Source organism: Carcharodon carcharias, chromosome 9, assembly GCF_017639515.1.
Source record: "Carcharodon carcharias isolate sCarCar2 chromosome 9, sCarCar2.pri, whole genome shotgun sequence".
NCBI lineage: Eukaryota > Metazoa > Chordata > Chondrichthyes > Lamniformes > Lamnidae > Carcharodon > Carcharodon carcharias.
In genome coordinates this window covers 11,526,476-11,670,654 of record NC_054475.1, presented here as the reverse complement: position 1 = coordinate 11,670,654, position 144,179 = coordinate 11,526,476, and the positions used below count along the sequence as shown (strand labels likewise).

Here is a 144,179-nt window from a genome sequence, read left to right as displayed (position 1 = left end):
GGCCTATAGGAGCATTTCAGCATGGCACAAAGATCAGAATTTTCCAACCTTTGGACCAAGTTTAGCTCATGCATGTAGGACTAACATGGATCTCAATTTGTTGGTAGTCAAGTTATATTTTTGATAATATTTCTTCCCTGTCCTTGCTCATTAATGGGTGGATCATCTGCCCACGTCAGTGTGATTGTACACCGATGCAAAACATGTCTTGACAAGTGTGACATGCAGAAGTTGTGACTTACTGCCAGGGCCTTTCTCACATTGTGGACAGCTGAGGAGCAGAAAATGCTGGAGCCCGATAGCAATGGCACACTGAAGGAACGTCCATGGCATGCTGGGTGGATTCTCATGGACATGCCTCTGCTGCAAAGCAGCTCATGGAAATTGGAAAGTCACTGTTGAGGGTCTGCTCACAATGGATGATGGTCGAGGGAGTGGAGAGAAAGGGCCACCTGTGTTTGGGAGACGAAGATGTACCAGGGGTGGAGAGGAAGGTCTAGGATCTACTGGGAGAGGAAGAGGTGTTGGGGTGATGCTGGGGGGGTTGGGAACAAATAGGGTATTGTTGGAAGGGGGGGAAGGAAGAAGTCTGGGGGGTGTTGGAAGGAGGGGAGGAAGTATGGGGGAGGAGGGGGTAACGGGAGAAGACAGCAACTGAGAGGTAAGTGTACGAGGGTGGAAGGTGTATGGGAAGGAATTCAGAGGAGGAAAGAAGTGTGGAGCGGGGAGGGGGTCCAGGGGAGGAAGGAAAACAGAAAGGGGAGGGAGTTCGGGGAGGAAGGGTGGAGGAAGAAGGAAGGGTGTAGGAAGAAGTAAGGGTGGAGGATGGAGTCAGGAAGGGGGAAAGACTTAAGGGTGGTGGAAGAAGTAAAGGTGTCTGAAGGAGTCAGGAAGGTGGAAGGACTAAGGGTGGTGGAAGAAGGAAGGGTGTCTGAAGGAGTCAGGAAGGCGGAAAGACTAAGCGAGGGGAGGTGTGGAGTCAGGGGGTGGGGAGGACCAGGAGGACAGGGGGATGGGGAGGACTAAGGTGGGGGGAGTCCGGCGGGGGGAGGGGATTCCAAGGGGGAAAGGTGTTCCAAAGGAAGAAGAGGTCTGGAGGGGCGGGATATCCAGGCGAACGTGCAAGGAGGGCTCTGATAAGTCCATGACTACCTCCTGGGAAGTGAACTGAGGGTGGGCTTGGTACGAGGGAATGGTGAGAATGACCGAGGGCAGAGTGAGGCAGTAGGGTGGGAAGGTGAGGTTCGACGGTAGCAGTAGAAAGGATGGCAAGGATGGTAGGTGGGGACTCAGAAGCAGACACGGAAGGAGGATGTTGGGTAGGTTAATATAGATAGGGGTAGAATTTTCAGGAAGGAATGGAATGTGCACGTTCACCTGGACATCCCCGAAGGAAAAGGGTTGTGGCTGGTAGGTCATGGAGGGGAGGTGGAAGGTGATGCGGGGGGGTCAACAATGATGGGGAAAAGGAAAAGGGTGACTAGGGAAGGAGAAAGGATGAGGGAGTGAATGAAAAGCTGAATCACCGCCATCCTGTCCAACTCGAAAGTGAAAAGAGAGTTGTGGTGGGCGAGATCAGGTGCTGCAAAGGACTGTGATCAGTCGGTGGGCGAAGATGCAGGTCAATTCTGATGGAGAACTGAAAATGAACCCCAGCAGGCAGCATTGAAAATGCTCTGGACATTGAGGCGAGTGTGATATAGGAATGATGTGCATGCATGTGAGAATGCGTGCACGAGGCTCCAAAAGGCCCTGCCACATGCACTTCTCCCTCCAGAATCACTCATTGGCCAGCTGCTCCCTCTGGGTTGACAGAGGACAAGGTTGAGGGGTTCATAGGCAAAGGGGACTCGGGGAGAGGGCAGCCTCATAGATTACTAAGTGGATGACACAGGGGTGTTTAGTTGCGGCACCTCCTCCATTCAGGTGCCCAGGGGCCCCAGCCTGAATTCTTGAGGAGAAGGAGCACCTGGAGGGACATCGAGGTGCCCCATTTCTGTCTTGCATTGCCATTGCAGGAAATCACCCTTGGCTCCCACAATAGAGTGCAGGTCTGCACACATCTCCACATTCTGGTGGACCAGGGTCTCTATGCCATCCGCCATCCTCCCCATGAGACCTCCATACACACACATGTGGGCACCACTTCATTAGAGAGCAGGCGGACACAATCCTCCAACTCACGAGCCACCACTGTTGAGGGCTTCCAATAGCTCTGCGTTGTGTTTCCACGCTTCTGCTGAGTCTCGAAGGTGAGTTGGAAGGGCAAATCCAGAGGTTCATCACCTGACACATACCTCACAGATGCCTGTTCCATAGCAGTCCTCCAAGTGCTGCGGAGCTCAACTGAACCTGCCTCCTCCTGCTGCGTTCATGTGTCCATGCGGTGACCACCAGTTTGTGAACCCAAGCCTGTTCTGGATCTAAGTCCCGCCAAGGTGCGTGTCTCTGCACTGGTAGAGGGTGTGGGTAAGCGCTGTGATGGGTCTTCCAGGCTGTTTATTTCCAGTTCCTTGGCTGGAGATGAGGACCTGGATGGAGCTGAGGGACTGGCTGGCTGAGGGTGTCAGTTGCTTGCTCCCTGAGAACCAAAGTAGAGATAAAAAGTGCATGGCAACAGAGTCAAAAGCAGGAGAGAAAGCACTCACATTTGCGTTGAGAGAGGGATGATGTGGTGCAGGATCCTCATGAGGGTGCTCACTGCTGACCTCACTGTCACCACAGGCATGGTCCACATCCTCACCGGTCAGCACGATGGCACGTTCCACAAAGTGAGTGAGAGGCCTACTGTGGACCACTCCACCCCCGGTCTGGGAACTCTCCCTGCTAATGTAAGCAAGCTTCTCCTGCATGGAAATAGATGGAGAGAGTGAGCAAGATACATGGCAGTGCATGGAATGTTTGTGTGGTGAGCAGAGCCATGGACAGAATGAAGACGTGAGCTCCAGAGGAGATGAGCCTGATGGAGATGTAAGGGTGCGTGTGAGAGTTAGTGGTGTTGCGTCTTGAGATGTTAAATCCTTGTGGATGTGTGATAGGTTTGTGAATGTATGAGTTGAGAGTGATGAGAAGAGTGAGTTACCCTGGTGGAACAGATAAGACCATTCATCCTGTAGCGGCACTGGGGTGGCTGTCCTCTTTTGCAGGGCATTGGCACTGACCACTGCTGCCACTGCCTCCCATGCTGGATTGGTGATGCCGCTGCCCCTCCTCGACCAGATTGAGGGTAGAGGACATGACAGCAGGCCTCCACGGAGTCTAAAACGTGCTCGAGGGATGCATCACTAAACCGGGGAGCTGCAGTCTTTTTGGTTTCAGGACCATCCATCCTGTCTTCTGTGCCACAGTCCTGGGCTGGGAGCACTGAGAAGCTTGCACAAGGCTACACTTTAAATGTGGCGCCCAGCATGATGAAGTGGCAAGGTGATGTCGTGGTGGGCAAATGAGAGCCTGCACGCCATTGAAACGGCATGTTTCCAGGAATATATAATTAATGCAGCGGGTTTGGGACAATACGGGCTGAGAAGCCACCATTGTGGCTGGCGGGTAAAACATTGTTTTCTGTACCTGCTACCACACTTAGTGCAAATCTGGGATGATTCCACCCAATGTGTTTTCATTTTTTGGGTGACATACAGGTAACAGTGTGTCAAACCATTTCTGAGGCAACTCTGTACCTTCTGGCTTCAAAAGCAGCATTGAATGCAATCACTCTCTCATCAAAATGCAGTTTCTCTGTCCAATGCTTCAAGAAAAAAAAATTGCATTCATATAGTACCTTTCACATGCTCAAAACATCCAAAAATGTTTCATATTCTGTGAATTATTTGTAAAGTGCAGTCATTTGAGTGTAATGTCCCACAGGTAAGTACTGGTATCAGGGTGGGCTATGGCAGAAGATCCAGAGAAGTTGGGAGAACTCCTCCCTGCTTTCCCTTGGCTCCATAGAATGATCTGTTTGAAATATTTTTTTAAATACCTGTCATTGGCAGCCATGGATGCCATTCAAGAATACTAAGCTAGGCAAGTCCAAGACATAACTAACTAGCTTCAACGAGAGGTCCCCTAACTGTCATTAGGACCCTAGTTAACGTATTCAAGGAGCCAGATGCCTGTTTTTGACGTATGTCCGGGCTATCTAAAAAGAAGGCCACGCTAATTTAGCAGTGGAGCCATCGCAGATTGGCCGCTGACCATCCCTCTGCCAACCTGATATGCTTTGGCCGGGATTTTCCAGCCCCGTCGCGGGTGGGATTCTCCGCGGGCGAGGAGGCTCCCCAGTCAGAAGTCCGTTGACTTGCAGCGGGACCGGAAGATTGCAGCAGCTGCAGAAAATCCCGCCGCTTGTGTCTGTTTTCTGCCTGTACAATGAGCTCAATGCACACTTGTTTCTACCACATTGTCTTTCAAATGGTGTATATATATATATATATATATATTTATATATACACAAAGTACAGCTTTACAAGTACATAGGTCACTAAGCACTGTCTTTCACATGTTATACACCTGTTTAGAGTGATTTCTTTCACATATGATATTCAAATATGGTACATAGTGCAGCTAATGATGAAACTTTCAGAATATTATTCAGTACATTTTTGGAAAAACATTTCTTTAAAACTTATGTTACAAGTTTATTCCAGTAGCATTTGCAAAGTAGGATATTACAAACAAGATTTGTAATCTACTACGTAGAATTCTGGAGCCATGCTGCACAATTTGCCACGAATCATAATTTCCTGAGTGGAATGAACAGGGTGGGGAGTGGGCCTTTGCTCCTGGAATGAACTTACAACAAAGATAGGTGTGTAATTTATAGTAATGTGAAAGTGGAAAGTAATAGAAATAATTTAATGGTTAATAGTTTTACACTGGGGGCAAAATGTGTATAAGAGTCAGTAATCAACTTTCAGCCTTACATTCAGGATGGTGTGAATTAGAGCTTTATAACAAAATAGCCTTATAATGAATGTGGGTACGGTAGTTTTATAAGAAAGCCATATTTGAATATGAGCTGTGTGTACAGGGATATTTCAAATACTCTAAGCCTTATACTTAGGAGATTTAATATAGATTGCTATAATTAAAAGCCTTATACTGAGGTAGAGAGTGTAATAGAGGAATAAAAAATAACCTTACACTGAGGGTATTAGAAAGAAAATACTTGCATTTATACAGTTTCTTTCACAATATTCCAAAGCACTTTATGGCAAATTAATTATTTTTAATGTGTAATGTAATGAAATATAGCCAAATTGTGCACAGTAAGCTCCCACAGACAACAATGAGACAAATGACAAAGTAACCTGCTTTAATGCTGTTTGTTCGGGGATAATGTTAGCCAAGACATTGGGAGAATACCCCTGTTCTTCTTTGAATAGTGCCAAAAGATCTTTTATGTCCACTTGAAGGGCTCATGGTGCCATGGTTTAACATCTTATTTGAAAGACAGTACCTCCAAAAGTGTAATACTCCCTCAGTGCTGCACTGAAGTGTCATAATGCAGCACATTGAATGGTGTCTGCCCTACTCCTTCCTTATAGCCCTTCAGATGCTTCCCCCTTCAAATGTTTAAGTTCTCTTTCGAAAGTTATGTTGAATCCACTTTCATCATCCTTTCAGCAGTGCATTCAAGATTACATGCCCAAGTCTCTGAAGCAGGACTTGAAACCATAACTTTCTTCCGCAGGGGCAAACATGTTACTACTTAGTCCCAGTTTGTAGGTATACATACTGTGGCAACCAGGGGGCCTTGTACTGAAGTAAGAGGTGTAAATAGAGTTTGTTATTAGCTAAAGCCTTTACTAAGGAAGGGGTGTAATAGAAATACTGAGGTAGAGTGCATACGAGTTGTTTTTATAACTAAACATCTTACACTGAAGTGAGGTGTGTAATAAGAATCATTGTATAACCAAAAACCTTAAATGGAGGTAGGGTGTACAATACAGATTATTTTATAGCCAAAACCGTTATACAGGTAGGGTGTTTAATAGATATTATTCCATCACTGAACATCTTGTAATGAAGTAGAGTGGGTACGAGGGATTGTTTTAAATCCAAAAGCTTTGTACTGAGGTGGAATTTGTGTTAGAGAATGTTCTTCTATAGGTAAAAGGCATATACTGCAGTGGGGTATGTAACAGAGATAGTTCTTTTAAATAAAGTGTTGCATTCAGACAGAGGATGCAATAGAGTAATTTCAGAAAATCTTATACAGGATTACAGAGCTGCTTTGAGAACTGAGAGACTTATACTACAAGTAAAGTGTGCAACAATTCAGAGCCTTAAACAGAGGATAGAATATGCAGTGGAGAGTTTTTGAATTAAAAGCCTTATATGGAGGTACGATATGTAATAGGGTTCTAATAACCAATTACGCTGATATAAGATGAGTGATAGAAATTGTTCTATAACTAAAGATTATATATGGAGATACATCTGTAGTTGAGAATGTTCTATAATTAAAAGCCTTGTTCTAAGGTAGGGTTTAAAATAAAGTTATAATGAGAAGCAGGTTATAGGATCATAGAGTAGTATAGCACAGAAAGAGGCCATTCGGCCCATCAAGTCTGCACTGGCTCTTTTGAAGAGTAATCCAGTTAATCCCAATCCCCTGATCCCTCCCCATACCTCTGTAATTTTGTTCCCCTTAAAGTATTTATCCAATTCTTTAGGGAATAGAAACCATGTATAACTGAGAGTCTTTTAATGAGGCAGGGTGGGGGGGTGAAATTTTTAATTAATAACCTTGTATTGACAATGGGTTTATTATACAAACGGGGTTATAATAACAGTGGAATACAAGTGCTATATAATGTGGATAACAGCTAATACAAGTGCTTTATAATGAGGATTGGGTGTGTAAGAGTGTACTAACAGTTTGTCAAAAGATTGTGCGACCTTATAATGATTGTGTTTTTTAAAATAATTTTTTTCTTGGTTTATCCAAATGTTCCTGTTTTGTGTCCTTTCACTTTATGCATGTTTGGCGAACACCAGAAAGCAGTGAGTTGTGATCCCTCTTGGTAATGAGGGCAATGGAATGAGCTGTAAGTCAGCAGCTTACTTCGTGCATTCCCTCTTTTGGGTAGATCGCAAGTGAGCTGCTTTCCTGGGCTTGCGTGAGGTAAGGCCTTGCTTGCCTGAGGTGATATTGATATTTGCAAGAAGGTCCAGTACCAGGAGAAATTCTTGCCTGTGCAAGAAATGCAAGCCTATCTGAGAGAACTAATACTACAGTGTGTATCTTTTTGTATTACCAGATACTACAGCGCTGTGCCTGAAGGCCTTTGTGTGAAAGAAGGTTTTGCTTTCATTCCCTGAAGGAAAAAAACAGTTTGGACCAATACTCTTATTTCCCAGTTTTTACTGGTGTTCTGTTATAAGGTATACAAACCAGTTCAGACCAGTTATTTCCCAGTTTTTACATTTTTTTACCTCCTGGGGTATTACAGGCTTTTGTGAAAGAGAACCTAAATTTCAAGAACGTTTCAATCAAAACAATTTTTTGAAATAGAAACACCATCTCTGAACAACCTTCCATTTCAACCTTACTTAGAAGGTAATACCCTAATTTCAGAACTATATGTGCAACAGAAAATGCTGGAAATACTCAGCAGATCTGGTAGCATCTGTGGAAAGAGAAACAGAGTTAACATTTCAAGTCTGCGAGCTTTCATCAGAACGGGGAAAAGTTAGAAATGTAATCGGGAGGAGGCTCAAGTGGAGCATAAACATTGACATATACTGATTGGGCCAAATGGGTTGTTTCTATGCTATATATCCCAAATTATCCTGTGGAATAGGTTTTAAGCAAATTAAAGGCATGATGGTTGGATTAAGAACAAAGTGGGAGATCTCTGATAGACGGAGGGCAGGAGATATCAAATGGCAAAATATTTCATGAGAATATATGAAATAGGAGCAGAAGTAGGCCATTCGGCCCCTTGAAACTGTTCCAACATTCAATAAGATCATGGCTGATCTGTTTGTGTTTCAAATTCCACATTCCCATCTACCCCTAATAACCTTTGTTCCCTTGCCTAAAAAGAATCTATCTACCTCTGCCTTAAAAATATTTAATGACCCTGCCTCCACCACCTTCGGAGGCAGAGAGTTCCAAAGTTGCACAACCCTCTGAGAGAAAAAAAATTCTCCTCATCTCTGTCCTAAAAGGGTAACTCCTAATTCTGGACTCACCCACAAGAGCAATCATCCTTTCCACGTCCACCTTGTCAAAACCGTTTAGGAACTTATATACTTCAATCAAGTCACCCCTCACTCTTCTAAATTCCAGTGAAAACAAGCCAGTCTGTCTAACCTTTCCGCATAAAACAACCTGCTCATTCCAGATATCAATCTAGTAAACCTCCTCTGAACCGCCTCCACGTTTATAACTCCGTATTTACATCCTTCCTTAAATGAGACCAAAACTGAACACAGTGTTCAAGATGTAGAGGAGGTGGTGGCGTACTGGCATTGTCAGTGGATTGGTAACCCAGAGACCCAGGGTAATGCTCTGGGGACTCGGAATTCAATAAAAATTTGGAATTAAAAATCTAATGATGACCATGAAACCATTAGCGATTGTCGTAAAAACCCATTTGATTCGTTAATGTCCCTTAGGGAAGGAAATCTGCCATCCTTGCCTAGTCTGGCCTACATGTAGCTCCAGACCCACAGCAATGTGGTTGACTCTTAAATGCCCTCTGAGCAAGGACAATTAGGGAAGGGCAATAAATGCTGGCCAAGCCAGCGATGTCCACATCCCATGAATGAATAACAAAAAAAAATGCAGTCTCAACAATGCCCTGTATAACTGAAGCAAAACATCCTTACTTTTATGTTCAATTCCTCTAGTAATAAAGCATAGCATTCCAGTAGCCTTCTTAATTATCTGTTGTACCTCCATACTAACTTTTTAAGACTCCTGCACTAGGACACCTAGATCCCCCTGCACTTTGGAATTCTGCAGCTGTTCTCCATTTAAGTAATACTTTGCTTTTTTCATTCTTCCTGCCAAAGTGAACAACTTCACATTTTCCTACATTATACTCCATGTCAGATTTTTGCTCACTCACTCAATCTATCTATATCCATCTGCAACCTCCTAATGCCCTCTTCACAACATACTTTCCTACCTTTCTTTGTGTAATCTGCAAATTTGGCTACCATGCCTTCAGTCCCCTCACCTAAGTCATTGACATTATGACCATAGCAGATGTTAATTAGACTCATAGACGTCTACAGCACAGAAGGAGGCCATGCCAGTCAACAAAAAGCTGACTACACTAATCCCATTTTTCAGCACTTGGCCTATAGCCCTGGATGTTATGGCAACACAAGTGAACATCTGAATACTTCTTAAATGTTCTGAGAGTTTCTGACTCAATCACTCTTTCAGGCAGTGGGTTCCAGACTCCCACCACCCTCTGGGTGAAAAAATCTCTCTTCAATTCCCCTCTTGGCCTTCTACCTCTTACCTTAAATCTATGCCCCCTGGTTATTAACCCCTCTACTAATGAAAAAGGTGCCTTCCTATCCAATCTATCTATGCCCCTCATAATCTTATACACCTATATCCCCTCTCAACCTTTGTTGCTCCAAGGAAAACAACCCCAGCTATCCAATCTTTCCTCATAGTTCAGACCTTCCAGCCAAGGCAGCATCCTGGTAAATCTCCTCTGCACTCTCTCCAGTGCAATCACATACTTCTTATTATGTGGTGACCAGAATTGCACACAGTACTCCAGTTGTGGCCTAACCAGCGTTTTATACAGTTCCCGCATAACCTCTCAGCTCTTGTATTCTATGTCCCGGCTAATAAAGGCAAGTATCCCATATGCCTTCTTTAACCACTTTATCTACCTGCCCTGCTACCTCCAGGAATATGTGGATATGCACACCAATATTCTTCTGATCTTCAGTACTTTCCAGGGTCCTACCATTCATAGTGTAATGCCCTGATTTGTTAGTCCTCCCCAAGCGCATTACCTCACACTTTACTGGGTTCAATTCCATTTGCCACTGCTCTACTCACCTGACCAGTCCATTGATATCCTCCTGCAGTTTACAGCTATCCTCCTCACTATTTACCACCCTACCAATTTTCGTGTCATCCACGAACTTCTTGATCATGCCCCCCACATTTAAGTCCAAATCATTTATGTACACCACAAACAGCAATGGCCCCAGCACCGAGCCCTGCGAAACCCCACTGGAAACAGACTTCCAGTCACAGAAACATCCCTCTACCATCACCCTCTGCTTCCTGCCTCCCAGCAAATTTTGGATCCAACGTGCCACTTTGCCTTGGATCCCATGGGCTCTTACTTTCTTGACTAGTCTGCCATGAGGGGCCTTATCAAAAAGCTTGCTAAAGTCCATGTAGACCACATCTAATGCATTACCCTCATCAACACTCCTGGTTACCTCCTCAAAAAATTCAATCAAATTTGTTAACGCAACCTTTCCTTAACAAATCCATGCTGACTATCCCTGATTAATCCGCTTCTCTCCAAGTGCAGATATATTCTGTCCCTCATAAATATTTCTCGTAACTTCCCCACCATTGAGGTCAGACTGACTGGCCTGTTATTTCTTGGTCCATCCCTTTTTCAATAATGTCAGGGCCCCGATATCACTTCCCTTGCCTCCCTCAACAGCCTGGGATACATCTCATCTGGGCCTGCGGATTTATCCACTTTTAAGGCCGCTAAACCCGTGAGTGCCTCCTCTCTCTCTATGTTAATTTTCTCTAATATTTCACAGTCCTCCACCCTGATGTCTGTATCAGTGTCATCCTTTTCTATTGTGAAGGCTGACGCAGATGTTCATTAAGGACTGCACCCATATCTGCCGGGTCCACACAGATTACCTCTATGGTCTCTAATTGGTCCTACTCTTTCCCTAGTTATTTTCTTGCTCTATATATATTTTAAAAACCCCTTTGCGTTTTCCTTTATTCTACCACAATGCTCTCTCATGCACTTAAGTTCCTCTCTGGTCTTTTTACACTTCTCTAAGGACTCTGCCGTATTGAGCCCTCGGTATCTGCCAATAACTTCTCTTTTTTTCTTAATCCTAACTTTTATGTCCCTTGCCATCCAGGGTTCTCCAGTCTTGGTCCTCCACTTTGTCTTTACGGGAACATATTTTCCCTGTACTCTCTCTATTTCCTCCTTGAATGCCCCCCCACTGCTCTGACACAGTTTTATCTGCAAATAGCTGCTCCCAATCCACTTGTGCCAAATTGCATCTCATTTTAATAAAATCAGCTTTTCCCCCATTTAGAACTTTTATTCCCGGCCCAACCCTATCCTTTTCCATAACTATCCTAAATCTAACTGCGTTATGATGACTATCTCCAAAATGCTCCCCGACTGATAGGTCTTCCATCTGCCCAGGCTCATTTCCGAATATCAGGTCCAGAATTGCCCCCATCCCTTGTTGGGCTTTCTACGTACTGACTAAAAAAGTTCTCCTGGATGCAAATTAAGAATTTTGCTCCCTTCCCACCCTGCACACTGAAACTAACTCCGTTAATATTTGGAATAGTTGAAAGCCCCTACTATTTTGCCCTCATATTCTTTCACTTCTCTGAAATTTGATTACATATTTGATCCTCTATCTCTCCCTGACTGTTTGGGGGTTTATAGTACACACCCAACAGCATGTTTGCCCCTTTTGTGTATTTTATTTCTACCCATAGGGCTTCATTTGATGATCCTTCCAAGATATCATCCCTCCTCACTGCTATAATTGATTCCTTGATCAATACTGCAACCTCCCTCCTCTTCCATCCCCCTCTCTATTTTGTCTGAATACTCTATAACCAGGAATGTTGAGCTGCTAATCCTATCCTTCTTCTAACCATGTCTAGGTCATAGCTATGATATCGTACTCCCACGTGCCTACATGTGCCATCAACTCGTCTGTCTTATTCCCCAGGCTCCTTGCATTAAAATATATTCCATTTAGCCTTGCTAAACTCACTTCTTTCTTATCTAGCCTATGTTTCCTCTGCCTTCCATACTCACTTACTAGCATTTTAACTTCTAATTCCATCTTATCTTCTCTCCCCTCTGAACTACTTTTCAGGATCTCATCCTCCTGCCACTTTAGTTTCAATCCACCCCAACAGCATTGGCAAACCTCCCTGCGAGGATGTTGGTCCCGTTCCTGTTCAGATGTAACCCGTCCAACTTCTACAGGTCCCATCTCCCCCAGAAACAGCCCCAATGTCCCAGGAATCTAAAGCCCTCCCTCCTGCACCATCTCTCTAGCCATGCACTCATCTGCGCTATTCTTCTGTTCCTATACTCTCTATTGCATGGCACCAGGAGTAATCCAGAGATTACTACCTTTGAAGTCCTGTTTTTCAATTTCCTACCTAACTGCCTAAAGTCTGCTTGCAGGATCTCATTTTTCTTTCTTCCTTTGTCATTGGTCCCAACCTGGACCACGACCTCTGGCTGTTCACCCTCCCCCTTCAGAATGTCCTGCAGCTGTTCCGTAACATCCCTGACCCTGGCACCTGGGTGGCAAAATACCATCCTGGAGTCACTTCTGCGGCCGCAGAAGCACCTGTCTACTCCCCCCACTAACGAAACCCCTACCACTATTGCCCTTCCACACTTCTTCCTCCTGCCCTGAGCACCTGGACCACCCGCGGTGCCGTGGCCTTTGCTCTGGTTGGCCTCCACGGAGGAGCTGTCACTCTCACCCTTTTCAAAGGCCAAAAAATGATTTGCGAGCCAGATGCACACAGGGGATTCCATCACCACCTGCCTGGTCCCCTCCTTCTGTCTGGCAGTCACCCATTACCTCTCCGCTTGCACTTCCTTAAGCTGTAGGTTGACCATGTCCCAAAACATGCTATCCATGAACCTCTCAGCCTCGTCAATGCACCATAGTGCCCCCAACTGCCACTCAAGCTCCAAAGCCTGAAGCTCGAGTTGCTCCAGTTGGAGGCACCTCCTGCACGCATGGTCATCCAGACCACCAGGAGCATCTAGGATTTCCCACATAGCCCAGGATTTGCAAATCATGGGACTGAGCTCCCCAGACATATCTTAACTAAATAGAATAGAATATGGACCCTTGCTTTTATTTTACCCTTACTCCTACTTGAGTACAGACTAGATGCTAGATCCTCTAGATAGACTAGATCCTCTAGATGCTGCTGACTGCCTGTTCCAGAGTTCTCCTCTCAGTTTCCTCTAGCTACTGCTAAATGCCTGTCCCAGGGTCCTCCTCTCGCACTCTTCTCTAGGTGCTGCTGACTGCCCGTCCCAGGTCCTCCTCTCGCACTATCCTATAGTTACTGCTGACTGCCTGTCCCAGTTAATTGCTTAATTGCTGAGCAAACCAAATCCCAGAGGGAAACTTAGCTTAAAGGCCATACCATTTTTTTTTTGTATTTTGAAAACAGCAAGAAGTCCAGTAACAATTTTGGGATTTTAAAAATTAAAAGTAAAAGTTTTATTAGCAAGAAGAAAAGAAAACTTAAAGACACAAGATTAGAGTTACACAGTTAAAATTAGTCTTACAAAACATTCCCCCAAAATACTCCCTACAAAACACCTTCCAGGCTGCACTTCCTTACAGATGTTTAACTATAAAAATCCAGTATTTTTACCCAAGGCAAACTGCTGTAACTTTAATAAAGGCATAACACATGACCTCATAACTCTATTCCACTCTGCTGAGGAAATCCAAGACTTCAAAACAAGACTGCTTTTTGCAGCCCAACACTTTTCTAGCTTGACTGGATGGCTGATTCAAACTGCATCTTCTCCTAGCCTAGAGCTGTTTCCAGGAGATTTTCCTAACACAGCCAACCGCTAAGCTCTCCACAGTAACTCTAAAATACCTTTTTCCCCCTTTCACCTAAGTTTCCATGGTTCTCACACATCTTTGAAACTCAAATCCTTCCAAATATAAAATATTTCATGTTTCTATTTTGTCTCTGCTTTTGGGTCAATAAAATGTAATATACCCTCTTCTTTTTACCCATGGAACTCCTGTAAGATGCAGAAATGTTTCTTGTTACCTCTGACTTTCCTCTGATAATCAAACAAACTCTCAACTTATATAAAAATGCAAATGTTAGATCCAACCTATATGTACCTCAACCCACCATAATATCTCATGACAAATGCACAAACCTAATGCCTCTATCCTTTCATGTCTTAAACCTCCTAGACAACCTGTCTCCAGTAACCTTTTCCCAGCTTAATTAAATCATTTACACACAGACACACAGACACACAGCCTTCTTCACAGACGGGATGAGGTTTCATGTTTTATCAGAAGCCCGCTGGGGCTCCTGGCCTGCCCACCAACCTTAAGTTTGGGCGGGCAGGTCCTTTAATTGTTTTAATTATCGTGTCAAAGGCCTCAATTGGCCATTGACAGGTCAGCGGGCGCACAGCTGATTTGGCTGTGTCCCCACCTTCCTGAAAATTTAAATGGCGCGGGATGACATCAGGAGTTACACTTTCTGTAAGGACTCTATTCCATTCCTCCAGTTTCTCTGTCTTCGTCACATCAGCTCGGAGGTGCAACCTTCCATACTGACACACCAATACGTCTTTCTTTTTCCTCAACTGAAGATTCCCCCCTCTTCAACTCTGGTTGACAGACCTCTCAGCCATGTTCATTCTATTTCACGCACTTCTGCTCTGACCCCACCGCTCCTCCCCAGAATCAAGATAGCGTTCTCCTTCTCCTCAATTTCCACTCCACCAGCCTCATATTCAACGGATCATCCTCATTTCAAAGTGCTGCCACCGCCAAAGACATATTCCCCTCCCTTCCCTATCAGCATTCTGAAGGGGCCCTCCCTCCTCAACACCCTGATCCACTCCTTAGTACCCTCAACATTGCCTCCCTTTCCTACAACACCTTTCCATACGACTGCAGGAAATGCAACATGTGCTCTTTTAATTCCTCCCTTCACAACATTAAACTCTCCCTCCAAGTGAAACAGTGATTTACTTGTACTTCTTTTAATTTAATACACTGTGTTTGCTGCTCACAATGTGGTCTCCTCTAGACCAAACACAGACTGGATGGTCACTTTGTGGCCGCAAGCATGACCCTGAGCTTCCAGTTGCTTACATTTTAATTCTCCACCTTGCTCCCACTCTGACCTTTCTGTCCTTGGCCTGCTATAGTGGTCTCATAAAGCTCAACACAAGCTCGAGGAACTGTACCTCATCTTCCGACTGGGCACTTAACAACCTTCTGGACTCAACACCGAGTTCAACAATTTTATATCATAGTCCCTGCCCCCTTTTGTTTTATGTTTCTTTACATTATTATTTTCTTTACTTTGCATTCAGACAGCAGCTATCCTGCCATTCACGCCTCCCCAAGACACATCTTTTCTTTCTTTACTTGTCCCATTAGCACTCCCTTTGGTATTGCATCATGAAATATTTTGCCATTCAACTTCTCCTGCCTTCCATCAACCACAGAACTTCCCCTTTATTGTTCTTCCCTCCCTCCCCTTTTCAGTTGTTCAAATCTATTATGTTTCTAACTTGTCTCAGTTTTGATGAAAGGTCACAGGCTTGAAACTTCCTCTCTCTTCACAGATACTGCCAGACCTGCTAAGCATTTACAACATTTTCTGTTTTTATGTCAGATTTCCATCATCTGAAGTATTTAGAGTTTACGTTTACAATAGCTTTTAAATCTACATATTACTTAATTTGTTGGTATATCATATCGACAGAATAAAGCTAGTTCTGGTGACTGGTCATTGCCCTGAAACATTGGGCAGGATTTTCTTGCCCCACTCACCCACAGGGATTGTCCGGTCCTGCTGAAATTCAATGGACTTTTGGCTAGGATGCTGACTCTCCTGTAGCGGGTCCCGCCAAGAGGGGACTGGAAAATGCCGGCCATTAACTCTGTTTCGCCCTCCATAGATGCTGCCAGATTGGCTGAGCACTTCCAGCATTTCTGTTGTTATTTCAAAATGAAGCTGGGGTTTGTAAAGGTTCTAAGAGGCTAAAGCAGCCAGTTAATCTCACAACAAATTTGATTACACTTCTTGCATTTGTCATTTGTCTTCACCAGAGGACCCAAAGTTAAGTTGATAGACAACAGAATTGGGCAATATGAGGAAATTTTGGGCAGAATTTTAGGCCTTGCAGACGGGCATAAAATAGCACGAGAAGGCATTGGGCAAGTGTCCTGATATCATCCTGCACGCGCGCAATCTTCAGGTTGGCGGGTGCCAGAACTGTGCCTGCCAGCAATTAAAAAGCAACTCAAGGCCACTAAAAACCCAATTGATCCCAATTTTACTCGTGTGATTTTGCGCTGGTCGCACAGGCAAAACGGGCAGGCGGGCAGCCCACATTTTCAAAACCTCATCCAAGGGCAAGATAAAAAGAGTCAACAGCATTGCCATTGTGAGTAGTAAGGAGTTTTGGAGATAGTTTGCTGCTGGTTGCTTATTTGAACTTGACAGTTCATCTCAGTTTTGAGTTTCATTCTTAGCATTTCCAGGCTTCATTTCAGGACTCATTGGTGCCTCCAAGGCCCCTGTAGAATTTTGACCGTGTGCACTCTTCCAAGTATCAGACAGCCTTCTGGCATCCTGATAATGGGGATTGTGGTCTCTGCTGGAGGAACCTCCTCTGAGGAGGGGCAGAAGGAAGAGGAGGCCAGGTGTCCCAGTGCAGCTTTCAAGGGAGCAACCTGTGGGAAGATGGGAGCAGGCAGAAGGGGTGCAGGGTGAAAATGGCTGCAGAAGACACCACTACATATGTCATAGATGCAATACCAAAGGAGGCTCCGCCCCTCCAGGCAGACTGTGACCTTGATTTGTCATATGATTGGGCCTGAGATTACCTCCCACTGTCTGAATGGACACCCCATGCCCGTGGCTCTGAAGGTCACAGTGGCCTTCAACTTCTATGCCTCTGGTTCTTTCCAGGGGTCAGTTGGGAATCTTTGTGTAGTGTCCCAATCAGCTGTCCACAGTTGCGTCAAGCTGGTTACAGAAGCTCTGTTTGACAGGTAATGACATTTATTCACTCCTGTACTGATGGGGCCAGCCAGGCTGAGCAAGCCAGAGGGTTGCAGCGATTGCTAGGTTCCCCCGCATCCAGGGTGCAATTGACTATACATATGTGGCCATCAATGCACCAGCGGGTCAGCCGGGTCATCATCAGGAAGTCATTCCACTCGATGAACGTCCAGATAGTGTGTGACCACAGGACACAGATTCTGCAAGTCTGTGCAAGGTACCCTGGAAGCTCCTATGACGCTTATCTCCTGAGACACTCCCAAGTGCCAAGGTTATTCAGTGCTCCAGCCCGACTGGATGAATAGCCGCTGGGTGACAAGGGCTAACTGTTGAAAAGGTGACTTATGATGCCCCTCCGCCACCCAAGAACAGAGGCACAGCAGCATTACAACAGGAGTTATGCCTCCGTAAGGGTGGTAAAAGGACCATAGGTCTTCTGAAGAAGCATTTCTAATGCCTGGACCATTCAGGGGGAGCACCACAATGCCGCCCAGAGTGGGTGTCACTGACTGTGGTTGCATGCGGCGCTCTCCACAATCTGGCACATGGAAGGGGAACCCATTGGAGGAAGAGGATCTTATCGCAGCTCCACAGGCCACAGAGGATGAATCCAGTAGTGAGTCAGAAGAGGAGAATGCTGAGGGCATGAAGGCAGACCCCTGCATCCTTCAGGGAGACCTGAGACACCAGGGACGCCTTGGTCCAACGGTCTTCAGCTCAGCTGCCAAAGATCTGCTTCCACCTGCTGCCTCCATCCAGGATGTTTGAAATGACCCTTTCATTTGAACCCAAAATCCACTCAGTGCCTGTGCAATAAAGTTTAGAACCACTCACATCCAGCATTACATACTGGGGTACCCTTCACCAAAAAAAGTGTGAAGCATACTCAGGCCATTATGACAAACACAAAATTTATGTAATTTTCACAATCAAAACAAATTAATATACCCCTCTCTGGTATTCATTTCCACACCAGTAAACATAAACAAAACATTACAGAACAAAAGATCACCCGTGACCAGTCCCTCTTGTGCTCATGAAGCCTTAAACTTACATTTACAAGTGCTATGTCTTGGTGCCCCCTACCTCCACGACCCCCACCCCTCCCCCACCATACTGCCCTCGCTAGCAGCAGCACTGGAGGCAGCCTGTTGACTCTGGTGTCTTGGCCTTGATGATCTTGGCGGTGGTCCTCTGGACAGTGGAGCCTGTGCTGGCCCCACCTGGGAGGAGTGGCCAGTGCTACAGCTGGCATCTCCCCTGTCATCACAGCTTCATCAGATGCCACAGTCACTGGCAGAGGAGTGGAGGAGCTGCTGCCGTCATCCAGAGTACCCTGAGAGAAGCCCACAAAGATGACAAGTAGCTTGTGCGCCAATGTAAGGTCACTCTGGGCCTCCCTGCTTGCCATTGATGGACAGGTGCCTCATCCACCTCCCACCCAGACACTGACCACCTGAAGTCATTGCCTGTCTGAGGGCTTGCATGTCTGAGCACAACCTCAAGAACCCCTGATTCTGTCCCTGGAGCTGCCTCTCCATGAGAGTCGCTACTCTCTCAATTGAGGAGGCAGTGCGCTTGGCCATGGGGGTCAATGCAGTACTTATGCTTCACATGGACTCCTCCAGAATAGAGACCATGGCACGAATACCCTCATGGATCTCCATCAGATCCTCCCACACATCCCGCTGAACATCCAGCATCTGCACCTAATGGACGGCTCCAGATGCTCATCATCTGCCTTTGACTCAACATCATCCTGGTCTCCAGCAGTCCTCTGACTGCTGGTGGCCTGGGCACTCTCTGCCTCCGTCTGCTCCTCAAGCAAGTGTGGTGCCCTCACCTGCTGTGCTCCGACATTCTAGCTGAAGATCTAATGCACACCGAGGTGCTAGTATCTGCACTAGTGCCTGGTTCAGAGAGCGGGTGTGATGCAGGTGCAGCTGAAGCCTGGTGGTCCTCTGGCGTCAGGGGTGGCTCTTCACGATCCTGTGAACGAGTACATACTGGCAAATTTAAGGGAGAACAATAACATTTCATTAGTTTAAGTCATCACACTGTCACTGTGCATGCCAGGCACCCTAGTGAGACAATGAAGATCTACATCATGGTGCCATCATCTTTCAATGATCAATGGATACTCCAGTTTTGAGGCTCCCATCAATGAAGAGACTACACAAAAATGTTTGCACCATCTGAAACTCTCACCTCTGCGCACTGTACTCTTACCTTCGTCTGACACCCCTGCCTCTCCACAACCGGCTGACCGAGGTGCATGGCGTCTCTTCCAAGGCGCTTTGCTCAAATCTTGTCAGGATTCAGAGGTTTGGAGGGCCTCTGCCTATACGTGACCTCTCAATGTTGTTGTGGCTCGTCTTCTCCAAAAGGGCAGAGGAGCATTGATTAGTCTACTCTCTACCTGCATCACCATTTCAGCCTGGCCAACCCCACCTGAGCAACACCTTGCAAGGCACATCCAAGTCATGGCCCTCGAGCCACAAGGCACTCAGTCCAAACATCCAGCACTCACCTCCTTGGCCAGCTCCGTTGTCATTGACAGCTGGTACTCAGACTCTAACACCCCTGAGCTCCACAGGGGGATGGCCAGCCCTTAACAATTCACCAAACTGATTCATGCCAAAATGGTGCTCAACCTTCCCGAGCTCAGCAGATTGTTGAACCTTTTGCAACACTGCAATCATGTGTGCCACACAATGTCACGGCTGCTGACCTCAGCTGCCACCTCCTCCCAAGCTTTTTTTGTCAGATGCAGTGGCCTCCTCCTTCCATCTCTGGGGACGAGGGTATTCCTCCTGGCAGCCACCTCCTTCAATAGCACTGTGAGGCACTCATCCGAAAACTGTGGGGGGCCAAATGCCCACCTGACCTGCCCTCCCGCCTAGCATCTTCAGCCATAGTTGAGGCCATAGCTTCAGTCTCCAGAATGCAGAAGATATGTTCTTCCCTGGCAGACTTCAAGGAGCTGCCTGTGTCATTTTTAAACTGCCCACCGGGTCCGCCTGGCCCTTCCTGCCCATTGGGAAGACGCATTTCAAACTGGGCAGGCGTAATTAGCCAGCCAGCATGAAATCGCAATCGTGGGCTGGTTGCGGGCAGGGGCCTGTTTCCTGACTGGTCCCAAGCTCGCCAATTGCGCGCATCCACCAAGAGTAAAATTCAGACCTTTGTTTAAACAAATCAAGTTGTTGGGATCTGGAATGCACTTCTGAAAGGTGGTGGAAGCAGCTTCAGCAGTAATATGCAAAAAAGAATTAGATAAATACTTGAAGGGAAAAAATTTACAGAGCTATTGAGAAAGTGACCTGATGTATAGCTCTACTATAGAGCCAACACAGTCAAGAAGGCTGAAAGGCCTCCTTCTGTGTTGTATGATTCTAATGATGACAGTTTTGTTAGAGGTTACTTTCAGCATTAGAGTCTCATTAAACTGATTATTTCCATGGAATCAGTTCAGCCCATGACCTCTGCTGAATGTCATCCAGGATAGTGCTGGCTCTGAAGTTTGATCTGCGTAAAGTATCTCAAGTTATGTAGGAGGATTAACAAAATGGGAGGATAAAACTAGGCATTAGCTCAAAGAACTAACCATTTTCCTCCCCGTTTTCATTTATTTTTGGCTGGGGGTAGGGGGAGATTACTCTTTGCCATTACACATAAGTTAGACTATAGTTGAGTACAGCATTTAGTCTGCAAAGAGAATGATGCTACCTAATGTGTTTTGTACCAGCAACTATAGCAATAAGCAGACAAAAGCAACATTCTTTTACCATAATCAGACCTGTGATAATTACAGCAACTTTTCTGCACCCTCTGAAAAATAAGATTGCAGGATTCAGTAAGAGATCTGAATAGCACTGCAAGCTGCAGAATAAATTCAGGAGAGAGAGAGAGATATGCTAGAATTTAGTCAGTTCAGATGGTATACACCTATCTCCCATATGCTCAGCAGATACCATGAGAGCGCATCCCAGGCTCAAGCTTGCCATAGAAGATTTGCTTTGCTAAGTAAGTGTCAGGCATTCTGGCTATGTGACCAGCCCAACTCAGTTCTGACTGTCTCAATATGGTGTGGATGCTTGGCATGCCAGCTCAGGTGAACGCCTTATAGTCTGGTATTTTGTCCTGCCATCTGATCTTCAGAAGCTTCTAAAGGCAGTTTAATGAAAGTGGTTGAGCTTCTTGGCGTAATGCTGTTGCACAGTTCAAGACTCGCATGTGTGGAGAAGAGTGGACAAGACTATTGTTGTCCAGACTTTCAGCTTGGTAGGCAGACTTACTCCCCTCCATCCTCAGACTGATGTTCAAAGTCTGCTGAAGGCTACACTGGCTTTGGAAATTCTTGCATGTGTGTCGTTGTCAATATAGACAGTTCAAGAGAGTGTACAGCAGTGAACTTATCTACTGCTGACAGGTTCTAGTCATGGACTGTAACCTTGGACTCGAGAAAGGGCTGGGACATTACTTCAATTTTCCGATAAGTAAATATATTGAAAAGAACCCAAAGGCAGAATAGGAGAAATTTCTTCATGTAGTAAGCTGTTGTGAATGCACTGCCTGAAAGGATGACTGAAGCAGATTTGATTGTAATTTTCAAAAGGGAATTTTCAGGACAATGGGGAGACAGCAGGAGTGGGGTCTAATTGGATAGCTCTTTCAATTGGCCAGATGGCCTCCTTCTGCTCTGTGTGATCCATGCCATAGAAGGCAAGTACTAATGATTACCTAGAATGGAATTACATATTGTAATCTATGGATTCAGTTACATAAAATGATGGACTTTCAAGAACAAATTACAGATTGCGGTCTATTCCAAGAGTTTGAATGGTTTTATATAACGAACAAAGGATACATGGGAATGAGTTACAGGCTGTAAGCCAGCCTAAAGATTTGGGTGGCTTATTTATATAAAATAATGGATAACTGCCAGGCAGTCACAAGATGGAAATTAATCTTTATGATGGTTTACATAGTCAGTTTCTAATTATTTAAACAGAAGAGCATTTACAGGATAACTTGCATTTATACGCAAAGGACCTTACAGTCAATGAAGTGTTTTTAAAGTATAGTCACTGTTGTAACACAGGAAACATGGCAGCCAATTTTTGCACAGCAAGGTTCTACAAACTGTAATATGATCATCACCAGATCATCTGTTCTAATGGTGGTGGCCAGGACATCAGGAAGGACTCCCTGCTCCTAATTGAATAGTGCCATGGGATCTTTTAAGTCAATGAGAGGGCAGATGGGGCCTTAGTTTAACATTTCATCTGAAAGTTGCCAGTTCTGACAATGCAGCGCTCCCTCAGTGTTGCACTGGAAGTATCAGTCTAGGTTATGTGTTTAAAAGTCCCAATGAACCCCATAACCTCCTAACTCAGCAAGGCAAGAGCGCTACCAACTGAACCATTGTAGAACTCATTGGCGTGGCTTAAGAAGATAGATTTTAAGTATTGTTCAACTGTCTAATCCTCCCACCAGGAAGAGGCCCACCCATTTTAAGGACCAGACCTCAGTAACATGCTGCCGGTGACCTGAATGTTCCTTATAGGCAACCTGCTGCAGCTCACTGGCTCCAGGCTGGGACAATATCAGGCAGCCTGGAGGCTGACACAGCCAGCAGAAAGATGGGAACAAGAAGTGAGAGAAGCAATCGCCAATGTTGGGGGTGGGCAGGGAGAAGGAGCTTACAGTGCTACCAGCCTGAATTATAATTGGAGAACCCAGAGTAGTACTTTATTCCTTCTGACCCACATAAATAATTTGAGACTCCTTTTTGGGGCCCCTTCCACCACCAGGTTTTATTGAGGAGAGCAACCACAGTGTATTCTCTACAAAACAAAAACAGAATTACCTGGAAAAACTCAGCAGGTCTGGCAGCATCGGCGGAGAAGAAAAGAGTTGACGTTTCGAGTCCTCATGACCCTTCGACAGAACATGAGGACTCGAAACGTCAACTCTTTTCTTCTCCGCCGATGCTGCCAGACCTGCTGAGTTTTTCCAGGTAATTCTGTTTTTGTTTTGGATTTCCAGCATCCGCAGTTTTTTTGTTTTTATCACAGTGTATTCTCTGCTTGGTAGGTTATTCAAATAGCACCATAGACAATACCACCCTGATTTGCACAAGTTAACGAGGTTCCTGCCCAATTCTGGAGGCCGCCTAAGCAGAAGTCCACAGGGAAAAATGCCAACAGAGCAGGAACATGTCAGTAAGTTGACCACCTGGATTTTAACTCCACCACTGCCCCATTTCTGCCAGGTAGAGGAAGATAAGATCTATCCTCGGATGTCAACTTACTTGAGATAAGAAGGAAAAATATGAAGAAGGAAAATCTAAACTACTAAGTGAAATTGATGGAACTATACTGCAAAACTGTCCACATCTTAAAGAAAAAAGACAGATCAATGGTTCCAGTGGGACTTTACATCAGAATTTAGTTTTGGATGCGGTTGGGCCTAAAGTGGCTGTCTAGCCTTTCTGCTTATATTTAGATTTCACTTAATTTTCAGTACCAGAGGCTGATTGGCAGTAATTAGCAATTATCACATCATTAAAAAGATACTTGTGATTGTAATGACAAGATTCAACTTTCTGTGGTGAGTTTAATTTGTATCTACTGTGCAAATACAGCAACTCCACAATATTCAATGGCAAGGTAGACAGCAAAAAGGCACTTCCTCGAAGCTAATGTTGGAGCAGTGCGGCTTGGTCAGCAATTTTTGGATACTGATATTTAGCCACGCATCTGAAGTTGCTGTACCATTTACACATAAATAATAGCAGGTGTCATTAGCTCAGTTAGTTTGAGAGCAAAATCTGGCCCAATGGTTAATATGCACTGTCAGGCCTTGCAACAATGGAGTTAGCTTTCAAACACCATAATAATTTATAGTTACCAGAATTGTTACTGGTAGTAAGAATTGTGGAAGTAGTACCAGAAAAGTAATCACCTTTGTAATTATCTGGAGCTTATTGAGTCATTTGTTTTACACTGTTTTTGGCATACAAATATTTTCATATTCTGTCCTGGTAAATGAAGGACTCAACATATAAATTGCTGCTGTCTATTGAATGTAATTATTATTTATTATGTAATGTACTTCAATGACAAATCTATGCAGTGTGAGTAAGCACTTTTGGTAGAATTTTCAGCATGTCCAATAAATCTATGTACTGATGGCTTATGTGTTGTCTGTTAATTGCTTGATTCTATTATGCTATAAAGTCAGTTAAAGTGTTTTAGTGAATTTCAAGTTATAGCCCATCTTGCTGTCAGTTAAAGGCCATAATATTTTGCTGATTTCTGGTAGCTATCAGTATTTAAAAAAAACATATATGAAAAGGGTAGTTGCCCATTCACTGGCAGCTCTTGGCATATCAAGCCAAGAGTTTGCATTTACTGACATGAACGGTGCCAGCCCAAATGGTGGCTTCAAACTTCATTGCAGACAGGGAGGGACAACCAAATCAGTCACATCAGCTCTCTTGTTCCCTGCCCATCATATCGGCATGGGGAGAAGAGGGAGAAATGCAGAAAATAACTTCTTAACTTTGAAGTTCAACCGTATTATCAAGTAGTATGAGCAAATCTGTGTTTATGTACTCTTTAAAAATAAGTTTCATTTGCTTGCCATTTGGTAGGTATACTTTATTTTAGCTTTCCCCCAATCAATTCTAAAGTCTCCAAAATTATTAATTTGAGGAAATTAATTCTGAAGAGAAATCTATTCTACCCATCATACATACAATGGTAGAAGGGAAAACTACAATGGCCTCTAAGGGATAATGAGCAGCAAAAAAGCAGGCAGAAAAAGATTGCGCCCCCCCCCCCCCCCCCCCCCCGCAAAAGTTTAGCATCATTGCAATTTCTGGTGATATTGAATTGGTGACCTGTTCTACACCCCTCTCAGTTTTTGTTTCCACAAATGTGAAGAAGGTATCAGAGGAGCAATGTGTTACCCAGCAATAATAAGGGCCATACTGGGCAGGATACAAGTGAAGAAAATTAGTAACAAAAACAGAATTACCTGGAAAAACTCAGCAGGTCTGGCAGCATCGGCGGAGAAGAAAAGAGTTGACGTTTCGAGTCCTCATGACCCTTCGACAGAACTTGAGTTCGAGTCCAGGAAAGAGCTGAAATATAAGCTGGTTTAAGGTGTGTGTGTGGGGGGCGGAGAGATAGAGAGACAGAGAGGTGGAGGGGGTTGGTGTGGTTGTAGCGACAAACAAGCAGTGATAGAAGCAGATCATCAAAAGATGTCAACAACAATAGTACAATAGAACACATAGGTGTTAAAGTTAAAGTTGGTGATATTATCTAAACGAATGTGCTAATTAAGAATGGATGGTAGGGCATTCAAGGTATAGCTCTAGTGGGTTTTTTTTTATTTTATATAATGGAAATAGGTGGGAAAAGGAAAATCTTTATAATTTATTGGGAAAAAAAAAGAAGGGGGAAACAGAAAGGGGGTGGGGATGGGGGAGGGGACTCACGACCTAAAGTTGTTGAATTCAATATTCAGTCCGGAAGGCTGTAAAGTCCCTAGTCGGAAGATGAGGTGTTGTTCCTCCAGTTTGCGTTGGGCTTCACTGGAACAATGCAGCAAGCCAAGGACAGACATGTGGGCAAGAGAGCAGGGTGGAGTGTTAAAATGGCAAGCGACAGGGAGGTTTGGGTCATTCTTGCGGACAGACCGCAGGTGTTCTGCAAAGCGGTCGCCCAGTTTACGTTTGGTCTCTCCAATGTAGAGGAGACCACATTGGGAGCAACGAATGCAGTAGACTAAGTTGGGGGAAATGCAAGTGAAATGCTGCTTCACTTGAAAGGAGTGTTTGGGTCCTTGGACGGTGAGGAGAGAGGAAGTGAAGGGGCAGGTGTTGCATCTTTTGCGTGGGCAAGGGGTTGTGCCATAGGAGGGGGTTGAGGAGTAGGGGGTGATGGAGGAGTGGACCAGGGTGTCCCGGAGGGAGCGATCCCTACGGAATGCCGATAAGGGGGGTGAAGGGAAGATGTGTTTGGTAGTGGCATCATGCTGGAGTTGGCGGAAATGGCGGAGGATGATCCTTTGAATGCGGAGGCTGGTGGGGTGATAAGTGAGGACAAGGGGGACCCTATCATGTTTCTGGGAGGGAGGAGAAGGAGTGAGGGCGGATGCGCGGGAGATGGGCCGGACACGGTTGAGGGCCCTGTCAACGACTGTGGGTGGAAAACCTCGGTTAAGGAAGAAGGAGGACATGTCAGAGGAACTGTTTTTGAATGTAGCATCATCGGAACAGATGCGACGGAGGCGAAGGAACTGAGAGAATGGGATGGAGTCCTTACAGGAAGTGGGGTGTGAGGAGCTGTAGTCGAGATAGCTGTGGGTGTCGGTGGGTTTGTAATGGATATTGGTGGACAGTCTATCACCAGAGATTGAGACAGAGAGGTCAAGGAAGGGAAGGGAAGTGTCAGAGATGGACCACGTGAAAATGATGGAGGGGTGGAGATTGGAAGCAAAATTAATAAATTTTTCCAAGTCCTGACGAGAGCATGAAGCAGCACCGAAATAATCATCGATGTACCGGAGAAAGAGTTGTGGAAGGGGGCCGGAGTAGGACTGCAACAAGGAATGTTCCACATACCCCATAAAGAGACAGGCATAGCTGGGGCCCATGCGGGTACCCATAGCCACACCTTTTATTTGGAGGAAGTGAGAGGAGTTGAAGGAGAAATTGTTCAGCGTGAGAACAAGTTCAGCCAGACGGAGGAGAGTAGTGGTGGATGGGGATTGTTCGGGCCTCTGTTCGAGGAAGAAGCTAAGGGCCCTCAGACCATCCTGGTGGGGGATGGAGGTGTAGAGGGATTGGACGTCCATGGTGAAGAGGAAGCGGTAGGGGCCAGGGAACTGGAAATTGTTGATGTGACGTAAGGTGTCAGAGGAATCACGGATGTAGGTGGGAAGGGACTGGACAAGGGGAGAGAGAAGGGAGTCAAGATAACGAGAAATGAGTTCTGTGGGGCAGGAGCAAGCTGAGACGATCGGTCTACCGGGGCAGTTCTGTTTGTGGATTTTGGGTAGGAGATAGAAGCGGGCCGTCCGAGGTTGGGCAACTATCAGGTTGGAAGCTGTGGGAGGGAGATCCCCAGAGGAGATGAGGTCAGTGACAGTCCTGGAAACAATGGCTTGATGTTCAGTGGTGGGGTCATGGTCCAGGGAGAGGTAGGAGGAAGTGTCTGCGAGTTGACGCTCAGCCTCCGCGTGGTAGAGGTCAGTGCGCCAGACAACAACAGCACCACCCTTGTCAGCGGGTTTGATGACAATGTCAGGGTTGGACCTGAGAGAATGGAGTGCAGTAAGTTCAGAGAGAGACAGGTTAGAATGGGTGAGAGGAGCAGAGAAATTGAGACGACTAATGTCGCGCCGACAGTTCTCAATGAAAAGATCGAGAGAAGGTAAGAATCCAGAGGGAGGGGTCCAGGTGGAGGGAGAATATTGAAGATGGGTAAAAGGATCCGTTGAACTGGGAGAGGACTCCTGCCCAAAGAAGTGAGCCCGGAGACGAAGACGGCGGAAGAAGAGTTCAGTATCATGCCGAGCCCGAAATTCATTGAGGTGAGGGCGTAAGGGTATGAAACTAAGTCCTTTGCTGAGCACTGAACGTTCAGCATCGGAGAGGGGAAGGTCAGGGGGTATAGTGAATACACGGCTGGGGTTGGGATTGGAAGATGGGGTGGGGACGGAGGGACAGGCAGGGGTGGAGGGTCCTAGATGGGTGTTGGTGTCGATGAGTTGTTGGAGCTTGCGTTCCTTAGCACTTGAGAGAAAGAGAAAAAGTTTCTTGTTGAGGCGTCGGATGAGCCGAAGGATAAAATGAAACTGGGGGCACGCGCAGCTTTGAAAAAGGGTACGGCGGTGCTGCTGGAGGGAGAGGTCGAGTGTGTTCATATGGCGGCGCATGGCACTGAGAGTGGATTTCAGAATGTGACGGGAACAGCAGTCCGAGAAACGTTTTATGTCCCGGAGATACCTGTAATCCTGGGTGGGTTCGAAACATGAGGGGTGGAATTTCAGTTGAAATCCATGTGGGGTAAGTCGGAGACGGAGACAGTCACTGAGAAAGGAGATATGGCTGTGAAAGCGGGTTTTAGTAAACACCTTGTCAAACACTAGGAGAGAAATGGAAAGCAATGAAGGTGAACAAGGCAACAGAGAAATCCGGAAATCTTGTCGCAGAGAGGAACAGAACTTCTTCAAGGAGGTAGGCATTTCTTGAAGAGCAGTGGCAGTCAATTAAACACAGAGATAAAAACAAAAAAACTGCGGATGCTGGAAATCCAAAACAAAAACAGAATTACCTGGAAAAACTCAGCAGGTCTGGCAGCATCGGCGGAGAAGAAAAGAGTTGTTTCGAGTCCTCATGACCCTTCGACAGAACTTGAGTTCGAGTCCAGGAAAGAGCTGAAATATAAGCTGGTTTAAGGTGTGTGTGTGGGGGGCGGAGAGATAGAGAGACAGAGAGGTGGAGGGGGTTGGTGTGGTTGTAGCGACAAACAAGCAGTGATAGAAGCAGATCATCAAAAGATGTCAACAACAATAGTACAATAGAAAATTAGTAGGTAAGTTCAAACATGACATGAAAACAAGATCAAAAGGTCAATGGAAATAGTGTGACGAAAAGAGTTATATCAGTTACAGGAAGTGTATATTATGTATAAGGGTTTAAATATATTACGTATGTGCAGATATAGATGTGGTGGTTTAGCGATCTACCTGTCCTGTTGAATTTCATAAAAATGTTGACTATATATTTTTTGGGAGGTTTTCTTTATGCCAGCATTGTGACTACATTACCGGTAATGCTGTCCTTGTTTCCACATGGAGAAGGTGCAAAAATACAAGAAAGTTTTAGTAGGGCAAGATAATTGATTACTACCAGACATAATCTGACTAAACAAGTGCCATTTAAAATTGATCACTAGCCCATCAGTTGTTTATATTTATCCACTACCTTTCCAATTGTCCCATCAGGCAGGAACTGTAAGCAAGATTCTCACAGCCTGGCTATATGCTGGAAGGATAGTGTGCTTGACAGGCAGTCTCTAAAATCTATTGTCATTGACAACTTACTTAATTGTCAAAGATACCCATTCAATTTTCTTTTGTTCTGATTTGGACAAACAAGAGCCATAACAATATCAAGGTTTCTTCAGAGAATTTCTGCTTTGCCAGACAGCTGGCAAAATGGTGACAGTGGATCACTTCCTAATTTTTCTAATTTCATGTATAAACTTTGCATCATAGACATATACTTTTATTTCAAAATAATTTGGGACTTTTGCTTTATTTATGTTTTTTTGAGATGTTTATGATTGACAAGTTGGATATTCATAAAGGGAACTATTGGCAAGCCCTGCCCACCATTCCTCACTTTCCATGAGCTACACAAAACTGCTGAAAGAATACTACTGACTGAAAGGAACAATAAATGTGTTTATTAAAGCAGCATTGTTTTTATTTCTTGTCATGAATACAGAAGATATTTTTCAATGGTATGGTATGTATGCCCTGCCCAAAGGCAAGTCCTTGGCTCATTGCCTGCCAATACTTCATCCTGAACTAAGTTCTTGGCAGTGGTGGTTTGCCAGTGCCTTCCACTCTCAGGTAGAACAGGAATTGAACCTGCGCTGCTAGCATTATTCTGAAACACATAAGCAGCCATCTAGGCAACTGAGCTAACAAGCCCCCTAAATTATTCTATAATTTTAACAAATGTTAAATGTGAGTCAATGGCAGCCTGCACTGTATATGTTATGATCAGTATAATTGCCCTTTCATAGGTTTTATGATTAAGTAACTTCAAGTGCCTTCAGGGATACTGCTGTCCTCTCACATTCAACGTTAGTCATCCCAGGGGGCAGGGTATTTTGCAGAAAGGTAATAATAGCTGCCATATTTCAGCATTTTCATAAAATGGAAAATGGGACCTCTAAGCAACTGGTATCGTGTTTTGTTGCCTAGCAACCCCCATGAATTGCCAGTTGCTGATTGAAAATGTTATTTTCAGGTAAGCACTAAATATGAATAATTTGAGAAAAAATATTTTTAAAGCATTCATTTTTCTTTTTCTAATTTGAATTGGGTGCAGGTAATAAAGGTTTATAAATGCTTTATACAGTGTGTTGATTAAATTGACATTAATAGCTCTCAAATATTACCGAAATGTGCATCCACAGCTTAATTTTTAGGTTCATCAAGGTAAGAAATGTCATTGCCAGAAAATTAAACACATATCCGCATTTGGCAGAAGACAAGTAACGTTTTAAAAAAAGGATGTAACCTCATTCTGAATTCAAATGATTTGAATTCAGTTTTTAACATCATCTGAACCACTTGAATAGATTACCTCCTTGCAATATTTCACCAAGAATCCATTATTTTATATGTAAATTGCCTCAGCTCCTTGATAAGATTATAGCCTTATAGAAATTCTCAGATATCCTTTATTCTATATTTAATACAATTCCACATTTATGAAACCTTCAACTAAATTGTGATATTTTTTCTCCTTCTGACAGCTGAATGAAAAGTTATGATTTCATTGCAAGAGTTCCTTAGGGCAGGGTCTGAGGACAAACCATCTTCAGCTACTTCATCAATGGTCTTCCCTCCATCATAAAATCAGAAGTGGGAACTGATGATTGCATACTGTTCAGTTCCATTCGCAAATCCTTAGATAATGAAACAGTCTGTGCCATATGCAGCAAGATCTGGACAATATCCGGGCATGGGCTGACAAGTGGCATATAACGTTCGTGACACACAAGTGCCAGGCAATGACCGTCTCCAACAGGAGAGAATCTAACCATCGCCTCTTGACATTCAATAGTGTTACCACCTCTGAATCCCCCACTGTCAACATCCTGGGGGCTACCATTGACCAGAAACTGAACTGGACTAGCCGTATAAATACTGTGGCTAAAAAAGCAGGTCAGAGGCTAGGAATCCAGTGACCAGCAACCCACTTCCTGACTCCCCAAAGTCTGAGCACTATCTACAAGGCACAAGTCAGGAGTATGATGGAATACTCCCCATTTACCAGGATGAGTACAGCTCCCACAACACTCAAGAAACTTGACACCATCCAGGACAAAGCAACCCGCTTGATTGGCACCACATCCACAAACACTTACTCCCTCCAGCACCGATGCACAGTAGCAGCAGTGTGTACCATCTACAAGATGCACTGCAGAATTCACCAAGGCTCCTTAGACAGTGCCTTCCAAACCCACAACCACTACCATCTAGAAGGACAAGGCCAGCCGATGGATGGGAACACCATCACTTGGAAGTTCTCTTCAAAGTCACTCACCGTCCTGACTTGGGTCAGGATATTGACGTCAGCGAGCAGGGGGCGGGGGCAGGGGCCCGCTCGCCAACACGTAAAATGACGCGGGATGACGTCAGGCAGAACTCCCGACATCATCCCACGTCATTTCAATTTTCAGGTCAGCCAAATCAGCTGTGCGCCTGCTGACCTGTCAATGGCCAACTGAGGCCATTTAACTATTAATGAACCTGCCCGTCCAACCTTAAGATTGGCGGGCAGGCCAGGAGCCCTGGTGGGCTTCAGAAAAAGCATGAAACCTCATCCATGGGCCGGATGAGGTTTCATGTAGATTTTGAAAAATGTAATAAAAATTTGCTTAAAAGTGATGGACATGGCCCAGCTCATGTGATAGTTTTAAATTTGGCACCGATCTCCCTAAGGCAGCAATTAGCCTCAGGGAGACGAGTGTGCTCTTTCACGCGCATGCGCAAAAGAGTGTACTCTCGGCTGAGGTTTTAACCCTCCCCCACCAGCACAGGGAGCACATAGCCCGCCCACATAAAATGGCGATGCGCCCCCAATTTGGGGCACTGATCGGAGGTGCGCCCACACACGTCCGCTCCTGAACTTCCCCCCCAACGGGAGGGAAAATTCTTCCTTTGGAAATATATCGCCATTCCTTCACTGTCGCTGGGTCAAAATCCTGGAACTCCTTTCCCAACTGCATTGTGGGTATACCTAGCCCACATGAACTGCAGCAGTTCAAGAAGGCAGCTCACCACCACCTTCTCAAGGGCAGCTAGGGATGGGCAATAAATGCTGGCCCAGCCAGCGAAGCCCACATCCCATGAATTAATTTTTTAAAAAGCATCCAGGTTTGGGCTGATAAGTGACAAGTAACCTTTGCACCATACAAATGACCATTTTCTACAACTGATAGTCTAACCACCTCCCCTCGACTCTCAACAGTATTACTGTCATTGAATCACTCATCATCAAGATTCTAGGGGTTAACATTGACTAGAAACTCAACTGGACAAACCATATATAAACTGTGGCTACAAGAGCATGTCAGAGGCTGGATATTCTGTGGTGAGTAAACTCCCCAAATCTTTTCCATCATCTATAAGGCATAAATCAAGAGTGTGATTGAATACTCTCCACTTTCCTGGGTGACTACTGCTCCAGCAACACCCAAGAAGCTTAACAGCATCCAGGACAAAGCAGCACATTTGATTGGCACACCACCCCACTGCCTTAAACCTTCACTCCTTCTACCACCAGCACCACAGTGGCTGCAGTAAATGGGCAATAAATATTAACCTTGCCATGAATTAATAAAAAAACACCAACCAGCTAGGGCAGAAATTAAAATCACTGCCAAAATGACGCGAGTTATCATCCTATGGCCAGTTAGCCACATGCCCTCCCATAACCATATTTCTGATTAACCTAGTACATGTTTGTATTTTTCATGAAGAGCCATTGTGAGTTACACTACAGGTACGTATTTTTAAGCAAAATCTATTGTGGAAATTACATGGATATGGGGATAGTGTGTGAAAATGGCATTGAGATAGAAGATCAGCCGTGATCTAGTTAAACGGCAGAGCAGGCTCATGGGACCTTCTGCTTCTATCGCCTATGTTCCTATGTACATAGTTTGGTAGGTGTAATCCATTTGTTAATAGTTTCAGGTCCCCATTATTGCTGCCTTTCCCTGTTGAGATTGTCTTTCCTCAGTTCTTGGGAAATAATTTTTGCTTCCTCCATGAGGAACATCTCCCATTTGCTCTCTGCACCTTACACTCCACATCCAATTGGCTGCATGGTTTACTAGGGAGGTAACAGGAGAATATTAAGGATCCTATGCGACATTAAAATAATAATAGGGTGTTTTCCCAATGTCTTGAACAAGATCCCTTCCTCACCCACCAAAATCATCTTGCTGCTAGGATCTGTCTGTGCACAAAATGGCTACTATGTTTGCCTATACATAATAATACAATGCTGGTTGCTTGTTGCAAATCAAAGCGTCAGTGTGAGAAGCACTTTAAGACATTTCTGAGAGATGTGAAAGGGTGCTATATAAATGCAACAATTTTTATTTCAGCTCAAGTTCCCACTAAGCTTTATCATTCTATGAACTGTTCCTCCTCCCTGCAATAAAATTAAGACTTAAGAGACTATCTCCTACTCCTACTGGGATGCTGAATTAGGTTCTTCAGCATTGGTTTTGCCCTGGATTTATGTTCTTTTACCTCTTGGTTTCTCAATTAAAACTTAATGCATCCAATCCCACAACAAGATAATAAATTAACAATTGTGGGGAGGTGATTCTGTCTTCTGTAGTTCAGTATTTACAAACTTCTACCATTCATTTGATTCTACCACCCCCCAGTGGTTACACTGCAGTTTTTTGTTACACTGCAGTTTTTGTTATTTATTATCTCAGCTTGATTTTTCCAATTTTGACTTTTTATTAATGTGGAAAAACAAGACACACGCATAATTTTTTTAAGGAATAAGCCTTAATTGGCATTGTAGGCAGCATGAAAGCTAGTATAAAAACAGGATTACTTGGAAAAACTCAGCAGGTCTGGCAGCATCAGCAGAGAAGGAAAGAGTTCTTCTGTTTTGGATTTCCAGCATCTGCAGTTTTTTGTTTTTATGAAAGCTAGTATTCTGATTGTGTCACAACCAACATGCTTATGTGGAATTACTTAAATTCCAAGTTAAACTGTAATTCCTAAAACGAAGGGCAAGATTGAGCAGGATGTGCTGTGTCATCACTTGACACTAACACTTGCAATTCTTTTTGAAGGAAGTTTTTGATTTCAATTGTGTTATTAGAGGTGCAGGACTAACTGAAGATCAGGATCTTCTCAAGGAATGTCCAAATTTCAATAATGATGCATCTTTAAAGTCAACTTTCAACTTGTCTAAGAAATAAAGTTTGTTTCAATTAAGGCATCATAAAGTCAATTGAAATGGTTGATTATACTGATTAAGTTGCTTGAGTAGATTTAAGTACACTGTGATACACTTTGTTAACTACAAATGAAAGTGATCATGAGAAACTAGAGGCATGAGGGATTGCATGAGAGGGCACCAGAGTAAGATTAGGGACTTTGGTCTGACAAAAGGAGGGTTTATGAGAGCAGTGCATTTGATGTAATCTACATGGATTTTAGCAAGACTTTTGACAAAGTCCTAAGTGGCAGACTGATCAGAAATGTAAGAGCCTGTGGAATCCAAGGACATGTGGCAAGTTGGGTCCAAAATTGGCTCAGCAGGAGGAAGCAAAGGGTAATGTCCACGGGTCTTATTGTGACTGGAAGGCTGTTTCCAGTAGGTCTCCACACGTCTTACTACTAGGTCTCTTGCTTTTTGTGGTATATATCTCAGCTGTACAGAGGTGGAAGAAGAAGAGCAATAGTGATAGGGGATTCCATAGTCAGGGGATCAGACAGAAGTTGTGATCCACAATATAGGTAGGAAGAGGGATGAAGTCCTGAAAGCAGATTTCAGGGCATTAGGAAGGAAATTAAAAAGCGGGACCTCAAGAGCAGTAGTCTCAGGATTACACCCAATACCACGTGTTAGTGAATATAGAAACAAGAAGGATTGACCAATTAAATACGTGGCTGGAGAACTGGTGTAGGAGGGAGGGCATCAGATTTCTGAGGCATTGAGACCGGTTCTGGGGCAGGTGGGACCTGTACAAGCTGGATGGGTCACATTTTAACAGGACTAGGACTGATATACTCACAGGGAGATTTGCTAGTGCTGTTAGGGTGGGTTTAAGCTAGCTTGTCAGGGAGGGTGGGAACCTGAGGGGTGGCCCAAATTGGAAGGAAGTATTAGGCTAGAAGACAGGAGAAACAAAGCAGAGCATTGAGTATGCTTCGAATGCAGAATCAAAAAGACAAAGTTAACAATGTGTGCAGCATTTGCAATAAGGTAGATGATCTAAAGGCACAAATAGAGGTAAATGGGTACGATATAATTGCCATTACGGAAATATGGCTACATGGTGATCAAGACTGGGAGCTGAATATGCAAGGATATTCGACGTTTAGGAAGGACAGACAAGAAGGGAAAGGAGGTGGAGTTGCGCTGATAATAAGGATTGGATCAGTGCATTAATAAGGGAGGATCTCAGATCGGAAGAACAATTTGTAGAACCTATTTGGGTGGAGCTAAGAAACAGCAAAGGGCAACATTGGTTGGAGTTGTTTATAGCCACCAAATAGTAATGGTAATGTGGGGCATGGTATTAATCAGGAGGTGAGAGAAGCATGTAGCATGGGCTATACAGAAATCATGAACAAAAACAAAAATACCTGGAAAAACTCAACAGGTCTGACAGCATCTGCGGAGAGGAATACAGTTGACATTTCGAGTCTCTATGACCCTTCATCAGAACTAAGGAAATAGAGAAACAGGGTGAAATATAAGCTGGTAGAGGGGCATGGGACAGGTGGAGCTGATAGGGGCCAGTGATAGGTGAAGGCAAAGAAGAGATTGCCAAAGATGTCATAGACAAAAGGACAAAGGATCGTGGGTGACTTCAATCTGCATATAGGCTGGGTAAACCAATTGAGCACTAATGCTTTGGAAGACGAGCTTCTGGAGTGCGTTAGAGATGGTTTTCTAAAGCAGTATGTTGAGGAGCCGACTTGAGGACAGGCTATTTTAGATCCAGTATTATATAACGAAGAAGGGCTAATTAATAATCTTGTTGTAAAAGAACCTTTAGGGATGAGTGGCCACAATATAATAGAATTTTACTTTATATTTGAAAGTGAATTACTTCACTCTGAATCAAGGGTGTTAAAGTTGAATAAAGGAATTTATGAAGGCATGAGGGACAAATTGGCTGAGGTGGATTGAGAAAGTACATTAAAAGATATGACTGTACTTAGGCAATGGATAGTCTTCAAAGGACTATTACATAGCTTACAACACCTACACATTCCTTCAAGGTGCAAAAACCCAAAAAAGTTAGTCAACCATGGCTGACAAAGGAAGTTAAGGATTGTATAAGATTAAAAGAAAAGGCTTATAAAGTTGCCAGAAATAGTAGTAAACCTGAGGATTGGGAGATTTTTAAAATATAGCAAAGGAATACCAAGAAACTGGTAAAGAAAGGGAGAATAGAATATGAATGTAATCTCGCAAAAACATAAAAATGGACGGTAAAAGCTTCCAAAGGTATGTATAAAAGGAAGCATTTGGCTAAGACAAATGTGGATCCATTACAGGCAGAGTCAGGAGAATTTATATAGGGTATAGAGAAATGACAGAGAAGCTAAATTATTACTTTGTGGGTGTTTTCACTGAGGAAGATACAGGAAATCTCCCAGATTTAGAGATCCAAGGGACTGGAAGGAAATTAGTATAAGTGAGAAGGTTGTATTGGAGAAATTAATGGGGCTGAAAGTTGATAAGTCCCCGGGCCTGATATTCTGCATCCCAGAGTGTTGAAAGAGGTTGTTATAGAGATAGTGGATGCATTGGTGATCATCTATGAAAATTCTATAGATTCTGGAATGGTTCCTGAAGACTGGAAGGTAACAAATGTCACCCCACTACTTAAGAAGGAAGGGAGAGAGAAAAAAGGGAACTACAGACCTGTTAGCCTTACAGCAGTAATAGGGAAAATGCTAGAATCTATTATATAGGATGTGATAAATGGATACTTGGATAATCATGATCTGATTGGGCATAGTCAGCATGGATTTGCGAATTGGAAATCAAGTTTGACAAACTTGTTGGAGTTTTTTGAGGATGTTATTAATAAAATTGAGAGAGTCGATGGATGTAGTATGCTTGGATTTTCAGAAGGCTTTTGATAAAGTCCACCATAGGAGGTTGATTAGCAAAATAATATCACATGGGACAGGAGGCAATATACTGGCATGGATTAAGGATTGGCTAACAGGCAGAAAATAGTGAATAGGAATAAATGGGTCATTCTCACTGTGAGAATGGCTGTGAGTAGTGGGGTACCGCAAGGATCAGTACTTGGGTGCCAGCTGTTCACAATATATATCAGTGATTTGGATGTGGGGACCAAATGTAATATTTCCAAGTTGTGTGTTTTGAGAAAGATGTAAAGCAGCTACAGGAGGATTTGGAAAATTTAGTGGGCAGAATTTTCTGGCTGACATGCGGGTGGCGGAGCCCGCACATCAGCACTTAAAATGTCAGGCGAGCGTCCCGACATCAGCACACGGCATTGTGATATTTAGGTGGGCTATGAAGCGCAACCGCCATGAATTAAAGGCCCTGTTAAGGCCCTTAACTCAGCAATTAAAGCCAATTATGAGGAGCCCATGCGATCTTCGCCTTGGCGCATGGGCCCAACAGGCAGGTGGGTAGCTGATTTTTTAACAAACGTCATCCATGGGATGGATATGTGGGCTCAGAGGGGTTGTTAATGTTTTTTGTTAAGTATTTAATGCAGAAAGTGTTTTAAACCTGCCTGTGTGATTGTTAGCAGCGCAGATCAATTTCCAATAGCTTTCGCTATACTTTGAAGCTTCAGCTCAGCAGTCTGCAGACAGTCATCTTTATCGGGTCTGCAGCTTTCCGGAGGCCTCCATTTAGCCTGGGGGTATGGGTTCTGACATCTCCACTGGAGGCAGCTCCTCTGAGGAGGGAAAGATAGAATAAGGAGGCCAGGAGTGGATAATCAACCTCCAGGGGAACCACCTTTGGGAGGCCAGGCACAAGAGGTGCAGGGCCAAGAGGCTGTCCAAGGTGGAAGGGGCCGCAGAAGACGCCACTATCCTGCTGCCAGGGTATACAGGCGGCAAAGCAGCTACCTCAATATGACTGAGGTGCAGTGCCGAAGGAGGCTCCAACTGTCAAGGGGGACAGTGAACTATATCTGTCAGATGATTGGCCCTGAGATCTCCCCTAACTCTGTGGGTGCACACCCCATGCCAGCGGCTCTGAAGGTCACAGTTGCCCTCCACTTCTATGCATCTGGCTCCTTCCAGGGCTCAGTGGCTGATCTTTGTGATGTCTCCTAATCAGCTGTCCACACTTGATGTCAAGCAGGTTACGGACACTCTGTTCAGGTGTGCATTGAACTTCATCCACTTCCACTGCGACCAGGCAAGTCAGACACAGCGAGCCAGAGGCTTCACAGCCATTGCTGGCTTCCCCTGCGTCCAGGATGCAACAGACGGCACATATGTGGCCATCAAGGGGCCAGCAGGTGAGCCTGGTGCCTTTGTCAACAGGAAAGACTTCCACTCCATGAACGTGCAGATAGTGTGTGATCACAGGATGCAGATTCTGCAAGTCTGTGCAAGGTACCCAGGCAGCTCCCATGACGCCTACATCCTCAGACACTCCCAGGTGCCGGCGCTCTTCAGTGCTCCGGCTCGGCTGGAGGTTGGCTGCTGGGTGATAAGGGCTATCCCCTCAGAAGGTGGCTCATGACACCTCTCCACCATCCAAGAACAGAAGCTGAGGAGTGCTACAATAGGAGCCATGGCTGTGGTGGAGAGAGCCATCGGTCTTCTCAAGATGGACCACTCAGGGGGCGCACTTCAGTACCCTCCAGATTGAGTCTCTGTATAGTGGTAGCATGCTGTGCTCTGCACAATCTTGTGCAGAAAAGGGAGGATGCGGTTGACAACGAAGACCTTGACGCAGTGGATGAGGCTGCACATGATGAATCCAGCAGTGGCTCAGAAGATGAGGAAGCACAGGGCAATGATGAGGGGCAGCACACTGACCACTTACACACCAAGGAGGCAGGGACATCAGGGACACTTTAATCCAATGAACCTTCAGCTAGATCCACACACATGGATCAGCAGGACCAGCATTGCCTGGCGCTTCCACACATGGCACTTAGGTGCTACATCTTCCACCTCATCAGCTGCAACTAAGGGCTTAGTACAGAAACATCAATGTCCACTCAAACACTCATGATATGTCTGTGAAACATACAAATGCAGCATAAAGGAAACACCCTCAGCCATGGTCAGAAAAGTGGACTTTATTCTCATCAAAATAAAGCACAAACGTCGCTCTGACGTACATAATGATATATTCCCTAATCTAGGGCCAACACAAAATCACCAGTGACATACCCATGGAGTGCCTAACGTGCCTCATGCTTACGTTTGTGGGTGCTACATCTTGGTGCCGCCCCATCACTCAGAGTGGCTTGTGAGACAGCCCGCTGATTCTGCTGTCCTGTTGGCTTCGATGACCTTGGCGGCTGTCCTCTCACCCATGGAGCCTGTGCTGGCCCCGCCTGAAAGGGAGTGGCCAGTTCCAGAACTGCCACCTCCCCAGTTGTCGCAGCCTCAACAGATACAACGATCACTGGCAGAGGGGCGGAGGAGCTGCTGCCCTCATCCGGAGTGCCCTGAGAGGAACTCGCTGCGACGACAGGCAACTGCTGTGCCGACGTGAGGTCACATTGGACCTCCCTGCTTGCCGCAGATGGATGGGCACCGAGCGGCGACACTTGGTGCCCAGAACATCTCCCACATTGCGAATGACCACCTGTGGCCATTAGCGCTGTGAGGGCTTGCAGGTCAGAGCGTAACCCAATCAGAAGATTCTCATTCCGCTGGAAGCCCCTCTCCATGAGAGTCGCCAATCTCTCAATGGAGGAAGCCTGAAGCTCTGTCCTGAGGTTCATGCCATCACTGACACTCTGCCTGGATTCCTCCACCACAGACACCAAGTGAAGCACACCCTCATGCAACCCTGCCAGATGCTCCCGCGCATCCTGCCGCTTGTCCTGCAGCTGCTGCATGGCTGACATCTCCAGAGGCACATCATCATTGCCGGACTCAGCATGTGCCTGGTCCCCTGCAATCCTCCGGCTGCTGGCGCCATCAGCACTCTCTGTGCGTGCCATCTCCGCTAGCGATTGTGAAGTGCCCTCTCCACTGTCCCCAGGACACTAGCCGACGTCATAATCCCCACCGAAGTGTTTGTCACTGCGCTAGTGCCTGGCTTGCTGAAAGGATGTGACGCAAGTTGCAAGTGTTGGCCCTCAAGTGTGGTTGGGGGGCTCTGGACTTGTTGGTGGCGGCCATGAGGTGGTGATGCTGAAATTTACAACAAGGACAGTGCATCAGTTAGTGTTCAGTCAGTAACACCTTTCATCTCTTTACCCCCAGCCTCATAAGTCGCTCACCTTTCAAAAACCTAAGGAGATGAACATTGTTGGGGTGGTAAATAGTCAAGAGGAGGCCCAAACATTACACGTGCATACAGACAGGCTGGTCAGATGGCCTAAGGAATGCCACATGGAATGTTATGTGGATAAGTGTGTGGTTAAGCACTTGGGCAAGACAAGCAAGGTACGGGAATACATGAGTAATGGTAGGACTGTGTGAAGTCACGACGATTACAGGGACCTTGCTGGGCAGACCCGTTAAGGTAGCAGAACAGGAACGTAAGGTGTTTAACAAGGTCGAAGCCAGACTTGCTTTTATTAGCCGAGGAATAGAATGTAAGAAAAGGGAGGTCATATTGCAAATGCAGAAAACGCTGTCGAGGCCACATCTACACTTCTGCGTTCACTTGTGACCTGCGCTTCACGGGAGGGATGGCATTGGAGTGGGGAGAGTGCAGAGGATCCTGACCAGGATGCTTGCTGGCCTGGAGAGTTGGAGTTATGAGGAAACATTGCATACACTTGCGACATTTGCCGTGGAGCACAGGAGATTGACAGGTCACATTATTGACCTTCATACCGTTATGAGGGGCATAGACCTGGTGGACAGAAAGCGACACTTCCCCTTGGCTCAGGGATGACTAATGTGGTGGCATTTATTTAAGCTGAGTGCCATGGGGTTGACAGGTAAGGTGCTGAGGACCTTTTGGACAAAGTAATGTGGGATGCACTGGCTGAAAGTGTGGTGGAGGTACAAACCCTCCTAAGATGCAATAAGTCTTTGGATGTGCAGCAGCGATGCCATGGCATGTTAGGTCATGGGAATAGTGGTCACAAATGGGATAAGGCGACTTTGGAAGGTGCATGAGACGCGCATCCTCAAGGGGCCAAGGGACCTTTGTGTATGATCCACACGTCTGACTGTATCAGTCTGTGAATGAGCAGTGTTGCTGCATTAACGATTGCAGCAACCATCAGTGCTTTGGAAGGTGGGGAGACAGAGTGGATGGGACTGTGGCCATCAAATACCTGGCCACTGCACCCCAGCCTCACCGACACCTGCCGACCTGGCCGCCTGCCCCCTCCCCAGTTCCATGGCCTGCTCCTCATATGTGGTGAGGTGCTGCAGCACGGCGTGCCCACCACCAGTCCACTGACGCTCCCGGATATTGCTCTCAGTTTTTGCCTGCAGAACAACAAAGAACATTTATTGGGGCTGATCGCTCATATATTCTGCATGCGCACGCCGCACCCCAACCACAGTGGCCCATCTGAGGCCTCCAGTGGCTCCTGTCCACACTACTACTCCCAATAAGATAGTACAGCTGTTCCCAACTCCCTCCCCAAACAGCCACCTTGGACACATTCGGCGTCCACCACTTTCAATAACACACGGGTCTTAGTACCCATGGCAAGGAGGCGCAACTAGGTGCAGCACCGAGGCCAACAGATGGCTCTTGGCCACGACACCTTGAGGCTCCCCTTCCACTACCTCATCACCATCAATAAGACATGTGTTGGAGTTCTGAGTATGTGTCTAGCTGCCTCCCCTGCAGGTTGCCCCCAGACCACTCAAATGCGACAAACACCAACATATGCTGCGGGGAGAACCCATCTTATCCTCAACCACTAAGGCTGATGTAAGCATGGTCACTATCTGTTTACCCACCCAGTATGCGCAAAATGCCCAATGCAGTAATGACACTAAGACATGGGGAAGGGGGGCCTCAAAGGCTAAGGCTACCTGCTGGATAAAATGGCCAAGGCGGACATGGTACTCACCCTTGCAAAGCGCCACAAATCATTGAAGCGCTTGCGGCACTGTGTTCCTGTGCGCCGCACAACATCTTGAGAGCTAACAGCCTCCGCCACCTCCTGCCACGCCTGCCTGGTCACGTGGGGGGCCTTCCTCCTCCCATCCTCCGGAAACAAGACCTCATGATGGTTGGACACCTATTCCAGGAGGACAGCAAGGCAGGCATCAGAGAACTGAGGGGCACAGTGGCCTCCCCCCACTGGCCCACCCTGCAGCCTGCCCCCCTCCTCCTCCTCTGCCCTCACCTCTTGTGGTGCCCTGGTCAACAGCCTAAAGGAGGCTGCCTGGCCATTCTTTATACAGACTGGCGGTTCCCCATTGGAACCGGCGGTCTGAACTCGCCTGCCATCGATTTAATTTTCTTGATGAACACAGGAGTCTGAAACGCGCTGGGTGGGCCTTAATTGACCCACCTGCGCAAAATGGCGGCATGGCCCATTTCGGCGGCGGGGATCGGCTCCCTGCCCACCACTGATTCGGTCGGGCCTGCCCGCCCACCCGACAAACCCAAAACTCAGCCCAGTGAGTGGGAAAGAACATGGCAAGTGGAATATAATGTGGAAAAATGTGAGGCTATCCGCTTTGGTAGAAGGAACAGATGTGCAGAGCATTTCCTAAATGGTAAGAGATTAGAAAGTGTAGATGTACAAAGGGACCTGCGTGTCCTTGTCCATACATCACTGAAGGCTAACATGTAGTGCAGCAAGCTATTAGAAAGGCTAATGGAATGTTAATCTTTATTACAAGAGGATTTGAGTACATGGAGTAGTGAAGTCTTGCTTCAATTGTATAGAAGCTTGGTTAGACCACACCTGGAATACTATGTGCAGTTTTGGTCCCCTTACCTCAGAAAGGATATTATTGCCATAGAGGGAGTGCAACGAAGGTTCACCAGACGTGTTTTGGGAATGGCGGGACTGTCTTATGAAGAGAAATTGGGAAAACTGGGCCTGTATTCTCTAGAGTTTCAAAGAATGAGAGGTGATCTCATTGAAACCTACAAAACACTTAAAGGAATAGACAGAGTAGATGCAGGTAAGATGTTTCCCCTGCTTGGGGAGTCTGGACCAGGGGACACAATTTCAGAATAAGGGGGAAGCCACTTAGGACAGAGATAAGGAGAAATTTCTTTACTCAGAGGGTTGTGAATCTTTAGAATTCTCTACCCCAGAGGGCCGTGGAAGCTCAGTCATTGAACATGTTTAAGGTAGAGATTAATAAATTTCTGATTAACAATAACGTAAAAGGTTATGGGGATAGTGTGGGTAAAAAGCATTGAAGTGTTCAATCAGCCATGATAGTATTGAATGGCAGAGCAGGCTTGACGAGCTGAATGGCCTTCTCCTGTTCCTATATCAATGATTTAGATGTAATTATATGGTGCATGATTAATAAGTTTTCAAATGATACAAACATTGGGTGTACGGTTCACAGTGAGGAAGAAAGCTGCAGATTTCAGGAGGATATGAATGATCAGGCAGAAAAGTAGCAAATGGAATTAAATCCAGAGTAATGTGAGGTAATGTATTTTGTGAAAGCAAACAAGGCAAGATAATACACAATAAATGATAGGACATTGAGAAGTATTGAGAAACAAAGGGACCTTGGAGAGCATGTCCACAGATCCTTGAAGGTGGCAGGGCAGGTAGGTAAGATGGTTAAGGCATATGGAATACTTTGATAAAAAGCAAAAAACTGCGGATGCTGGAAAAATCTTCTATTTTTACTTAGTTCTGTTGAAGAGTCATACAGACTCAAAACGTTAACTGTGTTCCTCTCTGCAGATGCTGCCAGACCTGCTGAGTTTTTCCAGGTATTTTTATTTTTGATATGGAATACTTTCCTTGATTAGCTGAGAAGTAGAATATAAGAGAGTAGGAACGTTATGCTAGAACTGTTTAAAAAATAAGTTAGGCCACATCTGGAGCACAGCATAAAGTTCTTGTCATCTAGGAAGGATGTGTTCACACTTGAGAGGGTCCAGAGGAATTTTACAAGGATGTTGAAAAGAATGGAGAATATGGATATGAGGAAAGATTGGATAGACCGGGATTGTTTTCATTCAAACAGAGGAGGCTGAAGGGAGATTTAATTGAGGTGCATAATATTATGAGGGCTCAGACTGGGTAGCTAGGAAGGACCAAATTCCCTTAGCAAAAAGGTCAATAACTAGAGATTTAAAATAATTGATAGGGTTAGAAGGGGGGGACATGAGGAGAAATTTTTTGCCCAGAGGCGATGGGAGTCCAGAACTCACTGTAGAAATCCTCATTGCATTTAAAAAGTACTTGGATATGCACTTGAAGTGCCCTCTTAGGCTACGGACCAAGAGATGCATAGTGGGATTAAGATGTTTGCTCTTGCTTGGCTGGAAGAGACACAATGGGCTGGATAATCCAGTGGAATGACTTTGGAATGCAGGGCAGTCATGGATAATCAATGCTCTGACCCTCTGTGTAATTGCTGCTTTCTGGCTCTAGAGATTGGGGATAAAAACCTGGCTGCCTAAAGGTCCAAATAAATAACAGGAACATGGGGAATAAAGTCAGGAATCTGGGGGGGGGGGCTTTGGTTGGAAAGGAAAACACAATATAATGGTAAACACAGAAATTTGAAATGAATCAGAGGAGGTAAATTTTGCAGTTGTGAACTGTTCCATAGGGACAGAAGGAAAAATATCAGGCGCAGTAACCACCATCTTTATATAACTAGCCAATCCCCAGTAGTATTGATTATACAGAGTTACAGCATATGATGTTTTAAGCTAAATAATTACAAGAGATTATCCAGGCCACTGACGTATAGAGGTTGAATCAGTAAAGTTGCATTTTTATTCCTGTATTATGAAGATGGTGGACATTGATGCTGATAACTGAACACAGACAGTTGTTGATGATCGTGACCTCTGAAGGCTGACTGTTTGGAAGGGCATTGGAAGAGGTCAGCAGTAACGAGAAGCTCAACTGGCCAAGAATAGGGCCGAGAGAAAACAGAGACAAGCCAATTGTGCACCTTCTTACCACTGTCTCTCTCTGCCATACCAGATGATGCTTATCAGAGTTGACCTGCACCACAACACAAACCATTGTCTTATGAGACAGAAGGCTGCCACTGTATAACAGAAGTATTAATGATATCAGGTTTAAACACAGGGGACATCATTGTTGAGTTTTCTCTTGTCCTCAAAGTCCACACAGCAGGAGTGTAGTAATCTGATGTGTAATATATCTTTAAGACAAGTGTAATGTAAAATCACAAGATCTTAATACCCAATAGCAGAGTAGCGCATACTACCTCTACGAGAGTCTTGACTTAGCCACTGAAGAGTGAAGACAGAGTTTTGAGTTGTGAGCACACAAGTGTAGCTGCTGAGTTTAGTTTGTAAATAAACAGCATGTGTTTATTCTAACAACCATCTACTGATGTTATCTGTCTGTACCAACTCGGTCACCCCAAAACAAATGTGCAACACAGATCCTTTAGCCCCAACAAACCAAGGGCACTGAATCCAACAAGGAGCCACTCAGAAAAAAAATATGTCAATGACTTTTAATTGTTAGCGTTGCATCTTCAATAATAAAATCTTCACTCGGGTGAACACAAAATATGCCATGGCACTATCAGAAGAAGAGCAAGGGAATTCTTCCTAGTGTCCTGACCAACGCTATTAAAACATTGAGATAAAAACAAAAAAAACTGCGGATGCTGGAAATCCAAAACAAAAACAGAATTACCTGGAAGAACTCAGCAGGTCTGGCAGCATCGGCGGAGAAGAAAAGAGTTGATGTTCGGGGTCATGAGGACTCGAAGCGTCAACTCTTATCTTCTCCGCCGATGCTGCCAGACCTGCTGAGTTTTTCCAGGTAATTCTGTTTTTGTTTTGCTATTAAAACATTGTCTGGTAATTTATCTGCTTGCAAAGGGGCTCTGAGCAAACTGGCTGCTGCGTTCGTGGACAAAGCAACTGACCACGCTTCAGTTGGCCGCGTGGGAGGAGGCAACGTACAGATCCAAACACAGGCGCGAAGGGCCGAGTGGCCTTCTCCTGTCAGTCTCGTGCGGAAAACACAATCTTACGGTGTGTATGACGGTCACCGCCAACAAAAAGATGGTTCTGATGAAAGGTCACGATCTGAAACAGTGACTCTGTTCAAGGCCAGAGCTGCTGAGTACGTCCAGCATTTTCTAACGTTTATTTCTTTTTTTCAACGCATAACATTTCACACAATCTCCTACTCACGTTCCTTCTATCAGATGCAGAGTTGTGAACCCTCAAAACGAGGAATTCAGACCTTCAGCATGATTAAGCGCGAATTCAATCATTTATCATTGTCAACTCTTAATTATGTACGATTTGAATCGCCACACCCTCCCCCCCCCCTAAACAAGACATCAATAAAATAAAATCCCGCCAAAATAAAACAAACCGAAAAAGCCGTTAATTAAAATGGCGTCGAAACCGGGCGGTGTCACTTAAATCATGGAGGAGGGGGGGCCCAATGCAATAAATACCTCACATTTCGGATACTTTTGAAAACATTTCTTCAGAGAATGACCAAGACACTTTAGTTCTATTTTTAATGTCCAATAAGAATAAAAAATCAAATAACAGCAGTATAAAAACTCATTTCTAAGCGTGGATGGTGATCATAGCTCCCCTCTTTGCGCAATGGTATTGCCCGTTGTCCGCTTGTGACGGTTTTAAATGGCGGATGGAGAAACCAGGGGAAAGTTTTTTAAACTCACCAAGTGTTGGGGAACAAAGAAAAGTCTTTCGTTCTTTATCAGGTTAGCCTTTATGATATTTTAAATGAAAGTAGAAGATTTACAAATCTTAGTCGTAATATCCTCATTTTTTTTCTTTATTTGCTGTTCAATTTAACCTTCAGATTTCAACACTTGAGGGCTTGATGGGGATCTGGGTGTGACAGTTTCCTAATAGTATGTTTAGAATAGAGTGTAGATAAACGACATCCTTAAAACTTGTTACGCAGATCCAACTAACCGTGTCACTCATTTTGGGGTTTAAATGTGGTTTATTTTGATGTCTGTCCTTCAAATAAATAATCACTTATTATGGCCCATTACTCTGGATGACCATAAATCTCACTTTATAAAATTTATTCTACATTGACAGTCCTGTGAATCATGCAGTCCCATTTTAAATACACAACACATAGGCACAAATTCTTTTTGAAGGGAAGAAACTGGTTGAATATCTTTAAAAATCTAAGGTTTTCTCACTACCGCTTTTAAATGCACTATTTACCACCTCATGGACAAGAGGTAAAACGGTCTTCTCACTTTCTTGCCATGTCTTTTGGAATTGCTTGTGCGGTAATAATAACGTATTGGTAGGCATAATGGAAGGATAGTGTGCGTGCCCTCTCAGACCAATTCTCATTCTGAGTATTAAGCTTGCACAAGCCAGCTGCTGTAGTGGCTCTTGAATTTTACTTTGATTGCTCACAGTACTCTGGGAGTTGCCATGACTTTGACATCCTGTATGACTGAAAGTTTCTATAGGTATGTGAAGAGAAAAAGGTCGGTGAAGACAAATGTAGGTCCCTTACAGTCAGAAACAGGGGAATTTATAATGGGGGAACAAAGAAATGGCTGACCAACTAAATACATACTTTGGCTCTGTCTTCACAAAGGAAGACACAAATAACATACCAGAAATGTTGGGGAGCACAGGGTTTAGTGAGAGGGAGGAACTGAAAGAAATCAGTATTAGCAGGGAAATGGTGTTGGGGAATTTGATGGCATTGAAGGCCGAAAAATCCCTGGGGCTTGATTAACCACATCCCAGAGTACTTAAGGAAGTGACCCTAGAAATAGTGGATGCATTGGTGGTCATCTTCCGAGATTCTATAGACTCTGGAAGAGTTCCTACAGATTGGCAGGTAGCTAATATAACCCCACTATTTAAAAAGGGAGGTAGAGAGAAAGCAGGGAGTTATAGACCAGTCGGTAGGGGGGGAAATTTTAGAGTCCATTATAAAAGATTTAATAACTGAGCACATGGAAAACAGTGGCAGAATCAGACAGAGTCAGCATAGATTTACGAAAGGAAAATCATGCTTGATAAATCTTCTGGAATTTTCCAAGAATGTAACAAGTAAAGTTGATGAGGGGGAGCCAGTGGATGTGGTTTATTTGGACTTTCAGAAGGCTTTCGACAAAGTCCCACATAAGAGATTAGCGTGTAAAATTAAAAGCGCATGGGATTGGGGGTAGTGTATTGAGATGGAGAGAAAACTGGTCGGCAGACAGGTAACAAAGAGTAGGAATAAACTGGTCTTTTTCCAAATGGCAGGCAGTGACAAGTGGGGTACGGCAGGGATCGGTGCTGGGACCCCGGCTATTCACAATATATATTAATGATTTAGATGAGGGAACTAAATGTGATATTTCCAAATTTGCAGATGACACAAAGCTGGGTGGGAGGGTGAGCTGTGAGGAGGACGCAGAGATGCTTCAATGTGATTTGGACAAGCTGAGTGAGTGGACAAATGTATAGCAGATGCAGTATAATGTGGATAAATGTGAGGTTACCTACTTTGGTAGCAAAAACAGGAAGGCAGATTTTTATCTGAATGGCTATTAATTGAGACAGGGAAATGTGCAACAAGACCTGGGTGTCCTTGTACACCAGTTGCTGAAGGTAAGCATGCAGGTGCAGCAGGCGGTAAAGAAGGCAAATGGTTTGTTGGTCTTCATAGTGAGAGGATTCGAGTACAGGAGCAGGGATGTCTTGCTGCAATTATACAGGGACTTGGTGAGACCACACCTGGAATATTGTGTGCAGTTTTGGTCTCCTTATCTGAGGAAGGATGTTCTTGCTATAGAGGGAGTGCAGCGAAGGTTTACCAGACTGATCCCTGTGATGGCGGGACTGACACGAACAGAGATTAAGTCAGTTAGGATTATATTTGCTGGAGTTCAGGAGAATGATGGGGGGATCTTATAGAAACCTATAAAATTCTAACAGGACTAGACAGGGTAGTTGCAGGAAGGATGTTCCCAATGGTGGCCTGGGGCCCTCTCTGGAAAACCTGCCCCTGGGCAAAAGCACCCTCGGCAGCTTGAGAAGCTGGAGTGGATGGGGTCACAGGCAGAAGGGGCTGTGAGTGGCTGCACATCCTCAGTGTCCTGAGACGAGGCTCCCGGGATGTCCGTTGACACTTATCCTCCCTGTAGGTACCTAAAGGCCCTGCCCTGACTACTACAGAAGATGTTGCACCTGGAGGGAGTTGAAATGCCTCGTCCTCATGTCACCTACATCTTGATGGTGCCCACCAAGGTGTGTGACTATGGAGTGCAGGGCTGAGCACAAACCCCGCAAGACCTGCTGGACCAACGTCTCCATGGTGGTCGCCAGCCCTTCCATGGTGACCTCGAGGCACTCACATGTTGGAGCCATGACATCATACAGAACGGAGACAGATCCCTCCATCATTCGCTCTAGTCTGTTGAGTGACTGTCGAATCTCTGCCTAATGTTCTGAAGCCTGTCGTTGCATCACCAACATTAGTTTGGTGGCCACTTCCAGAGGCTCATCGTCTGACTCGACTGAGCAGGTGGCTGGTCTCCAGCAGCCCTCCGAGAGACCTAAGCTGTCCCTGCCTCCGACTGCTGAGGGGACGTGTCAGTGAGGTGTTCTCAAGAAAGTGAGCCCAAACCTAATCTACAGCTATGCCCCACTGATGTGTCTGAGCTAGTGGAGAGTTCGTGTGAGTGCCATGACGGTTCTTGCAAAGCTTCCACTTTAGATGTGGTCTGGGGGCTCGCACTGGTGCTGGATTAGCTTGGGGGCCTTGATCTGCTGGTGGCTAGAAAGTAGAGTTTCAGTTAATGAGTATGAGCTAGATAAGGCTGCATGTGACTCACTGCGAATGTCAGGATTTGGTGAAGTGATGGAGCTGTGATCCGTACTAGATTGATGGGAGAGGCCGATTGCCCCTTCCCCACAAGAGCGATCCCTATCCTCCCCAGCCAGCTTGGCTTCAGCCTCCTCAAATTCAGTGAGGACGATGATTTCGGCTGTCCCTCCCCCAGTCTGCGATTTCTTGCACCAGCTTGGCCTGTGTGAAGAAAAAAGAAAGGCATGTGATGAGAAGGAATGGAGCAGAGGTTGGGTGAGATGCATGTCCCCTGTGTGTGGTGAGCCCTCCCCAGAAGGGCCAGAGGATGGAGTATGAGCAACATGATCGATGGGATAGTGGTGATGTGAAAGTCTCAGTGTCAGAATGAGTGTTGATATATGTTGCCCTCTAATGGATGTGTGAGATCCCTGACGAGAGTAGCCATTTGAATGCATGATGCCATGATAAGAGTTTGATATTGGAAGGAGTTAAAGGATAACTTACCCTGATGGAGCAGATGAAATCATTTATCCTCTTCCCATGCTGGATGGTATTTTGGGCACAGGAGCCAGCCACTCTGACCTGCTCCACGACGGCCTCCCAGGCCAGAGAAGTAAGGCTGCTGTGTTCCCTGCAGCCATCCCTGTGATAGAATGTGTGGCTTTGCGCCTGCGCCTCTCTGATCAAGGTCTGGAGGGCGTGGTGCATGAAGCGGGTTGCTGCCGCCTCCTTCAGCCTTCCTTTCGGCCTTCCTCTTCCAGCTGCCGGACCTCTCTGGTGGGCTGGAGAGAGAGAGATTGTGTGTTGGACTGGCCTTTAAATATGGCGTCCGGACATTCAAACCTGCCAGCTGACGGCAGCCGGACGAATCAACTCCCGACCCACCAGATGATTCAGACTGATACACGCCTTTGCATAATTAATAAGCCTCCATGCACAGAATTCTGGACAGCGGGGTGGGCACTGCTGAAACCGCTCACCACTGCACTCAGTCTCATTTATGTAAAATTCAGCCCAGTGTCATTATTTGTCTGTTTTCCTAATTGCACTTCAGGCAATTTTGCCCCTAGAAAAGAAAAAATAAACCAGAGATCAATTTGGGACTGCTCTCTTGCCTCCTAGTCACTTGCTTAAAACTAGCGCTTGCAAAATTGTAAGAGCGGTTGCTTGCCAACAGTTGCAGCTCAGAATTATTGTGTAGCCTAAGAATTCTCCTGGAAAGGTAACAAAGCAATTTAAAAGGTGAGCAGTATTAGTGTACTGTTGGTCCGTGACAAAAGTAATGTTTCACTCAATAAATTTTCACCAGGTTATGGTGCAACTATTAACACATCATTACTAGTTTTTTTATATAAAAAATGTACAGTGTATACTTGTACAAGTTGCAAGGAAAATAGCAGTGAGCTTTGAAAGTGTCAAAACCAGATTTAGACTAAAAGTACACTAGAAGCTTCAGGAAATATAGGTAAGAATTGGAAGATTATAGATTCAAATTAACAGCATTCATTTATGGATGTGTCTTTCTTCAACACCAAATTCGTCCCATTTCTGTTGCTGAAAAGATGGTATTAATCAATTTTTTAAAAAACTTGCATTTACCCAGCACCTTTCATGACCCCAGGGTATCTCAAAATGCCTTAAAGCCATTGAAGTACCTTCACTGTTGTAATTTAGAAAATGCAGCCATTTTGCATATAGAACAAGCTCCCACAGACAACCATATGGTAATGACCAGAAAATTTGTTTTTGCGATGTTTATTAAGTAATAAATATTGGCCTAGGAACCACAGAAAACTCCCTTGAATTTCTTTAAAATGTAATCCTTTACATCCAGCTGAGACTTGACAGTGTCGTAGTTCAATGTCTCAGCACAAAGATAGCACTTCAGATAGTGCAGCACTGGCTAACTATTGAGCTGAAATGTGAGCCTACGTTTTTATATGCCAATCTCTGGACTGGGTCTTGAACCTTGTGACTCAGAAGCAAGAGTGCAATCAATTGAACCATGGCTAACACTTTTAGGTTATTATGTACATGAGAGCTTAGTAGCGTGCATGGCCGTGATCAGGCTACCATATATTCCGGTCAACCCGTACAGTGCTATCGGAAAAGTAGAGGGTACTGGTTTTTGCAGTGAGTTAAATCCTGGTTTTTCACCTCTGGAACTGGGTTCAAATCCAGAAGTATCTTCTGTTGTTCTGGCAGAATTAAATTTGACATGTTGGAGGAAAACTACACCCTGGAAAGAGAATTACAGCTACCTATCTACATTTGAATCTATAAGCTATATGTTATGTTGCTGCTTGCTTAACTGCAATTCCTGCTGGACGATGATATGTTTTGTGGATATTTTAATGCAATTTTTCCTTTCAGTGATTCCAGCAGAATTTTTGAGAGCTCTGACCCTCATGATTGAGAATTGTACATTTTTAATTGTACATTAACAATTACTTTAGTTTCATCTAAAACTGTGCACCGGAATTTAGGTAGACCTGGTATATCAATTCAAATATGATACCAAGGGTTAGATTGCTACAAGCTAAAATTGACAGTTTACTTTATGTAAATCAGATGTACAGAGATTTAGGAATCAGGCAATATTGTTGTGCATACAGAGCCCATTGAAGTTTTAGTCTGCTATGACCATTTTTCTAAAGTTTAAAGTCTTTTATGGTTTAATAACAAAGGTACAGAATCTACTACAGGTGGGGGACTTCAATGTTCATCACCCAGAGTGGCTCCTAAAGCACATAGCTGCCAGTTTGGGCCTATGGTAGGTGGTAAGAGATCCAACTTGAGGGAAAAACGTACTTGACTTTTTCCATTGGCAATCAACCTGTTGCAGAGGCAACCATATTGGTTGAAGTGACCACTGCACAATCCCTGTGGAGTTGGAAGACCCATCATCACATTGAGGACACATTCCATTGTGTTGTGTGTCATGACTAATGTGGTAAATGGGATGGATTCAGAATTGATTTAGCAACTCAAAAATGGGTATCCATCAGTTGCTGTAGGTCGTTAACAGCAGAAGAGTTGTATTCTACCACAATCTGCAACATCATGGCCCAACACATCCCTCACTCTACCATTACATTCAAGCCAAGGAACCAAACCTGTTCAATGAGGAGTGTAGGAGAGCATGCCAGCAGGCAAACCCAAAAGTGAGGTGCCGATCTGGTGAAGCTACAACATGCTAAAAAGCAAAAGTGGCATATTATACTGCAGATCCCATAACAAAGGATCAGAACAAAGCTCTGGAGTCCTGTCACATGCAGTCATGAGTGGTGGTCAACAATTAAACAACTTTGGGAGAGAGAGGCTGCATGAACGTCCCCATCTTCAACAATGGTGGAGCTCACCGGACGAGTGCAAAAGATAAGACTGAAGCATTTGCCACCAGAAATGTCAAGTGGATGATCCAATTCTGCCTGCTGTTGAGGTTCCTGACATCGTAGATGCCAATCTTCAGCCAATGTGATTCCACATGATATCGAGAAATGACTCAGCGTACTGGATTCACCTAGGCTCCTTCAACAGCATCTTCCAAACCCATGACCATTGCTATCTGGAAGGACTAGGGCAGGAGATAGATGGGAACACCACCACCTGGAAGTTCCCCTCCAAGTAACTCACTACCCTGACTTGGAAATATATAGCCGTTCCTTCATTATCACTGGGTCAAAATCCTGGAATTCTCTTCCTAACAGTGCTCTGGATGTACCTACACCACAGGGACTGCAGCGGTTCAAGAAGGCAGCTCACTACCACCTTCTCAAGGGCAACTAGGCATGCGCAATAAATGCTGGCCTGGCCAGCGAAGCCCACATCCCATGAATGAATAAGAAACAACTAAAGCTATAGGCCCTGACAACATCCTAGCTGTAGTGCTGAAAACACACTCCAAAAGCACCTCTAGCTAAGCTTTTCCAGTACAGCTACATAGCACTGCCATCTGTCTTTGACAATTTGGAAAAATGTCCAGGTATGCCCTGAGCACAAAAAGCAAGATAAATCCAATCCAGCTAACAGCTGCCCCTTAAGTCTATTCTCAATCGTCAGCAAAGCAAAAGAAGTTGTTTTTGACAGTGTAATCAAATGGCACTTATTCATCAATAAGCTGCAATGTGTATCATCTACATGATGCACTGCATCAACTTGCCAAAGCTTCACTGATACCACATTCCAAACCCGCAGCCTCTACCACCTAGAGGGACAAGGGCAGCAGACACATGGGAACATCACCACCTGCAAGCTCCCCTCCTAGACAAACATCATTCTAATTTGGAAATGTATTACAGTTCCTCCATTGCTGGATCAAAATCCTAGCTGAGTCACAAGCGTTTATTTGCTTTTGGTGGCCGTAAACCAAAACATTGAATTAAATTCTTTTCAACTGATATTACTGTGGGGTTATTGTTTGGCAACATGAATACCTTCACTAATGTCCTGTCCCCTATGGAATCCAGCTACCAGCTACAATGAGAGAGAGTGAAAGAAACAGCATGGTCATTTACAGTGAGAAAGTGTGAGAGAAACAGTGAGAGAGGTGCGGGGCCATTTACAGCACGAGTAAGAGAGAAACAGTGGGGCCATTTACAGCGAGAGAGTGTGAGGGAAAGATGTGGTCATTTACAGGGATACAATGTGAGAGAAGCAGCTTGGTCATTTACAGGGAGCAAGTGCGAGAGGAATGGGGCCTTTAACAATGAGAGAGTGAGAGAAGAATGTGAGACCATTAAAGAGCGCGAGAGGGAAAGAGTGTGGAGAGCAGCTGATTGGTGAGTAGGATTCTAGTCTTTAAAAGTAAGGTCTTTAGTTTGTGTTTAAATCTCTAGTCTTTTTTTTCTCTTTTTCTTAAAGGTAGCTTGTAAGTATCAGATCGATACTGGTGTGTGTATATAAGAAAATAATTATAATAAAGGTAAAGCGTGGCGATACTGGAGTACTTAATTAATAAAATTGAATAAAATACAATAGCGATGGCAGGACTGGTGATATATTGCTGCTGCAGCATGTGAGAGCTGCTGGACACCAAGTGATCCAGAGCGAACACGTCTGTACCAAGTGTTTGCAGCTCGAGGAACTTCGGATCCAAGTTAAGGAGCTGGAGTCTGAGCTGCAAACATTACGCCACATCAGGAAGGGGGAAAGCTATTTGGACACTCTGCTCAAGGAGGCAGTCACACCTCTCAGATTAGGTAATTCAAATTTGGTCTGTGATCAGGGACGGGGGGTGGTGTGACTGCAGGTGAAGCAGGTATGGGGGCTCAGGAGGTAGTGTTCAAGGTACCTTGGCCCGTGCAACTGTCCAACAGTTACAAGGTTCTTCCAAGCTGTGTGGGTGAGAGAGGGGACTGCAGGAAGGATGAGCGCACTGACCATAGCACCTTGGTACAAGGAGCCATTCAAGTGGGCCGAGGAAATGGGACCGTAGTATTAGTAGAGGTCAGTAAAATTAGGGGGATAGATACTGTTCTGTGCGGCCATGAGCATGAGTCCCAAGGCTTTGTTGCCTGCCCAGTGCCAGGGTTAAAGACATCTTCTCAGAGCTAGAGAGGAACTTGGAGTGGGAGGGGAGGGATCCAGTAGTCGGCACCCATGTTGATACCAACGACATTGATAGGACTAGAAAGGAGGTTCTGCCGAAAGAATTTGAACAGTTAGGAGATAAATTAAAAAGCAGAACTTCCATAGTAATAGTCTCGGGATTGCTACCTGAGTCACGGGCAAACAGGCATTGGATAAATAAAAGTCAAGGAGTTAACTGTGTGGCTCAGAGATTGGTATGGGAGGAATGGATTTCAGTTCATAGGGCACTGGCACCAGTACAGCAGTAGAAGGGAGCTGTTCTGGTGGGACGGGCTTCACTTGAACCATGCTGGGTCCAGTGTCCTGGTGAATTGAATAACTAGGGCTGTAGAGAGGGCTTTAAACTAACTTGGTGGTGGTGGTGGTGGTTTGGGGTGGGGGGGGGGTGGTGTTTCTGGAAAGGGGATACGTAGGCTTACAAAGCAAAAGGGTATGGCAGCCTTGCAGGGCAGCTACATTAGGTAATAATACCCAGAGTGTGACAGGAAGGGATAGAGTGTACAAACATTAAAAAAAGCAGCAAATAGGGTCAAAGGGGGGAAAAATGGTAAAAAGGCAAAATTAATGGCTCTTTACTTAAATGCATATGGTAATTGGAACAAAATAAATGAATTAACTGCACAAATAGAGGTTAATGGGTATAATCTTATAGCCATTACGGCGACATGGTTATAAGGGGATCAAAGTTGGGAATTAAATATTCAGGGGTGTGTGACTTTTTGAAAGGACAGGCAGGAAGAAAGCAGTGGTGAGGTAGCTTTGTTAGTACGAGATGGAATAAGTATGATAGCAAGAAAGGATCTTGGATCGGAAGGTGTAGAATCCATATGGGTGGAGATAAGAAATAACATGGGAAAGAAGACACTGGTGGGAGTGGGTTATAGGTCCCCTGACAGGAGCTATACTGTAGGACACAGAATAAATCAGGAGATAATTAGGGCATGTAAAAAAGGCAGTCCATTAATCATGGGTGACTTTAATCTTCACGTAGATTGGGAAAATCAAATTGGCAGAGATAGACATGAGCAAGAATTCATAGAGTGTATTTGGGACAGTTTCTTAGAACAATATGTTGTGGATCCAACCTGGAATCAGGCTATTTTGGATCTGGTAATATGTAATGAGGCAGGCTTAATAAATGATCTCAGAGTAAAGAATCCCCTAGGAAACAGTGACCATAATATGGTAGAATTTAACATTCAGTTTGAGAGTGAGAAACTTGGGTCGGAAACAACTGTGTTAAACTTAAGTAAGGGTAATTACAAAGGAATGAAGGCAGAATTGGCTGGAGTGGGGGAGAACAGTTTAGCAGAAAAAACAGTTGATGAACAATGGCAGATGTTTAAAAAAAACAATTCTTGACTCTCAACAAAGATATATCCCAGTGAGGAAGAAGGATTCAAGGAAGGGGAAAAACCATGGTTAACCAAAGAAGTTAAGGACAGTATCAAATTGAAAGAAAAAACATACAATGGGGCAAAGATTAGTGGTAAGCCTGAGGATTGGGAAAGTTTTAAAAACCAGCAAAAGATGACCGAAAAATAATAAAATATGTAAAAAGGAAGAGAGAGGCCAAAGTGAAATAGGCCCCTTAGAGAGTGAAGCTGGAGAAATAATATTGGAGAACCAGGAAGTGACAGAGCAGTTGAATAGATGCTTTGCTTCAGTCTGCACTAAGGTAGAAGATACTAATAGCATCCCAAAAATACTAAATAATCAAGGGGCAAAAGTGGGTGGAGGAAATACGCACAATAACTATCACTAGAGAACAAGTACTAGGGAGACCAATGGGGCTAAAGGCCAATAAGTGCCCTGGACCTGATGGGTTGCATCCTAGGATACTAAAGGAAGTAGCTACAGAGTTAGTGAATGTGCTGGTAGTAATCTTCCAAGAATCCTTAGATTCTGGATAAGTCCCAGGGGATTGGAGAACAGCCAATGTAAAACCCTTATCCAAAAAGGGAGGGAGACAGGTAACTAAAGACCAGTTAGCTTAACACCTGTCATTGGGAAAATGTTGGAGTCTGTTATAAAGGATGTAATAGCAGAGCATTTGGAAATACTTGATCTAATCAAGCAGAGTCAGCATGGCTTCATGAAGGGGAAATCATGCCTGACAAATTTATTAGAATTCTTTGAGGAGGTAACAAGCAGGATAGATAAAGGGAAGCTAGTAGATATAATATATTTTGATTTCCAAAAGGCGTTTGATAAGATATCGCACATAAGGCTACTTAATAAGATAAGAGCCCATGGTGTTGGGGTAGTATATTAGCATGGATAGAGGATTGGCTAACTAATAGAAGACAGAGTGTTGGAATAAGGGGGGTATTTTGAGGATGGCAACCTATAACTAATGGAGTGCCAAGGGATCAGTGCTGGGGCCTCAATTATTTACAATTTATACTAATGACTTAGATGAGGGAAGCGAATGTACTATCGTCAAGTTTGTGGATGACACAAAAATAGGTGGGAAGGCAAGTGGTGAGGATGACACAAGGAGCCCACAGAGGGATACAGACAGGTTAAGTGAGTGGGCAAAAACTTGGCAGATGGAATGTAATGTGGGAAAATGTGAGATTATGCACTTTGGCAGGAAGAATAGAGGAGCTGAATATTTAGATGGAGAAAGACTGCAAAAGGCTACAGCACAGAGGGATTTGTGAGTCCTTGTGCATGAATTCCAAAAAGCTAACATACAAGTTCAACAGGTAACAGGGAAGGCAAATGGAATGTTGGCCTTTATTTCAAAGGGAATGGAGTATAAAAATCGGGAAGTCTTGCTAAAACTATCCAAGGCACTAGTTAGACCACACCTAGAATATTGTGAACAATTTTGGTCCCCTTATCTAAGGAAAAATATACTGGCATTGGGAGGCAGTCCAGAGAATGTTCACTAGGTTGATTCTGGGTATGAAGAGATTTTCTTGTGAGAAGGGGTTAAGTAGGTTGAGCCTGCATTCATTGGAGTTTAAAAGATTGAGAGGCGACCCCATTGAAACATACAACATTCTTAGGGGGCTTGATAGGGTAGATACTGAGAGGTTGCTTCCCCTTGTGGGAGAGTCTAGGACCAGAGGGCATAATCTCAGAGTAAGGAGTTGCCCATTTAAGACCAGAGATGGAGGAGGAATTTCTTCTCTGAGGGTAGTGAATCTGTGGAATTCTTTATCACAGAGGGCTGTAGAGGCTGTGTTGTTAAGTATGTTCAAGGCTGAGATAGACAGATTTTTAATCAGTAAGGGAATCAAGGGTTATGGGGAAAAGGCAGGAAAGTGGAGTTGAGGACTATCAGATCAGCCATGATCTCACTGAATGGCGGAGCAGACTCAATGGGCCAAATGGCCTATTTCTGCTCCTACATCTTATGGTCTAAGTGCAGGACCATACTCTTAATTGTTCCATTCTTTCCACTGGGAAAATGACAAACGTTTTCCTCGCCAAGCAAAAGCATAGTGACCCGTTTTATGCAACATTGTGCAGATAAACGCAAATGTCAGCAGTAATGGCTTGGAGAAAGCCTGTTGCATAAAGTTCAATATGGCAGTGGCTTTAACTGCAGCACTCAGGGCTGGATGTTACCGGTAGTTTATGCTCCAGACACAACATGGTGACTGTTTCCTTGTAGAAGCAGAGATGGAAAAAGCAAGTTGTCTCTAATATTCTAAACTGGTTGTGCCAGAGCATTATAATGCAATTTTGAACCACCTGTGGAGTTTGCCAGTATACCTGCCTTCCCAACGAATTTTGCTTTCTCCACCAAATCCTTCACAGCCATTGGCAAGTCCAATGGCATGCCCTTAACTGCTGGTGGTAGTGGGAGGTGTGTACTAAAGCAGCATTGAGTTGAAAGAAGTCAAGGAAAAACATCATTATTTCTAAGGAAAAACGTTTAGTCAATCTAAAAAGCTTGAAATAGTGAAGTTCTACAATGTATAGCTTGCCATCGATGGCAGGTAGAGTATAATATAGGGAAGTGTGAAGTTGTTGACTTTGATCATAAGAATAAAAAAAAACAGAATTTTTTTATTATGTAAAAACCTGTAAATGTTGATGTTCAAGGTGACTTGGGCGTGCTTGTACAGAAAGTTAGCATGCAGGTGCAGCAAACAATTAGGACGGCAAATGGCACATTGGCCTTTATTGCAAAGGGGATTGGAGTACAAGAATAAAGAAGTCTTGCTACAACTGTACAGGATTTTGGTGAAACCACATTTGGAGTTCTATGTTCAGTTTTGGCCTCCATATTTCAGAAAATATATACTTGCATTGGAGGCAGTACAGCAAAGGTTCACTAAATTGGTCCCTGGGATGAGGGATTGTCCTATGATGAGAGGCTGAGTAAATTGGGCTTCTATTCTCTGGAGTTTAGAAGAATGAGAGGCGATCTCATTGCAACTTAGAAAATCCTGAAGGGGCTTCATAGGGTGGTTGCTGAGATATTGTATCTGTTGGTCAGAGAATCTAAAACATGGGGGCACAGTCTTAGGATAGGGGCCGATTATTTTGAACTTAAATGAGGAGAAATTTATTCTCTCAAAGGGTTGTGAATCCTTGGAATTCTTTACGCCAGAGGGTTGTGCTAGCTCCACCTTTGAATACATTTAAGGCTGGGATAGACAGGTTTTTGGTGTCTCAGGGAATTAGGGGATATGGGGAGAGGGCGGAAAAATGGTGTTGAAGCCCAAGATCAGCCATTGATCGTATTGAATGGTGGAACAGCTCGACGGGCCATGTGGGCTACTCCTGTTCCTATGTTCTTATAGCTTGCATTCTTTGCAGCACTTACTTCGTTTTGCACTCCTTCGATTAAGTGCTGCACTGCAATAATACATCCAGAGCCGGGAAAGGGACGAGTTGGCCTAGGCTTAAAAGATCTTCCTCTTTCAATTCTCCTGTGAAATTAGTTGTTTGGTGCCAATAATGTGGACCATACACACCCCTGGCAAGTTATTCCCTGAACAAAGTATTGTGGAATTGCCCCCTTGTTATTGACTTCAAGGATGATGTGCTTGAACATTGAACTGTTTATAGCACAGACTGTTTGCTGTGTTTTATCGATCATTTGATTGCAATGGAATCTTGTATTGCAGCACATTTTTTAAAAATTGTTTTCAGATGGAATTAGCACATCTGCACAGGTTTGTTCTATTGGAAGTGAGCAGAGGAGGATAATAAACCTCTCTTCAGCAGATGGTGTTTTTGAGCTGCAGCTGTTCCTTTGTTTTAAGTCATTTGTGGAATCTCATACCTGAAAGATCCCTTGCCTCAGTTGAGCCATCATTCTATAAGCATTATCACAGAATCACACAGTGCAGAAGAAACCCTTTGGCCCATCGAGTCTGCACCGACACGTGAGAAACACCTGACCTACCTACCTAATCCCATTTACCAGCACTTGGCCCATAGCCTTGAATGTTATGACATGCCAAGTGCTCACCCATGTATTTTTTTAAAGGATGTGAGGCAACCCGCCTCCACCACCCTCCCAGGCAGCACATTCCAAACCGTCACCACCCTCTGGGTAAAAACATTTTTCTTCACATCCCCCCTAAACCTCCTGCCCCTCACCTTGAGCTTGTGTTCCCTTGTGACTGACCCTTCAACTAAGGGGAACAGTTGCTCCCTATCCACCCTGTCCATGCCCCTCATAATCTTGTACACCTCAATCAGGTCGCCCCTCAGTCTTCTCTGCTGCAACGTAAACAACCCAAGTCTATCCAACCTCTCTTAACTTAAATGTTTCATGCCAGGCAACATCCTGGTGAATCTCTTCTGCACCCCCTCCAGTGCAATCACATCCTTCCTATAATGTGGCGACCAGAATTGCACACAGTACTCCAGCTGTGGCCCCACCAAGGTTCTATACAACTCCAACATGAGCTCCCTACTTTTGTAATCTAAGCCTCGATTGATAAAGGCAAGTGTCCCATAGGCCTTTTTCACCACCCCACTAACATGCCCCTCCGCCTTCAGAAATCTATGGTCACACACGCCAAGGTCCCTTTGTTCCTAAGAATGTCCTGTTGGTATGCTGTTCATTGACTACTTCCTTGTCAAATTACTCCTTCCAAAGTTTATCACCTCACACTTTTCAGGGTTAAATTCCATCTGCCACTTATTTGCCCATTTGACCATCCCATCTATATCTCAACCTCACTATTAACCACCCGGCCAATCTTTGTGTCATCTGCAAACTTACTAATCCTACCCCCCACATAGTCATCTATGTTGTTTATATAAATGACAGATAATAGGGGACCCAGTACAGATCCCTGTGGTATGCCACTGGACACTGGCTTCCAGTCACTAAAGCATTCTTCTGTCATCACCCTCTGTCTCCTACAACTAAGCCAATTTTGAATCCACTTTATCAAATTACCCTGTATCCCATGTGAATTTGCCTTCTTTATAAGTCTCCCATGAGGCACCTAGTCAAAGGCTTTGCTGAAATCCATATAAACTACATCAACTGCACTACCCTCATCTACACACCTGGTCACCTCCTCAAAAAATTCAATCAAATTTGTTAGGCATGACTTCCCTCTGACAAAGCTATGCTGACTATCCCTGATAGACTATCCCTTGCCTCTCCAAGTGGAGATAGATTCTCTCCTTCAGAATTTTCTCCAATACCACTGACGTGAGACTCACTGGCCTGTAGTTCCCTGGCTTATCTCTACAACCCTTCTTAAATAGCAGAATTACATTAGCTGTTCTCCAGTCCTTTGGCACCTCCCGCGTGGCCATAGAGGAATTAAAATTTTGGGTCAGAGCCCCTGTGATCTCCTTCCTTGCCTCCCTCAGCAGTCTGGGAAAAAATCATCTGGACCTGGAGATTTGTCCACTTTTAAGCCTGCCAACACCTCCAATACCTTTTCACTCCCTATATCAATTTGCTTAAGAACCTCGCAGTCTCTCTCCCCGAGTTCGATAGCTTCATCCTCATTCTCTTGGGTAAAGACAGATGTGAAGTACTCATTCAACGCTCTATCGATGTCCTCTGGCTCCACCCATAGATTTCCCCCTTGGTCCCTTATGGGCCCTACTCTTTCACTGGTTATCCTCTTCCCGTTGATATACTTCTAGAAAATCTTAGTATTTTCCCTACTTTTACCAGCCAGAGCTTTCCTAATTGCTTTCTTAAGCTCCACCCTGCACTTTCTGTACTCCACTAATGCCTCCACTGATTGGCTTCCCTTGTACCTGCTAAAAGCCTCTCTTTTCCTTCTCATTGTAACCTGAATATTTCTGGTCATCCATGGTTCTCTGGGCTTGTTACTCCTTCCTATCACCCTAGAGGGAACATGTTGAGCCTGTACCCTCCCCATTTCCTTTTTGAACCCCCCTCCCCACTGCTCCTCTGTAGATTTCCCCACAAGTAGCTGTTCCCAGTCTACCTTGGCCCGATCTTGCCTTATTTTACTAAAATCCACTCTCCCACAATCCAAAACATGTTTTTGCAACTTGTTTATTTCTTTGTCCATAACGAACTTAAACTGTATTATGTTGTGGTCGCTATAACTAAAATGCTCCCCCACCACCACCTCAGCCACTTGTCCGGCTTCATTCCCCAGAATTAGGTCCAGCACTGCGCCGTCCCTTGTTGGACCATCCACATATTGAACCAATTATCCCAAGACTTAACCAATGTTAAGACCATGGTAACTTTCATCCTTTAAAAAGTAAATTCTAATAGCATCGTAGTCTTTTTTTGTAAAAATGAAAAGCAATTCATTATCAACATTTTTTTAAAAAGATATTAGTAAGTAGTTTCCCCACTTAATTTATTTGTGACTGGTAGTGTATAACTGAGCCAAATAGATCAGGAAGATCTAAGGTATAATCATTTCGAGTTATCTGATCTTTACAACACTTAGAAACCTAAATTGATCTGTTCCCTGGGCTAATGACTTGTGCGAAAGTGCACGTACATATGGGCAGAACAGGGATACATGGAAGCTGGGTATAATGTCTGGCACAGTTGACTAGTCCTGCTAATGTTTTCTTCCTAGAATCACCACTTGATTAAAATACCAAAGAGTGCCTTGCTTCTTTGCAATTCAGCCCCAGCATCAGCACACACCTTTATGAGAGCAGGGAAGAAAATTGAAATCATGCACAAGAGAATCCCATGGGCATCTCAGACCCCATCTTCCTTTTGATCAGCTAGAGTGATGCATGTGGTAATGAACCTGCAAAATCTGTCACTGTTCCAGACAATGGAGAGATAATGTATAGATTGATAGTAGTCCTGATAGGGTAGGAGATGTGCTGCTTTATTTGAAATTAATATTAAATAACTATATTTGTGATTGGTGGTGGTATGTAGTGTCTCATTAACAGATCCTCCCTTCTGAAGTTAACTGTTGTAGACCTAGGGGTTTTATTTTCCGGCATTATTTCCCTGTTGCAATACCTGAGATTACCCATTTAACATTCATTTTGCTCGCCTGAATATAGTAGATATATTGGGTGGAATTGTCCGCTCCCATTTGCAGCGGGCATCATGGTGGACCTGAGCAGGCAATATGGCCAGAAGGCCAAAAATCAGTTTCACGTCATCGTGAAACAATTTTGCAATCAGTCCGCTCCACCTCTCAATGGCAGGCTGCATTTCCTGCCACCGGACGTCGGGAACTTAATTGTAATACATCTGCCTATCATTAGAAGCAGTTCTCTGGAATCATTCCCCCCCACCCCCCCCAAATGCTGGATCATACGAATACATCGGCATGATTGCACATCAACGTGTTTCACAACAGCATTTATAAGGTGTGCACCTGGCGAGCTGCACTTCGTGGGGAGCTCTGAGGTGAGTGCACAGTAACGCTGAGCACCGCTTGCAAGAGTTGCCTGTTGGACCTCAAGGTTGAAGCACTACGCATTCAGGCAAGAGCACAGGTAAGTTGCATTTTTCCAGCTGGCTGACAGCGCAGTGCCGTGCAAGGGCTGCACTGCAGTTGAGGCAAAATGGTTGAGGGGTTATGCGGCAAGGGCTGTACTGTGGCTGAGATGAGTTGGGGGGTGGGCTGCACTCCAGTTGATGGTAGTGCACAAGTATGTGTGGTGGTGGCAGGGAGGAAGCGGCCACACATTAGGGAAACCTTGTATAAAGTGACCATTCCTCCACAGCTGAGACAGTTCAGGCGCAGCCACACAGATACGCTTGGAATCGAGTCTCTAGCTTATCTGCCAACTCGAGCAAAGCAGAGGCCTAAAAGTGCGATCAAATGCTCCAGAGCTTTTCACCCCTTGGGTACAGACTGCAAACTAATGAGCGTTTTAGTGGACTGCAGAACTGTTGTACGATCTCCTTGTGGAAGCTGGCCATGGAGCAGTCACTGGTAGAGGTGCTCACACCCCTTGCAATGTCATCACTTAGGTTTGGACCAGTTTCTTGCATGGTTCAAGCAAATTTTGCAGCCTTGCAGTGTGGGTTAGTAGAGTGCCTGTGCTGAGAGTACAGCATGCAGTGGATGAAGCTGCCGCCAGTTGGTCAGGTGGAGTGGGGCGGAGCTGGGTGGGGTTCCAGGCAGCCATGCAGCACACGATGCGTTAAGGGGAAAATTACATTAATGGATAGGTCAATAGAGATGCAATGGCTAATATTTAAGGGGATATTTCAGAATGCACAGAATAGATACATTCCAACAAGTAAGAAAAAGTCCAAGGGATAGACACACCATCTGTGGTTAACTAGAAAGGTTAAAGATAGTAAAGAAAAAGCATATAATTATGCAAAGACAGGTGGCAGGTCAGAAGATTGGACAGAATGTAAGGTACAGCAAAGAATGACTAATAAGGAGGGAAAAATTAGAGTATGAGAGAAAGCTAGCCAGAAATATAAAGACAGATAGTAAGAGTTTTTATAAATATTTAAAAAGAAACGAGTTAACAATGTGAATGTGTTCATCCTATAGAGAGTAAGTCTGGAGAATTGATCATGGAAAACAAGGAGATGGCAGATGGATTGAACACAGATATTTTGTATCAGTTTTCACTATAGAGGCTATAAGTAACATCCCAGAAGCAGCTATAAACCAGGAAATGAAAGTGGGGGAGGAACTCAGGAAAATTACAGTCACCAGAGAAGTGCTGAGAAAATTGTTGGAGCTGCGGGCTGACAAGCCAGGTCTTGATGAACTACATTCTAGGGCCTTAAAAGAAGTGGATAGTGAGATAGTTGATGCATTGGATTTAATTTTCCAAAACTCCCTAGATTCGGGGAGGGTTCCATTAGATTTGAATATAATAAATGTAACTCCAGTATTCAAAAAGGGAGGGAGACAAAAAGCAGGAAATTCCAGGCTAGTTATCTTAACATCTGTCGTAGCGAAAATGTTAGAAGCTTAGAGCACTTGGACAAACTCAAGGCCATCAGGCAGAGTCAGCATGGCTTTGTGAAAGGGAAATTGTGTTTAACCAACTTGTTGGAGTTCTTTCAGGAAATAACATGTGCTGTGGATAAAGGGGAACTGGTGGATGTACTGTATTTATATTTCCACAAGGCATTTGATAAAGTGCCACATCAAAGGTTATTGCAAAAAAATAAAGCTCATGGTACAATGGGTAACACATTGGCATGGATAGAAGATTGGCTGGCTAACAGGAAGCAGAGAGTAGGCATAAATGAATCTTATTCAGGTTATCAAGATGTAACTAGCGGTGTGCCACTGGGATTAGTGCTGGGACCTTAACTGTTTACAATTTATATAAATAAGTTGATGAAGGGATGGATGGGATGGTTGCCAAACTTGCTGATGACACAAGATAGGTAGCAAAGTAAATTGTGAAGAGGAGATACGGAGGCTATGAAAAGACATAGATTAAGTGAGTGTGCAAAGATCTGGCAAATGGTGTATAACGTAGGAAATTGGGAAATTTTGGCAGGAAGAATAAAAGAGAAGCATGTTATCTAAATGGTGAGAGGGTGCAGAGGGATCTGGGTGTCCTAGTGCATGAATCATAAAAGGCTAGTATGCAGGTACAGCAAGTAATTGGGAAACCTAATAGAATGTTATCATTTATTGTGAGTGGAATTGAATACAAAAGTAGGGAAGTTATGCTTCAGTTGTACAGGACACTAGCGAGACCACATTTGGAGTACTGTGTACAGTACTGGTGACTTAATTTACAGCCTTCCTTAAATAGCTTTGGAAGCAGTTCAGAGAAAGTTTACCGGACTAATACGTGGAATGAGTGGGTTATCTTATGAGGAAAGGTTGGACAGACTAGGTTTGTATCCGCTAAAGTTTAGAAGAGTTACAGGTGACTTGATTAAAACATATAAAGTCCTGAGGGGTCTTGACAAAGTGGATGGGGAGAGGATGTTTCCTCTTGTGGGAGAATCTAAAACTAGGGGTCACAGTTTAAAAATAAGGGACTGTCCATTTAAAACCAAAATGAGGCAAACTTTTTTCACTCAGAGGGTCATGTTCTTGGAACTGTTTTCCTGAAAAGGTGGTGGAAGCAAAGTCTTTGAATATTTTTAAGGCAGAGGTGGATAGATTCTTGGTAAGCAAGGGGGGTGATAGGTTATCGGGGGTAGGTGGGATGCAGATTTCGGGTTGCTATCAGATTAGTCCTGATCTTATTAAATGGCAGAGCAAGCTTGAGGGGCTGAATGTCCTACTCCTGCTCCCTGTTCGTATGTTCAGTCTTAAACAAGAGAGGTTCTTAGAACACCCGAACTAACCCATGCATCTCTCTCTTTCGTCCTACATATGGAGCCTGGTGACCTAACTGTATGCCTCATGGCTTACAGAGAGCAGAAACAAAGGAGAAGAGAGCAACAGAGGCACCTGGCTCGGCAGAGGGAGGAGCAGCACCCTCAGGAAGAAGGGGCAGCTAGGGTTCTCACACACACCGTTCAAGAGCCACAGAGAGCTATCACTGGTCGGCGCCTAGCTAGACTCAGGGTCTATAGACACCGCTTTCTTCCTGCAGATGACTAAGAACCAGTGTCGCCGAAGACTGCACACGTCTAGGGAACTGGCCAGTCACATCTGCCACCTGCTGCAGGATTTGGCACTATGGGGACATGGAGGATACCCAGTGGCCGTGAAAGTGATCACTGCGCTCACTTTTTATGTCAGCAGCTCCTTTCGAGGCTCCACAGGTCACCTCTGTGGGATATCGCAAGTCTCTACCCACAAATGCATCCATGAGGTGACAGATACCATCTTCGCGAAGGCACAAAACATTGTGCATTTTGCCCGGATCCAGACCAGCCAGGATGCAAGAGTGCTGGGGTTTGCCCAGATCGCAGGTTTCTCACAGGTGCAGGATGCCATCAGCTGTACTCACGTGGCACTCAGATCTCTTTGGCAACAAGCGGCCAACTATATCGACTGCAAGGGCTTCCACTTACAGAATGTTCAGCTGGTGTGTGATCACTGCAAACACATCCTGCAGGTCTGCGCATAGTTCCCAGGGAATGCCCACCACTCCTACATTCTCAGTAGATCTCGGATCCTTGACGTCTTCCAGGGTTCAGAGAGGCTGCAGGGTTGGCTCCTCGGGTACAAGGACTACTCACAGAGGACATGGCTGATGATACCTGTGCGGCGGCCTTGGACTTCAGCAGAGAGAAGGTACAATGAGGTTCATGCTACAAACTCGTACCTTGGTGGGGCAAATCCTCGGGATGCTGAAAGTGAGGTCCTGGTGCATGGACCGGTCTAGTGGAACCTTGCAATACAGTCCACAAAGTGTCACACATCATCGTCACGTACTGCACCCTTCACAACCTGGTACTGCAATGGGGAGAGGAGCTTGATGATAAGGAGATGGAGGAGCTGGAGGTCTCTTCTGTTAAGAAGGACATCAACGGGGATGAGGGTGATGATGTCCTCAAAGGCGAGGATGTCATCGATGAGGCCGTCGCACTGACCAGACAAGGCAGGCGCACTCAGGAGCCCCTCATAGCTGCTAGATTTGTGGAGAATCATGACAACATGCAATGAGGAGACAACACAGATCTTCACATTGCATCTCTGAATGTCTGACTCCTATCTGGCTGAGGGCAGCTCACTTGCGCTCTGTGACCGAGGACATATGGAGATGCAGCCGTGAAACTTTAAATACACCTGATCCTTTCTCAACCTTCCCCTAACCCCTTCAGGCGTACAGCATCACTAGTCATTAATGCTGAAGAGATGGGGGGCCGGCCCCACCTCAGGTTCTGAGAGCATGCAGAGAGAATAGCAGATCACTGTGACGCTTGCCCACGATATTCTGGCAGCAATGAAAAGCAGCATTGAGGTGCAGGCATCTTAATGTGTCCAGTGAGTGTGAAGCTGGACCATCACTTTGGTATAAGGTTACACATTGCACAGTGAAGAGGTCCTGAACTGAGACACCTGCCTTTATCTTATGCGGGAGCCAAGGTTTCATATTTGAATGACAGGAACATGAACCTGTCTGTGATAACTTTGGTGTGCATCCTCTGGATCACTGAGACCTGGAGGGCCCCAGCCTGCTTTTGGGGGTCCTGCTTTGTGGTAGTGGCACTCTCCTTGACCTGTGGACCTGGAGCTGCTTGAGTCACAGGAGGAGGGGATTCAGGTGGGCTGGACACTCCCAGAGTCACCTGGGTGGATGGCCCCGGGGTATGCATCTGCTGATCCTCCTCCCTATGGGTGCCCGAGGACCCCTAGCTGACTGCTTGAGGAGCAGGGGTACCCAATTCTGTTGCATTGAAAGAATTGGGCTGAAATTGTAGGACATTGATCTTGCCTCTGGGGCATTTTGCTGTACCATGCTGGCCTGGTTGCTCTACTGTTTGGTTATGGTATTGCTTCCCTTGGCCTGGGAAATATCCCTGTTTCTGTGCTTTCTGGACTATGGAGTTTCCTTTGTACCATGGTTTACTTTCTCCTCTTAAAATTGACCAGTGCTGCAGACTGAGTTCAGACTGCCTAACAATCTGCATTGCTTTCTTAAGGGTTAGATAATGCTTGCATTATGTCTGAGAGTGTACTGTCCACTACTCCGATGACTATTCTAAGTCTGATAAGTTCAGGTTTTAGGTCTCTGTATTTGCAGCTTTCAGCCATCCTGTACAGATCGTTAATGAATGAGTCAACAGATTCGCCTGGCTGCTGGACACATTTACTAAATTTAGCCTGTGAGGATTGTGTTATGTTAAATAAACATCAAATGATTTTAATAATTCTTCAAATTTAACAGATGATTTGTTGATTTCTTGTCTATCAATAATGTTGTAATACAAAAACAGAATTACCTGAACAAATTCAGCAGGTCTGGCAGCATCGGCAGAGAAGAAAAGAGTTGACATTTCGAGTCCTCATGACCCTTCAACAGAACTGATTGAATATTAGGAAAGGGGTGAAATATAAGCTGTTTTAAGGTGGGGGGGGGGGGGACGGTGCGGGGGTGCGGTGGGGGAGAGAAGTTGGGGGGTGGTGTGGTTGTAGGGACAAGCAAGCAGTGATAGGAGCAGATAATCAAAAGATGTCACAGACAAAGAAACAAAGAAGTGTTGAAGGTGGTGATATTATCTAAATGAATGTGCTAATTAAGAATGGATGGCAGGGCACTCAAGGTACAGCTGTACAGCTCTAGTGGGGGTGGGGTGGAAAGAGTAGCAGGGCATACAAGATTTAAAAATAATGGAAATAGGTGGGAAAAGAAAAATCTGTATAAATTATTGGAAAAAAACAAAAGGAAGGGGGAAGAAAAGGAAAGGGGGTGGGGATGGAGGAGGGAGTTCAAGATCTAAAGTTGTTGAATTCAATAGTCAGTCTGGAAGACTGTAAAGTGCCTAATGTTGTAATGTTGTCTGCTTTTGAGCCTACTGAGTAAAGCAGGTGTATTAACTTGTTGAGCATCTGTCTTTTTATCCAGACCTGAAGCAACCATACATTTAAGGAATCTTTTTCTCAAAAGTCCCCGAATTATGTGATTGACCTGGACCTTGGATAGGTCCAAATTGACCTAGAAGAGAGAATTTCTGATCTATGGTTAAAAATTTTAAAAGTGTAGGTTCAGCTATAAGAGGTTGCTGAAGTTCCAGATGGCATAGCTGTTTGTTTGAAGACAAAGGGTTCACCCGTGCCTGCCAGTTTTGGCAGGCTTCCAATGCAATGGTGCTTGCGCTCAGCCTTGAAAAGATTTTAAACAATGGCTGCTTGCTGCAGACTTCTCCGTCTCAGCGCTATGCTTTAGGGTCAGGAAAGGGTCACGAAAGCTGAGAACCCTGTGCTCATTATTAAAGCAGATTCTTTAGCTGCAATTCTTCTAAATTAATTTTTTTTTTCCTTTTTGGAACAAGCTTGGATGCCACATGGTCAGGCACTGACCTGGGAAATCCAGTCCCTCCAACAGAGTTTTTAAGTGGCGATCTCTGACCACTGAACTGTTCAAAAGTTTCTCAGGACTGGCTTTATCCTGGAATTTGACAGATTTAGCCCACCCCTGCTAGGTCTGCTGACTCTGCACACTGTGGTTTTTGAAGCTGGGCTTCCACAGAATTCAGTGGAGTCTTCTGCTGCAGTGAGAAGTTTAATTTCTGCCTTCAGCTTCCAAGCCTTTCTTTGGAGTTTTTCTCTCGTGATTCCCTTCTTGCCTTCACTTCGAGCTTTTTTTCAGGTCAGAATGCTTCTTTTTTTTTTTCCTTCAGTTTTCCATGATTTTAATTTTCTTCTGCAGTCTCTGAGACTTTGAGTTGTTCCATTCACTGCTACCATGTTGCACGGTGTTGGACACCGCTCAGTAAGCCTTAATGAAGTTTTTATAGTCTTAAGCGGGTTAACTGTATGTTTTTATTAACTACAAGAACTATGTACATATATATGTAAGGGCTCAAGCTAGGAGCTGCCTCCACACTTGCTGATACATATAGCTCTGTTCAACACTCGATTGACTCCTAGTTGTAGGTCATGTGTTCTCTTACATCACTGTGGGCTGTGCTTTATTCAGTCCCACATTAGCCCTATACGTGCCAGGCCCTTATACTACAGTCAGGTATACAGGCATTGATGGGCAGAGGTCCTGCCATGCCAAAGAGACCAGAGGTAAAATGGTCCTATGATCCATAGTGCACAATATTCTGAAAATGAAAGCTGAATTTTTCCATATAGGTATTCATTTTATTTGACTTAAATTGTCCTTTACAATCTAATTTACTCCTCTTATACATATGGACCTAGATTATCGTTGTAACTTTTTTTTGGCACACAACAATCTCTTCCACTATCTTGTTTAAGCATAATACTCAGGAGCGTTGTAACATCCTGCTGCACAGTATAATTGGGTACAGGTCTTCCACCTGTGAATTCCTTGCATAATGAGCACTTGATTTTCAGCCATACCATTGTGGACAGTTGCCATTTTTGACCTCAATTTTACACAATAAGAAATGAAAGATAGAAGCAATAATGATAAGAGAAAACAAAGATGGGAGGAATGTTTCTATATCATTCACTGCAGAATAACCATGGTTTGTAACAGTGTTTCCTTGTTTCTTTTGCTATATAACCAGAAACAAAGAGGGGGAACAACACTGGGTTATAAGCTCAATAAGCATCACGCAGCCAGGAATGAAGGCCAAGAAGAACATGCAGTAATAAATCTGAAAATTACTGTCGGCAAAATGAAGAATAGTCGTTTGGTAGTATAGAACTTGAATATTGCTGAGAAAAGGGACTTTTTTGTCAAAGCTTTTTATCTTGCACTTAGGACAATTCACAAGAATACCAGATGTAAAGGGAACAACAATTTATACTGTATGAGAAGAGAGTACTGATTGATTGGCAAGTGAACTCTGATTGGTAGAGGCGTTGCCATGGAGAATGTACCAGTTGATGGTGACTGACAGTTAACTTGCAAGCATTGTTTGAAATTTAAACCAGGCAGCATGACTCTGATTAGTCAAGGCATTACCCTGAGGAATGAACCAGCGAATGACTGACACCTATTTTGTTTAGCTGAAACAGGCGCAATGTATGTACATACAAACGTACGAACATGGAGCAGGAATAGGCCACTTGGCACCTCAAGCCTGCTCTGCCATTCAGTAAAATCATGGCTGATCTAATTGTAACCTCCCATCTACCCCTGATAACATTTCACTCCCTTGTTAATCAAGAATCTATCTATCTCTGCCTTAAAAATATTCAAAAACTCTGCTTCCACTGCCTTTTGAGAAGGAGAGCTCCAAATACTCACAACACTCAGAGAAAAAAATTCTCCTCATCTCTGTCTTAAATGAGCAACCCCTTATTTTTAAACCATGACCCCTGGTTCTACATTTTCCCACAAGAGGAAGCATCCTCTCCACATCCACTCTGTCAAGACCCAACAGGATCTTAAAGGTTTCAGTCAAATCACCCCTTACTCTTCTAAACTCTAGCGGAAAGGAGCCTAATCTGTCCAACCTTTCCTCATAAGACAAACCTCCTATTTCACGTATTAATCTAGTAAATCTTTGAACTGCTAATGCATTTACATCTTTAGTTACATAAGGAGACCAATACTGTACACAATACTCCAGATATGGATAGTGCCTTGTACAACTGAAGCATAACCTCCCTAATTTTGTACTCAATTCCCCTTGCAATAAACGATAACATTCTATTAGCTTTCCTAATTACTTGCTGTAACTGCATACTAGCCTTTTGTGATTCATGCACTAGTACACCCAGATCCCTCTGAACCTCCGAGCTCTGCAGTCTCTCACCATTTAGATAATATGCTTCATTTTTATTCCTTCTGCCAAAATGGACAATTTCACACTTGCCCACATTATACTCTATTTGCCAGATCTTTGCCCACTCACAACCAATCTGTGTCATTTTGTAGCCTCCTTACGTCCTTTGCACAACTTACTTTCCTACCTACCTTTATGTCGTCAGAAAATTTAGCAACCATACCATCTATTCCCTCATCCAAGTCGTTCATATAAATTATAAAAGGTTGAGGCCCCAACACTGATCCCTGTGGCACACCATTTGTTGCATCCCGTCAACCAGAAAAAGACCCATTTATGGCTACCCTCTGTTTCCTCTTAGCTAGCCATTCTTCTATCCTTGCCAGTATGTTACCTCCGTACCATGAGCTTTTATTTTTCTCAATGACCTTTGATGTGGCACCTTATCAAATGCCTTCTGGAAACCTAAGTGCAGTAAATCCCCTTCATCCACAGCACATTGACTCCTTCAAAGCACTCCAATAAATTGGTTATACATGATTTCCCTTTCACAAAACCATGTTGACTCTGCCTGGTTGCCTTAAACATTTCTAAGTTCCCTTCTATAACATCTTTAATAATAGCTTCTAACATTTCTCCTGTGACAGATATTAAGTTAACTGGCCTGTAGTTTCCTGTTTTCTATCTGTCTTGAATAAAGGAGTTACGTTTGCTATTTTCCAACCTAATGGAACTTTCCCCAAATCGAAGGAATTTTGGATCTTTTTGGTTCTTTCTATCTGCAAAGAACAAGCCATGTATTAATATATGTAGCTTCCAGTACATGCAGACGTGCCACACTATGAGCCTGACTGACGATCTTAAATTGGTTGTCACCGTAATTCTTAGCACACGGAGGATTATTTAGCAAATGTTGTCCAATCATAGAATCACATCTAACGTTGGACACTGTGTTTTGAGTTTCCAAGCACGGGCTGGTTGGGTATGGTCTCTTCCTTGCCCATTGCAAACAGCAGAAGGGACATGCTGTTTGATATAATCTGCCAGTCTTGGGATGTACGGCCTACATACCAGCATCCCACTGGCACTGAAATTCATTTACCACATTACTCATTTGTGTGAAAGGCAGAGAACATCTTTTTGGCTTAACAGCAACATCCTGTTAGTGGCAAATACCACTGGCGTTGCTACTGCATAGTGGCAATGTGAAACAACTAGTTTCACCTGTTGTTCAAATTTTTGAGACACCTTGCCGTTCCAGGGTAATCTCAGGTACACTGGGCACTCCTCAAGGCCGAAAGTAATGGCCTTGGGCCTGTTCATGAGTTTGTGCGATATACAACACAAAATGATCTGATCAGGATGGCCATTATCCCACAGGATGCCTTTGATGTGCCCTATTTCATCATCAAGCTTGCATGGTGCGCAAATGGCTCAGGTCCTATTTACGAGGTTGCTGATAAGATCAATCTTATAGCCCATGGAACTGTAAGAATCCCAATGCATATATTGACCAGTGAAGCTAGGCTTCCGGTAGACTGGTAAAGAACCCCCTGGCAGATTTCTCAACTAGCATGTCAAGGAATGGGAGTTCATTTGAAATAGGGTGCATCAAAGGCATCCTGTGGGATAATGGCTACCCTGATCAATCATTTCACACTGTATATCGTGCAGACTCATGAATGGGTCTAAGGATGTCTCTTTCAGCCCTGAAAAATGTAGGTTTTAAGGAGTGTCTTAAATGAGGAAAGTGAGGTCCAAGTGTAGGGAGGGAATTCCAGAGCTTGGTGCCTAGGCAACTGAACGCATGGCCACCATGGTGAAGCAATTATAATAGAGAATGCACAAGAGGCCAGAATTAGAGGAGTGCAGATACCTTGAGGGCTGAAGTAGATTACAGACATAAGGAGGGGCAAAGCCTTGGAGGGATTTGAAAACAACGATGAAAATTTTAAACTCGCTGCTTGACTGTAAGTCACTGAGCACAGGGGTGATAGGGGAATGGAGCTTAGCGTGAGTTAAGACGTGGACAGCTGAGTTTTGGATAACGTCAAGTTTACAGAGGTTAGAATGTGGGACACCAACCAGGATTGCCTTGGAATTCTCTAGTCTAGAGGTAATGAAGATATGAATGGAGGTTTTAGCAGCAGATGAGCTGAAATAGAGAAGAAACCGGATAGTGTTACGGAAGTGGAGAAAGATGGTCTTAGGATGGCATGATTATGAGGTCGAAAGCTCACCTCATGAACAAATCTGACACAGAGGTTGTGAATAAGCTGGCTTAACCTCAAACTTAATCCCAGGGAGAGGGATGGAGGCAGTAGCTAGTGAATGCAGTTTGGAGCAGGGACCCCACTTGATCAGCACCCCATCCACCCTCTTGAACAATCACTTCCTCCACCATCAGTGCTCCATGACAGCAGTATATACCATGTACAAGATGCAGTGCAGCAACTCACCAAGCCCCCTTCGACAGCACCTTCCAAGCCCAGGAACTCTACCATGCAGAAGGAGGGCACCAGATGCATGAGAACACCACCATTTGCAAGTTCCACTCCAAGGCTCACAACATTTTGACTTGGAACTATAGCGCCATTCTTTCACTGTTGCTGTTACAAAGGCTACAAGAACTGCAGTGGTTCAAAAAAGGGTGCTCACCATCACTTTCTGAGACGCAATTAGGGATGAGCAATAAATGCCAACCTTGCCAGCAATGCTCAAAACCCACGAATGAATTAAAGTTCTTCATGTCTTAACTGTCTGAATTCTGATATCTATGTTGGTAGGGAACTTAGGAGAATGTGGTATCCAGGTAAACCAAAAATCACTAAAGCTGGCGGTGTTATAGACTATTTAACAAGGAGTTTATTGCAATATCCATAGCCTTTGATGTGGCTTCGAAGGAGTTAATAACAGTTTGTCCAATGGGTTTCCTTTTTCAATCGCGTCCAATCCGCCTTGAACTTGTTTTCATGTACAGTTTGTAATTCGTACATGCGTGTATGCAGTGGGATATTTTGTATGCCGTTTCTTTGGTTAGTGTTTAACCTTAATTTATAAACAAGAGTGATCTGACCCTCGTGCTGAATATGTCAGATATGGGGGAGAACCAAGATCCTTCTCATTTAACTAAAAGCAGACTGAAGAGTGAATTAATTGCTCATAACGTGTCTTTACCGCAGAGGGAGCAGAAGAAAGAGGTTTATGTGCAGCTCTATTTAAAACACATTACTTCTAAGAATAAGTCAGAATTGAGGGCGGATTTTTCCAGCGACGAGGAGGATTCTTCAGAAGTTAAAAGCACCGTGAGTTTAGGGGGCTTGATGTGTTTGCGTATGCTTTTGTATTTGTGTGTGATAATAGTTGTCTGTATTCAAGCATTTTTAGTTGCGCGCCGAATTGTGAGATTTGAATCTCTTTATGGGGGAGTGTCGGGCTCTCTGTTGCTAATCCTAATAATGGGCTTTGTATGCGGGGTTTCTTGTTTGAAGATTTTGTTTCAAGTTTGTGCCTCTGTGTTAGTTGCATTTGGATTTGCGGTTCCTTCTCTTTATAAACTGTAAATTGTTTGCGTTGTTGTGCACCCTACAATTTTATATATGTATTACATGTCTTTCGTGAATTCTTTAGAAAATGCTGTTGTTGAATTCTGTTCGATTTATTCACATCTGGGTTTTCAAATAGCATTGATTTTGTGCACAATATAAATTGAAATATCAAGCTTAAATATGTGAGATTTTTATGGGGGGTGGGAAGGTAGCGGAAAGAAGGAATCATTTGTAGGATAATGCATTGTCTGTAGTGAGTTTTATTTTAAGGTAGTAACCGACCAAGAGATAATGTCCTAACCTGATAGCAAAGCTTATTAAAAATATTTAAGCTACAAAATGGCCGTTACTACTGGGAGCAGGGTGTGTGGGGATCGTGTGTGTGGAAATCTTTTTGAGCTGCTAGCAAACTGCACTTTAGGCTTACTTTCTGTTTGAAACGTATAATTATTCTTTTTACATTTTAAACCGCTAATGCCAATAACAATCGGGATTTTGGGGAAGGAAGGAGAGATGTTGAGAAATTGCTATGTAGACCTAATTTGCTCAAGTGAACTATGCTTCGGTTAATATCCATTGATAATTACAGCCCGTTTCTCGGTTTACATTATCAACATTCATTAACAACTGAACTATCTTGCCTTCCCTACACCCTCGAAATACATTTTTAATGCTAACTATGTTGTCCTAGCTGGTACTTTCCCACAGGAAGAATACGTTTTCCAACTGACCCAAAGGCCACATGTGCCCCCCAAATCATGGCAAGCTGGCCCATCCTGATTTGGTTTTATTTCTCATTTGCTTGTTTGTCCTATCCTGAATTTTGTGGACCTGGAGCTTTGGCAAAGTCTGTTTTTAGATTGTTTCCTCATTGGTGGAGAAAGAATAAATAAAAACAGCAAGGCCTGTTGGCAAGAAATATCTTCATATTAATCATAATGTGAAAAATGTTAATATGTGGTCCTTGAGACTCCATGATTTTCCCCTTGGGTCCCCATAATGTACAAAACTTGGACACTTCTGACCTAAACCACACTAGTGGCTAGTTAGTAGCAGTGGCACAAGCATGTTGCCTGTCTGCTGCCCGGAGAGAGACAAAATACAAAATTAACTTTCTCTCTCTTTCACCCCCCTCCACCCCCAAACACACACACACACACACACACACACACACACACATACATCAAAAAAAACTTTTTTGTACAAGTACTTTAGAAAGATTCAGAGGGTAAATCCATTTTAGGCAGACCTTTTTTTAAATAAATTAATCAAAATAGGACATGAGTAAGTTAGCGCAGGCAGAAATTTTCAATAGATAACTTTCCTCTAGCTCAACATCAGTTAGATTGAAGGTATTATTTTCAGCTAATACCACTAATTTCACTTCCCTACCACTGATTTCATATCCTTCCTTGGCCTAGCTTGCTCTCAATTTGAATCAGACTGTTTGCAATATTCTTATCCTGTTTAACTCTGAGCTAATGTTTGAATCCTGTTCATCACTAGGCCACTTACCTTTGCAACCTTGACCCTTTCTTCTCCTGTGAAACAGTTCAATAAGCCTATGACATTTCCACTGTTGACAATTTCTCATACCCTTTGTCTTTACTCCCTCTACAAATTACACCTGCCCTGCTTACCCACACCCTCACCCTTACTGACTTTCACTGGATTCTCTCTCTTCCTTTTTCCCCCTTTAGTTTGGTATTCTAATCTCTTATTTTTCTAGCTTCGTGTCCACTTCCTTAAATCACATGAGGAAATGTATCCCTCAGAACAATCAGTGTATGAAATAGGCATCCAAGAATAACAGAGGCACACCCTCTAGATTTTTTAAAAGAAATAATTCAGTGCTGAAATGGGGTTCTTTCAGGATTTTTCTGGATGGCTGATTTGTGATGAGGTGAATGATCCAGTTTTTTTCTGAAATGATGAATTGGGTATAGATAAGCAATCTTTACAGTCTTCTGGACTCAACATTCAGTTCAACAATTTCAGGCCATGAACTCTGTTCTCCACTTTGGGGTCTTTTTTTTGCCATGTTCGGGTTTGAATCTTATTTTTCATGTTTTTCTTTCATACAGAGTTGTCCATTATTCTGATTTGCACTCACTTTCTACAAATGCTGTCTCTTTACTACATCCATAACCACTCCCTTTGTCTTTTGTTCCATGTCGTATTTGTCCACCTCTGGATGGCTGATTTGTGATGAGGTGAATGGCCCAGTTTTTTCTGAAATGATGAGTTGGGTATAGATAAGCAATCTTTACAGTCTTCTAGACTCAAATATCTCCACCTCTCCCCTTTCAATGACATTATATCTATCTACCCTCCTTCGGTTTTGAAGAGTCGTATGTGACTCAAAACATTAACTCTTTTTCTTTCTGCACAGATGCTGACAGACTTGTTGAACATTTTCAGCACTTTCTGTATTTATTTCAGATTTCCAGCATCTGCAGCGTTTCACTTTTAATAAATAATGAGTTCAAAGTAATGTTTTTACCCAACATTGGCATGTGTGGAATAGAGAATTCATTAATGTATTTACAAACTTAAAAGGGACATTCCCTCCGTTTCTCTTCCCTGTATTCATTTTTTTTTGTCTTTCACTTTTTTTTCTTCTGTGTCTGCCTGCCTCCTCCTATGATACCTGCTGGAAAGAATCCATATTGAGGATACTGGCTAAGATTGACGAACTCAGCACAGACTGGGAATTCAATCTGCTACCTCTGATCCATATGGCTTAACTACATACTGCATTTGCCATCTGTGCTAAGCAGGGAGACCTGTCAGATATTTATAATCCAATGCTAAGACCTACGTTTGGAAAGGTCCATAAAAGAGTCGGTTATTTTTGGCCTTTGTTGCTTTTAAAAGGGTCAGGAATGCAGCTTTATGGCAGAATTCCAGAAGAGAGGTGAACAGCAAGAGTGAGTTTTATAGTCATATATACCAGGAAGGTCTCTGATTCAGTTTCTGACCTGTGCTGTATTAGCTGGTAGTATCTCAGTCAGGGACTACTCCCGATTACTAAATGGTGATTGCTGTTTGAAGTGTGCATGTAGCATTGTAGAGTTAATACAGGATTAGATTCAGCTGTGATGCCTGCTATGGTTTAGCAACTGTCAGCAATTCTGCTCAAATTTGTACACAAATGCTGATCACTTTGAGGGAAGGTTCCCAAGAGCATTAGAACTATTTCTTAGCGAGGAACAACAAAGAACAGGAACTTCCATTTATAGTGATTGAAGGTAGTCTTCACAGTATCGTGAAATAGTGCAGCTCAGAAGGAGCTCATTTGGACCAATGAATCTGCATCAGCTTTTTCAAAGAGCAGTTCAGTTAGTTCTACTCTCTGGATCAGTGGGATCTCTTCCGGGGCAGGTGGGAGGACAGGTTGCATCTAAACTGGAGAGGCACCAATATCCCGGCTGTGAGGTTTGCTATTGTCTGGAGGGTTTAACTTAGTATGGCAGGGGGATGGGAACCAGAGCAATAGGTTAGCAGGTGAAATAAATGACTGGGAACCAGTGAATATGGCCAGTAGGACTAAGAGGAAGGGCAGGCAGGGAGAAATTACTGAACACAATGGGACTGGGCATCTGAAATGCATTTGTTTCAATGCGAGAAGTATAACAGGCAAGGCAGATGAGCTTAGAGCTTGGATTAGTACTTGGGACTATGATATTGCTATTACAGAGACTTGGTTGAAGGATGGACAGGATTGGCAGATAAACATTCCAGGATTTAGATGTTTCAGGCAGGATAGAGAGGGATGTAGAAGAGGTGGAGGAGTTGCACTGCTGGTTAAGGGGAATGTCACAGCTGTACGACAGAAGGACGCCTCGATGGGCTCATGCAGCGAGCCAATATGGGTAGAGCTCCGGAATAGGAATGGTGCAGTCACAATGTTGGGGGTTTACTATAGGCCTCCCAATTGCCAGCGGGAGATTGAGGAACAGTTATGTAGGCAGATTTTGGAAAAATGTAAAAGCAATAGGGTTGTTGTGGTGGGTGATTTTAACTTTCCCTGTATTGACTGGGAATCACTTAGTGCTAGGGGTTTGGATGGTGCAGAATTTGTAAGGTGCATCCAGGAGAGCTTCCTGAGACAATATGTAGATAGTCCAACTAGGGAAGGGGCAATACTGGACCTGGTATTGGGGAATGAACCCGGCCAGGTGGTCAAAGTTTCAGTAAGGGAGCATTTCAGGAAAAGTGACCATAATTCAGTAAGTTTCAAGGTACTGGTGGATAAGGATAACAGGAGTCCTCGGATTAAAGTGCTTAATTGGGGGAAGGCTAATTATAACAATATTAGGCAGGTACTGAGGAATCTAGACTGGAGGGGGATGTTTGAGGGCAAATCAACAACTGACGTGGGGGGCTTTCAAACGTCAGTTGATAAGAATTCAGGAACCTTGCATAACGAAGGATATTGTGAGATTAGTCAAAAAGAAAAGGGAAGCGTTCATAAGGACTAGAAGGCTGGGAACAGATGAAGCCCATAGAGAATATAAAGAAAGTAGGAAGAAACTTAAGCAAGGAGTCAGGAGGGCTAAAAGGGTCATGAAAAGTCACTGGCAACCAGGATTAAGGAAAATCCCAAGGCCTTTTATACATATATAAAAAGCAAGAGGGTAGCCAGGGAAAGGGTAGGCCCACTCGGGGACAGAGGTGGGAATCTGTGTGTGGAGCCAGAAGAAATGGGAGAGATACTAAATGAATATTTCTCATCAGTATTCACCAAAGAGAAGGACTTAGCGGTTGATTTGTCTAGGGAAGAGTGTGTGGATAGCCTGGATCATGTTGAGATCAAAAAAGAGGAGGTGTTAGGCGCCTTGAAGAATATTAAGGTGGATAGGTCCCCAGAGCCAGATGGGATCTATCCCAGAGTAATGAGGGAGGCAAGGGAGGAGATTGCTGGGGCCTTGACAGAAATCTTTGTATCCTCACTGGCTACGGGTGAGGTCCCAGGGGACTGGAAAATGGCCAATGTTGTTCCATTGTTTAAGAAGGGTAGCAGGAATAATCCAGGAAATTACAGGTCGGTGAGCCTTACATCAGTCTAGGGAAATTATTGGAGAAGATTCTTCGTGACAGGATTTACTACTATTTGGAAGCAAATGGGCGTATTAGTGAGAGGCAGCATGGTTTTGTGAAGGGGAGGTCGTGTCTCACTAACTTGATTGAGTTTTTCGAGGAAGTGACAAAGATGATCGACGATGTAAGGGCAGTGGATGTTATATACATGGATTTTAGTAAGGCCTTTGGCAAGGTCCCTCATGGCAGACTGGTACAGAAGGTAAAGTCTCACAGGATCAGAGGTGAGCTGGCAAGATGGATACAGAATTGGCTTGGTCATAGAAGACAGAGAGTAGCAGTGGAAGGGTGCTTTTCTGAATGGAGAGCTGTAACTAGTGGAGTTCCGCAGGGATCAGTGCTGGGACCTTTGCTTTTTGTCGTATACATAAATGATTTGGAGGAAAATGTAACTGGGCTAATTAGTAAGTTTGCAGACGACACTAAGGTTGGAGGAGTTGCAGATAGTGAAGAGGTTTGTCAAAGGATACAACGGGATATAGATCGGTTGGAGACTTGGGTGGACAAATGGCAGATGGAGTTTAATCTGGACAAATGCGAGGTAATGCATTTTGCAAGGTCTAATACAGGCAGGAATTATACAGTAAATGGCAGAACCCTTAAGTGCATTGACGGGCAGAGGGATCTGGGTGTACTGAAAGTGGCAACGCAGGTGGATAAGGTAGTCAGGAAGGCATATGGCATGCTGGGAAGTCATGCTGCAGCTGTATAGAACCTTGGTTAGGCCACACTTGGAATATTGCATGCAATTCTGGTTGCCACATTACCAGAAGGATATGGAGGCATTGGGGAAGGTGCAAAGGAGGTTTACCAGGATGCTGTCTGGTCTGGAGGTTATTAGCTATGAGGAGTGGTTAGAGAAACTCTGATTGTTCTCACTAGAGCGACGGAGATTGAGGGGCGACTTGATAGAAGTTTACAAAATTATGCGTGTCAAGGACAGAGTAGATAGTCAGAAGCTTTTACCCAGGGTGGCAGAGTCAATTACTAGGGGACATAGATTTAAAGTGAGAGGAGAAAACTATAGAGGAGATGTGCAGGGCAAGTTTTTTACGCAGAGGGTAGTGAGTGTCTGGAATTTGCTGCTAGAGGAGGTGGTGGAAGCAGGTACGATAGTGGTGTTTAAGAGGCAACTTGACAAATACATGAATAGGATGGGAATAGAGGGATATGGAACCCGGAAGTGCAAAATGTTTTAGTTGACGGGCAGTATGATTGGCGCAGGCTTGGAGGGCTGAAGGGCCTGTTCCTGTGTTGTACTTTACTTTTCTTTGTTCTTTGTACTCCTTTACTCTTTCCCCATATCCCTACATTTTTTTTTTCTCACTCGTGTATTTATCCAGTTCCTTCTGAGGGGTACTATTGAATCTATATTCGCAACCTATCAGACAATCCATTCTAATTACCAACCACTCTGCATAGTAAAGTAGCTGAATATTTTGGCAGGCAATACCCTTGAGAGTATTAGTATGATTTACAATGGTAATTTCCTTTAACTTGATGTCCTTCAACATTGATTGTATGATAAAGTTTACTATAGCATTAATTGCATGATAAAGGCTAGATTACCAGCAGTCTGAATTGAATTTCAGTGGATTCACAGATGACAGGTGCCAAACATCAGCTGTACTGAGCACTGAATTATTCTTTTTAAAGCATTCATTTTGTTTGCAGTGATCCCAGGCTGTGAGTTGGGAGGGTGGAGAAATGAGTTAGGGCTTCCATTCATAATTTGTCTTCAATGACCAGTGCTAGATATTGTAGGGATGAATTGTCTGCAGCTAGGAATGCACTCATCTATTATGCTTCCATACATATTTTCTAGTTTCATGCAGGAAGGTTAGCCCATTGGGTAAGGTATATGATTTGGGGCCTGGAAATTCCGTAGGCTTTCTTCCCCTCTCCATTGTGAGTGAGAGAAGATCGGGGGAAAATCCACAAAGTCTTTCCCATAATTTTGCAATAAATTTCCAGCATTTTATTTCTTATTATATTCTATATAGTCTTTCATTCTGGCGCCAGTGAGCACCCAATATTTAATACAAGAAAACTAAAAATGTATAGAATGTGCCAATCAAAAATTGCCAGTGAAGTAATAGCCATCAATTTTTTTTTAGTGTTAATCATTGAAATTGATTTTATATTTTTGAAAATCATTTTAAAGACCATCTTGATTTGGCAGTCACTTTGGAACCTTATGAAAATAAAGTTTCTAAACAAAAAGATATCACAAGTAATTCATGACAAATTAAAACTTCCCCAAACAATTCGCTTGTATGCATTTAATTTCTGCGGGTGTCACCGTAGAGACTGTTCCTTGAGAAGCCTGAGATGCAATTTTGCTGGACGGTCTAGCGAAGTCAAATTCCTGGAATGTATTAATGTCACTCTGAGACAAGTTTCTCCTGCTGCTTTCACTTTCTGCTAGGCAGAAAGAGTGGGACTTGAAACCAAGAATTTGTGTTCATGTATCGAGCCTTTTATGATCTCTGGACAACGCAAAGCTAATGTAGTCCTTTTTTGAGTAATGCCATTATTGCAATGTAGGGAAACAATTTATGCACGACAAAACTCCCACAAACAACAATGAGATAAATAGCCAGATAACCTGGTTTTGATAGTGATGGAAAGATAAATGTTGACTGAATACACCAGGAGAAAACCCCTGCTCTTTAAATAGTGCCAGGTGATCTTTCACATCCACCAGATAGGACAGGGCTTCAGCTTAACATCTTATTTGAAACAGGGAGTTGTAGCTCATTCCAGAAATAATTAGCCTCTTTCTCAGTCATTTTATTTAATAAAAGGCTATCCAGATTCTATAATTTGAATGTACAGAAATATTTTTCTCTCATACAGTATTTTGACTGGAAAGCAAAGAGCAAATATTGTTTACTATGTCTGCAATGCCATTAAGACCATAAGACATAGGAGCAGAAATTAGGCCATTAGGCCCATCGAGTCTGCTCCGCCATTCAATCATGGCTGATAAGTTTCTCAACCCCACTCTCCCACCTTCTCCCCGTAACCTTTGATCCCCTTACCAATCAAGAACCTATCTATCTTAAATACATCCAATGACCTGCCTCCACAGCCTTCTGTGGCAATGAATTCCATAGATTCACCACTCTGGCTAAAAAACTTTCTTCTAATCTCTGTTCTAAAAGTTCTTCACTTTACTCTGAGGCTGTGCCCTCAGGTCCTAGTCTCTCCAACTAATGGAAACATCTTCCCCACGTCCACTCTATTCAGGCCTTTCAGTATTCTGTAAGTTTCAATCAGACCCCCCCCCTTATCCTTCTAAACTCCAGTGAGTATAGACCCAGAGTCCTCAAACGTTCCTCATATGTTAAACCTTTCATTTCTGGGATCGTTCTCGTGAACCTTTACCTCTCTCCAGCTCTCTTTTGAATTAATTTTTGCGCACATATTTATTCCTCATCTCTGTTCTTCCCTGGCACTGTATTCTCTCAACTGTGCTACTTTTTCTCACCTGCCTGTGCTGTGTTCTGTTCCTTTGCTTGTTTGCTTCCTCCCGCCTACTGTCCTACTCTGCACATTTCTCTCCAGCCCTTCACTGAATGCTCTCTGCTTAGAATTAAATCATACCAAACATCACATAAATAAAAACAAAAAAACTGCGGATGCTGGAAATCCAAAACAAAAACAGAAATACCTGGAAAAACTCAGCAGGTCTGGCAGCATCGGCGGAGAAGAAAAGAGTTGACGTTTCGAGTCCTCATGACCCTTCGACAGAACTTGAGTTCGAGTCCAGGAAAGAGCTGAAATATAAGCTGGTTTAAGGTGTGTGTGTGGGGGGCGGAGAGATAGAGAGACAGAGAGGTGGAGGGGGTTGGTGTGGTTGTAGGGACAAACAAGCAGTGATAGAAGCAGATCATCAAAAGATGCCAACGACAATAGTACAATAGAACACATAGGTGTTAAAGTTAAAGTTGGTGATATTATCTAAACGAATGTGCTAATTAAGAATGGATGGTAGGGCACTCAAGGTATAGCTCTAGTGGGTTTTTTTTTTATTTTTTTTTATATAATGGAAATAGGTGGGAAAAGGAAAATCTTTATAATTTATTGGGAAAAAAAAGGAAGGGGGAAACAGAAAGGGGGTGGGGATGGGGGAGGGAGCTCACGACCTAAAGTTGTTGAATTCAATATTCAGTCCGGAAGGCTGTAAAGTCCCTAGTCGGAAGATGAGGTGTTGTTCCTCCAGTTTGCGTTGGGCTTCACTGGAACAATGCAGCAAGCCAAGGACAGACATGTGGGCAAGAGAGCAGGGTGGAGTGTTAAAATGGCAAGCGACAGGGAGGTTTGGGTCATTCTTGCGGACAGACCGCAGGTGTTCTGCAAAGCGGTCGCCCAGTTTACGTTTGGTCTCTCCAATGTAGAGGAGACCACATTGGGAGCAACGAATGCAGTAGACTAAGTTGGGGGAAATGCAAGTGAAATGCTGCTTCACTTGAAAGGAGTGTTTGGGTCCTTGGACGGTGAGGAGAGAGGAAGTGAAGGGGCAGGTGTTGCATCTTTTGCGTGGGCATGGGGTTGTGCCATAGGAGGGGGTTGAGGAGTAGGGGGTGATGGAGGAGTGGACCAGGGTGTCCCGGAGGGAGCGATCCCTACGGAATGCCGATAAGGGGGGTGAAGGGAAGATGTGTTTGGTAGTGGCATCATGCTGGAGTTGGCGGAAATGGCGGAGGATGATCCTTTGAATGCGGAGGCTGGTGGGGTGATAAGTGAGGACAAGGGGGACCCTATCATGTTTCTGGGAGGGAGGAGAAGGAGTGAGGGCGGATGCGCGGGAGATGGGCCGGACACGGTTGAGGGCCCTGTCAACGACCGTGGGTGGAAAACCTCGGTTAAGGAAGAAGGAGGACATGTCAGAGGAACTGTTTTTGAATGTAGCATCATCGGAACAGATGCGACGGAGGCGAAGGAACTGAGAGAATGGGATGGAGTCCTTACAGGAAGTGGGGTGTGAGGAGCTGTAGTCGAGATAGCTCTCTAAACCTCAGGCCACTGAAGAAAGTTTAAGGATGCATTCATCACACATTTTCATTTACAAGTACTGTAGGTGTGTTTGTGTGAGTACTCAAGGTGTGTTTTTAAAACAAGCCAGTCATTCTCTATGGTTTCTTCAAAACTTTGAGAGGAGCCATTAATGTGTCAATCTACAGATAAACTGTTGCTGTACTTGAACCTGGAAAGCACCATCAGGAATCAATTTCCTTGTTACACCAGTTAGACCTCTATAGCATAAAGGAACAGATCATGTTACCCACAACTCCTCCTTTGAATGTTAAATGACATGCTGCTGCTTAACAAAGAGAAGTGTATCCCGTGACATACCGTGAACAGCAAGAAATATGTTAGTGTTAATACAGTATTTTTAAACATCCTGCATCAGTGCCAAAGCTTTATGAAGTAAGAATCTCTTTAGTGAACTAAATAAAAGTGTAGCTGTAACTGGAGAAAATATAATTTTGGCTAATGTACTCCAGGATTCTTTCCAAAGTTGCCAGTGGGAAGGGATGAAGCAGGTTGAATCTTCTCTTTAAAGCTATAGTTTAAAGGCTTAATTTTATTTATATTGTAGACTGAAAATGCATGCAGAATAATACAGCAAGCCATTGGTCATACCTTTTTGTTTCTTTCTCAGCGTGTACAGTATGTGTATGTGTTTCTAGTGAATGCTGCTAAAAATATCAGACATCAAGCAGGGATCATTGGTCCCTAATTGGGTTCAAACAAAAAAGCTGGTGATTTTGAGCTTGGAGAAACAGGCTATTTTGCTTAACTAGTCCATGCTGATGTTTATGCTCCACATTGGTCTCAAAAGATCCTACTTAATCTCACCTTATCAGGTTAACCCATTCCCTTGCCTTTCGTGTGTTTAACTACCCCTTAAATGTACCTGTTACATGGTACAAGGGCTGGGGGATTTTAAGGTTTTGTGGAAGAGATGCAGACAGGGGTGATGTGAGGAAGAACATTTTTACGCAGCAAGTGGTAATGTCCTGGAACTCACTGCCTACGAGAGTAGTACAGAGACTATCATGATTTCAAAAGTATATTGGATGGGCACTTAAGAGAAATAAACTTGCAGGACTGCAGGGGAATGCTACTGATTTGGATCACTTTACAGACAGCTGGCATGGACTCGCTAAGCTGATTGGTCCCTTCTGTGCTGTTATGACTCAGAAAAAGATTTCTTTTTTTCATCATAGTTTAGGCTTTGAAAAAATCATCTTAAACACTTAGATTCCTGGGAAACAATTTGAGGCTAAATTCTGGAACAGTATAGAAACTAAATCTAAAGTGGAAGGAACTATTTGAAATTTCTCGTGAGCCTTTTAATGAAGAGTGATTAAATTAATTTTTGCCTATCCTAATTATTTTTTTTAAGTACCAAAGCCATTAGTTTGGGCTGTATTATCACAGCATCACTGAAAACCTGATCTATAACATAGAACATTTTCCCTGGTTTCAAATCCCTAACAGTAGAAAGGTTTGTCTTTGTCTGTTTATCAAGGTACAGGATGTATATTTTGGGACAAGTATATTTTCTCACTTTAAGCACCTGCTGTCAGTATCCGCCCCTTCGGTGCCAAATGTAGCATAACCAGACATGTTCTATTCATTTGCAGAACTGTGTCTTAATTATAGCCATTTTTGTATTTTCTGTGATTGGGCTCGTACCCACTTTTGTAGCAGCTGAGGCAAGATTGAATCCAAATTCATTTCATTCTCCAACCAGCAGAAGGAGCAAACTTTTCATTTTGTTGATCTGACATAGGTGCAAGCGTTGTTATAAGCTACTGTGGCATCCATTTCACTTTGTGGATTGAATAAACTAGGTATTGCATAATTTTATGCAGCGTTAGTATTTGAAACTAACTAACTAAAAGTTATTCATACGGGCTTGCCCAACATCCAGTACTAGTTGAGCAGAGATTTCCAATAACTAAACAATGGAAAAACGGAAGCCATTTTCCTTGGCCTCTGCTACAAACTCCGTTCCCCAGCAACTAAACCATTCTACTTCCTGACAAAAAAACAGAATTACCTGGAAAAACTCAGCAGGTCTGGCAGCAGTCCAGCGGAGAAGAAAAGAGTTGACGTTTCGAGTCCTCATGACCCTTCGACAGAACTTGAGTTCGAGTCCACGAAAGAGTTGAAATATAAGCTGGTTTAAGGTGTGTGTGTGGGGGGCGGAGAGAGAGAGAGAGAAGTGGAGTGGGGGTGTGGTTGTAGGGACAAACAAGCAGTGATAGAAGCAGATCTGCTTCTATCACTGCTTGTTTGTCCCTACAACCACACCCCCACTCCACTTCTCTCTCTCCGCCCCCCACACACACACCTTAAACCAGCTTATATTTCAACTCTTTCTTGGACTCGAACTCAAGTTCTGTCGAAGGGTCATGAGGACTCGAAACGTCAACTCTTTTCTTCTCCGCCGATGCTGCCAGACCTGCTGAGTTTTTCCAGGTAATTCTGTTTTTGTTTTTGTTTTGGATTTCCAGCATCCGCAGTTTTTTTGTTTTTACTTCCTGACAGCTGGCTGAGGTGAACCAGACTATTTACAACCTTGGTGTCATATTTGACTATGAGATAAGCTCCCGACAGCATATCTGTTCCTACACTAAGACCGCCTATTTCCACCTCCTGATCATCAGAAGACTCTGCCTCTGCCGCAGCTTAACGTGTTGCTGAAACCCTTATCCACACCTTTGCCTCTGCCTCAACTTAACCTGCTGCTGAAACCCTCATCTATACCATTGTTACTTCTAGATTTGAATATTCTAATCTTCTCTTGGTTGGCCTCCCACGCTCTGCCCTTCACAAATGTGAGGTCATCCAAAACTCAGCCACCGGAACCAACCAAGTCCTGTTTAAAACTGAAAAGAAAGGAGCACCCAGGAGAGACTATTAAAGTCTCCAGAATACAAAATAGGACAGAGTGTTTGGAAAGGGCTAGGAATCTAACTTCAAGCACATCAGATAAAGGGACGACAATGAGAAAGGGGAAGGGAAATACAGGACTGAAGGTGTTGTATCTGAATGCACGCAGTACACGAAATAAGGTAAATGAGCTTGTGGCGCAGCTTGAAATTGCCAGGTATGATGTGGTGGGCATCATGGAGACATGGCTGCAAGGGGATCAGGACTGGGAGCTAAATATCCAAGGATATACATCCTATCGAAAAGATAGGCAGGTTGGCAGGGGGGATGGGGTTGCTTTGTTAGTAAGAAATGAAGTTAAATTGATAGCAAGAAATGACATAGGGTCAGATGATGTAGGATTTGTGTGGATAGAGTTGAGGAACCGCAAAGGTAAAAAAACCATAATGGGAGTTACGTAAAGGCCTCCGAACAGTAGTTAGGATGTGGGGCACGAGATACACCAGGAGATAGAAAAGGCGTGTAAGAAAAGCAAGGTTACAGTGATCATGGGGGATTTCAACATGCAGATAGACTGGGAAAATCAGGTTGGTAGTTGATCCCAAGAAAAGGAATTTGTGGAATGTCTACGAGGTGGCTTTTTGGAGCAGCTTGTGGTGGAGTCCACTAGGGAACAGGCAATTCTAGATTTAGTGATGTGTAATGAGGCAGATTTGATAAGGGAGCTTAAGGTGAAGGAACCCTTAGGAGGAAGTGACCATAATATGATAGAATTTACCCTGCAATTTGAGAGGAAAAAGCTGGAATCAGATGTAACTGTATTACAGTTGAATAAAGGCAACTACAGAGGCATGAGGCAGGAGCTGGCCAGAATTGACTGGGAGATGACCCTAGCAGGAAAGACAGTGGAACAGCAATGGCAGGAGTTTCTGAGAGTAATTTGGGAGATGCAGCAACATTCATCACTAGGAAGAAGAAGCGTACTAAAGGGAGGACAAGGCAACCATGGCTGACAAGGGAAGTCAGGGACAACATAAAAGCTAAAGAGAAAGCATACAATGCAGCAAAGAGCAGTGGGAAATCAGGGGATTGGGAAGCCTAAAAGACCAACAGAGGACAACTAAAAAAGAAATAAGGAGGGAAAAGATTAAATATGAGGGTAAACTAGCCAGTAATATAAAAGATTGCAAGAGTTTTTTTTTAGATATATAAAGGGTAAGTGAGAGGCAAAAGTGGACATTGGGCCACTGGAAAATGACGCTGGAGAAGTAGTAGTAGGGAACAAAGAAATGGCAGAGGAACTGAATAGGTACTTTGCATCAGTCTTCACGGTGGAAGACACGAGTAACATCCCCAAAGTTCAAGAGAGTTGGGGGGCAGAGCTGAGTATGGTGGCCATTACCAAGGAGAAGGTGCGAGGAAAACTGAAAGGTCTGAAGGTGGATAAATCACCTGGACCAGATGGATTACACCCCAGAGTTCTGAAGGAGATAGCTGAAGAGATAGTGGAGGCATTAGTGGTGATCTTTCAGGAATCACTAGAGTCTGGGAGGGTCCCAGAGGCCTGGAAAATCGCTAATGTAACCCCCCTGTTTAAGAAGAGAGTGAGGCAAAAGACGGGAAATTACAGGCCGATTAGCCTGACCTCAGTTGTTGGTAAGATTTTAGAGTCCATTATTAAGGATGAGATTTCAGAATACTTGGAAGTGCATGGTAAAATAGGGCAAAGTCAGCATGGTTTCATCAAGACAAGGTCATGCCTGACAAATCTGTTAGAATTCTTTGAGGAGGTAATGAGTAGGTTAGACAAAGGAGAGTCAATGGATGTTATCTACTTGGACTTCCAGAAGGCTTTTGACAAGGTGCCGCACAGGAGGCTGCTCAGTAAGATAAGAGCCCATGGTGTTAGAGGCAAGGTACTAGCATGAATAGAAGATTGGCTGTCTGGCAGGAGGCAGAGAGTGGGGATAAGGGGGTCCTTCTCAGGATGGCGGCTGGTGACTAGTGGAGTTCCGCAGGGGTCAGTGTTGGGACTACAACTTTTCACTTTATACATTAATAATCTAGATGAAGGAACTGAGGGCATCCTGGCTAAGTTTGCAGTTGATACAAAGATAGGTGGAGGGACAGGTAGTATTGAGGAGGCGGGGAGGCTGCAGAAGGGTTTGAACAGGTTAGGAGAATGGGCAAAGAAGTGGTAGATGGAATACAACATGTGGAAGTGTGAGGTCATGCACTTTGGTAGGAAGAATAGAGGCATGGACTATTTTCTAAATGGGAAGAGAATTCAGAAATCTGGAGTGCAAAGGGACTTGGGAGTCCTAGTCCAGGATTCTCTTAAGGTTAACTTGCAGATTGAGTCGGTAGTTAGGAAGGCAAATGCAATGTTGGCATTTATTTTGAGAGGACTAGAATATAAGAGCAGGGATGTGCTGCTGAGGCTTTATAAGGCTCTGGTCAGACTGCATTTAGAATATTGTGAGCAATTTTGGGCCCCATATCTCAGGAAGGATTTGCTGGCCCTGGAGAGGGTCCAGAGGAGGTTCACGAGAACGATCCCAGGAATAAAAGGCTTAACATATGAGGAACGTTTGAGGACTCTGGGTCCATACTCGATAGAGTTTAGAAGGATGAGGGGGGATCTGATTGAAACTTACAGGATACTGAAAGACCTGGATAGAGTGGACGTGGGGAAGATGTTTCCATTAGTAGGAGAGACTAGGACCTGAGGGCACAGCCTCAGAGTAAAGGGAAGACCTTTCAGAACAGAGATGAGGAGAAACTTCTTTAGCCAGAGAGTGATGAATCTATGGAATTCATTGCCACAGAAGGCTGTGGAGGCCAGGTCATTGAGTGTATTTAAGAGCGAGAAAGATAGGTTCTTGATTGGTAAAGGGATCAAAGGTTACGGGGAGAAAGTGTGAGAATGGGGTTGAGAAACTTATCAGCCACGATTGAATGGCGGAGCAGACTCGATGGGCCAAATGGCCTAATTTCTGCTCCTATGTCTTATGCTCTTATATTCACCCATCACCCCTATACTCACTGACCTACGCTGACTCCCGGTTAAGCAATGCCTCAATTTTTAAATGTCTCATCCTGTTTTCAAATCCCTTCATGGTTAGCTGCTCCCTATCTCTGTAGTCTCCTCCAGCCCACAAACCTCTAAGATGTCTATACTCCTCTAATTCTGGCCTCTTGAGCATTGCAATTTTAATTTTTACATGTGGACAAGCCTTCAGCTTCCAAGGCTCTAAGCACTGGAACTCCCTCGATCCTCTCTACTTTCTTAACAGCTACCTCTTTGACCAAGCTTAGGTCATGTCTCAAATATATCCTTATGTGTCTTAGTGTCAAATTTTGTTTTAGAGTGCTCTGTGAAACATTTTGGGACCTTTTTAACTATAAAGCTGCTATATAAATGCAATTTGCCATCAGTAAATTACTTCAATAATTTTTGCTTCTTGGAGGAGGAAATAAATTTTGATTGTGTTATTGGTTGTGAGGTAGAGGAGAGAAAAGAACAGATTTCAATCACAGTCGTACTGCTTTTATGAAGGTAGCTTGTAGAATATTAGCTCTGGTATAAGTGCGTAAAATAAACATTCAGTTTTTTTTCCCCTCACTTAATGTTAGATGACAGCTATATACTACCGGAATAAGATAGTGAACTGAAGGACTTGTTTAAGGTTGAGGTGGGAGAGGGCAGGTAACCTGAACTCTTGTCAACTGGATTTTGGTTTGTAGAAAAATATCTGTGTCACTGAATGTGGGCTGAGGTAATATTTTCACCCCCGTTTGTTAGTCTGTTTGTCTGTAAGCAGTGTTTCTCAAACTATTGGCTGTTTATTGACAAAACCTGTTACACAGTGTATGGCCCAAGCAAGAACTGATTAGCTTTTGGCGAATATGAGGATCCTGAATTTTTTTAAAGGATCTGTGAATATTGGAAGTTAGGGCAAATTGACTTTTTTTTTTGTTACAATGTCTCAGCTGTTATGGTGGAATTTGTCACAACTGTCAAAATAGTCATAGGGCAAGATCTTCGGTCGGCAAGCGGGGGAAGGGCTCGCTTGCTGACGCGTAAAATGATGCTGGATGAATTCAGGTGAAATTCCCGACATCACTCCGTGTCATTTCCATTTTCAGGTCGGCGGGGGCGTAGCCGAGTCAGCTGCGCGCTGCCAACCTATCAACAGCCTTGAGGCCGTTGGATAACTAATTAAGGTAATTAATGGACCTGCCCGTCCAACCTTAAGGTTAGCGGGCAGGCTGGGAGCCCTGGCGGACTTCAGAAAAAGCATGAAACCTCATCCACAGGCGGGATGAGGTTTCATGAGGGTATTTAAATTTTTATCAAATATTTCAATAAAAGTTATGGACATGTCCCAACTCGTGATAATGTCAGGGAAATTTTTTTATAATTTCTATTAAAAATTTTAATTCTGAGCTGATCTCCCTGAGGCAGCACATAGCCTGAGGAAGATCTGTGTGCCCTTTTGTGCATATGCATGAAAGAGCGCACTCCCAGTTGAGGGAATCCACCCCACCCCCGCCCGCACAGGGATTGCATAGCGCATCCTGGCGGATGTCACGCTGGGCGGGCCTTAATTGGCCTGCCCACGTAGAATGATGACGCACCCCCAATCGGGGGCATCGATCGAAGGCACATGCGCCCACTCCTACCGGGGGGGGGGGGGGGGGGGGGGGGGGGGGGGGTTGTGGGGGTGGGTGGTTTCCCATAGAGTTATGCAGCACAGAAGCAGGCCCTTTGGCCCATTGTGTCTGTGCCGGCCATCAAGTATCTATTCTAATCCCATTTTCCAGCACTCGGCCCATAGCCCTGTATGCTATGGTGTTTCAAGAGCTCATCTAAATACTTCTTAAACATGGGCAGAGCTTTCAAAGCAGGTTGTTGCATGTGGATTAACCTGAAACCTCCTGAGTGAGCTGTAAGTTCTCAATAAAAAGATATCTTTCTTCAGTTTTGTTGCTGCAGAGCATCAACCAGAGTATCAAAGCCCCAAGGAAGAGCTGAGTAATTGTAATAACGTGGAGTTAACACAGTGTGGAGGAGGTGTTCATTCTGAGTGTGCTCTTCAATTGTGTATATTTCTCATAGACATACAGTCCCTTTTATTTCATTCATCTATCCCTTAAAGAGATTGGCTAACACCTTCAACCCTTGGTGACATGCCCTTTAACTTTTGGGACAGCCTTGGCACCCGTTCCAAAAAAAAGTGATAACTGTAAGATTAATTAGCTAGACTTTTGATTTTATTAGTTAAGTCAGCACACATTCTCTTTTTATTTGTATATTAAACATTGCTGTGCTCTGCAAGGTCAGCAGAATTTGGCTAATACCAAACTGTAACTAAACCCTCAGGTATGTTCAATGTCTGTTTAAGTCTGCACATGTTTTCTCAGATGTAAAACATTGAAAAAAACACACACTTGATCAGATCGCCTACTTCAGTACTGCAAGTGAGCCTAATCTAATTTCTACCCTTTTTTCCCCCTTCACTTTTATCCCCTGAAATTGTTGCTTGCATCAGAGTGGTTCTGTACAAATTTAATTCACATGTAAGTAAAAATTTGAATGGAATTAATTTGACCTGTGACTTTATTCTCCTACCACATATATATATATATATTTGTCCCACTGTGCTAAAATTTGGGAGGGAAGAATTATAGTTGGAAATTAACTGAAACCCCAACACTTTTTTAAGCCAACAGAGGACCACTTTTCGGCACTGTCTTTGGCACCCAAGGATGCTTGAAATGTGCCCAATGTGAAATTAGGAAAGGTGCTCCTGAGGCACTCCTAGTGCCAGCCTGGAATAGGTGTTGAGCCCCTTGCATAAACACAGTCTTAACATCTGTTTCAGGACCTTTCCCAGAAATTTGTTATGACTGAACAGTATAAGCGACTGGCTCAGTTTTTTTTAAAAGTCTTCAGCAGACTAAACTACCGTCCTTAAATAGATTCTAGAGGCCACTAACCAGAAGGCAAGTTTTCTCATTTAAACCTGCCTTCATGTGGAGGCATGGGAAGGAGCGCATTTCTCCTGGCACAAGAGCACTACTGCAGGCCACTGCCAACCAACACTAGCCACATTTCCATCCTCTTTCTTTTAACCCTTCTCCACAAACCCCTGGGACTTTCCTGTGGGCCATTGCTGGCTAGGCAGCTGGCCCAAATTGGACATTTTTAAAGTGGCAAGCTGCCACCGGAGACTCAATTGGCAAACATTGAAAAAGACACACACTTTGATCAGATCGCCTACTTCACTACTGAAAGTAAGTCTAATCTAATTTCTACCCCTTCTTTCCCCCTTCACTTTTATTCCCTGAAATTTCTGCTTGCATCAGAGTGGTTCTGTGCAAATTTAATTCACATGTAAATAAAAATTTGAATGGAATTAATTTGACCTGTGACTTTATTCTCCTACCATATATATTTTTGCCCCACTGTGCTAAAATTTGGGAGGGAAGAATTATAGTTGGAAATTAACTGAAACCCCCCCCCCAACACTTTTTTCAGCCAACAGAGACTTTATGTTGCAGAAACCGAGGATGCCCAGTTAATTAAATAACTAGCTCTTAAATAGTCATTATGCATACCTGAGGATTTAGTTACAGTTTGGTACCAGCCAAATTCTCATGACCTTTCAGAGCACAAGTAGTGTTTTATGTGCAGATGAAAATACATTGTATGTGTTGGTTTATCTAATTAAATTAAAAGTCTAGTTAATTAGTACAGGGATCGCCAGTTCCCAAAAAAATGTTATGCAACTGTGCAGAGACCACTATATTTTTTTTCCTCATTCACTTTTCATTTAAGAATTCTGTGCCTGTTTGTAGATATCAAACGGGCCTTTCGACAGACGACCTTTCCAAATGTGAACGTCAGTGACACATGCTTCTGTTTTTTGAGTAACTATCCCTGTGAGGTTTTGAGAAGGCATTATGCTTCTCTCATATCAGCAGAATTCTGTGACTTCCCAGTATTGGTTACTGAAATGTGATTGTGCCCTCCTCCGATCAAATTGATTTAATTTTCCAAAGTGTTGTGTCCCAGTATATTACGAACTTGCAGTCAATACAGTACTTTATAACTAGACACGAACAGACTATTAAAATGGCTGCTGCAAATCATGTGACCTTTTGGCATTTTGAGGTTCAGCTAGTCCTAAATCTCAGGCGAATACTTGATTAAATATGAACATTCACAGCCGTCTGGGGAATTCACAGATCTCTTTGTTTAAGGATGGATCAGTGCAAAAGGACCGTAGAGTTCTAGCCAACCTGACTCTGTTTCAAAACAAAAATAAAAATACCTGGAAAAACTTGACTCTGTTTCACCCTGGACAAAAGGGAAAAAGGGAACATTGAAACTCAATGTATGTAAGATGGGTGTGAATGGTCCTATCAGCCTTCCATTATGTTATGATTGTTTCCCTCATCCAGATTAGGCTGGGTGAATCTCAAGGTGTCAAACAACAGCACAGGATGATTAGAATCAACATACACATCACCAGGAAACCATTTTATTGTCTGCTTTTAAAGCCAGCAAGAAGCTGCTTGCAGACAGAGATCCACCAAAAGCCATTGAACTAGCTGCAAGTCACCCAACCAACCAAGGTAATACACAGCAATACCTTCAAAGTGGGAGATCTTACTAGAGGGAAGAGATTGCAAGAGGAGGACCCTGGGACAGGCAGTCAGCAGCACCTAGAGGATCCAGTCTATCTAGAGGATCTAGCATCTAGTCTTCACTCAAGGAGGAGTATGGGCAAAATAAAAGCAAAGATCCATATTCTATTTAGTTAAGATATGTCTGGGGAGCTCAGTCCCGTGATTTGCACATTCTGCGCTGTGTGAGAAATTCTAGATGCTCCCTGTTGGTCTGGATGACCATGTGTGCAGGAGGTGCCTCTGACTGGAGCAACTCGAGTTCCAGGTTTTGGAGCTTGAGCAGCAGCTGGGGGCATTACGGTGTATTCATGAGGCTGAGAGGCTCACGGATAGCACATTTCAGGACGTGGTCACCCCACAGCTTAAGGAAGTGGAAGCAGAGAGGGAATAGGTGACTGCCTGACAAAAGAAGAGGATCAGGCAGGTAGTGAGGGAATCCCCCGGAGTGCATCTCGTTCGCAAACCATTTCTCGGCCTTCAAAAATGGTGAAGAATGATGGTTCCTTGGGAGGCCAACCAGAGCAAAAGCCATGGCACGGTGGGTGGTCCTGCTGCTTATAGGGGAGGAAGAAACGTGGAAGGGCAATAATGGTAGGGGATTCATCAGTAAGGGGAGTAGACAGGCGCTTCTGCGGCCGCAGATGTGACTGAAGATGGTATGTTGCCTCCTGGGTGCCAGGGGCAAGGATGTCATGGAATGGCTGCAGGGCATTCTGAAAGGGGAGGGTTAATAGCCAGAGGTCATGGTCCAGGTTAGGACCAATGACATAGGAAGAAAGGGAAATGAGATCCTGCAAGCAGACTTTAGAGAGTTAGGTAGGAAATTGAAAAGCAGGGCTTCAAAGGTAGTAATCTCCAGATTACTCCCGGTGCCAAGCACTAGTGAGCATTGGAACAGAAGGATAGAGCAGATGAATGTGTGGCTGGAGAGATGCTGCAGGAAGGAGGGCTTTAGATTCCTAGGTCATTGGGACTGTTTCTGGGGGAGATGGAACCTGTACATTTTGGATGGGCTACATCTTAACAGGAACGGGACCAACATTCTCATGAGGAGGTTTGCTAATGCTGTTGGGGCGGATTTAAACTAAATTGGCAGGGGGATGGGATCCTGAAAAGTAGTTCAGAGGGGAGAGAAGCTGAGATGGAATTAGAAGTTAAAACGCTAGTAAGAGGGTCTAGAAGGCAGGGGAAACATAGGCTATATAAGAAAGAAGCGAGTTTAGCAAGGATAAATGGAATATATTTTAATGCAAGGAGCCTGAGGAATAAGACAGACGAGCTGAGGCCACAGATAGGCACGTGAGAGTATGATGATATAGCTATGACCTAGACTTGGCTAAAAGAAGGGTAGGATTGACAGCACAACATTCTTGGTTACAGGGTATTCAGACGAGATAGAGAGGGGATGGAAGAGAAGGGAGGGTTGCAATATTGATCAAGGAATCAATTATAGCAGTGAGGAGGGATGGTAACTTCGAAGGATCATCAAATTAAGCTATATAGGTAGTAGTAAAAAACACAAAAGGGGCAAACACACTCTTGGGTGTGTACTAAAGGCCCCCAAACGGAGAGATAGAGGATCAAATATGTAATCAAATTTCAGAGAAGTGTAAGAGTAATAAGGCAGTAATGGGTGATTTTAACTACCCAAATATTAATGGGGATAGTTTTAGTGTGCAGGTTCGGGAGGGAGCAAAATTCTTAAGTTGCATCCAGGAGAACTTTAGCCAGTACGTAGAAAGCCCAACGAGGGAGGGGGCAGTTCTGGACCTAATATTCAGAAATAAACCTGGCAGATGGAAGGTGTATCAGTAGGGGTGCATTTTGGAGATGGTGACCATAACTCAGTTAGATTTAGGATAGTTGTGGAAAAATGATAAGATTGGACCAGGAATAAAAGTTCTAAACTGGGGAAAGGCTAATTTTACTAAGATGAGATACGATTTGGCCCAAGTGGACTGGGAGCAGCTATTTGCAGATAAAACTGTGTCAGAGCAGTGGGAGGCATTTAAGGAGGAAATAGCGAGAGTACAGGGCAAATATGTTCTCATAAAGACAAAGTGGGGGACTAATTCTGTAGAACCTTGGTTAGGATTAAGAAAAATAGAGAAGCTTATGGAAGAAACCGAGGGCTCAATACGTCAGAGTCCCTGGAGGAGTGTAAAAAGTGCAAAGGGGAACTTAAAATGAAAATTAGGAAAACTAAGAGAGTGCATAAGAAAGCATTGGTGGGTAGAAAAGGGAAAACCCAAATGGGCTTTTTAAATGTATAAAGAGCAAGAGCATAACTAGGGAAAGAATAGGGCCAATTAGGGACCATAGATCTAATCTGTATATGGATCCGGAAGACATGGGTACAGTCCTCATTGAATACTTTGCATCAGCCTTCATAATGGAAAAGGACGACGCAGTTGTATACATCAGGGTGGAGGATTGTGGAAATATTAGAGGAAATTAACATAGAGACGAGGAACTAGCAGGTTTAGTGACCTTAAAAGTGGACAAATCCACAGGCTCGGATGAGATGTATTCTTGGCTTTTGGGGAAGGCAAGGGAAGAGATATCGGGCCCTGGAAGTAATTTTCAAATTCTCTCTGGCCACAGGTGGTGCCAGAGGACTGGAGGACTGCTAATGTTGTCCCATTATTAAAAAAGGGATAAACCAGGAAACTACAGGCCAGTCAGTCTAACCTCAGTGGTGGGGAAGTTACTAGAAAGAATTCTGAGGGACAGAATATATCTGCACTTGAAGAGAAACAGATTAATCAAGGATAGTCAGCATGAATTTGTTAAGGAAAAGTCGTGTTGACAAATTTGATTGAATTTTTTGAGGAGGTAACCAGGAGTGTTGCTGAGGGTAATGCATTAGATGTGGTCTACATGGACTTTAGCAAGGCTTTTGATAAAGTCCCTCATGGCAGATGGGTCAAGAAAGTAAGAGCCCATGGGATCCAAGGCAAAGTCAGATCCAAAATTGGCTGAGAGGCAGGAAGTGGAAGGGTGATGGTAGATGAATGTTTCTGTGACTGGAAGTCTGTTTCCAGTGGGTCTCCGCAGGGCTCAGTGCTAGGGCCCTTGCTGTTTGTGGTGTACATAAATGATTTGGACTTAAACATAGGGGGTATGATCAAGAAGTTGGCAGATGACATGAAAATTGGTAGGGTGGTAAGTAGTGAGGTGGATGGATTTAAACTGCAGGAGGATATCAATGGACTGGTCAGATGGGCAGAGCAGTGGCAAATGCAATTGAACTCAGAAAAGTGTGAGGTAATGCACTTGGGGGGGGGAGACTAACAAGGCAAGGGATTACGCTATGAATGGTAAGACCCTGGAAAATACTGAAGATCAGAGGGACCTTGGTGTGCATATCCACAGATTCCTGAAGGTAGCAGGACAGGTAGATCAGGTGGTTAAGGCATATGGGATACTTGCCTTTATTAGCCGAGGCATAGAATACAAGAGCAGGGAGGCTATGCTGGAACTGTATAAAACGCTAGTTAGGCCAGGAACTGTATAAAATGCTAGTTAGGCCACAACTGGAGTACTCTGTGCAGTTCTGGTCACCACATTATAGGAAGAATGTGATTGCACTGGAGAGGATGCAGAGGAGATTTACCAGGATGCTGCTTGGGCTGGAGGATCTGAACTATGAGGAAAGATTGGATAGGCTGGGTCTGTTTTCTTTGGAGCAATGAAGGTTGAGAGGGGACCTGATTGAGTTGTATAAGATTATGAGAGGCATTGATAGGGCGAATAGGAAGGCACTTTTTCCATTAGTAGAGGGGTCAATAACAAGGGGGCGTAGACTTAAGATAAGAGGTAGAAGGCTAAGAGGGGAGTTGAGGAGAAAAGGTTTTTGCCCAGAGGGTGGTGGGAGTCTGGAACTTACTGCCTGAAAGGGTGGTTGAGTCAGAAACTCTCATAACATTTAAGAAGTATTTAGATATTCACTTGTATTGCCATAGCCTCCAGGGCTATGGGCCAAGCGCTGGAAAATGTGACTAGTGTAGTCAGATCTTTGTTGACCAGTACAGACATGATGGGCCGAATAGCCTCCTCCTGAGCTGTAAATGTCTGAGTCTGAGGGAAGGATTTCCCAACCTATTCTGGTTAAGGTTCGCCTTAGAAACATGTTCCTAGAAATTGGACCTCAAGAAACCTCTTACCCTGCTGAGAATCCCATGCTTTACAAGACCTTCACTTTAACTTTAAAGCATCAAATGCATCTTAGAAACTACAGGCCTACCATGAAAGAGACTGAGCTAATTATAGGCTAAGGTAATAAATATAATACCTTCATCTGTATCTAATCTTTGTATGTGAGACAAGTGAGCAAAACATGTTAAATTCGGGGTAAATGTGTGATAATAAATAATCTCCTTTATTTTTAAACTCACAAAAAGCATGTTGTCTAAATGATTTTAATTAGGATACAGGCATTGAAGGTAGGAAAATACACACCTCATATGAAAATACTGATGACAGGCAGTCAAAGGAAGATAGAAGCAGGAGGAGACCATTTGGCCCCTCGAGCCTACTCTGCAATTCAGTAAGATCGTGGCTGATCTAGTTGTGGTCTCAACTCCACTTTCCTGACTGGTCCCATTACCTTAGATTTTTGATAGGTAAGGGAGTCAGTCTAACTTTGCCTTGGACGTATTGAATGACTCAGCCAGCCTCCACTGCTCTCTGGGGAAGTGAATTCTGCAGACCCTCTAAAGGAAGCACACACATTCTGTCTGTGACGCAGAGAAAATATAGTCTTCAAAATTAGTTGTGGCTTCTGAGCAAATCAATGAAAAAACCTTCAGGCGAGAACAGAAGAATGCTAATATTGAGCCAAGGCTGATGTCATTAGTTGGTCTTGAAATATCTGTAAATTTTACCTTTTTGTAATACTTTAATACATGCATCTCCGCCAGTCATATTTTTGATGTGTGAACATAGCTAGATTGTAGAAATATGACTTGCATTTATGTAGCCCTTTAATTTAAAAAAAAATACGAGGTGCCTCACCACTGCGTAATCAGATAAAAATTGACAACAAGCCAAAAAAGATTAGGAGAGTGACTCGAAGCTTGGTCAAGGAACTAGGTTTTGAGGAGAAGAGGGAAGTTGAGAGCCTTGGGAAGGGATTCTGAGGCCCTGGGTGGCTATACAGATCAAAGCATGGCCACCAATAATGGGGCAGAGTGTGGGAGATGTCTATGAGCCCAGAGTTGAAGGCACCTATCATTCTTTAAGGATGGAGAGATAGCGAGGACTGAGAGAATGTGATTCAGCAAGGGGGAGTATTTTAAATTTGAGGTGTTGGTAGACTTGTGTCTCCAATGTATGCCAGCAAGCAGAATTACAGGTGAGTGGGACTGAGTACGAGTTCAGATAGAGGTTGCAAATTTTTGGTTAAGCTCAAATTTATTGAAGTTGGGAAGCCATCTAGGAGAGCATTCCAGTGCTTGAGTCTGGAAGTGACAAGAGCATGGATGATGCTTTCAGCAGCATATATGCTGAAGTTACAGGGGTGGGAGTAGGTTGTCTTTGTAATGGAAAAGTTATGGGGTCAGAAGCCCGGTTCAGGTCAAAAAGGATGCTGGGCTCGCAAATGGTCTCCAACACTGAGACTGGCTGAGAACAGAGATGGACTTTCTTTTATTCATTTGTGGGCTATGGGTGTCGCTGACTAGGGCAGCATTTATTGCCCATCCCTAATTGCTTATTGGTGAGAGAACAGTTTGCATTGGCTGAAGGAAATGGCTTTGGTCTTCCTAATTTTAATTAGAAGAAAATGCTACTCATCCAGACTGGATGTCAACAAGCAGGCTGATAAAACAGGCAGTGGAGGGCCAAGAGAGTTAGTGATGACATGGAGATGGGTATCATCACATATGTATAGAACCTGATAACATGTCTTCAGATGATGTCACTGTGGGGCAGTGAGGAGATGAGAAAGGTAAGGGCCAGAAATAGATAATGCAGTAATGTGCTAATCTTTCAGGATTAGGCATCAAGATTTTTTTTGAGGAATGAGATTGAGGATCCATTCATCATGTAATGATAAAATGAAGTTAGATTTGGCGTGGAATTATATGGCTTAATTGTTATGTGCTGTAATTAATATCACTAGGAAATATGTTGATGCTGACTGGGACATGTGCTAATACTGTATAAACCACTTGCAAGGATTCCTGACTTTTAACTCTGATTATGTGCTGGCTAATGCTCTTAGTGGATTTGCAAACAGCATGCCTGCAAGTGCTTTTCATTTTAATTTTCTTAGTTGCCCCCAACAATAAACCTGACCCCAATTTAAAATACCCATGGGGCGGAACCTTCAGTTCGGCAAGTGAGGGCAGGTCCCGTCCCCACTTGCCGACGTGTAAAATGATGCAGGGTGATGTCGGGCGGGAGTCCCTACAGCCTTAACGTTGGCAGGCAGGCCAGGAGCCCTGGTGGGCTTCTGAGAGAGCATGAAACCTCAAATCTGAGCCAATCTCCCTGAGGTAGCACTTGCCTCGGGGAGATCTGTGAGTTCTTTTGCCCATGCTCTAAAAAAGTTCAAATGTGTGTGCAGAACCATAGGCCTGAATCTTCTGGTCGTCGTGTAGGGGTGGGCCCCGCTCACCGATGAGTAAAATGACAAGCGGTGACGTCAGGCCTGCGTCCTGACGTCACCGCACATCATTCCAATCCTCAGTTCGGCAAGCGAGCAGCCGACTCCACTGCACGCCCACCAAACTGTCAAAGGCCTGTTACTGCCATTAATTAACTAATTAAACTGAGCCCCAGGGCTGCCTGTCCAACCTTAAGGTTGGCGGGCAGGTGAAGAGCCCAGACGGCTTTCGCATTTTTCATGGAACCTCATCCATGGGCGGGATGAGACTTCATGAAGGTTTTATAACTTTAATTAAAAAATGTTAATAAAATTCATAGACATGTCCCAGCTCGTGACACTGTCATATGAGGGGACATGTCCAAATAATTTTTCCAAATCTTTTTTCAGGTTTTCACAATGAAATTAAACTCCAAGGCAACTCCGTACCTTAGCGATTTCTGCACTCTTTTGCGCACATGCACGAAAAAGCGCAGGCCCTGACTCTTCCTCCTCCCCCCACCCGCACAGGGAGGGCTGAGCGCTTCAGGGTGCACGGCAAACTGGGCGGTCCTTAATTGGCCCGCCCACGTAAAATGGCGGCGCGCCAGCGATCGGCTGCATGCCTGATCCTGCCCAGCCCGCATGAAAGGGAGAAAATTCTTCCCATAGAAAAGTTACGGTGCAGGAAGAGGCCATTCAGCTCATCATGTCTGTGCCAGCTAAAAAGAGAAAAAGGAAACTAGCCACTCATTTTAATCCCACTTTCAGCACCTGGTCTGTAGCCTTGCAGGTTACAGCACTTCAGATGCCAATCCAGGTACTGTTTAAAATGAGTTGAGTGTTTCAGCCTCAGTCACCAACTTAGCAGTGAATTCCAGACACCCACTACCCTCTAGGTGAAAAAGTTTTCCTCGTGTCCCCTCTAATTCTGCTACCAATCACCTTATATCTATGTCCCCTGGTAATTGATCCCTCAGCTATGGGAAACAAGTCTTTCCTGTCTACCATATCTAGGCTCCTCATACTTTTGTACACCTCAATTAGGTCACCCCTTAACCTCCTCTGTTCTAAGAAAAGCAACATTCTTGTAAATCTCTCCAGAGCAATTATGTCCTCCCCGTAATGTGGTGACCAGAACTGTACACAAAATTCCAGCCATGGCCTAACCAACGCTTTATACTGTCCCATGATTACACCCTTGCTTTTGTATTCAATACCTCGCCCAATAAAGAAAAGCGTTCCATATGCTTTCTTGATCACCTTAACTACCTGTCCTGCCACCTTCAAGGACCTGTGGACATGCACCGCAAGGACTACCACTTCTTCAACCCCTCTCAATAACTTCATTTATTTAGTATTACCTTGCTTTGTTTGCCCTCTCCAAATGCATTACCTCACACTTTTCCAGATTGAATTCAGTTTGCTATTTCTCCGCTCACTTAACCAAAGCACTGATATCATTCTGGAGTCAACAGCTATCCTCTTCACTATCAACTACATGGCCAATTTTTAGTGTTATTTGCAAATTTCCCAATCATGCTTCCCACATTTAAGTCTAAATCATTATTATGTAAAACAAACAGTTAGGGCCCCAACACTGAGTCCTATGGAACACCACTGGAAACCATTTTCCATTTGCAAAAACATCCAATGACCATTACCCTTTGTTTCCTATCACTGAGTCAATTTTGGATCCCACCTGCCACCCTCCTCTGTATCCCATGAGATGTCACTTTCCTGACCAGTTTGCCATGTGAGATCTTGCTAAATGCCTTACTGAAATCCATGTAGACAACATTCATTGTACTACCCTCATCAATCCTCCTTGTTACTTCCTCCAGGAATCCTCTTAAATTAGTAGGACTTGAACTTTAATAAAGACAAAAAAACTGCGGATGCTGGAATTGAACTTGGACTTGAACTTTCCCTAGCAAAGCCATACTGACTATCCCCAATCAGTCCGTGCCTTTCTATGTGACAGTTTATCCTGTGTCTCAGAATTGTTTCCAGTAATTTGCCGACCACCAAAGTCAGACTGACTGGCCTATAATTTTTTGGCCTATCCCTCGCACCCTTTTTAAATAATGGTACAATGTTTGCAGACCTCCAATCTCTGTTGTGGGGTGGGGAAGGGAGATGTTACAAACAATGAGTTGGCATTTATTTTTTTCCCCTACACTAGGTCCCAGAATGACTGCAATTTCCAACTTTAAAACATTGATATTTTGGTGACGGTGTACTTTTCTCCCAAGTCTCCTCTATCGACTCACTAGAAATGAGACGAGAGTTATTCTTTCAATAAGGAATATTAACTGTTCCCTTTTGGTAATTTAATACATTTCTCTGATTTGAGAAGTGTTCTGATCATATGCTGGGGCAATTTCCATTTTTTTTTTAACCATTGCCTTTAAAATTCAGTCCTCCCTGCAACTTGAGGTTCTGATGGTTTTATAAAGCTAGCCACCTCATAGTTTTGTTAAATTACTGAAACTTAATAGGATGTAACGTTGAATCATTTGTCCTCATGAAATTTTAGCATTCATTTAGTTTGTGTGGAATTTATTGAAAGGTAAACACACCCTCAAGCACCAATTAGCAATTGAAATAAAATTGAACTATTTTATATATCCTATGGATTGTTGGCATGTTTTTGAATAGAATGGCTGCATTTTAAAGCCTATTACCTGTCTTTTAACAAAACTGCTGACTTTGCTGTTTATAAATTGACACACACATGCTGATGAGTGTTTTCAAACTAAATTTTTACTAATGAATCCATTTGGATCTGTGGTTATTTCTGTGTCATTGTATGATTCATTACTAGTGTGTTTATCTTACTGATTTACATACCCCTTTTTAAGAAGCTATTTTGCACATGTAAAGTAACTTCTTTCTCTAGTCAGCTTCCTTTTGTGTTGCAAGACAATTTTTGCTGTTATTTTAAAGGCCAGTGATACTGCAGCCTTTGTTGCAATTGCAATTAAACTTTACAGTTGTCTTTTGTTTTCTTTGTAACTAAGGAACTGCCCAAACTAAAAGAGGCTGAAGATAACTATACAAACAAAATGGATGTTACACAGCTGAACAACGAAGAATTAAAAGAGCAGCTTATGAAACATGGAGTTACACCTGGTCCTATTGTGGGTAAGTACACAAAGATATTTTTCCACGCTGCTCAGTCACTGCCTTGTTTCTGAATACAAAAACACTGCACATTTTAAAAATGTACCTAGCACCGTGGGTCTAACTACACCATGTGGGCTGCAGCGGTTTAAGAAGGCAGCTCAGCACCACCGTCTCAAAGGCAATTAGGGATGGGCAATAAATGCTGGCCTAGCCAACGATGCCCCGACCCTGTAAATGAATTTTAAAAAGCTTTATATAGAAGTGGCCACTTGTAGACTACAATAGGATAAAGACTACTTTTGTTGGATGCAGCCAGGCTATGTTCTGATAACTACTTCTGTTTAAAATTCTGCGTTGACTCCCAGTACATCAGTGTTTCGATTTTAAAATCCTCAACCATGTGTTCAAGTCCACTCAGGGCCTCATTCCTCATTTCTGTAAACTTCCTCAGCCGTACAACAATCAGAGAATGTATTTCCTGCTTTTTCCCCATCAATGTTGACTGTGCTATCAGCTGTTTAGTCCCTAGGTTCTGGCATACCGCTCCACTTCTCATTCATTCAAGGCTCTGTTTAGAAACTGCCTCTTTTGACCAAGTTTTGGTCGCCTGCTCTAATATTTCCCCCTTTGGCTGAATGTCAAATTCTGTCAGATTTTACACCTCTTTGAAGCGTGTCAGGGTGCTTCACAATGTCAAAGGTACTATATAAATGCCAGTTATTGTTGTTGTTCTGTTTCTGTAGAAATGTTCTTGATTTCAGTGGTGTAATAATTTAGCAATTTAACTTTGAAGCTGTAATTTTACCCCCCCGTGACAAGTTCTTGACCTCTGTTGTACTACTAAGTGCTAGTTGGCAATAAAGTTTATTCCCTTGTCTCAGTTAAGTATGTTAGTTAAACAAAAATGCAACTTTTTTACAAATAAGTCATTGCCCTTTTCTGCTATGCTTTGTCTTTTTTTTCTCTCAACTTCCCATTTTTTCCCCTTCCACAATTGATTGACCTTAAACAGACATTACCCTGATTTTTGCCACTTTCCTTACCTGCTGCATCCTCCCAGATATTCCACAGATTGTCTATTTAATAATCATTCTTCAGTGTTGATTTTTGTTGACTTTGCTGCCTTCTTTACTCTTTTGTAGCCACTACCAGGATGGTTTATGAGAAGAAGCTGTTGAAATTGATGGGACAAGGCCCTGCTGTGCCCCCACTCAAACAAAATGGAACAGGAGATGTTGATCAATACTCAGACAGTGAAGAGGAAGATGGTAAAGTCATCTTCATTTTCAATATAAAGGCAAAATACTGCAATTGCTGGAAATAATCAGCAGGTCAGGTAGCGTTTGTGGAGATGGAAGCAGAGTTAACATTTTCCAATTCTGATGAAAGGCCATCGACCTGAAATGTTAGCTCTGTTTCTCTCAACAGATGCTGCCTGACCTACTATGTATTTTGAGCTTTTTCTGTTTATATTTCATTTTGAATATCTTGCATGTTTACATTAATAATGTCTATAAACTGGAAAAGCACTGCAGGCCAAGCAGCATTTAAAAGAAAAAGATGGAGTAACTTTTCTAATGTGACCCTTCCTCCTGTAGAGCTCCGGTTTCTTTCATGAGTCTTGCTGACTGCTTTTGTTTCCAACCTCCTCTGGTGGCAAGCTTGTTTCTCTACCTCCTGCTGAATCCAAGTCTGCCCTTTCTTGTCAAATTGACATTTGCTGCATCATGCAATGGACCAGTCTATAAACTAAGAATTTCTTACTCTTGAAGAAGTAATCCTGAAAGAGAAATTGCATTTTACTGTGTTGCCATGTGTCATGTGAAAAGTTATTTTTAATACAGGCTTCTATTTTAGCAAAGTGTACTCCACTTTTTAAAGAGACTGCTAGACAAATGGTGGCTATTATACTATTTTTTTTCTGGAAACTAATAAACAACAACCAACCCCTGGCAGTGCAGCACTCCTTCGGTACTGCATTGAATTGCCAGTCTAGATTCCGGAGTGGAACTTGAACCCATAACCTTCAGACTCAGGCAAAAGTATTACCACCAAGACAATGCTGACACTGCTCTCGAAGATTAGTTTTAAGGATTGAGTTAATTGATTTTTACTGTAGAATAAAAAGACTTTAACGATTCATATCTGCCCTTGCCTTACCAAATATTTGCTTTGTCCATCTGTGAAGATATTGAAGAAACATAGATATTGTGAAAGAAATGAATACCCAGTTACAAGGCAGAACTATTATTACATCCCCAACTATATTATCAGAAATAAATATAGAGCACTGTAAGTCAACTTTGATAAAAGAAAGATGCAGAAACTACTTGAGGAATGGCTGGTGAAATTGAGCTCAGGAGGATATCTATGACAGGTCTGAATTGGTAACATTTGTGTAATCCTTATACTAATCCCGATAAAAGGATGATGTCTGTGCAGTTGGCACCTGGCTGTATACATTGTTGCTGAGTTTAGTATTTTAAATATATGTTTAAATGCAGCCCAGGAGTACACATTTTGGACTATAATCCCACTGTGGAATCATAGCATGCTAACTGCATAGAAGGAGACTATTCAGCCCATTGAGTCCACACTGGCCCTTGCAAGAGCAGTTCAGCTAGTTCCACTCCCCCTACCTTTCCCTGTTAACCTGCACATTGTTTACCTTTGAGTGCTTATCTAATTCCCTTTTTAAAGCTATAGTTGACTCTGCCTCCATCGCACCATCAGGCAGTACTTCTCAGATCCTACCCATTCGCTTGGTAAGAAAATGTTTTCTCATGTCGTCTTTGGTTCTTTTGCCAATCACCTTAAGTTAGTGGCTTCTGGTTCTTGACCCCACTGCCAAACGGAATTTTTTTTTCCACTATCTGCTCTGTCTAGATCTTCATGATTTTGCACATTTCTATCGAATCTCCACTCAACTTTCTCTTCTATAAGAAAATAATCCCACCTTCTCCAATCTGTCCTTCATCCCTGACAAGCGCTCATAAAGCTCTTCTGTATCCTCTCCAATGCTTTCTCATCATTTCTAAGGCGTTGTGCCTAAAATCGGATGCAATACTCCAGTTGAGGCCGAGCCAGTAATTTATAAAAGCTCATCATAACTTCCTTGCTTTTGTACTCTTTACCTCAGGATTCCATTTACCTTTTTAATGACTTTCTAAAGCTGCCCTATCATCTTCAACACTTTGTGCACGTTTATCCCCAGATTTCTCCTTTCCTACACTGCCTTTAGAATTGCATCCTTTAGCTTATACTGCCTCTGCTCATTCCTCCCACTACTTCACTTTTCTCTGCAGTAAATTTAAACTGCCATGTGTCCACCTATTCCACCAGCCTGTCTATATCCTCTTGAAGTCTATCACTATCATTACATAGGCAGTAAAGCACAGAAACAGGCCATATGGCCCAGCCAGTCCATGTCGGTGTTAATGCTTCACTCAAATCACTTCCCATCTTTTCTCATCTAAATCTACCATTGTAACCATTCCTTCTCCCTCACAAGGTGATCTAGCTTCCCCTTAAGTACATCTGTACTTTTCAATCACTTCCCTACGGTTGCGAGTTCCACATTTTTACCACTTTTTGAGTAAAGAAGCTTCTTCTGAATTACCTATTGATTTTCTTGATGAATGTCTTATGTTGAAAGCCTTTAGCTGTACTCTTCCCTACAAGAATGTTTCCTCAAAACTCATCAAGACCTCTATTAGGTCATCCCTCAGCCATTTTTCAAGAGAAAATAGGCCCAGCCTGTCAATCCTTTCCTAGTCAATCTTCTCTGCACCCTGTCCAGTGCCTCTATATCCTTTTATGTTATGGCAACCAGAACTGCACTCGGTATTCTAAATGTAGTCTAACCAAGGTTAGATACAGGTTTAGCATAACTTCCCTGCTTTTCCATTATATCTCCCGAGAAATAAAGCCTAGTGCTTGGTTTGATTTTTTAATGACCTTGCTAACCTGCGGTACAGCTTTTAGTGATTTGTGTACTTGTACTTCAAGATACCTTTGTTCCTCTACCCAACCCAGACTTGGCACCTACCAAGACATAAGTGACCTCCCTATTCTTTCTACCAAAATGTGCTGCTTCACAATTTTGTTGAACTTGATTTGCCAATTATTTGCCCGCTCTTTATGTTTATTAAATTTGTTGCAGTTCTCCTCAGTATTGTATATCCCACCCACCACCACCACCAATTTAGTGTCATCTGTAAATCTAGAAATTGTATTTTTGATTCACAAGTCCAAATCATTAACTGTCTGGACTGTCTCCCTTCATAACTTGTAAAATAAAAGCTCAATAAACCAATGAAGTGACCCTTAGACAGCACTAAATATACAACTATCTTCCGTTCCTAGTGTTTAGGATTGTATATTTCAGCAGAAAATATTTTATTGGTGTTTTTATTGTATTATATTGATGTTTTTATTTTATTAGTGATGCTATCTGGCTTTTCTTTCAATAATGTAATCAAATTAAATGCATGAATTTGGATTGAATTTTATGATTATCCAGGTGAAAAAAATGGCAGGTTGGAGATTGCATTTTTAGCTAACTGTTTTCTACATCTGGAACTTTAAGTACAGGAACAGGTTAGTTAGAATGAAGTTTTGGTTCACCTTGGCCCTATTTGTATTGCAATCTAAAAGGATATCCTTTACAACACTAGTAATGCATTTCCATTTCTCACACTGAGACAGATTGCCACTTGGTGCCAAATATTTATGGTGTGGATTCTTACCTAGTAGGATTGAGCATTTACAAACTCATTTCAGTTCAAGCCATAACAGCCATAATTTGCGACTAGTAAGTAAAAGAACAATATATTGCCCTGTTCCATGTAATTTCTGTACAGCCTGAAGTTTCAACTTGTCAGTGCTCATCAGTTGTTGGATGCATCCATCAATCAGTGCTAGAACGGAATGAGGAACAAGAATATGAGGGTCATATTCTTTTGAAAACTAGCATATAGTATGCAGAAGATCTGGCAATTGTATGAAGGTGGAGCTTTAAGGAGAGATCCTTGCTTACATTTGTAACATTCCAAATTAATATTTTTAATTTTTCAAAATTCATCTTCCAATTCACGTATATAACAAGTTCTGAGGCCCTCAGGTAATACCATGTTATAATGGCCTGTATTTAGAGTGGAGATTGTGAAATGGTCGGTTGATGTACCTAGGTTGGGTGACGTACCTAAATGTTTATCAATGTGTTTGAGCTCCCAAAATATATATGCTTTGATCATTTATTAAAATATATCTGCTAGATTTTCTGACTCGTCTATTCTAAAATGTTTTGCTTTTTTAAATTGAAAATTCTACAAAATTGTAATTCTGTTTTGCAGACTTTCCTCCTGAGGGCACCACACACAGCATAATTGGTGAGTTAAAGCTAGGTTATGTATCACAGGCCAGGCATTCTTATTTGCCTGAACAGACCATTAAAATTTATAATAGCCCCAGTGTAGATTTATTTACCCCCTAACCTAAGTTGCAGTTTCTCTGTATAGTGTATTGGAAATTGAGTCTGCTGTTTATTTCCAACACTGTCTGACTGTGTTTGACTGCTTGCTGAGATCGCTCAGAATAAAGACCGTATGAGATTTTCAGTTCAGACTGTTTCTAGTAGTGAGATATCCATTTGATGTTTTATGCAAAAGGTTGTGTTGATCTGCAGATGAAATTATTTGCTTGAAGGAACAAAAAAGTGTATTTTAGAATTTCTTGGTGCAGCTGAGTGTGAATCAGATATTATACTTGCATATAACTCATTCGATTACTCTTGGAATTGTACACTTTCCTTAAGATTTTTTGTAAAATTTTACAATTTCACGTTTGGAAAAGAAAAAAATCCAGGTGAAGCATGGACACTTTTTTTTCTTAAAAGTCTAGCTACATTTAGGAAGGATGAAAAATATCAACCCCTTACCCAAGTGCAGTCTCACAAGCACCCTCCAGTACATTGCCCAGGTGTGAGAAATTCATAATTGAATGGTGAGTGCCATTGGGCTGTATTATAACATGAGCCCAATCCTGCCCTCACTCAATATCTAGTCTAGATGCATTTCCAACAATGGCTGAAAAAGCATCAAAAGTAGGATTTCTGATCAATTTCTCCCCTCACCCCGGAGGCACTCTAATCAAATGTACCCTGGCTAACTTCAGCTAATTGCGGATGTATGTGCCCTTCTTTGTCCTTGGTTGATTCCATATACCTGCGGCCATACACAACGCTTGGGTATGTGCTCCCCTAAATACAGTCACAAAGCATAACCGATGGCCTGGAGTTTCCTCCTTGGAAGCAACTCAAACTTTAGATCCAAAAATGGACTCAGTATTGTGCCCATCTTGCCAATGTCAAAATGCACCCAATTATCCTAATGACATATGGAGATTACCCCTAGAAAACAGCATAAACAGTCAGGGTCTCATAAACAGAGCTGAATCCATGCCATATATTTCTGCTTTAAATATGAAAATTTAAGTTGTATACTTGCTTAATCATTATTCAGATCCAGCATGGTTAGGAAGCTTTTCAATTTATAACATGAGACACTTGTGACATAAGAATACATTATAATAAACAGGAAATATAGAGCCAGTCACGATGAGCAAAATTTAGAACTGCTTGAAATATATCCAAGATCCTTTGACAGCACCTTCCAAACCTCTATATCACCTACAAAGGCAGTAGACTCAGGAACACTACTATCTGTATGTTCCTCTCCAGGTTATTCACCTTCCTGACTTGAAACTATATTGCCATTCCTTCACTGTCGCTGGGTGAAAATCCTGGAACTTCCTCCCTAACAGCACTGGGTATACCTTCACCATATGGATTGCAGCGATTCAATAAGGCAGCTCACCATCATGTTCTCAAGGGCATTTAGGTTGGGCAGTGTATACTGGCCTTGCCGTAATGTCGACATCCCAGGAACAAATAAAAAAAACTAGAAGAATAACACTATCCTGCTGCATGTGAAAACCTCAACCAAGCAAGTGCAATTTGGAGAATAGTCACATCTCAGAGTCAGAGGATGCCCATTTTTGTGATGAGAGTGATGTAGGATACTAGGATAAGAAAATTATAGAAGATCTAAATATGAAAAGATATAGGACACATGCAGGGAAATTGGAAAGAGGAGATTACTCTGACATGGAAATAGTATCACTTCAGGCATGAAGGGTAAATACCCATATGGTTCACTAATGTCCTATAGGGAAAAAATCTGCCATTCTGTCCTGGTCTGGCCTACATGTGACTCATGACCCACAGCAATGTGGTTGACTCTTAAATGTCCTCTGAAATGGCCTAGCAAGCCACTCAGCTTACCACCACTTTCTCAAGGGCATTTAGGGATGGGTCAAATGCTAGCCTAGCCAGCGACGCCCACATCCCGTGAATGAATGAATAACATTTTTTAAAAGCTGCCTCCCATCCTGAATTTTTTATGTTTCTATAGCTCAACTATTCACTAGAATCTATATACAATTTTTTTTAAAAAAACAGATAATGCCAATTAGAAAATTGATTACTGACTGGAGTAAAATGCAGGTGCTCTATTTATTCAAAATAGAGTTTGAGTGCGGTTTTTCCTGAAGGTCAGTAACTTATTTTTAAATAATTATGACAAGGAGACACTAGGCGGAATTGTCCTTGCCTGCTGGCATTGGGCGTGTTCTGTGGCGTGAGCAGACAATATGGCGAGGAGGCCAAAAATTAGTTTCACGACATTGTCGTGAAACCAGTTTGCAATCGTCTGCTCTGCCCATCGATCGCGAGCAGCGTTCCCCACTATCAAACGTTGGGAACCTCATTGTAATATGTAAGCATATCATTATAAGTCCAGCCCACGCTAGATTCAATTCTCTCACCCCCCCACAACCGGATCGTCCGCCCGCATCAGCGGAAAAATACGCCAGTGCAGAACCCGTCTTAACAAGTGTGACGTGCAGAAGTTGGGACTTGGCGCCAGGGCCTTGCTCACATTGCAGACATCCGAGGAGCAGAAGATGCTGAGCCCTTCAGCAACAGCAGACTGGAGGAACATCCATGGCATGCTGGGTTGATTGTCTTGGCACGGTTCAGCTGTGAAGCTGCTCACGGAAGTTGGAAAGTCATCATCGATGCTCACAACAGATGATGATTGAGGGGATGGGAGAGGAAGGCCTACGATCGACTGGGAGAGGAAGAGATCTCGGGGAGGTGAGGTTGGCGGGGTTGGAAATGAAGGTGTCTGTGGGGAGGGAGTATTGGGGTGGGGGAGAAGATGGCAACTGGGGAGATAGGTGTAAGGGGGCAGTGTAGAAAGTGGGGGGAAGGAGAGAGGAGGAAGTCCAGGGGAGGGGAGGAAGTCCAGGGGAGGGGAGTGCAGAGAGGGAATGGAGTCTGGGACTAGGGAGGAGTAATGGCGGAGGAAGGAGTCAGGGGTTGGGGGGTTGTAGAGGAGGGGTCCAGGGCAGGGGAGGGGGGGTCCGGGGCAGGGGAGGGGGGGTTCCAGAGTTGGAGATGTCAAGGTGAATGTGCAAGGGAGGGCTCTGATAAGTCCATGACTGCCTCCTGGGGAGCGAACTGAGGGTGAGTGTGGTATGAGGAAATAGTGAGAATGACTGAGGCTAGAGTGAGGCAGTAGGGTGGGAAGGTGAGGGTTCGACGGTAGCAGTACATGGAATGGTGAGGGTAATTGCTGGGGACTCTGAGGCAGACATGGACACTGGGGGTGGGAAGGAAGAGGTCGGGGCGGTTAATGGGGGTGGGATTTTCAGGAAGGAAGGAACTTGCACGTTCATGAGGACATCCCTGAAAAAAAAGGGTTGTGGCTGGTAGGTCACGGAGGGGAGGTGGTCAACTGTAATGGGGGAAAGGAAATGGGTGACTTGGGGAGGGGAATGAACAAGGGAGTGAAAGTAAAACTGAATTGGCACCATGCTGTCCAATTTGAAAATGAAATGAGAGTTGTGGTGGGCGAGATCAGGTGCTGCATGGGAGTGTGATCATTGGGTGGGCGGAGATTCAGGTCAGCACAGATGGACAACTGAAAGTGAACCCCAGCAGGCAGCATTGAGATGAGTGTGATGGGGAAGGATCTGCTTGCGTGGGAGAATGCTTGCACGAATCTCCGAAAGGCCCTGCTACACAAAACGCTCCTTCCTCCCTCCAGAATCACTCGTGGGCTGGCTGCTCCCTCTGTGGTGACAGAGGACAAGGTTGAGGAGTTCACAGGCAAACGGGAATCGGAGGGAGTGGGCAGCCTCTGAGATTGCTGAGCAGATGACCCAGGGGTGTCCAGCTGCCGTTCCTCCTCCTTTCAGGTGCCCAAGGGCCTGGCCTGACTCGCTAAGGGGATGAAGCACCTGGAGGGATGTTGAGGTGCTCCATTTCCTTCTTAGGTTGCCACTACATAAACTCGCCCATGGCTCCCGCGATGGAGTGCAGGTCTGCGTGTATCTCCGTGTTCTGCTGGACTAGGGTCTCCAGGCATCCGCCATCCTCCCCATGAGAACTTCAATGGAGCATATGTGGGCATCACTTCATCAGAGAGCAGGCTGATGCACTCCTCCGACTTGCGAGCTACTCTGTCGAGAGCTTTCAATAACTCCACGTGATGTTCCCCGCCTTCTGCCTACTCCCCAGGATGAGTTGGAAGGCCTAATCCAGAGGTTCGTTATTTGACTCGGACCTTACAGATGTCTCTTCACCAGCAGCCATCAGAGTGCCTGGGAGCTCGGTTCAACCTGCCTCCACCTGATGCTGATGTGTGTCCATACGGTGACCTCTAGATTGTGAACCCGAGTCAGCTCTAGATCGAGGTTCCACCAAGGTGTGAGTCTCTATGCTGGTGGAGGGTGTGGGTAAGAACTGTGACGGGTCTTCCAGGCTGTTTATTTCCAGCTCTTCAATGGAGGAGTTGTCCTCTTGGCTGGCGGCAAGGACATGGATGGAGCTGAGGGACTGGCTGGCTGAGGGTGTCGGTGGCTTGGCAGAGCTCCCTGTGAACCTGGCAGCAGCGTCAAAAGCAAGAGAGAGAGCACTCAGTTGCGTTGAGAGAGGGATGATGTGGTGCAGGATTCTCACATGGGTGTTCTCCACCGACCTCACGGTCACCACAGGCAGAGTCCATGTCCTCACCAGTCAACGCAATGGCACACTCCTCAAAACGAGTGAGGGGCCTAACATGAGCCACTCCCCCAGTCTGAAACCTCTCTCTGATGATGTGAGCAAGCTTCTCCTGCATGGAAACAGATGGAGAGAGTGTGAGCAGGGCGCATAACACTGCATGGAACATTTGTGTGGTTAGCAGAGCTATGGACAGGATGGGGACGTGAGGTCAAGGATATGAGCCTGATGGAGATATGAGGGTGTGTTCAAGAGTTAGTGGTTTTGTCCCTTGAGATGTGCGATCCCTCTAGATGTGTGATGGGTTGTTGAGAGTGATGAGAAGAGTGAGTTACCCTGGCGGAACGGATGAGATCATTCACCCTGTAGCAGCACCGGGTGGCAGTCCTCTTTTGCAGGGCATTTACGCTGACCACCACTGCGTACGGCTGGACTTCAAATATGGTGCTCGGCATGATGAAGCAGCGAGGTGATGGCCTGGCAGGCAAATGAGAGCCCGCCTGCCATGAAAACAACACGTTTCCCGGAAATGCATAATTAATGCGGCGGGTTTGGGATGATACGGGCATGAAAAGCCGCCATTGCAGCCAGCGGATAAAACATCGTTTTACCTGTCAGCTATCGCACTTAGTGCAAATCTGGAACGATTCCGCTCACTGTTCCGTTACCTCAGCTGTCAGGAAGAATGTGTGTGTGTATCTCCCTTCTCTGCAGGTAACCACCACTCACCAAGTCTAAGAGATGGACCAACTTTCTAGGTTAACAACACACTGACATTCTGTTGCTTGTGTGTTTACCTGTACCTTTACACTTCTACATTTTATATAAAAGAAACAAGAAACAGGGAGTATTTCACTGTGAATCAATACACTCTATCAAATGATTGATTATGAACATTTAATATAGCAAGCTAAAGGTGGACAGGATTTTTTGTTTCGTGCTTTTGCTGTTAAGACACTATGAATTTCCCAGGTTTTCATTTTTTGTTCCCATGAATTCTGTACAACAGATGTAAATTTAGAGCCCTAATTATGATTCATGCTCGTGATCTTGTTCACCTCCTTAGAATTTTGAAGTAATGAAATCAAGTTAATCAACATTCACTTGTAATCAAGATAATTCTGCCACTGCTTTTAACTGATTTGCATTGCTTTTGAATTACTAAGGCAACCCATGATAAAGTAGTGTGCAATGTTTTTAACTGTTCCCAACTTTTGTCCAACTGGTTCATTGTATCCTCTGAATCACCTTGTCCTGTATCATCTGCTTTGGGAATTTCCACTAAAAGTTTATCTCAAGCCATCATTTATGGAGCCTTGACTTTAAAATAGAGCCTTGTTCACTTTAGGACATTGAATACGTGCTGTCTCTCAAATCATAACATCATAACGTGGAGTGGATTTGTGAGCCATAACAACATTTGATTCTGAAATATAAAACTGCCTCTTCGAATGATGTAGTTAATGGCATTAATCCCCAATTATGTTCTGACTGTACTGAATTTAGGAAATTGTGATAATCATATTTATCAATGTATTTCTCTTTAGATTCTTCATACCAAAGACAAAGCACAATGAAAGTCACTGCCACAGCTGCAAGTAGTACAAGCAAATCAGAACCAATCCAGGTAATGATGGCCTTATAAATGTGGTGCAGAAGCATGACTGAACATATGATCAGTTCACTAATAGACTGTTCCCACTTGGCTGGTCTGTTTTGTCTGATTAAATCACTAAAATGGACCGTTCCCATTAAGAAAATACCTGAATGGAAGCAGAAGTGAGGAAATAGTTTTAACTGCACCCTCCTGATAAGTGAATACAGTCTTTATCCTTGTGTACTATTTATTTATGCTTCCCCACTCAGACTGGCAAAAGGTGGAACCTGGTGTTCTTTTATGGCTGCTGCTATTGACAAGTTGAGTAAAAAATTTGGACTGTAGAATTGGGAGTACAATTTCAAAATTTGAAAATATCATCAAATTGCAGTGATACTTAATAAAGCCTGCAACAAAATACATGACATTAATAAACTTGAAAATTGGGTGTGTAATTGACAAATTCAGTATAAATATGTGAGAGTTCTTACATTTTTGTAGGAAAAATAGGGAGTGGTGAAGTTATTTTGAATTTGTATCAAACCTTATTGAGAGCACACACAGAAATGTACTGTTCTTGTTTCGATGAATAAAAGGACATGGAGGCACTGGAGAAGGTGTAGAAAAGATTTACAAGGATGAGACTGAACAAGCTGAGGGTTGTTCTCTAGGTGGCCAAATAATAGTCTTTAAAATTATCAAGGGGTTTGATAGGATAGATGTGGGAGAAACCAAAACTAGGAGCCTTGAATATAAATTGTCTTTACTAAATCCAATGAGGAATTCAAGATAAACTTAATTACATGAAGAGTGGTTAGAAATTGAAACTTGCTACTACGAGGGGTAGTCGAAGCAAATAGCACAGAGACATTTAAGGAGAAGCTAGATAAAAATGGGAGTTAGTAATAGAAGGTTATGCTGATAGGAATAGATGAAGGGAGGAGGCTCATGCAAAGCATAAATGCTGGCATAGACTACTTGGGCCGAATAGCCTGTTTCTGTGCTGTAAATTCTATGTAATTTAATATTTTTAATTGCAATTGTAACCAGTTTTATGATGCAGCTAATATATAGTCTAGGCTTTGGGAACTGCACAGTTCTGAATATAATCACCAATTAAATTAATCAGTTCATTCAAGGTGTGCACCTTCATCCATAGTAACAGTATGACACTCTGCTGCCCTAATTATATCTCAGTATTAAATGCATAATTACCTTTGCAGCGTGGATATTCCAGTCAAATCTGCAGTCTTCGTTTTATGGGTTAGTGCATCAGGAACAAAGATTTTTAAAAAGATTGAAAGTTCTCGCATCAGACACAGAGCTAAATCTTTATGCTGTTAATCAGCTCTATAATAAATCTGTTAACTGAAAGCATATTTTGGAGGATGAAGAGAGGTTTAAAGAAAAAAGTTCAACAAATTCTGATCGTGACATTTAAAAATGGTAGTAGTTTTCGCAAATTTAATTTGCATAGGGCCCATGGAGCTAACAGAGAACCAGGCCTTTTTTCATTTCTCTTTTTCAGTCTCTCTCTCTTTCCTGCATTCTTTATCTATTCCCTCGCCAACAGAATTGACTTGCATTTATAAAAGTCTGACGTAATGTATGACCGCATCAAAACAAGGAATGTTGCTGTTTTAATGTGAATTGTACACCTTATAAGTATAGAAAGCAGTTTAAAAATATTAGTGTTGTATAGTGTTCGTGAGTTGTCTGATTCTTTCCACATTCCAATTCATGTTACACCGAAGCATGTTTCAGTCCAGTAAGCTGTCATCTCATACTAGACAAAAACAATTAGCCAGCACACATGAACAGCAGTCTCACTGTACCTTTTTGTGTTATTGAATGTTTAGATTCATATGTAAATATTGGTTTAATATTTTAGTAAATGTAAATGGAAGTGACTGCAGGGTACAGGTACATATTGTGGTTTTTGCAAATTATTGCTAAGCAGTGGAAACTCAATGTTAACTATCACCTGAGGAAGTCACTGATGAGAAAGCCTATAATTAGCTTGCAGTCAACTATTGACAGCAGAGTATTTATTCTCTGCCAGTCTTCCTCCTCTGACTGCATTATTGAATATTTTTTAAAGAATTCAGTCCTTTTTTTAGTATTTTAAGCTTTGTGAAATTAACCTTGGCAAATATTATTGCCAAATAAAATTATTCTTATTTTTCTATAGGGTGACTATATTATTTTTCCTTTGGTACATGCACCGTGCGATGCACCTATTTTTCACAGTAGTCCTTATTTTCAGAGCGCTGAGACTATAATATTGTCCGAATGCAAGAGTAAAAGCACAAGCTGCTGTACTATCAAGCCATAAAACAAATCCCCCAGTTTGATTCCTGGTCCAATTTATTCTTTTTATCATTTCCAGATTAGCTTAAATGCTCTTGTCTCCCTTCTATGAACTGCACCTCACCTGAAACTTCTTCTTATATCCAGTCCCACACCATGTCGAGTTCATTCATGTTCTTGCTGACATGTCTCTTGGTTCCCCCAATGCTTCAGATTTTATTCTTTTCCCCTTTTAAATTCCTCGATGAGTGTGCTCGCTCTCTCTCATCCCTGCCCCCTTCCCTATAGAACTGTAAAAGCAGTGAAGTTTAAGGGAAGATTTAATAGAGGCGTTCAAAAGTATAGCTTTTCCCTATTTACTCTGGTTCCACTGGCAGAAGGGTCAGTAACCAGAGGATGCAGATTTAATACAGTTGGCAAAATATCCTCGAGGGAAAATGAGTTTTTAATGCAGCAAATTTGTTATGATTTGGAATGCACTGCCTAATGGAGTAGTGGAAGCAGATTCAGTAATAATTTAAAAGGGAATTTACTTGAAAAGGAGAAACATGGAGGACTATGGGGAAAGATCAGGGAAGTGGGACTAATTGGATAACTTTCAAAGAAATGGCACTGACCTACACACCCAAGAGTTCTCCATTCCTCTGGCATCAGCCTTTTGGGCATCCTACTTCGCCATTGGTGGCTGCACCTTCCTCTCCGGACTTATTCCTTTAACGCCTTCCTTAAAACTTATTTCTGTGAAGCTCTGATGAACGTTTTCTTCATTAAGGGTACTTTTTAGAGAGGGTGGGAACAAATGGCTATTGCATTGGTAATTGCTAACTGATTTTTGCTTGAGGGAGAGAAAAAATATCAGCCAAACATCTTGCTCCTGATTCTTTTGATAATAAGTATGTGACACAGCTCTAATGCTCTTTGTAGTTTCATAGCCTGTTGCAATTTCTATCTAATTTCACAATATCCACTTAGCAAGATACTGGAAGACTTCCAGAGCCCAAAGAAGTTCCCTATCAAGAATGGGTGATTTCAGAAAAGCATTTTTTTTTTACAAAAAAAAAAGACTTTTGACTTATAAAAACACAAGTTTCATGTACCTCATGTAAATGTCACCCCTAGTTTTTCTGGGATCAAACTCTGTTGTGATTATTAATTACTTACCCATAATTACTATGCTTTATTAATTAAAAAGAATGCGCAGGAGCCTTTAGATTTTCCCTCCAGCAATTCTAGCAGCAATCTCTCGGACAATTCCCATAGTGGAATTGGCTGTGAAATTACTGCTAGAATTGACAGAAGGAAAATCTAAATGTTCTGAACAGTGGAATTGGCTTGGCCATAGCTACCATCCAATCTCTCATGAAGAACTGCCATGCAGTTGTCTACTACCAGCAGCTTTGCATGAGTCTGCATTTACAGGGGGAGAAGAAACAACAATTGGTGGGGTAGGGAAGGGCAGTTGGGAAACATGAGGGGATTTGCTCTGGTGTCAACATCTGTAGAACATCTGATACCTTCTGTTACTTTTTGACGTTCACTTACTGAAGCTAGTTCCTCTAGGCAACATTCCCTGTAATTTTTTATTTCAAATGGTGATTTCTTTAAGTGCATGGCCCCTTAATTTGTTTTGCACAGCCACTTTAAAGGGGATAATTGTGTGTGGCCTGGGCAGGAATTCTTAGTTTGCTGCACAGTGTAACTTAAAGGGAATATTGCCTCTTGGGTGTGTCATATTGCTATATAGAATAATTAAAACATTTTGTTGTCTTCAATCTAGTCAATGCTGTAGGTTTTCATTTTGTTGATTAATTTTGGCATTTAGTTGAATTAATTTATAATCATTGGTAAAACAGAACTATTGCTGCAATTTTGGTCTTCATTATTTATTGCTGTACTGGAAGGAAAAGTTTTACAAATCCTCATCTACACCAACTAGGTGTAAAATGATTACTGGACTATTTCCTTCGGCGACATCTGAATGCATCTGGGAATATAAAGCAGAATGCATTTTTGTACTTGCAGTTCAGCTTGTTATAACCAGCTGGTGCATCACAAGTATTAAAGCAAGGTTTAAAAATTGTTTATTCTTTAATTGCAGTCAAAGGAGATGGGGGATGTGCTGACCCAGATGTTTCCAGATGAAATTAATTCTCCATCAGGAATCAAGTAAGATGCATATCTTTCTTAATTAAACCTAAAGATCTCAAATACCAGTAGTTTGGGAGGGGGCAGGGTGCGGGGACGAAGAACCCCACCTCTAATGAATCTACATGCACATTTTTGTTCTCTGCACAGTGCAACACGACGACGACCAATCAAAGGAGCAGCAGGTCGACCAATTCAGTACAACTTTGATGATCTGCTGACGCGGGCTACAGAGAGACAGAACTATAAAGAGAGAAGCACCTATTTGGTTACAAAGGAGAAAAAGCCAACGCAACGTCTCGTACCAGTGTGGCTACAGATCCTGCTGTTTATCTTTGTGGTGTTTCTCCTCTTCCTGGTCTATCAAGCAATGGAAAGCAATCATGAAAATCCTTTTGCGTACTTTCTGGATAAAACAGGCAACCCAGCGACATCTGAACCGGAGCAGCTGGATACTCGAACCGCACCAGATGTTGATCCACAAGTGGCTCCAAAGTAGATGTACACACCAAAGCAGCATTGGTCTCAAAATTGATTGCAGTAAAGTAGTTAAGCATTGTTGAACTTCACTGCTTTAATCAAATTGAGGGTTATATCATAATATCCAGACATGCCAGTTGTTTTTTTAAATAAAAAGTTTCTTCCCAACCACTGATTTAAACCATGAAGAGGCTGTTAGATTTCTAATCTAAGGAAAACTGTTGTCCAATTTATTCAAACTGTATTGGACAGAAAATTGACAAAATGGTGGTTTAGCTGTATGTATTGTGCGACTTCTGTCTCTATACCATCTGATTCACAAGACATCATAACCCTAACATTTTTATTGACCTACCCAAATTATAATGTCGATTCTGTGCCCCAGCAGATTTTCTCATTTCATTCTTTAGCAATTTCACTGTTTAGCAGTCCCAGCCATACTATAACAAAATTAAATTTACGCAGTGCCATTTAGTATGTACACATTACTACACATTTCTGGCACGGTGTCTTGGTCATTTTACTTTTGGACAGAGAGAAAACCTTGAGATTAGAATAGCTTTTTTTTTTAAAAAAAAATTTGGATTTTCCAAGTGTTGAGCTTTTCAGTACTGGCATATTTAGGGACAATGGTACTATATATAACTTACTGTTAATGCTGGCTTATTATGTACTCTTAAATCTGTAGTGATTTTTTTAATGTTCTGGGTTAAATTATAATTGAAACTTCAGGATTATCTTTAAAAGTGTTTTTGTTTTTTTAAAAATCAGAAAATTGTTCCAAGTTGTTAAATTTATGGGTAGAATTCTCTTAACCAGGTTCATTTTGATATGTCTTGGAAATCAGATCGCCCAGTTAAATAAACATCCAAACTATTGAAAGATTCAATTTTCTTAAGTTTTATTCATAATCATTTGAATGTCTATTTGTTCCATTTAATGCATGGTTTAATTCAAAACTCTTTGCATTCAGAAGTGTATATATTCTTCACTTATCTATTATTGATCACAGTAACTGGGGCACATCAAGCTATCCATCCAGTTGCTGCATTTTTTAAGAATATAATCCAGTTCAGTCTTTTGATTTCATTTTACAGTTTTTCCATATGTTGTTTGATGCCTATTGTCAGTAAGTAATGGGTAAAGAAAAATTTGTGTTTCCATTTCTCAGGTTGTAAATCTGTCTTCCCTCCCACTGCTCTATTCCCTATTGTTTACATGTTCAGGCAGTGGCCAAATCCCCTGCTGGAGTAATAGAATCAACATAAATAGCTTCAAAACCTGTAATGTTGGGATTGATCGTTGTTGAGATCAGTGAGTAACAATGAGAAATGTTCAGGACGGATGTTAATGCAGTGTGCTTGATGATTGATGTGCTGTCCCAGATCAGTGAGGTATGAATTTCTGATTATCTTTGCCTCAGAGAGGGTACTGGTCAAATTACCCAAGCTGTGTTCATGTCCCTTGTAGCAGCAGACTGCGTAGCGGTAGGTGCCTAGGAGCGACATTGCTACCTAGCAGGGAATATGGAGAGAAAAAGACCAAAAGAAAAGTCTTATCAAGCTCTTCCAGTTAAAATGTGGCTTTCGGATATTGACAAGAGCGAGATGTTTCCTGACTCCAATGGCTTTGCAAATTTTAGAAACTACTGGTGTTCTGTTTTTCTTTAAAAGAAATAATTGATGTTATTCCCGTAATGTTACATCACATGCTTTACAAATTGACATCTTTCATGATATAAGCTTACCTGTATCTGTCTGCCTTAAGCTTGAATTTCAAATATTACCAACAGACCTGGGGGTGATTTATCAGATACTTTGCTTCCAGTGTTGAACCTGGATCAAGAAAAGCAGAAATTGAACAACTTTGTGTAGAAGTTAATGGACCCAGTTTGGTGCTCCCAATTTTCCATTAAGCTTTCCTGTGAAATGAGACTCTGCAAAATGTGAGCTGGGTCTCTGGAATGTTTATCCGCAGAGTTACATTACAAAATGATGGGGGGGATAAAGTCAACAAAACCCTAATGTTTTGTATTTTTCCCCTAAAATATTACATATTGCTGAGTATCCTGAATGTTGAGAACACCTTGTAATAGTTTGGATCCTAATTGTGCTGCTTTTCTTTATATTGCATGGGAGTTGTATAGGCCACCAAAACTAATGGGCCCCCTAATCTAACTAATGTCTACATTTAGTATTAATATGTCAGATTTTCATGATCTTGCAAAGGCAACATGCTGGCTGTTCTTGTTTTTCTCTTTAAAAAAAAACTAAAAGTATAAAATTCATGAAAAAGTAGAGAGGCATTCTTGAAAGTGTGTTATATATTCTGTTTTAGTAACCTAGTACTTTAAAACACGTGGAATTTCCATTGTGTATTTTTGAATTTTTAATTACTATTCCTCTTTGTGATGTAGACATTTCAGCTGATGTTTTTTTATGGAGGGTGCGTTTCCTATCATAGATGCATAATGCAGGCACAAGCCATGGTGATCTTCCAACTCCAAAATAACCTAACTGCAATAGCCCCTTGTATCTGTATCTGTGGCAAGGCTGTAGAGTTCACTGTGGAGCAGATTTCCAACTTAACATGCCCTAAGTCCATCTAAGCATCAATTTCAAAGTTAACTGGAGCACACCTTTGCTTCCTGTAAACTGTCTTTTAGAAAGGTTCTGGGATATGTTTTTCGGAGTTGGCTATAAATATCACCAAAAAAGCTTACCTGCACCCCAAGTTATTATTAACAATGCTATCGGTACACTGCACCTACTAATACACAGTGAGGTTCACGTACACAATGCTTAATATGCAGAGGAAGGGGCAGCTTCGCTTGCTGGATATTGGTCCAAAATTACGAATGCTGTTCTTCTGTCAATGCACCTTTTTGTGATTTTACTGTGTGAATTTATGCGTTCTTTTTGTAATGAATCCTGTTCAATTTTCATTGTAAAAACTTTTTATCTTTGTGTATTTAGATAAAGGTTAGCTGATCCAGGGAAGAAAAGCATTGTCAGACTCCTACAACATGGTTCATTGCTGCAGAATTTTATTTTTTAACTATTCAGGCCTGATTCGATTTCTGATTGTGTGTGCCAGTTAAGGTTTGCCACTACAATAATTTTAATATTAGACATTTGGTCTTATTTTGTTTTATTTTGGGAAGAAGGGAAAAAAGAATCCTCAAAAATGTTAAAACTCAGTAAGAATTTTTGCATAGTTTTCAATTCTGTCCTCAAGTGGTGAAATACAAAGTTCCTGGTACACAGGATTTTTTTTATAGTTCAATCGTTGAAACTCGAAATTAGAATATTAAAACGGTGGCACATCAATAAGCTTGACTCCATTAAATAAATAGCATAAAGACCATAATGTTCTTTATTGCACAGCTTGTCAAGCAGTTTCCAAACCCTAAGCACAGACCGGGCCTGCAACACTGCGGTAATACAGAACTGAAAATTTTCCATATGTTTGTAAAATTACAACTTATGTTGCTTTTTTTTTAAATCTACATCCATATCCTTTTGAATGAAACTAAGATAAGAATTGATTTTTTTTTTTCAATGAATTGCAGATTTGAAAATACCACCTGTATTCTTAGGATACAGATTTGCATTCTAGGAATGGGAAAAAATGTTGCGTTGATTAATTCTTGTTACTTGAAGTGTGCCTTTTGGACACTGTTGAATTTAGCATGTTTGATTGACCTGGAGAATTGTTTCCAAACACAACTTCTCCTGTTTTGTGTATTTTCTACAGTTGTTTCTGGTTTCCAAGTGGCTTTAAGCAGCTAAAAGGCACCAGCTTTTAGTTCCAATGGATAATTGGGAAAATAAATCATTGTGGACTTTTAATGTACTAAAAGTAGTGCAATGTTGTATGTAGCCCAAGCTACAAAAGATATCTTGCAAGCAGCTCAGTAACTATATTTTCTACTGGTTTGGAGCTGTTTTGCTAATGTCCCCTCAAAGTTCAAACAGGACCTGAGAAACACCATTTTGTTTTATCCATAAGTGGTGTCCAATTGGCTCAGCATTCACATCTTAACTCCTGTTTTTCTCATTTGGCAATGTTTCTATCTAAAGTGCTTTGTTTTGGAAATTTTTTAATGCTAGCTCTTGTCTTGAATGTGCCTTATTTATTAAATTCCTTATCCAAATTTAAATAAAGTTTGTATATTTAAAGTGAGCCTTCAATCTTTGTGTGCATGCATATATTTCTATGTATACACAGGACAGGTAGGAATAGTTATCCTGACTGCCACTGATATGTGGATTGTTTCTATAAAAAAAAACATGCAGAAGGCCTTTGTTATACTCTCGTTTCTTAACAACCTAACTTTTCTGTATTTTGTCAAAACATGATTGCATTTCTAATGTGCCTCCTGTTCCTCCTGATTAGAAGGTTGTGATTTAAACAATGATGGCCTTTTGGTGTGCTTACCAAGTGGCCGATTTTTCTTGTGTCTGTGGTTATATAGGGTTCGACTGCAGGGAATCTCATGCTGTGTTGTACACACGTATTCGTTGATTTATATGGGCTTTTGACTTGGAATGGGACTGTGAATACTCCGGGGGAAGAATTTCCCCCCACCCGGTCGGAAAGGAAAGTGCAGGAGCGGGCGCATGCAGGTGTGCCTCCGATCGGTGCCCCTGATCGGGGCGCGCTGCCATTTTACGAGGGCGGGCCAATTAAGGCCCGCCCAGCGTGACATCTGCCAGGAAACTATGTGCTCCCTGTGCGGGCAGGGGGAGGGGAATTCCCTAAGCCGGGAGTGCGCGCTTTCGCGCATGTGCGCAAAAGAGCACATTCATCTCCCTGAGGCTAAGTGCTGCCTCAGAGACCGGCGCCAAATTCAAAAATGGTCAATACACAAACATAAAATGTCCACGACATGTCCCCTTATGTGACACTGTCACATGAGTTGGGACATGTCCATCACTTTCATTCAAACTTTTATTAAATTTTTAAAAACCATCATGGAACCGCATCCCGTCTTTGGATGAGGTTTCATGCTTTTTCTGAAGTTCACCAGGATTTCCAGCCTGCCCGCCAACCTTAAGGTTGGACGGGCAGGTCCATTAACTACTTGAATTACTTTTTAAATGGTCTCAAGTGGCTGTTGACAGGTCGGCGGGTGCACGGCTGATTCGGCTGCGCCACCGCTGACCTGGAAATTGAAATGACACAGGGTGACACCCTCCCCCCCAGCCCCCACTCGTCGCCCTCAATATCCTGGCCCTGGTACTTCCCCTCTTTCTCCCTCCCTCTATTTCTTTCCCAAATCTTCGCCCTGCACAAATCTCTGGAAGCTTCATTGCTGTGCTCTCACTCCTACCAAGCCAAAGTTAGCTGAATCTCCTCAGAACAGAGATCAAACTAAGGAGGTTTCTGTTTCAAGTGAGCCACTGTCTAGTGAGTATCCACTGAACCATGGGAGAGAATGGAATTTAAAATTTCCTTGCAACCAACAGCCATAATTCTTGCATTTTATGATTATGCAAACTTACTCTAAAAAAAATAGAAGTAACCAGTCTACATCTAGCAATCATGAGACAGTATTTTTAATTCAACAGTAAACTGAAAAATTATAAAATTGACAAGCTTGTGATTTAAAGCAATATCCTACTCTGAGATGGAAGTATGTTTTGTGGTCAGGAGCTGCGAAAGGACCTGCCATGATCCAAATGCTTCAGTTTCTATCTTTTTCAGTACATATAAAATTTTAATCCTGAATCATTCAAATTCCTAGTGTTCTGAATCATTCTTGCCACACTGAGCCAGGGAATGGTGTAGGACCAAACAAGGAAAAGGGATGAAAGTTCATAGGTGCTACATTTGAAGATAACTCAGAGTCGGATTTAATAGCATTTTCAAATTGCCTGTCTGCTTCCTGGCTTGCAAAGATGTTTCATCCCCAATTAATGAGAGCAGTATCATTGGCCTCAGCACCAGAGTTGAGCAAGGTATAAATAGGTAGGATTTCTTGCTGCTGGTTGCTATTCAGCAATCTATGCTGCTGATGCCTGTCTGTGAGTATTAGTTCAGGATAAAATGGAGTCTGACTGACTGACTCAATAGTTGTATGGCCTGCCAACACACAATATTAAGAGTTGACGTTTCGAGTCCTCATGACCCTTCGACAGAACTTGAGTTCGAGTCCAGGAAAGAGCTGAAATATAAGCTGGTTTAAGGTGTGTGTGTGGGGGGCGGAGAGATAGAGAGACAGAGAGGTGGAGGGGGTTGGTGTGGTTGTAGCGACAAACAAGCAGTGATAGAAGCAGATCATCAAAAGATGTCAACAACAATAGTACAATAGAACACATAGGTGTTAAAGTTAAAGTTGGTGATATTATCTAAGCGAATGTGCTAATTAAGAATGGATGGTAGGGCACTCAAGGTATAGCTCTAGTGGGTTTTTTTTTATTTTATATAATGGAAATAGGTGGGAAAAGGAAAATCTTTATAATTTATTGGGAAAAAAAAAGAAGGGGGAAACAGAAAGGGGGTGGGGATGGGGGAGGGGACTCACGACCTAAAGTTGTTGAATTCAATATTCAGTCCGGAAGGCTGTAAAGTCCCTAGTCGGAAGATGAGGTGTTGTTCCTCCAGTTTGCGTTGGGCTTCACTGGAACAATGCAGCAAGCCAAGGACAGACATGTGGGCAAGAGAGCAGGGTGGAGTGTTAAAATGGCAAGTGACAGGGAGGTTTGGGTCATTCTTGCGGACAGACCGCAGGTGTTCTGCAAAGCGGTCGCCCAGTTTACGTTTGGTCTCTCCAATGTAGAGGAGACCACATTGGGAGCAACGAATGCAGTAGACTAAGTTGGGGGAAATGCAAGTGAAATGCTGCTTCACTTGAAAGGAGTGTTTGGGTCCTTGGACGGTGAGGAGAGAGGAAGTGAAGGGGCAGGTGTTGCATCTTTTGCGTGGGCAAGGGGTTGTGCCATAGGAGGGGGTTGAGGAGTAGGGGGTGATGGAGGAGTGGACCAGGGTGTCCCGGAGGGAGCGATCCCTACGGAATGCCGATAAGGGGGGTGAAGGGAAGATGTGTTTGGTAGTGGCATCATGCTGGAGTTGGCGGAAATGGCGGAGGATGATCCTTTGAATGCGGAGGCTGGTGGGGTGATAAGTGAGGACAAGGGGGACCCTATCATGTTTCTGGGAGGGAGGAGAAGGAGTGAGGGCGGATGCGCGGGAGATGGGCCGGACACGGTTGAGGGCCCTGTCAACGACCGTGGGTGGAAAACCTCGGTTAAGGAAGAAGGAGGACATGTCAGAGGAACTGTTTTTGAATGTAGCATCATCGGAACAGATGCGACGGAGGCGAAGGAACTGAGAGAATGGGATGGAGTCCTTACAGGAAGTGGGGTGTGAGGAGCTGTAGTCGAGATAGCTGTGGGTGTCGGTGGGTTTGTAATGGATATTGGTGGACAGTCTATCACCAGAGATTGAGACAGAGAGGTCAAGGAAGGGAAGGGAAGTGTCAGAGATGGACCACGTGAAAATGATGGAGGGGTGGAGATTGGAAGCAAAATTAATAAATTTTTCCAAGTCCTGACGAGAGCATGAAGCAGCACCGAAATAATCATCGATGTACCGGAGAAAGAGTTGTGGAAGGGGGCCGGAGTAGGACTGCAACAAGGAATGTTCCACATACCCCATAAAGAGACAGGCATAGCTGGGGCCCATGCGGGTACCCATAGCCACACCTTTTATTTGGAGGAAGTGAGAGGAGTTGAAGGAGAAATTGTTCAGCGTGAGAACAAGTTCAGCCAGACGGAGGAGAGTAGTGGTGGATGGGGATTGTTCGGGCCTCTGTTCGAGGAAGAAGCTAAGGGCCCTCAGACCATCCTGGTGGGGGATGGAGGTGTAGAGGGATTGGACGTCCATGGTGAAGAGGAAGCAGTAGGGGCCAGGGAACTGGAAATTGTTGATGTGACGTAAGGTATCAGAGGAATCACGGATGTAGGTGGGAAGGGACTGGACAAGGGGAGAGAGAAGGGAGTCAAGATAACGAGAAATGAGTTCTGTGGGGCAGGAGCAAGCTGAGACGATCGGTCTACCGGGGCAGTTCTGTTTGTGGATTTTGGGTAGGAGATAGAAGCGGGCCTGTCCGAGGTTGGGCTACTATCAGGTTGGAAGCTGTGGGAGGGAGATCCCCAGAGGAGATGAGGTCAGTGACAGTCCTGGAAACAATGGCTTGATGTTCAGTGGTGGGGTCATGGTCCAGGGAGAGGTAGGAGGAAGTGTCTGCGAGTTGACGCTCAGCCTCCGCGTGGTAGAGGTCAGTGCGCCAGACAACAACAGCACCACCCTTGTCAGCGGGTTTGATGACAATGTCAGGGTTGGACCTGAGAGAATGGAGTGCAGTAAGTTCAGAGAGAGACAGGTTAGAATGGGTGAGAGGAGCAGAGAAATTGAGACGACTAATGTCGCGCCGACAGTTCTCAATGAAAAGATCGAGAGAAGGTAAGAATCCAGAGGGAGGGGTCCAGGTGGAGGGAGAATATTGAAGATGGGTAAAAGGATCCGTTGAACTGGGAGAGGACTCCTGCCCAAAGAAGTGAGCCCGGAGACGAAGACGGCGGAAGAAGAGTTCAGTATCATGCCGAGCCCGAAATTCATTGAGGTGAGGGCGTAAGGGTATGAAACTAAGTCCTTTGCTGAGCACTGAACGTTCAGCATCGGAGAGGGGAAGGTCAGGGGGTATAGTGAATACACGGCTGGGGTTGGGATTGGAAGATGGGGTGGGGACGGAGGGACAGGCAGGGGTGGAGGGTCCTAGATGGGTGTTGGTGTCGATGAGTTGTTGGAGCTTGCGTTCCTTAGCACTTGAGAGAAAGAGAAAAAGTTTCTTGTTGAGGCGTCGGATGAGCCGAAGGATAAAATGAAACTGGGGGCACGCGCAGCTTTGAAAAAGGGTACGGCGGTGCTGCTGGAGGGAGAGGTCGAGTGTGTTCATATGGCGGCGCATGGCACTGAGAGTGGATTTCAGAATGTGACGGGAACAGCAGTCCGAGAAACGTTTTATGTCCCGGAGATACCTGTAATCCTGGGTGGGTTCGAAACATGAGGGGTGGAATTTCAGTTGAAATCCATGTGGGGTAAGTCGGAGACGGAGACAGTCACTGAGAAAGGAGATATGGCTGTGAAAGCGGGTTTTAGTAAACACCTTGTCAAACACTAGGAGAGAAATGGAAAGCAATGAAGGTGAACAAGGCAACAGAGAAATCCGGAAATCTTGTCGCAGAGAGGAACAGAACTTCTTCAAGGAGGTAGGCATTTCTTGAAGAGCAGTGGCAGTCAATTAAACACAGAGATAAAAACAAAAAAACTGCGGATGCTGGAAATCCAAAACAAAAACAGAATTACCTGGAAAAACTCAGCAGGTCTGGCAGCATCGGCGGAGAAGAAAAGAGTTGACGTTTCGAGTCCTCATGACCCTTCGACAGAACTTGAGTTCGAGTCCAGGAAAGAGCTGAAATATAAGCTGGTTTAAGGTGTGTGTGTGGGGGGCGGAGAGATAGAGAGACAGAGAGGTGGAGGGGGTTGGTGTGGTTGTAGCGACAAACAAGCAGTGATAGAAGCAGATCATCAAAAGATGTCAACAACAATAGTACAATAGAACACATAGGTGTTAAAGTTAAAGTTGGTGATATTATCTAAACGAATGTGCTAATTAAGAATGGATGGTAGGGCACTCAAGGTATAGCTCTAGTGGGTTTTTTTTTTGTTTCCCCTTTTTTTTTCCCAATAAATTATAAAGATTTTCCTTTTCCCACCTATTTCCATTATATAAAATAAAAAAAAACCCACTAGAGCTATACCTTGAGTGCCCTACCATCCATTCTTAATTAGCACATTCGTTTAGATAATATCACCAACTTTAACTTTAACACCTATGTGTTCTATTGTACTATTGTTGTTGACATCTTTTGATGATCTGCTTCTATCACTGCTTGTTTGTCGCTACAACCACACCAACCCCCTCCACCTCTCTGTCTCTCTATCTCTCCGCCCCCCACACACACACCTTAAACCAGCTTATATTTCAGCTCTTTCCTGGACTCGAACTCAAGTTCTGTCGAAGGGTCATGAGGACTCGAAACGTCAACTCTTTTCTTCTCCGCCGATGCTGCCAGACCTGCTGAGTTTTTCCAGGTAATTCTGTTTTTGTTTTGGATTTCCAGCATCCGCAGTTTTTTTGTTTCTAACACAATATTAAGGCTTAGACATGAATGGGGGGCCAGTTGGGTGCGGTAGTAGAGGATGATAGGTGCCTGTGGAGCTGTACCCCAACAAGGGGTCAACTCTTCGGGAGAGGAGAAGAGGGCTAAATTTAAAAGACCCTGAAAGCATGCACAGAGATCTTGAGGGATTAACCACATTGTTTCCAGTGCAGGTGGTATGCCAACTTTGTGCTGCCTGTAAATTAACATGATTGCAGTATGCAGCCAACACAAACCAAGCTGTTGAGTGGCTATGCTTTTCAGTGGGATCCCAAATTGTGAGAAGCTAGCACCAGTTCAAGCTCGCTGGCACTGCTCAAAGCCAACCTACAACTCTAAAAGGGGAGGTGCATTGTGTCTGAAGCAGATATTGTAAGCCATTCTACAGCTGACTCCAACCTGGGAAATACGCAGTAATGGCACAAAGAGTGTGAACTGCAAGATTTTCTGAAGCTGCACTGGGGGCCTTGGTTGATGAGATGCAGAAGACCTACCCACAATAGACCCTCTAGACAAACTGCAAAAACAATGGGACAAGATAATTATGGGTATAAATGCCAGGAGTCAAGTCCCAAGGATGTGGATTTGATGCTGCCTAAAGTTCAGTGACCTCAGGAGTGAATGTAACTTCAAATGCCATATTCCACTAATCTCTGACACCACTCTGCACCAAATACCCATCACTCATCTAACAACAATCTCTGTCAGGATTCATAGCTTCACCTTACCCTAGCACTGTTGCAAGATTGAGACTTTGTATTGTGTATATTTGGGTCAATTCCACAACAGGACAAAAAAAGATTGATTTCAAAGGCGAGAAGAGAAACCCATTTATAAGGTCAAGTAGTAACTGTCTGATGTAATTCAGCGAGTGCTTAGATTAAATTTTTATTTAATGAAGAAAGCTGGATCTAGGTATTTTTAATTTCAAGTTGACTAAAGTATGGAAATTCTTTGCATAACCTAATGGTTTGAGGGCAAATATGACTATACAAACTCTAATTGTATCAAGTGGAAACAGTCTTTGCAAAAGTGAAAGGTATGGAAACTCCACTTAATTACAATAGATTTCTGTTTGAGTTTCACTCCCTGGCCACATGGGCCTGTCTCTGAGCAGAGGTTTTTAGTATGACTTCAAGCATTCTGACCTGGATTAATCAAACCAGTAAGCGATTTGAGTCATCTTAGCCAGCCTAGCTGAAGTAATTTGAATTGATTCTATCCTTGAGTGCAATGGGAGTATGTCTGGGAACAGAAGAAACTTCCAATGAAATTATAATTAGTAAAGCTTGCAGTGGCAAATACTTAATTATAATTATAATTTCAGTGATCACTTCATCCTGTATTTTTTTCATCAAATTATTTTAACACTAGCCTTCACCTGCTTTCTTTTTGTTTCCAGTAATGCTGATCATGAAATCTTGAGTGTCTTTCCTGGCTTCAGTACAGCTTCAACTAGGACTAGGAAGGATAACTTAATTGTTTAAACAGTAAAGGATGTAATCATAAAAATTAGCTGAGAGTAAAAAAGAAAATTGAAACGTTTTCACTCAAAGTTGTTACATAAGTTACCATGGAAATTCATTAAAGCAGACAATATAAATCAGATCAGGTCAATGTATATCTGAGGAGAGGATAGATATGATGAGAAGGTAAATAACATTGATCTACCAAAATAATGATTAGATTTAATGGCCTTTCCCTGGTCCTAAATGGACTGGTTTGCAAATAATTTTGCAGTGCACCCAACAGATTTGATGGATTCATTGCATGATGGTGGTGTTTAATTGATAGACCTAATGCAAATAGTACTTTTCCTCGTATTCAGAAATGAACTGGGTTCTTCAACCAATATTGAAAAATAATTTCAATGGCAAAGGAGCAATTCTTTAACCATGCCCCACACGTTGTTCCTGGTATAAGTGAGTGTAAGGTGGTAGGTGAAAGGTGTCTGGAATTTTAAGCGTTCCATTCAGATGGATAGTACCCACTTGACTTAGAAAGTGTGTAGTCTAAACTACAAATTGGGAAATTCATATAACAATGGGTTCGGTAGTTGATGCATTTACATGGACCTTTCAGAGATAGTGTACTAATTTTGATCCCTGCTGGATAGGTTCTGAATAATCTGCATTTTCCAATTTTACAATCCCTGTAAAGACTGATAACTTTTTAAAATAAGTTAATTTCCCAAATGACCAACAAAAATAACTGAAGGCCAATATTTCACGTTTTAAGACTTACTCTAACAAATAAAATCAACATAGTGTTACGACCACATGAGGAGGGGTGAAGTAACTCCCCTATTCTCCCACTCCAGGTTTGACCATAACAGGGTCATTCAGAGAATTTAGAGATGTCCTTTGCCAATTCTGTAAGCGTCCCACTCTTTACAATTTGAGATTGTGAAGAATTATGCAAACAGGTTTTTTTGGGTTAGATAAAAAATGATAAGTTAATTGAAACTGTTTCCCAAGCTAAAAACACTAGTTAAAACACAGCCACAATTCATACAATCACACACGTTCACCTGGGCCCACATGTACACGAGTACAGCTGGCAGAATAAGAGGATAGGCTTAAACAGTTCATGAAATATAAAACAAAGGAGTATACGGTTAGCTGTTCCTTGACTGGTCTTGATGTGGTGATTCAACGTTGCGGCTCTTCTGGTCAGCTGTCATCCTGGATGTAGTTTTCCACATTTTTTTTGAAATCTCCATTTGTAGTCGGCTTTCCTTCTCAGGATAGTTACTTTGCAAACCGGACAAACAACTCCCGAGAGAGAGCACACAGGCACACAGCTTCAATCAGCCTGTGTTCAGTAGATGTTGTCTATGGGTGGAATTTTACAGCCCCTCCCACCGGTGGGATTTTGCGGTCCTGCCAAAGTCAATGGATCTTTGCACAGCTCGCTGCATTGTATGGCCCTGCCCCTCTGCGACGAAACTAAAATCCTGCCCAATGGTTTCCTGCTCGGTAAAACCCTTGAAATACCTTGCTGGCTTTTTATTCCAGAAAAATTTGATTAGTTCATGTCTGCTGCAATTATTGTTTCAGAACAGGTGATTGCATTTTGATGTCTCATCTAAGAAACATTTGAAAAGTTTCAGGATGGTATGAATCAACGGGGAGTGGGGTCTTTCACGCTCCCTAAGGGGTTGAGCAGCTGTCTTCATCAGCAATCTGGGCAGTTTTTAAATGTATTGCAGCAATCTGGGCAGTTTTTAAAAATCCATCCAAAAAAAGATATTGGAAATTGTATCTTCAAAAAGCACATCTTCCTAACACTTCCGCACTACATGGAATGAAATGACATGCACTCTCATTTCATTACAAGACTGGGAAAGAACACAAATAATGAAAATAAACAGAACCCATGCATACACAACATTCCCTGCAATGTGGATAATTTTTAAGACATATGGTTTGAGGAACAAACTCCAACAAAATAGTGTCTTACCATTGGTTTTGATTTCTTCCATGAAGGGCAAGGGATTGTGATCTGTACAGACTATAGTCTCTGTGTAACAAAAACAGAATTACCTGGAAAAACTCATCAGGTCTGGCAGCATCGGCGGAGAAGAAAAGAGTTGACATTTCGAGTCCTCATGACCCTTCAACAGTTCTGTTGAAGGGTCATGAGGACTCGAAATCTCAACTCTTTTCTCCGCCGATGCTGCCAGACCTGCTGAGTTTTTCCAAGTAATTCTGTTTTTGTTTTGGATTTCCAGCATCTGCGGTTTTTTGTTTTTATCTTTGTAGTCTCTGTGTATCCTTTTTGGTCATACATCTGTGTTTGAGAGCCAGCAATAACCTTAAGGTTTCTTTGTCCACAGTGGAATATCGTTTCTGGTGTTTGTTCAATTTCTTGGAGAAATACACAACCACTCTCTTCTTTGTGCTGCATTTAAATGGGCGTATATGGGTACCTAGCTTCTCTAAAATGTCTGTTTGCTAACCAGATGGTAGGGGGTTCAATTCAGGCCTCGCCCAAGCCTCCATCTAGTTTGTCCTTGCTATCCCTTTTGTCATCCAGTTCATTTGCTATCTGAAAGACCATAAATAGCTTGTTCCCTTCCAGGATCTGACACTGTTTTAAGATGTTGACATGACAGTCTCTTTTTTTTCCCCCCTATAGTCTGGAGTGATGATTAAATAGTTACTCCCCAATTCTCTTTCCTAACCTGTATGGGCCACTGAACCAGGCTTTCACCTTGTATCAGTAGGAGGACCAGCATATAGTCTCCTTGGTGAAGGGTTTGGGCCTTGGCATCTGCCTGCTTTTTCATAGCCTTTTGGGAGGTTTATTGGTGCTCAGCTTTTGGCTTTGCAGCTAGGAGTAGGTGCTAAATGGAAGCTGGGTGGTTGACTAGGAGGCAGTCAAGAAAGTTGACCTCCTACCACCTCCAATTATCTGGGAGCACAGATTTAATTGAAAAGTTTTAAAAAGAATTAATTCTAAATTCGACAAAAATGCTATCATAATTTACAACATTGCCAATACTGCACTTACCATCTATTACTAGATGATCTCTGTAACCTCCTTCAGCCCTACAAGGCACTTACTATTGTTCTTGCCATCATCAGACTAGTGTGCCTACAGTTTCCCCTACCACTTTAATGTTTGTAAATGTAGATATGCCCTTTGCTGAGGCATGCCTAATGTTTTGTGTTAACTTTGAATTAAAACCACCGAATCAAGAGAGAAAAATAGATGATGATCTAATGTGTTTGTCTTGGTAGTGGAAGAGTCTCTACCTAATTTTCAATGCAATCTGCAGCACAGAAGATCAAGGCTTGCATTTGTGGTTTTGTGGTATGAAGATGTTACATTACACATGCTGCACCTCAAAGGTGATTGCATAAAATCTTAATTTACAGTTTGGATCACTGGGCACAGCTGATTAGCGTAACAAACTTAATTTCATTTTAGTGTCCAATAAAGCTTGGGGGACCATGGCAGTGTAGATCAATGCTGTCGCAACAAGTCATAGTTGTCATCGGGTTAGAAAACAGAAATTTTAGAGAAACTAGATGCCATATTCACCCATTTAAATGCTGTTATTGGTTGAAGCTCTTCAAAGTCAGAGATGACACTGCACAAGACAAGACTTGTATGGACTGTCTCGACATCAGAGAAATCATGATGCAATGGAAAGATTTTTTTGAATTTTTTTTTCTATTAACCATTGGTAATCCAAAAGTTTCCTGTTCACTTTTACAGATGCCAACCTTTCATTTCCAGACTTTTAAGCTGAATTTAAATTCTCAAATTGCCATAGAAAGATTTGAACTCCGATTTTCTGGAATATTAGTCCAGTGACAACTATTACACCATGGTAAGAAAAACTTGGAAGAGTCATATTGGACTCGAAACATTGACTCTCTTTCTCTCTCCATAGATGCAGCCAGACCTGCTGAGTTTTTCCAGCACTTCAGTACTGGATAAGCAGGAGTTTCCGTCTTTGAGATGACCAAAGCCATTTTTTTGTCCCCATTAAAAGCTTAGCATCCTTGCCATCAACCTCATCCCTTTCCCTGGTGACTGTCTGAGACAGAACCAGACCAGTTGCAGCCTTGGTGATATATTTCACCCTAGATAATCTTCCAACCCTATATCTGACCGTCACCAATGCCACCTATTTCCACCTCCATAATCTCAGCCTCTGCCTCAGCTCATTTTCTGCTGCAAGTATCATAATGCCATTGTTATTACGGGACTTGACAATTTCAATGCACTTCTGGCCAGTCTTCCAACTCCCACGCTCGGTAAATTTGATCTCATTCAAAACTTGCTTGCCATATCCTAACTTGCATCAAATCCCATTCACCCACCATCCCTGTGGTCACCAACCTATTTTTGCTCAAAGCCTGGCAATGTCTCAATTATTCCTTTTTGTTTAAATTTCTCCACAGCCTCACCTCTCCTTTCTCTGTAACTTCCTTCAGCCCTACAAGCCTCCCTGATCTTTGTGTCCCTCGAATTCTGGTCTCTTGCACATCCCTAGTTTTAATTTTTCACTATTGGTGGCAGTTACATAAGCTGCCTGAGCCCTAAGCTCTGGAATTCCCTCTCTAAAGACCTTTGCCTCTCTACCTCTCCCTCCTCCCATAGGCACCCCTTAAAACAACCCTCCTTGACCAAGTTTTTGAGAGGGCTTTAAACTAAATGGGGGGAGGGGTCTGGGAAGCGGATACGTAGCCTAACAAAGCAAAAGGACATGGCAGCATTGCAGGGCAGCTATTTAGGTATTGATACCCAGAGTGTGACAGGAAGAGACAGAGTGTACAAACATAAAAAAACAGCAGCAAATAGGGTAAAAGGGGGTAAAAGATGGTAAAAAGGCAAAAATAATGAGCCTTTACTTAAATGCATGCAGTATTCATAACAAAATAAATTAGTTAACAGCACAAATAAAGGTTAATGGGTTTGATCTTATGGTCATTATGGACGTGGTTACAAGGAGATTAAAGCTGGGAACTAAATGTTGAGGGGTATGTGACTTTCCGAAAGGGGCGGCAGGCAGGAAAGGGTGGTGGAGTAGCTTCGTTAGTACAAGATGGAAGTACAATAGCAAGAAATGATCTTGGATCAGAAGATGTAGAATCCATATGGGCGGAGGTAAGAAATGATATGGGGAAGAAGCCACAGGTGGGAGTGGGCTATAGGTCCCCTAACAATAGCTAAACTGTAGGACAGAGAATAAATCAGGAGATAATGAGGGCATGTAAAAAAGGCAGTACATTAATCATGGGTGACTTTAATCTTCATGTAGATTGGGAAAATCAAATTGGCAGAGGTAGACACGAGCAAGAACTCATAGTGTCTTTGGGACAGTTTCTTAGAATAATATGTTGTGAATCCAACCAGGGATCGGGCTATTTTGGATCTGGTAATGTGTAATGAGGCTGGTTTAATAAATGATCTCGGAATAAAAGATCCTCAAGAAAATTGACCATAATATGGTAGAATTTAACATTCAGTTTGAGAGTGAGAAACTTGGGTCGGAAACAACTGTGCTAAACTTAAATAACAGTAATTACAAAGGAATGAGGGCAGAGTTGGCTGGAGTGGACTGGGAAAGCAGTTTAGCAGAAAAAGCAGTTGATGAACAATGGCAGGTGTTTAAGAAAACAGTTCATGGCTCACAACAAAGATATATCCCAGTGAGAGAGAAGGATTCAAGGAAGGGGATAAACCAACCATGGTTAATCAAGGAAGTTAAGGATAGTATCAAATTAAAAGAAAAAACATGCAATGTGGTAAAGATTAGTGGTAAGCCAGAGGATTGGGAAAGTTTTTTAAAAACCAACAAAAGGTGACCAAAAAAATAATAAAGAGGGAGAAAATAAACTTTGAGGGTAAACTCAAGTAATATAAAAATGGACAGTAAGCTTCTGAAAGAGGTAGGCCAAAGTGAACATAGGCCCCTTAGAGAATGAGGCTGGGGAAATAATAATGGGGAACCAGGAAATGGCAGAGGAGTTAAAGAAATACTTTGCATCAGTCTTCACAGTAGAAGACAATAATAGCATTTGAAAAATACTAAATAATCAAAGGACAAAAGTTAGGGGAGGAAATACATACAATAATTATAACTAGAGAAAAAGTACTGGGGAAACTAATGGGGCTAAAGGTTGATAAGTCCCCTGGGCCTGATGGGTTGCATCCTAGGATATTAAAGGAAGTAGCTACAGAGATAGTGGATGCACTGGTAGAAATCTTCCAAAAATCCTTATATTCTAGAAAAGTCCCAGAGGATTGGAGAATGGCCAATTTAACACCCTTACTCAAAAAAGGAGGGAGACAAAATACAGGTAATTGTAGGCCAGTTAGCTTAACATCCGTTATTGTGCCCATGGTTTTGGAGGTAGCGTATTAGCATGGATAGAGGATTGGCTAACTAATAGAAGACAGAGAGTTGGGATAAGGGGGGCATTTTCAGGATGGTAACCTGTAACTAGTGGAGTGCCACAGGGATCAGTACTGGGGCTTCAGTTGTTAACAATATATTTTAATTACTTAGATTAAGGAAGTGAATGTACTATCACCAAGTTTGTGGATGATATAAAAATAGGTTGGAAGGCAAGTGGTAAGGATGACACAAAGTGTCTATGGAAGAATCTAGACAGGTTAAGTGAGCGGGCAAAAATTTGGCAGATGGAATATAATGTGGGAAAATGTGCGGTTATGCACTTTGGCAGGAAGAATAGAGGAGCTGAATATTGTTTAAGTGGAGAAAGACTGCAGAAGGCTGCAGCACAGAGCTTTGAGAGTCCTTGTGCATGAATCCCAAAAAGCTAACATACAAGTTCAAGAGGTAACAGGGAAGGCAAATGAAATGTTGGCCTCTATTTTAAGGGAATGGAGTATAAAAATAGTGAAGTCTTGCTAAAACTATACAAGGCACTAGTTAGACCACATCTAGAATACTGTGAACAAGTTTGGTCCCCTTTTCTATTGAAAGATATACTGGCATTGGAGGCAGTCCAGAGAAGATTCACTAGGTTGATCCTGGGTATGGGGGGATTTTCTTATGAGGAGAGGTTGAGTAGGTTAGGCCTCTACTCATTAGAGTTTAGAATAATGAGAGGCGACCTTATTGAAACATACAAGATTCTTAGGGGGCTTGACAGGGCAGATGCTGAGAGGTTATTTTCCCTTGTAGGAGAGTCGAGGACCAGAGGGCATAATCTCAGAGTAAGGAGTCGCCCATTTAAGAGATGAGGAATTTCTTCTCTGAGGATAGTGAATCTGTGGAATTCTTTACCGCAGAGGGCTGTAGAGGCTGGGTCATTAATTATATTCAAGGCTGAGATAGATTTTTTAATCAGTAAGGGAGCCAAGGCTTATGGGGAAAAGGCAGGAAAGTGGAGTTGAGGATTATCAGATCAGCGATGATCTCATTGAATGGTGGAGCAGAATTGATGGGCCGAATGGCCTAATTCTGCTCCTACGCCTTATGGTCTAAGCTTTTGGTCATCTGTCCTAATATCCCTTTCTGTGGCTTGGTGTCAAATTTTATTTAATAACAATCCTGTGAAGTAGCTTGGGACATTTTATATAAGGGTGCTAAATTATAAGTTGTGTAAATACTGGCAAAGGAGGGAGAGAAGAGAAAAGAAAATATACCATTAGGACTTGTTATACATGCCCACCTGTTAAAGGGTGTTGCTGGTGGTGAGATTTTCATCTGTTAAAAAACTAGCTTGAGATGGAAAGATTATACCATGTGTTAAGGAACTGTCAGCAGTGATAAAATGGAATGTGCTAATGGAACGAGCAGGAGGGAGAGTATGGTATACATTAAGGCACAATAAGAACAGGAAAAATGTAGTGATGTCACTTTTCTTTCTCTGCAAAGGAGCAGAGAAAGAGTTCTTTCTGAAACATGCCACCCTGCATTAATGAGCGGGTCAACCTCCATGTGAGGCTGTGCAGACCACTTTTATGTGCGTTTGAATCCAGGAATATCAATGAGAGAGCAGACAGAATCAGTAACATCAGCTGCTTTATTGAAGCCACCTACCAGTTTCTTTCAGCCTTCATATTTTCATAGACATTCTGGGGGTTTCCAGTGTCTTTATTTTCTATTTTTGGTAAATATCTGGGTTGCAGGGTGTGCACAGAAATCCTGACGCACTCTGGAGGTTTGTACATGGGCTGGAGAAAGGGCTCCCTTTGTAGGCACTCCAATGTGATAATGAATGTCAAACAGAAAAATAAATACAATAGAACTCATTATCCGTACAGCTAAAACAGGACCATAGTCTGTTATTTGAAGTATACGCAACAGAGCTGAACATGTATTGGGTGAGA

General features: G+C 43.2%; 1 protein-coding gene across 5 annotated transcripts; it reads left to right on the top strand.

Moving 5' to 3' along the window:
* The first annotated feature begins 47,033 nt into the window (after positions 1–47,033).
* Positions 47,034–128,309, top strand: LOC121282080 (lamina-associated polypeptide 2-like). 5 transcript variants are annotated; one of them, XM_041195520.1, is made up of 8 exons: positions 47,050–47,143; positions 76,672–76,794; positions 107,365–107,488; positions 108,613–108,738; positions 112,825–112,860; positions 119,144–119,223; positions 123,602–123,669; positions 123,799–128,309. In XM_041195520.1, exons 3-8 carry the CDS (start codon positions 107,410–107,412, stop codon positions 124,145–124,147), a joined length of 738 nt encoding a protein of 245 aa, XP_041051454.1. In that variant the 5' UTR covers positions 47,050–47,143; positions 76,672–76,794; positions 107,365–107,409; the 3' UTR covers positions 124,148–128,309. The 5 variants fall into 5 exon arrangements, with proteins under 5 accessions (XP_041051453.1, XP_041051454.1, XP_041051452.1 ...); XM_041195517.1 differs by lacking the exon at positions 47,050–47,143 and adding an exon at positions 76,477–76,524; XM_041195519.1 differs by lacking the exon at positions 76,672–76,794 and having other exon boundaries at positions 47,034–47,143.
* Positions 128,310–144,179: the final 15,870 nt, after the last annotated feature.

What these genes read in the sequence shown, in the direction of transcription:
- LOC121282080 (XM_041195516.1), top strand. Translation starts at nt 76,579, where the DNA reads ATGTCAGATATGGGGGAGAACCAAGATCCTTCTCATTTAACTAAAAGC. An exon ending in AGACAGTGAAGAGGAAGATG is followed by an intron (nt 108,739 to 112,824) that starts GTAAAGTCATCT and finishes TCTGTTTTGCAG; the next exon opens with ACTTTCCTCCTGAGGGCACC. An exon ending in AATTCTCCATCAGGAATCAA is followed by an intron (nt 123,670 to 123,798) that starts GTAAGATGCATA and finishes TTCTCTGCACAG; the next exon opens with TGCAACACGACGACGACCAA.